At 39.5% G+C, this 144,179-nt stretch overlaps 2 protein-coding genes and 1 pseudogene across 5 annotated transcripts; all 3 read left to right on the top strand.

The window, feature by feature from the left end:
• Nucleotides 1-20,345: 20,345 nt before the first annotated feature.
• YAE1 (YAE1 maturation factor of ABCE1) lies at nt 20,346-24,549 on the top strand. The gene is made up of 3 exons (XM_065938796.1): nt 20,346-20,506; nt 21,919-22,040; nt 23,924-24,549. Exons 1-3 carry the CDS (start codon nt 20,378-20,380, stop codon nt 24,351-24,353), a joined length of 681 nt encoding a protein of 226 aa, XP_065794868.1. The 5' UTR covers nt 20,346-20,377; the 3' UTR covers nt 24,354-24,549.
• Nucleotides 24,550-50,178: 25,629 nt separating this feature from the next.
• On the top strand, nt 50,179-119,665 carry RALA (RAS like proto-oncogene A). Of its 4 annotated transcripts, XM_065939133.1 has the most exons (7): nt 50,179-50,417; nt 52,649-52,707; nt 64,415-64,516; nt 107,464-107,616; nt 109,791-109,999; nt 113,636-113,810; nt 117,700-119,665. In XM_065939133.1, exons 4-7 carry the CDS (start codon nt 107,503-107,505, stop codon nt 117,820-117,822), a joined length of 621 nt encoding a protein of 206 aa, XP_065795205.1. In that variant the 5' UTR covers nt 50,179-50,417; nt 52,649-52,707; nt 64,415-64,516; nt 107,464-107,502; the 3' UTR covers nt 117,823-119,665. The 4 variants fall into 4 exon arrangements, with proteins under 4 accessions (XP_065795205.1, XP_065795203.1, XP_065795206.1 ...); XM_065939131.1 differs by lacking the exon at nt 52,649-52,707; XM_065939132.1 differs by lacking the exons at nt 50,179-50,417; nt 52,649-52,707 and adding an exon at nt 57,057-57,131.
• A 14,784-nt stretch (nt 119,666-134,449) lies between these two features.
• Nucleotides 134,450-135,282, top strand: LOC136170969 (proteasome subunit alpha type-7 pseudogene; annotated as a pseudogene).
• The last annotated feature ends 8,897 nt before the right edge of the window (nt 135,283-144,179 follow it).

Here is a 144,179-nt window from a genome sequence, read left to right as displayed (position 1 = left end):
CTGAAGTGAACATGCAAAAATTGCTAAGTGGAGTAGAAGGTGTATTCCTTTCTACACATGGGGCTTGCATTAGTCAGGGTTCTCCAGAGAAACAGAATCAGAAGGATACATACATAGAGAGAGGTATGAGGAGATTTGTTCTAGGACCTGGTTTATGTGATTATGGAGGTTGAGAAGTCCCACAATCTGCTGCCTGGAAGCTAGAAAATTAGGAAAGTTGCAGGCATAATTCAGCCCCAGTCAGAAGGCCTGAGAACAAGGAGGCTGATGGTGTAAGTTCCAACCTACATCAGAAAGACCAAGAACCAGGAGCACCAATGTCCGGGGGCAAGAGAAGATGGAAGGCCCAGCTTAGGCAGAGAGAGCAAATTCCTCCACCAGTTTGTTCTATTCAAGCCCCCAACAGATTGGAGGATGCCCACCTGCACTGATGAGGGTAAACTTCTTTACTCAGTCCCTGATTGAAATGCTGGTCTTCTCCTGAGATACACTCACAGACACACCTAAAATAATGTTTCACCAGTTATCTGGACATCCCTTAAGCTTTATCAAGTTGACACAAAAAGTTAACCATCACAGGGTTTGTGGGGATATCAAACCTCTTTGGCAGTGCTTACCAGTCAATTTATTTTTTGCCCAGAATCCTAGTTTAGAAATTTTTGAATCAGAATCAACCCACAAAGAATAAAAGAAACAGCTCAAATTTTCCTCCTAATAAGATGATTATTGCTTAGTCTTTTGCTCCCAAACCTGCAAAGCCTTTGAGAGCAGTTATAGAGTGCTTTCTCAAACCTGTAGACCACAAACCAACTTCTGTGGCTAGGCAATCTCCACTATCCATTATCCAATGATTTGGGAAGATGTGAAAACTTTGCCAATATTTGGTGATTTATACTTTCCAAGAGGAGTTGAAAACAGAAAATGTAGACATTTTCAAACCATGAAACTTGGCAAATTCCACTCACACCGGTCACCCCCAAAGATTGAGCACAATCCTAGCCTCTCTCCACATGAAGAACTGCTGAACAACTCTGGGAAAATTATTTTCCCCTGAACTCAATGGCTGGTGAGAAACCCTAGAGAAGAGAAACAATAAAAGAAGCAAAAGGAAGACTAGAATACTGATCTACATTAAGCTGACTCAACTAAATAAACAGTGAGACTCAACTGCTACTCTTCACAACGCAGGGGGATGCTTCCGTTTTATTGCGATCATAAATTCTGACCAAAAAGTGACAGCATATTAGCATTTCAATCAAGGTAGCTTCATACAGACACACATACAGACACAGACACACATAGCTTCACACACACACACACACACAATGTGCAAATGCACACTCTCACATACACGTCTCTTGGCCAGCCCACTCAGCGCTGTGTGTTGAAAGCTTTATGAAAGGAAAGCCTGGAGGATGTCCACAGACCGCTGACAAGATTCAAAGGGATGGAATTTTACAAATCTTTATAAAAGAACCAGGAGCCTTGCCAATGGGAATTTGAAATATGTCCCTCCACTCCTCTGGCTGTACAGAAGAAAAAAATCATAAACCACTTGCAGAGGATATACATTCCCACAGAACACATCGCCCTCAAGCTAAATGCTCACTGTCTTTTCTTCTTCCTTAAGAAGTAGGAATCAGTGACATTACTGGGGCAATACAGATCCGCCTGACTCTTTCAATCACTTGGCAAATTATAAAACAGGGCTATGTCACTTCAGCTATTGAAATAAGGAGGCAAGTCAGCATTACCAAATAAGCACGCGCAGTGCAGGGGTATAAGAAATGGGGCAATATTTCAAGTGCTTGGGAAGTGACAAATTTTATGTTGAGCCACATCCACTGCAGGGCACCATATGATATTTCTTCAGGTGCCGACACTGCAGGAGGGTAAACTGTTCCGCGCACATTTGTAAAGTATTTCTATTCCACCAGCTTTCTTGCCTGTCGGAAAAATAATAGCGGTACTTTGCACTTATGCCAGATGAGTTTTATAATGGAAGCCATGGCCTGTTTCTAAGTAAATTCTTAAATCACCAGCTTTTTAGTGAAATGGAATTGTCTACACTGATCTTCCAGATAAAAGATGTTGTTTTTTAGAAAATGACTGTCGCAGAATAGGAGAATTAATTCAACCACATGCTTCTGAAGATTGTGGAAAGTGAAGTAAAAACCAGGATTTATTGAGTGAAATGCCAGACACTGAGTAGGCACTCGCTATGCAATTTCACTAAATCCTAATAATCAATCTACAAGGAAAGAACAACTACCTCCATATCAGAGAGGAAGCAGTCAAACGGGCTAAAACATTTGCCCAGGAACACAATGCTCAGAAGTAGCAGAAATGAGACTTGAAAATCTAGGTCTTATGAAAACCTACCCTCTTCAAATGCTGTATGCTAACTGCCAACTTGGATCAAACTAGCCTAGATAATCTTGCCCTGGCTTTTCTACCAATGCCTACAGGTATTCATACATATAGACTATATGCTCTCATATAACTGCTGTTCATAATCACAGGTATGGTCAGAAGAATTTTTTTAAAGAGTTGAGTGGGAAGCTAAGGGTCATCTAATTCATCCTTCTGTTTGTTCATTTATTCATTCAATGAATATTTATTGGGTCTTCCCTGGTAGCTCGGTTAAAAAAAAAAAAAATCTTCCTGCAATGCAGGAGACTGCGGTTCGATTTCTGGGTCAGGAAGATCTGCTGGAGAAGGGATAGGCTACTCACTCCAATATTCTTGGGCTTCCTGGTGGGTCAGACAGTAAAGAATCTTCCTGCAATGTGGGAGACTTGGGTTCAATCCTTGGGTTGAGAAGATCCCCTGGAAAAGGGAATGAATGTCCACTCCAGTATTCCAGCCTGGAGAATTCCATGGACTGTATAGTCCAAGGGATCACAAAGAGTAGGACACATATTTATTGAGTACCTATAGGTCATGCCTATGGGACTTCCCTGGTGGCTCAGACGGTAAAGCATCTGCCTACCATGTGGGAGACCTGGGTTCAATTCCTGGGTCGAGAAGATCTCCTGGAGAAGGAAATGGCAACCCACTCCAGTACTCTTGCCTGGAAAATCCCATGGACAGAAGAGCATGGTAGGCTACAGTCCATGGGGTCACAAAGAGTCAGACACGACTGAGCGACTTCACTCTTCACTATTGGTCATGCACTGTTCTAGACACTAAGAACATGGGATTAAACAAACATATAGCATCTCTAGTGTCAGAGATCTTCTATTTCAATAGTGAGGACAGGTAATAAATAATACCTTTACTATTGTGAAACCTGGAAGACACTGTGGTAACCAAGTGATGATGGTTAACATTTGCAGTATGTCAAGTGGATATCATTTATCCCTGATAAGATGCAATTAAAAGGTTACTTCTCAGGACTTCCCTAGTGGTTCAGTGGCTAAGGCTTCATGACCGTAATGCAAAGGGCACAGGTTCAATCCCTGGTTGGGGAACTAAGATCCCACATACCTCACAGCACACCCAAAAAGAAGAAAGAAAGAAACTGCCAGACCGTTTTACTAGTAGTATCATGTCCTAAAATAATATGACATGTAACCTTTTTAGCATGTAATATCATGAGGGGAGTACTTGAGAGTTCCAGTTCCTTCATATCCTCACCAGAAATTAGTATGGTCAGTGTGTTTAATACAGGGCATTCTAATAGGTGTGTGAGTGCACGCTCAATCATTCAATCATGTCTGGCTCCTTGCAACTTCAAGAACTGTAGCCCACCAGGCTCCTCTGTCCATGGGATTTTCCAGGCAAAATACTGGAGTGAAGTGCCATTTCCTACTTCCTAATAGGTGTGTAGTGTTGTTTTCTTGTGGTTTTGACTTGCATTTCCCTAAGGACTAATGATGTTGAATTTCTTTTCACCTGTATATCTTCTTTGATGAAGTGTCTGTTCTAACCTTCCGCACTGCATGTTTTTATAAGGGCCTCAAATGGCACCCCACTCCAGTACTCTTGCCTGGAACATTCCATGGACGGAGGAGCCTGGTAGGCTGCAGTCCATGGGGTCGCTAAGAGTCGGGCTCGACTTAGCGACTTCACTTTCACTTTTCACTTTCATGCATTGGAGAAGGAAATGGCAACCCACTCCAGTATTCTTGCCTGGAGAATCCCAGGGACAGAGGAGGCTAGTGGGCTGCCATCTATGGGGTCGCACAGAGTTGGACACGACTGAAGCGACTTAGCAGCAGCAGCAGCAGCAAAAGTTGAGGTACAGAGTAACACCAGGAGCAAAACTTTTTACCTCTTTTTTCTCCCTACAACCTCTCTTCCCACTCTTACAAAACCTGAACTATCTGTAAGAAGTTTTTCAGTATTTTTTAAATAATAGTTTACTTTTTAGAGCAGATTTAGATTCACACCAAAGTTGAATAGAAGGTAGATATTTACTATGTAACTCCTGCCCCTCCCCTGGCCTCCACGGACTTCAGTAGCACATTTCTTACAACTGATGAGCCTACATGGATACATCAGTATCAGAGTCCATAGTTTACTTTAGGGTTCACTCTTGGTGTGCATTCTGTGGTTTGGTGGTAGAGGTTTTAGTCCCTTAGTTGTGTCTGATTCCTGTGACCCCATGGACTGTAACCCACCAAGCTTCTCTGTTCATGAAATTTCCCAGGCAAGAATACTGGAGTGGGTTTTCTTTCTTCCAGGGGATCTTCCAGACCTAGGGATCTAACCTGCATCTTCTGCATTGCAGGTTGATTCTTTACCACTGAGCCACTCTATGGCTTGGACAAATTTATACTGGTGTGTATCCACCACGATACCTAAAATATCATACAGGGCAGTTTCACTGCCTCTGTGCTTCAATTATTCATCCTTACTGTCTCCATCATTTTGCCTCTCCTAGAATGTCATATAGCTAGAGTAATATAGTATTTTCAGACTGACTTCTTCACTTAATATGCATTTCAATTCCCTCCATGACCGTTCAAGGATTGATAATTCATTTCTTTTTATTGCTGAAAAATATTCCATTGTTTGGATGAACCAGAGTTTAACATTTCACCTACTGAAGGACATCTTGGTTGCTTCCAACTGAGGGTCCTCTTATTACTAGGTCCCTACTAGGTTTTCCTACCCTGGCACTGGTGTCCACGGAGGCTTCTGCTTGGGGGTTTGTGCTCTCTGTTCAGTTCAGTTCAGTTCAGTCACTCAGTCGTGTCAGACTCTTTGTGACCCCATGAATCACAGCATGCCAGGCCTCCCTGTCCATCAACTCCTGGAGTCTACCCAAACCCATGTCCATCGAGTCGGTGATGCCATCCAGCCATCTCATCCTCTGTCATCCCCTTCTCCTCCTGCCGTCAATCTTTCCCAGCATCAGGGTCTTTTCCGAATGAGTCAACTCTGCATCAGGTGGCCAAAGTATTGGAGTTTCAGCTTCAAGATTAGTCCTTCCAATGAACACCCAGGACTGATCTCCTTTAGGATGGAGTGGTTGGATCTTCTTGCAGTCCAAGGGACTCTCAAGAGTCTTCTCCAACACCACAGTTCAAAAGCATCAATTTTTCAGCATTCAGCTTTCTTTATAGTCCAATGCTCACATCCATACACGACTACAGGAAAAACCATAACCTTGACAAGACGGACCTTTGTTGGCAAAGTGATGTCTCTGCTTTTGTGCTCTAGTAAGTTGTTATTCTCTATATCCACTTTCTGTCTTTCCAATTTGGGAGACAGCAGTTTGCCCTGTAACCTCACATCTCTAATGAATTTGAGAATTGTTGATTTTTCCATTTGTTCAGTGTTTTAATTTTTATTAGGATAGAGTGGCAACTTCTGAATTCCTATGTGCTAGTCTAAAAATCAGTCTCTCAGTTACTTTTCAATTAAAGCCATATCTAGTAGGTATACCTACTGATTGCAGCATTTGTTTTTAGTGGTACATATTAATGATGTAATGGGCTTCCCAGATAGCACCATGGTAAAGAAACTGCCTGCCAATGCAGGAGGTGCAAGAGATGCAAGTTTGATCCCTGAGTTGAGAAGATCCCCTGGAGTAGGAAATGGCAACATACTCCAGTATTCTTGCCTGGAAAATTCCATGGACAGAGGAATGTGGTGAGCTACATTCCATAGCGTTGCAAAGAATCAGACACAACTGAGCACACACACACAGAACACAGAATATAACGGTACATCTTACAATTTCTGGTGTGATCTTCATTTTATAGATGAGAAAACTGAAGTATGGGAAAAGTTAAGCCCCAAGCCACATAGCTAGAAAGTGGAAGGGCTAATTTAATTTACTTTTCTATATTGAATGTTTTGGGGTCACACAGCATGCAGGATCTTAGTTCCCTGACCAGGGATCAAACCTGAACCCCCTGCACATAGTCTTAACCACTGGACATGACAAGGGAATCCCAGGAGGGCTAAATTTTTACTGAACCCAGGCAGTCTAACACTAGAGCTCATACTTTTAATGTTTTGCTTTTGACCAACTACATAACTCTGTGCATGTTCACGGCTCAGTCATGTCTGACTCTTTACGACTTCATGGATGGTGGTTGGCCAGGCTCCTCTGTCCATGGAATTCTCCAGGCAAGAATACTGGAGTGGGTTGCCATTTCCTTTTCCAGGGAATTGTCCCAACCTGGGATCAAACCCAGGGTCTTATATATTGCAGACAGATTCTTTACCATCTGAGCCACCAGGGAAGCCCAAGATAACTTTACAACTATAATAGCTATACAAATGAGTATAACTTTGCCATTCTACAAAATATTTTTTATTTCCCGATGTGTGTCACATAATTTTTAATCTTACACTTGCATATGTTTCAACTTAACACATTTTTAACAGTTTCCTCTTTCTCCATTTTCATTCTACTAGCCATTGATAGCCTATGATGTCAGATTCATGATCTCTGAAGAAGATTTAGCTTCAGGACCAGGGATCAGGCTTGATCACTCAAGAGTTTTTGTGTAGCAGAGTTTTATTAAAGTGAAAAGGGACAGAGAAAGCTTCTGACATAGACATCAGAAGGGGTACGGAGAGTGCCCCCCTAGCTAGCCTTATCAAGGCCTTATATCCTTTTTTCAGACCCACTCCCACAACATACATCTTAAATTAACAAGATTAGAATGAACAATAGAAAGATCTTACCAGAGCCACTCCCATAGTATACATTTGAAGATGACAGGATTAGTCTTCTTGTTAAGGAATAACATGTCCTCGAGCAAGATACATTGTTATATTGACTAAGACAAGGCAATGTAGAAAAGAACATCTGTCCTTCCCCTCCCCCCGCCTCCGCTTCCTCCCCCTCCTCCCCCTCCTCCTCCTCAACCCTGGACTTCTTATCAACCTACCTAGGAATTGACTGTCTCACCATCTTGAAGTAACACTGTCTGGTATAAACGGTACCACTGAGTTTGGCTTTACGTGAGTAAGTGAGTACTTGTGAGCACTCTTTACTCCTTGGAAGTACACATCTATCTATTAACACTTATTTGATTTGTCTGTCTCACTAGAATATAAGCTCCAGAAGGCTTGGAACTTGGCTTTCTGAAGAGTTGTATCATTGATGCCTAGAACAGTGACATTCAAAAAATATTTGTTAAAATCAATGTTCAAATGAAAAAAAATAACCTGTAAAATGGATGCTATATCATTATTAGAGACACCATGGTTTTCAAACACTGATGGTGCATTGCGGTCTTTCAATGAAGTCTGTGAAATAAAATAACAGACTGTCTTCAAAACTAGTCTTCAGTCTTCTAAAAGCATAAGCTATTAATTTTTAAAAATTTCATTCTTCTCTGCTGGCAGTTCTTAAAAGTTGAACTATAATTCTCGTGCCATAAAAATTCATCTTTTAAAGTATATGATTCAATAGTTTTTATTATATCCACAAAGTTGCATTGACTATCAACATTATCTAATTCCAGAATATTTTCATTATTCCACAAAATAAAACCTTATACCCATTAGTAGTCACTCTCCCCTTCATCCTCCTCCTGACCCTTTACAAACAATCGATTTTCTACTCCATGGATTTGCCTACTCTGGACTTTTCACGTGATGGCATCACAGTATGTAGTCTTTTGTGACTGGCTTCTTTTATTTAGCATAATGTTTTCAAGGTTTACCCATGTAATAGCATTCATTCTTTTTATGGCTGTACTTCATTCTTTTAATATTCTTTTTATACTATTCTTTATGAATAGGACTTCATTCTTTTTATGGGTGAAAGATATTCCATCATATAGATGTATATAATCTGTTTTGTTTATCAATTCATTGCCCATACTCAACTTCTCTGCTACAGTTCCTGTCAAAACAAGGAGGGCACAGTTGTTCTACTATCTGATATTGAGAATACAGGAAGAAGACCAGGTTTGGAACAGAAAGACAATGAGTTCAGTTTTAGACACATTAAGTATGAGGTACCTCTCTGCAGATGTCCAGTTTATAGTTAAATATGTAAGTCTAAAGTGGAGGCAAGGTCTGGTGTGAAGACACTGATGAGGAGAGAGAGAGTTGAATTAACTGAGTGCTATTTGAAACCATGGGAGTGTAACAAAACAGAAAGATCAGACAGAGCACATTTAGTACTTACATTTGTAGGGCTCTGTTAGATAATTTATTTATTCCTACTAGTTTAACAAAAAAATGGTCTTTAATTTTTTATTGTGGACTATTTTTAAAGTCTTTATTGAAGTTGTTATAACATTAACTCTATGTTTTGCTGTTTTGAGATCTTAGCTCTCCAACCAGGGTTCAAACCCACAGCCCTTGCATTGAAAGACAAAGTGTTAAACACTGGCCCACCAGGGAAGTCATTAGTTTAACAAAGTAGGAGTTCCTTTCTACCTTACAATTTGGTTCTCCAGAGACTTTCCCTCTGAGTGATAACTCAGAGATCCAGGCTGGCTCTGTCTTGTGACCTCACCATCCTAATTCATGACCACTGTGATTGCTGGGGAGTGCTAAGAGAGATCTGGAGCGCAGGCAGGAGCCGTAAGAGCCTAAGCTGGGAAATGAAGTGTATCATTGCTGTTTACTATCCCCTCGCCAAAATAAGTCATGTTTGGACCTAACTAAGTGCCAAAAGATTTGGAAACATAGTATTGTGGGTAACCAGAAATGGGAGAAAACAGGTAATGGTGAGTGCTAGCAATGTCCACACTTCCAACGGGCAGCAGTCTTCAACCTTCATTCCAATTCTCATTTCCCCTAACATCAAAGAGGATGGAAAGTGGGAAAGACCAAGAAGCATAAGATTCATTGTGCCTACTGTTTGAGTCAGTTGCTTGGTTGTGCCTGACACTTTGCAACCCCATGGATGGTAACCCGCCAGGTTCCTCTGTCCGTGGGATTTTCCAGGCAAGAACACTGGAGTGGGTTGCCATTTCCTGCTCCAGGCGATCTTCCCAAACCAGGGATCGAACCCAGGTCTCCCACGTGGCAGGCAGGCTCTTTCCTGTCTGAGCCCCCAGGGATCCTGGTGCAGGCTGAGATCAGTTAAATATTTATACCTTAGGATAAATTACTATTGAAACACAGTTACAAAGTTGAAAAGTCTTTTAAAATCCATGAAATGTGATTTTTTATTATAGCTTTCTGTGTCTTGCCTCACCTACCTTACCTTCCCCTGTTACATCCAAATGTTAATCAATTCTTACTTAATTTAATCTGAATTTACAGACGGTTTATTAGGAGACACCCTATAGACAGTAAGATACATGAGTCTGATGTGCAGAGAAGACTTGGACTGGAAGGAGATTTGAGAGTCATCAGCAAAAATACTGTAGTACTTGCCCCTCCTCCCTCACTCCCATTTCAAATGGAATAATGGGATTGGAAGCCAGAATGCAGTGGATTGAAAAGTGAGAGGTGCAACAGTGGAGACACTGACTTTTTCCAGAATTTCAGTTCTAAAGGAAAAGAGAAGCAGAGAGCAATAGCTAGAGGAGAGGTTGGGATTGAGGAAGGATTTTTTTTAAACATTCGGCAGACTTGAACATGCTTAAATGCTATTAGACATAGCCATCCATTGGCAGGCCATTAGAAAGATCAATCAGGCTTCCTGTCTGAAATGTCTACCTCATCCTTTCTAATAGTCAACAATATTCTATATTGGACTAACGATTTTCCTCTTAGCTTTGACAGCTATATTATAACTAGGGTCTTCAACAGATACAGCACTTAAAAATAAAAGAGGCAACACTGCCCAGGATCTTGTTACTATAAACAGTCTTTATTCTAAGGTCCTCTCTTTAAAAGCCATATTTTTAAAGCACTCCTGTCATTATCGCCACAAGCAACAATTTTATTATTCAAAGACACATTTTATGGCCTGGTATAAGCAATTAAAAGACAGCACTCAAAGACTTAGTCATTGAATACCATAGAGGTTCATAGACCATATGAAAGTTTTGAAGGTACAAGGAAAAATGGACAACCACCTCCCTTGGCATACAGAAATCTGGAGTTTTCCTGGCTGGTTTCCAGAGACTTAATGATTAAAGCCAGTATGTTAGAAATTTTGAAGTGGAATTGAGAAAAGGTCTGTGCCCTCTTAGAGTTTATTATAGCAACTACAAAATAGCAGTTGGCAAAAGGTGCGAATAAAGTGTGGAAGACGGAGATAAAGAATGAAACTTATGGGAGATGGGAAATATGACATAAAAAAGAATTGTTGAAAGCTCTGAAAGAAAAGACAAGGATGAACGATAAGCAGAACAGGAAAAGAACCAAGTGACTCCCAAAGGCTGACCTCATCATAGAGTATTTATGTAAGAGATATTGAGCTGCAAGATAAGTTTACTAAATACTTTCAGTAAGTTCATACTGTGACACCAAAATTTATGCAGGAGATGTCACTGTTATTTACAAGCTCATTTAAAAACCGGGGAGCACTCTTTTGGAAAAAAATAGAAGCACACACTTAAAAGGACCTGAAAGATCATCAGTTTCTTGACAAAAAGTACAGCTGTCAGCCTTCAGCTCTTAGAACTTACAGGATGCCCCTCAGATTTCCAACCAAGGCCATTCTCTTCCAGGGCACTCCCTAGCCAATTCTGAGCATGGCAGAAGTACCAAGGCCTGGCCGTGTTTGCCTACTGCAGGACTCCTCTGTGCCCTCTGCTCTAGCGCCCCATCATGTTGGCTAAGACTTTGCCAGATCTACATATAATCTGAAGTTCTTCTGCCCAATCCCACTTCCTCCCTCCTTCCTATCCCATCATAGGGATCAGGTAGGCACTCCTTTACATAGGCTTTTCCTGCCTAATCAGACTCCCTCCTTTTTTTATCTTTTGCAGGCATTATGCTTCCTCTCCCCACAAAACTTCATGAACTCCTAACTCTATCTTTACAACCATCTGATGGATACAACTAATGCAAAGAATATATTTACAATTCATGTATCTGACAAAAGACCTACACCAAGGATATACAAAGAAACTTTAAAATACAATAATAAGACAACCCATTTTTTTTTTTAAGCGGGCAAAGACTTCATTTTTACAATATGCAAATGACAAATAGGCACATGAAAAGATTTTCAACATCATAAATCATCTGGAAAATGAACATTAAAACCACAGTAAGATATCACTACAAACATACCAGAAGAGTCAATATTAAAAAGACTGAAGTGGTCTTTTTAATAATGGAATATTACTCAGGCATAAAAAAGAATGAAATAATGTGATCTGCAGCAACATGGATGGACCTAGAGATTATTATACCAAATGAAGTAAGTCAGACAAGGAAAGACAAGTATCGTATGTTATCGCTTATAAGTGAAATTTTTAAAAAAATGATACAAAAAAATTTATATACAAAACAGAATAGACCCACAGACATAGAAAACAAGCCTATGGTTACCAAAAGGGAAAGCAGGGCAAGTGACAAGTTGGGAGTTTGGGATTAAAACTTACACATATACACTCTACTGTATATAAAATGGGTTTCCTAGGTGGCTTAATGGTAAAGAACCCTCCTGCCAAGCAGAAGACGTGGCTTCAATCCCTGTCAGGGAGATCCCCTGGAGAAGCAAAGGGCAACTCACTCCAGTATCCTTGCCTGGGAAATCCTATGGACAGAGGAACCTAGTGGGCTACAGCCAATGGGGTCGCAAAGACTCAGACATGACTCAGAAACTAAACAACAACAGCAAATATATAATATAGGTGAATGACAAGTACCTACTGTATAGCACTAGGAACTCTATTCAGTATTTTATAATAAACTATAATGGAGAAGAATCTAAAAATGAATAGATGATATATATATGTATAACTGAATCATTTGCTGTACACCTAACAGTAATACAATATTGTAAACCAACAATTCTTCAATTAAAAATAATTTTAAAGTTTTTAAAGTTAATTTTTAAAAGATTTTTTTTTTTAAAGACTGACAATTCCATGTGAGGAACAGGATGTGGAGAAACTGACGCTAGTGTACAACACTGGTGGGAACATAAAGTGGTACAATCACTTTGGAAAACAGTTTGGCAGTTTCTTATAAAGTTAAACTTATACTTACCACATGACTCAACAATTCCACTTCTGGATACTTACCACACAGAAAACATGTATCCACAAAATGACCTCTACAAGACTGTCCATAGCAGTTTTATTCACAATAGCCAAAACAACAGTCAAACCTGAAAACAATCCAAATGTCCAACAAATGGACAAACCATGCTATATCCATACAATGAAGAGAGTACAAAGAACAACCTACTGGTACATGCAGGGCTCCCCAAGTGACGCCAGTGGTAAAGAACCTACCTGCCAATGCAGAAGACATAAGAGACCTGGGTTCGATCCCTGGGTAGGGAGGATTCCCTGGAGAAGGGAATGGCAACCACTTCAGTATCCTTGCCTGGAGAATTCCATGGACAGAGGAGCATGGCGGGCTACAGTCCATGGGGGTCACAAAGAGTCAGACATAACTGAAGTGACATAACTTGCACACTGGTACATACAACCACATAAAGGAATCTCAGAAACATTATATTGAGTCAAAAAATCCAAATACATAAAGTGACATGTGATTCCATTTTTGTGAAGTTTTAAAACTGGCAAAACTATTCTTGAGAAATATAAACTAGATTGGGGTTGCCTCTCTGAGGCCTTAGTGATTGACTGCAAAGAAGTATGAGGGAATTTTCTAGGATGATGGAAATTTCTATATCATAATTTTATTTATTTTTATTTTTGGTTGTGCTGGGTCTCTGTTGCTTAACAGGCTTTTTCTCTGGTGTCAGAGAGCAGGGGCTACTCTCTAGTTGCTGTACTTGCTGTGGCTTCTCATTGCAGTGGCTTCTCTTGTTTCTGATTACCAGCGCTAGGGCACATGGGCTTCAGTAGTTGTGGCTCCAGGGCTCTAGAGCACAAGCTCAATAGTTGTGGCACACAGACTTAGTTGCTCCACGAAGTGTGGGATCTTCTCAGATCAAGGACTGAACCTGCGTTGGCAGTCTGATTCTTTACCATTGAGCCACCAAGGAAGCTGGGAAATTTCTATATCTCGATTGGATGATGGTTACACAGATATATATGTATTTGTCAAAACTCATCAAAATGTATGCATAGTTCAGTTCAGTCGCTCAGTCATGTTTGACTCTTTGCGACCCCATGGATTACACCACGCCAAGACTCCCTGTCCATCACCAACTCCCGGAGTTCACTCAAACTCAAGTCCATTGAGTGGGTGATGCCATCCAACCATCTCATCATCTATCATCCCCTTCTCCTCCCGCCCTCAATCTTTCCTAGCATCAGGGTCCTCTCAAATGACTCAGTTCTTCACATCAGGTGGCCAAAGTATTAGAGTCTCAGCTTCAATATCAGTCCTTCCAACGAATATTCAGGACTGATTTCCTTTAGGATGGACTCCTTGCAGCCCAAGGGACTCTCAAGAGTCTTCTCCAACACCACACTTCAAAAGCATCAGCTCTTCGGTGCTCAGTTTTCTTTATAGTCCAACTCTCACATCCATATATGACTACTGGAATAACCATAGCCTTGACTAGATGGACCTTTGTTGGCAAAGTAATGTCTCTGCTTTTTAATATTCTATCTAGGTTGGTCATAACTTTCCTTCCAAGGAGTAAGCGTCTTTTAATTTCATGGCTGCAGTCACTATCTGCAGATTATGGAGCCCCCCAAAATAAAGTCTGCCACTGTTTCCATTGTTTCCCTATCTATTTGCCATGAAGTGATGGAACCAGACGCCATGATCTTAGTTTTCTGAATGTTTAGCTTTAAGTCAACTTTTTTCAGTCTTCAATTTCACCTTCATCAAGAAGCTCTTTAGTTCTTCTTCACTTTCTGCCTTAAGGGTGGTTTCATCTGCATATCTGAGGCTATCGATGTTTCTCCCAGCAATCTTGATTCCAGCTTGTGCTTTATCCAGCCCAGCATTTCTCATGATGTACTCTGCTTATGTTAAATAAGCAGGGTGACAATATACAGCCTTGGCGTACTCCTTTTCCTATTTCCAGTCCGTTGCTCCATGTCCAGTTCTAACTGTTGCTTCCTGACCTGCATACAGATTTTCTCAAGAGGCAGGTCAAGTGGTCTGGTATTCCCCTTTCTATCAGAATTTCCCACAGTTTGTGGTGACCCGCACAAAGGCTTTGGCATAGTCAATAAAGCAGAAATAGATGTTTTTCTGGAACTCTCTTGCTTTTTCGACAATCCAACGGATGTTGTCAATTTCATCTCTGGTTCCTCTGTCTTTTCTAATTCCAGCTTCAACATCTGGAAGTTCATGGTTCACGTATTGTTGAAGCCTGGCTTGGAGAATTTTGAGCATTACCTTATTAGCATGTGAGATGAGTGCAATTGTGCGGTAGTTTGAACATTCTTTGGCATTGCCTTTCTTTGGGATTGTCATGAAAACTGACCTTTTCCAGTCCTGTGGCCACTGCTGAGTTTTCCAAATTTGCTGGCATATTGAGTGCAGCACTTTCACAGCATCATCTTTTAGGATTTGAAATAGCTCCACTGGAATTCCATCATCTCCACTAGCTTTGTTCACAGTGATGCTTCCTAAGGCACATTTGAGTTCACATCTCAGGATGTCTGGCTCTAGGTGAGTAATTATACCATTGTGATTATTTGGCCGTGAAGATCTTTTTTGTACAGTTCTTCTGTGTATTCATGCCACCTCTTCTTAATATTTTCTGCTTCTGTTGGGTCCATACCATTTCTGTCCTTTATTGTGCCCATCTTTGCATGAAATGTTCCCTTGGTATCTCTAATTTTCTTGAAGAGATCTCTAGCCTTTCCCATTCTATTGTTTTCCTCTATTTCTTTGCACTGATCACTCAGGAAGGCTTTCTTATCTCTCCTTGATATTCTTTGGAACTCTGCATTCAAATGGGTATATGTTTCCTTTTCTCCTTTGCTTCTTTTCTTTTCACAGATATTTGTAAGGCCTCCTCAGACAGTCATTTTGGTTTTTTTTGCAATTCTTTTTCTTGGGGATGGTCTTGTTCCCTGTCTTCTGTTCAATGTCACGAACCTCCATCCATTGTTCTTCAGCTACTCTATCAGATCTAGTCCCTTAAATCTATTTCTCACTTCCACTGTATAATCGTAAGGGATTTAGGTCATACCTGAATGGTCTAGTGGTTTTCCCTACTTTATTCAATTTAAGTCTGAATTTGGCAATAAGGAGTTCATGATCTGAGCCACAGTCAGCTCCCAGTTTTGTTTTACTGACCATATAGAACTTCTCCATCTTTGGCTGCAAAAAACATAATCTGATTTCGGTGTTGACCATCTGGTGACATCCATGTGTAGAGTCTTCTCTTGTGTTGTTGGAAAAGGGTGTTTGCTATGACAAGTGTGTTCTCTTGGCATTAGCCTTTGCCCTGCTTCATTCTGTGCTCCAAGGCCAAATTTGCCTGTTACTCCAGGTGTTTCTTGACTTCCTACTTTTGCATTCCAGTCCCCTATAATGAAAAGGACATCTTTCTTGGGTGTTAGTTCTAAAAGGTCTTGGAGGTCTTCACAGAACTGTTCAACTTCAGCTTCTTCAGCATTACTAATCCGGGCATAGACTTGGATTACTGTGACATTGAATGCTTTGCCTTAGAAGTGAACAGATATCATTCTGTCATTTTTGAGATTGCATCCAAGTACTGCATTTTGGACTCTTTTGTTGACTATAATGGCTACTCCATTTCTTCTAAGGGATTCTTGCCCACAGTAGTAGATATAATGGTCATCTGAGTTAAATTCACCCATTCCAGTCCATTTTAGTTCACTGACTCCTAAAATGTTGATGTTCACTCTTGCCATCTCCTGTTCGACCACTTCCAATTTGTCTTGATTCCAGATTCCTATGCAATATTGCTCTTTACACAATTGGACCTTGCTTCCATACCAGTCAATCCACAACTGGGTGTTGTTTCTGCTTTGGCTCTGTCTCTTTATTCCTTCTGGAGTTATTTCTCCACTGATCTCCAGTAGCATATTGGGCACCTACCAACCTGGGGAGTTCATCTTACAGTGTCCTATCTTTTTGCCTTTTCATACTATTCATGAGGTTCTCAAGGCAAGAATACTGAAGTGGTTTGCCATTACCTTCTCCAGTGGACTACATTTTGTCAGAACTCTCCTTCATGACCCTATGCATAGTACTGTATGTAAATTATACTTTAATAAAATTGACTTTTTAAAATGTATTCCCAGTGTTTATAAATACTATACTAATAAATACCAAATACTGAATATATAAACACTATATCTAATAGTATTCATGGGCATTGCAAGTGGAATATTTATCTAATCTATGCTTTTAGATGGTTATTGCTAAAAAAATAAAGAGGCTATTATTGATCAATTTATTCTCCCTATATCCAGAGAACTTCTCTAATTCCTTTATTCATTTTGTTTTTAACTGAAGTCTTAGTCTTGGGCTTCCTTAATAGCTCAGTTGGTAAAGAATCTGCCTGCAATGCAGGAGATCCTGGTTTGATTCCTGGGTCAAGCAAGATCTGCTGGAGAAGGGATAGGCTCCCCACTCCAGTATTCTTGGGCTTCCCTTATAGCTCAGATGGAGAAGTCTCCAGGAGATCTAGGTTCCTGCAATGCGGGAGATCTTGGTTTGATCCTTGGGTTGGGAAGATCCCTTGGAGAAGAGAACAAGTGCCCACTCCAGTATTCTGGCCTGGAGAATCCCATGGACTATCTAGTCCATGGGGTCACAAAGAGTCAGACAATGACTGAGAAACTTTCACTCACTTCACTTAGGTATGCAATCACATAAACAGCAAGAAATAAAAATAACTTCATTTCTTGTTATCCAACATTTATATAGATTACTTTGTTTACATCTCTTTTGCATTCACTAATCTCCAAATGAATGCTGAATAATCATGGTGATCACCAGATGTTCTCTCTTTTCCCTATTTTAAGGGAAATAACATCTGAATGTTTAGGATAGTACTTGCTGTTGGACTTTCTTATAAAACCCTTATCAGTTTGTGTTTTCTATATTATTTTGTTAAGAATGATTCTTTCTTTTAAATTTTAAGTGTGTGTGGGTGCTCAGTAATGTCTGACTCTTTTCGGCCCCATGGACTGTAGCCCACCAGGCTCCTCTGTCCGTGGAATTTTCCAGGCAAGAATACTTGGGTGGGTTGCCATTTCCTACTCCAGGGGATCTTCCCAACCCAGGGACTGAACCAGTGTCTCTTGAGTTTCCTGCATTGGCAGAATTTTTTACCACTGACCCACCTGGGAAACCCAACTGACTTCTTTGCTTTTATTAGTACAATACATGGTTTCTCTTTTAAATTGATGATGCAGTGAAATATAGGTTTCGTAATATTGCAACGTCTGGAGAATCCCATGGATGGAGGAGCCTGGTAGGCTATAGTCCACAGGGTCGCAAAGAGTCAGACATGACTGAGTGACTTCACTTTTCACTAATATTGCAAAAATTTGCTTTCATGAAATAAAACCTCTTGAATTATTATTTTGATAAGATACTGGATTATTTTTTAAATACATATTCATAAGCTAACTTGAACTTTGGGAGTTCTTTCATATTAACTTTAGCAGATGAGAGTAAAGCTGGTTTCATGAAGTGATTTTGGGAGTTTCTTTTTCTGTGCCATACAAGAGTAAAAAATAATATTTATTTATCCATCATTCTTTAAAGATTAAAAAGGATTTAAAATATTTAACTGTGAAATTTTCATCTCTATGCTATTTTTATAGTAGTTAATCTCCAATTTTTCAATGGTAATTAGTTTCTTCACGTTTTGTACTTGCTTGATAAATTTTATTAGGAGGTCATTCACATCACCTGTTTTCAAATGTGTCACAAGTTTTAGTAATTTATAATATTTGATTTTTTCTATATCATTACCTTCCTTCTCATTTTTATCTTGTATAACTTTGCTCTTTTTTTTAATATCAGGGTCAGAAAAGGATTGTCTGTTTTATTGGTGTTTTCAAACAACCAGCTTTTCGAATTACTTATGCAAGTTTGGGTGTTTGTATTTTATTAATTCCAATTGCTTTCTTTACTGCTTCCCTTACTATCAGTTTGTTTCTAACTAAGATACATAGCAATTCTGTCTTTTTTTTCTTTCTTATTTAATAATAAAAACATTAAGCCTCCAGAATTGCCTAATAAGACAGCTTTCATTTGTTCTCAAGGTTTTCATGGTACAAATTATTCTGATTTTTATTGTTTATTATGTTGTTTTAATTTTTATTTACTTTTTGATTCAAATGTTATTTAGGAAGATGCTTATATGTCCAATATTATATTTAAATTATAATTATTGGAGTAACTTATTATCAATTATATTGGATTATGGTTAGTTTATTAAGGTTTTTTGTTACAAAGCATACAATGTTTTTATACATGTTCCATGGACCTACCAAGTATAGCACATATTTTTCATATATTAAATATACACAAAAATTTTCTCTGAACATTTAAAATAATAATGTGTACTACCCAACTGCCCTCTCACACACATACCCATAGCTCTCTTTACTTTGCTTGTTTTTAAATATTTTTTCATAGCGTGTAGCCTAATCTTGTAACAAACGGTATAATTTACTTATATAGTGTTTATTGCTTATCCTCTGGCAATTCCTCATGAATGTCAGAGCTGGGACTTCTGTGTTGTTCACTGATGTATTTCAAAAGTATATAACAGTGCCTGGCACAAGGCAAATTATTCAGGAAAATTTGTTAGCTAAGTAAATCATCATTACCACTTGGGCTTCCCTGGTGGCTCAAACTGTAAAGAATCTGCCTGCAATGCAGGAGACCGTGGCTCCATCCCTGGGTAGGGGAGATCCCTTGGAAGAGGAAATGGCTACCCACTCCATAATTCTTCCCTGGAGAATTCAAGGCACAGAGGAGCCTATAGGGCTACAGTCTGTGGGGTTGCAGAGTCACACAGGACTGAGCTATGAACACACACTACCCCATGAGCTCGCAAAGGGCCAAACAGGAATACTGATGGCATCCATTCATTCATTAACTTTTGTTTCAACACCTACTACAGTTCGGAACAGTACTGGTGCTGAGTTCTTATATATAAAAACAAGTCTCCATCCTCACCAGTAGTCTTTTCTGGCATTTCAGAAGGAACAGGAGTCAGAGAAGGGTGTTGTGAATCAATGACAAATACATTTCGTTTTATATACGCACTTTATATTTACTGATCTCAAAAGGGCTGCAATATCTTAACTTCTTTAACGTCCTTTGTTCCACGCTCCTAACAATTAAAACAGTCGGGCAGTCCAAACCTTTAAATGCACTGCCGCTGCTGCTGGTGTGTCCGACTCTGTGCGACCCTAGAGACGGAAGACCACCAACCTCCCCCGCCCCTGGGCTTCTCCAGGCAAGAACACTGGAGTGGGTTGCCATTTCCTTCTCCAATGCACTGAGGGGGATTCTAAAATGACAGAGTCCCTCAAAAGAACTACCTCGAAGGGTTTTGCCAATGCACGCGTCTTCAAAACCCAGACCCCAACAGCCACCATGGTAGAAAGGCAGTGTTTCACTGAACCTTGGCGCTGCCTTCCGCAGTCAAGGTCAGAGGGGTTCCACGTGGGAGGAACCCGCCTCGCCCACAAGTGCACGGTGACATTTACAGCTTAGTAAGGGTACTTCAAAATATCCGGGAGCAAAAACCTCGGGCGGGAGCCAGAACCTTCCTGGGATCCGCGACCACCCCGTGAACCCGTCACAACTTTCGGACACCGCTCACATCTTCGCGCATGCGCAGCGGTGCCGCGAGCCCCGCTGTCTGTCTTCGCCCCGCCCCTCGGACCGGAAGGAGTTGCCGGCCCTTCCGGCGTCCGGCGGCCCTGCGGTTGCCTCAGTGATGTCGTGGGTTCAAGCTGCTTCTTTGGTCCAAGGTGCTGAAGAGGAGGGGGACGTGTTTGACGAGGAAGCTGATGAGTCGCTCCTGGTGCAGCGGGAATGGCGGAGCCACATGCAGAGACGAGTCAAAGTAAAGCTGCGTGGAGGGGGCGGGGATCCATTACTGTACCGGCTTGTTAGGACTGGAGCTGGGCGTTGCGAGGAGGTGGGGTCCCAGGATGAAGGCCGGAGTAGTCGCGGGCTGGCCTGGCACTGCGCTCCCTCTCCCTTACCATTCAGTCTGGCCCACGTCCTGCTAGGGTTTCCCAGTGGGTTACTTGAAACCGTGCGACACCAAAGGATGTTTTCCTCGAGCGCCCGTGGAGTGTGTTGGATGGACACTGGGGACTGAACAAAATAACCTTTGTCAAAGACTTGGAAGAGATTTCGGTTTGATGGGCATCAGAGGGAAAGGGGTGGACGAGAAACCTTTACGCTGTTCTAATTATGTCTGTCAAAGGACATGTAGGCAGTTGACATGGATTGCTTGAATGAGTGGGCCTAAAGCTAGAAGTAGTGTTAATCACAACAAATGGAAAAAGTGAACTTAAGAATGTTGTCAAAGGGCAGTAAGAGAAAGCTAATAAGGAATGGGGTCACAGAGTCAGAGGAGGCTGAGCGACTGAACAAAGTAAGGAATGGTGGTGGCTACATAAGGGAGTATTAATGTTTCTTTTTTTTTAATTCGTTGGCTGTGAATTATCCATCTCGAATTTGTCTTACTATTCACTGAGTCTCAGCTTAACACTACACACCCAGTTTCCAGGTGGAGCTCTCACAGCTTAGTTCAGGGTGAGGAACAAATGGTGAGATCTGTGCCAGCTAGTGTCCTTGCCAACCATTTAATTGCCATTAAATCTGCCCTTGTTTAATGTCTCAGTAAAATAATATTTGCTTAGCACAACAACAATGTTGTTAACTTCAGAAATGCCTCACGTGAAGCTGAGGCTACCAGTAAGTATTGAGCACCTTTTGAGTGTTGTGGCAAGACAAAATCCTTGCACACAGAGGATTTTCAGTTTACTTAAATTAAGGTAAATTTTTAAATCAAGCAAAATTTCTAAAACCAGATTTCTCATCTTCCTTTTACTATACCAATTTCCTCTTTCCCTACTCCAGTTCCAAGACCTTGGTAACCTAGCTCTGCCTTACCCACCTACACCAAACCAGTTTCTAAAGGACCAGACACCTAATTCTCCATGTTTCCTTTCTGTGGAGCTATTGCTAATGTGGGTTTTTTTGTAATATGTAGAATCAGTATTTTAAAATGTGTCCAATAAATCTAGACTACAAAAATGGGATAAACCAACAATAAACTTTTATGAGAAGCATAGTCTACTTTGGTTGTGTGATTATGCCATATGTTATAAAACCATGATGCTAAATAATACAATAGAGGCTTGTTTCATCAGTTTCTAAATTGGTTCTGTGACTTTCTAGAAAAACCTACACTGGTTTACTTGGTGTTAGTTATAGCTGTAATTCTTCATTGCTTATTTTTAGGAAGGCTACAGAGATGGAATAGATGCTGGCAAAGCAGTTACTCTTCAGCAAGGCTTCAATCAAGGTTATAAGGAAGGTGCAGAAGTCATCATAAACTATGGACAACTTAGAGGAACATTGAGGTAATTTTTAAAACTTAAATGCTGAATTATTTTAACCTTTGTACTAGTGGAGGGTTTTGATGAAAGTAATATGTAAAAGTAAAGTGTAAGCTGAAGTGTTTCGCCTAGTGTTAAATCCACAAAGGGGTACTGCAGAGTATAGACTAAAATTGCCTTCAAAAAGTCAATAGTTATCATCTTTAATATGTGAGCCAGATGTTGTCTTTTATTTCAAAGAAATGATACGAAGGTGTCTTCTTTTTTGCTACCTGACCTACCACCAATCTGTATCTCAAAATAATTGAAAAGATCTTCAGGTTTTGGATAACACTTTTATTCTTGCACATGTGGCAGAACACAATAAAACAGATGTCTAGACTAGAAGTACCTGATGAAGAGTATAGCCAGTAACAGAAAAATTATTCCATTTACTTTATTCCTGAACTTTGAACACCTGTCAGGATTTCATAGGAATAATGTCATGTGTTAGAACCAAGTGGTCCAAAGGCACATGGAGCTACGAGCCTGGCAGGCTTGTCCTCTTTGATGTTGTGTATCTTTTAAACAGTCCTCCGTAGAGAAAAACATGAATGCTTCAAAGAATCACTGATTTTTACAAGGTATGAAATAAAAGTTATCAAAACAGGACAGAGACTTCCCTGGCAGTCCAGTAGTTAAGACTCTGTCTGCACTTCCAATGCAGGGATGCAAGTTTGATCCCTTGTCAGGAGATGAAGATCCGACATGCCATAAGGCAGCACAGCCAAGAAAAAAGAAAATTAGAAAAAAGTTATCAATACAAAAGTTCATTACATTTGAGGTTTTATAAAATTCAGCTGTCAGGAATCAGCATTTGTAGTATACTATAGTAAGAAAATGATCATGTGTTCATCTTCACATCAAGTTAAATTAATTTTTTATAAGGTTTTTTATAAGCTTCCTGAAAGCTTATTGCAGGGTGTCTGCTGGCAATGCAGTGGATTTGGACTTCATGCTTTCATTTTCATGGTCTGGGTTCAGTCCCTGGTCTGGGAACTAAGTTACCACAAGCTGTGTGACATGGCCAAAAAAACAAAAACAACTTGTTGCTAACATTATTACTTTTCACAACCACTGTTATTTCGTGACATGAATAATATAAATGTAGGAAAGTAAAAGTACTATCTATACTAAAAAGAAAAATAAAGAAAAATAATTATTAGGACTGGAAGAATTCTAACCTTCTTCAATAAACTTGTTAGCAAAGTATCTACTCTAACAAAGTTGGAAAAGTGAGTTGTGTCAAAAGTTTTTTTCCCCTTTACCTTCAGTTTTGATGTCAAGCGGCTATACGGTTATAACTGATTTTTAACCTTAGTTACACCTTGTTATCAGCTGGGAAGCTTTAAAAAAATAACACCCCCAGAGATTCTGATTTAATTGGTCTCGGGTGTGACCTAGACCTTGATAAAGTTTAAAAGTTTTCCAGGTAATTTTGATGTACATCCAGGATTGAGAATCACTAGTTTAGAAGCTGGTTGCTGCCTTTAAAAGAAAAACTAATTTTTCAGATTTTTTCTTTCTCTTGAGTTGTATCCATCTTCAACAGAAGCTATACAATCATAAGGGGAAAATAAAATCAGGAAAAATAGATGAGGACCTGTGGAGGAGGGGTTATGAATTATAAACAGTTTATATGATTAACTCCAGCTGTTTAATTTCTGTTGAAAGATAATGTTTTTATATTTATAATCTTATTTTACGATCATTACTTTCCTGATTTTGACTCACATTGCTATTATTAATAATTTTTGCGTGATGTTATCTAGAAGAGAAACATGTAAGCCTTAGCTTCAAAAATTCTAAAAGCCTTTGATTGTTTAAATTTTTTTTCCTCTTTAACTCTTATTTATATTTTCGTTCAGTGCTTTGCTCTCCTGGTGTCACCTTCATGATAATAGTTCGGCTTTGATCAGTAAAATAAATAACCTTCTGGATGCAGTTGGCCAGTGTGAAGAGTATGTGCTCAGACATCTGAAATCAATCACTTCACAGCCACATGTTGTAGATTTATTGGACTCCATTCAGGATATGGACCTTTGTCATGTAGCTCCAGCTGAGGAAAAGATCGATGAAGCTAAAGATGAAAGATTCTGTGAAAATAATGCTGAGTTTAACAAAAACTGTAGTAAGAATCTTAGTCGGGTAGATTGTTCATCTTTAGAATGTTGTAGAGCCCAGGAGCATGCACACCCTGAAAACCCAAGCCTCACTTGGATTTTAGAACAGACAGCCAGTTTGGTAAAACAGCTGGGAGTATCAGTAGACATATTACAACACCTCAAACAACTATAAAAATTACCTTCACTTTAATAATGGAAGCAAAAAAAAATAATGGAAGCAGTGTTCAGAACATTCATAGAACATTTTGTTTCTGAACAAGCTAACCAAAATTTGCACTGATTCCTGCACTTCACTTTGTAAGGGTATCCCTTCATGTAATGTTGAAACATCTTCAAAATTAATACTATTAAATGTAATATAATCCTTCTTTCTTTGTCACTGGTAATTTTTATGTGACTTAAGTTATGCTCAAAAATTTCAGTTGTCTTCATTTTCAAATTTCTGAGGACTCATTACTATCAGAAATGAACAAGAATCAGACTACAGTTGACCCTTGAACAACACAGGTTTTAAAGATACCCAACCACCATGCAGTGAAAAAAATCTGCATATTACTTATAGCTGTCCCTCCATATCTGCGGTTATGAGTCTCAGATTCAACCAGTCTCAGATCATATAGTACTGTAATATTTACTATTGAAAAAGGTCCAAGTGTAAGTAGACCCTCAGGGTTCAAACCCATGTGTTCAAGCATCAACTGTTCTTTTGTAAGGACTTAGCCCTACTTTCTGCTCCTGTCACATTGTCTTGTGATTAGGACCTCATCAACTAATCAGACCAAAGTTACAAAAAATAACCTAATGGCTAAAGTTGTAAATAGACACAGATATATATATATGTGGATGTATTATGTTGAAATTAAGCAGCTAATAAGTGTAAAGCTGAAGACATGTTTATACTGATAATTAAAAACCATTCTAAAGTTTGCTTTAGTTTTTTTATTTTAAGTATTACTGATTTTTTGTTGAAGTGTAATTTTTTTATAATGTTTCAGGTGAACAGCAAAGTGATTCAGTTACTTATTTTTTTTCCATTATAGGGTATTACAAAATATTGAATATAGTTTTGTGTGCTATACAGTAGACTCTTTTTATCTATTTTATATATGGTAGTGTGTACATGTTAATTCGAAATTCTCGATTTATCCCCACCTCCTTTCTCCTTTTAGTAACTATAAGTTTGTTTTCTATGTCTGTGAGTCTGTGTCTATTTGCATAATTTTTTTAGATTCCACATATAAGTGATATCATAGGATATTTGTTAAAGTTTGTTTCAGTTTTGTGATGATTAGAAGTAAAGACACAATTCCAAGAAAAATACAGAAAATACATTTCATGCTCAAGTACTTACCTAGCTTTCCAGGTTTTAACAAGTTAGTAGTATTGCTTGACAGTGTGCCAGATTATTCCTAAACTGCAGTTTTCCTTCATATTTATATAGTAATAAAACATTGAAGCCACTGACTTCTTTATTATCTTGTAGCAATATTCTTAGTCTAGCATAGACAAAATCGACTCAAATTTTTGCTCTAGGGCCTAAGCATATAAGATCAGGAAAAAGTTTTCCATCACTCTTTTGCCTGAAACACAAATTTATGTAACAAATTTGACTTCAGAGACACCCAAATGATTGCCCCTCATTGATAGCCTTAACTTATATCTATCATCTACTCTAAACGATAGTTCTATCTGATAAAAGAGGTATTTCGGGAGATCAAGAAAATGTACTACTGCAATCTTGAATTTCTTTAAAGTTCACGAAACATTATGAAATTGAGGCAACAAATTTGAAATTAGAAAACCATAAAGTGTTTAGAATTTACTAAAACATACTGAAGATAACAAGTGACATTTGATAGCTGGTTTTTTAAAAGTGTCTGATTACATCTCTCTAGATGTAAATATTATTATTTCAGAGATTTAATAATTTGCCTTGTTATACAGATACTATTACCATATGTATGAATGCAGCAAAAATCTCTCAAATCTACCTGGAATATTATAAGCAGTCTCTAAAGTCTTAGATATGAAATATACCCATCGTTAATAATATATCTCAAGAAAGTCACCCTGAATAAAAATTTCATGAGTGCAGTAAATCTAGAGATTTTATTTGGGCTCGCCCTGACAAAATTCCCTGACGATAACAACCTTTGGCGCCATTGAAAATAGGGTGTTCTGTGTAGATGTTCACAGAAAAGGGAGCCAAGAGAATTAGGTGAGTTAAATGAGGCTGTTAGATTGAAAACATCTCTTTAAGTTTACATTACCTTGTGAAAAACACAGAAGTTCCTGAACTGCAGAGAAAAAGTAATGGAATGCTCATTTTATACCTGTGTTTCCTGAGCCTCTGTACTAAAACCAGCAAGAAACCTTGCCTTGGGTCTTTTACCCTGTCTTGTATATTGTAGGCCTACCAATTCTTGCCTTGAAAAGACCCTAGATAAACATAAATGTAAAGCAAGATTGCCCCAGAGCAGATATAGCCAAGAGTTTCAAGACCCAGGATCCAGACATTAGGCTGGGTGATGTGGTTTCCTTAAAACAGAATTTTCACGTTAAATAAGTTATTTCTAGATACTGACATACCTGGAGTTTTTTATTTGTTGTTGGGTATTTTTAAGCCCACAATACTATTCTTCTCTGACAGAGCTGTTGAAGCCACCAAAATTTTTGTGATACACAGACAAGTGGACAGTGGGCAGCTGAATTCACCTACCTCATCCTTACCTCATTTGTATCCTTCAGTTCAGTTCAATTCAGTACGGCCGCTCAGTCATGTCTGACTCTTTGCAACCCCATGAATCGCAGCTCTCCAGGCCTCCAAGTCTATCACCAACTCCCGGATGCTTTTGTGGTACACCAAAATAAAAGCCTTGAACCAAGTCCAAGCTGTGATTTTCACCTATCTTCAAACTAATTATAGCTTTGTGTTCCAGTCTAAGATAAAGAGAAATAAATATAGAGAGATATTCTTTTTTCAAGTTCTTTTCCATTATTGTTTATTACAGGATATTGAACATAGCTGCCTGTGCTATATAGTAGGACCTTGTTGTTTATCCATTCTGTATATAATAGTTTGCATCTGCTAATCCCAAACTTCTTATCCATCCCTCCCTGACATCCCCTCCCTCTTGGCAACCACAGGTCTGTTCTCTTATGTCTGTGAGTCTGTTTCTGTTTTGTAGATAAGTTCATTTTGTCATATTTTAGATTCCACATATAAGTAATGTCATATGATGTTTGTCTTTCTCCTTCTGACTTCACTTAGTTTGATAACCTCTAGTTCCATCTGTGTTGCTGCAAGTGGCATTATTTCATTTTTTAAATGGCTGAGTAGTGTTCCATTGTATATTCGTACCATATCTTTATCCATTCATCTCTCCAGGGACATTTAGTTGTTTCCATGTTTTGTCTATTGTGAACAGTGCTGCTATGAACATAGGGGTGCATGTATCTTTTTAAATTATAGTTTTGTCTATGTATATGCCCAGGCGTAGGGCATTTACTGGATAGCTGGATCATATGGTAACTCCATTTTTAGTTTTTTTTAGGAGCCTCCATACTGTTCTGCATAGTGGCTGCACTAATTTGCATTCCCACCAACAGTGTAAGAAGACTCCCTTTTCTCCACACTCTCTCCTGCATTTGCCATCTGTAGACTTTTTAATGATGGTCCTTCTGACTGCTATGAGTTTTCACTTGTATTTTAGAGAGAGATTCTTAATTTCTGACCAGTAGATGAAGTGAATATCATGTCATGTTAATAAACTACCATTCAGATTTCTTGCTCTACAGAAATTCTCAAGTCTCTGTCATGAATATATCAATACTTCACTGCCATAATTACTTTTCTTTTTTTTGCCCTCATTTACTGCCTTTTCTCAACAAACCTTCTGGAAGAAGAGTCTGCTGTCACTGTCTCAAATTATTTTTTCCCCATTCACTCCTCAGCTTCAAACTACTTTTTGCCAAGGTCACTGGTGGTTGCTAAATCATACAGATGCTCTGACTGACTGGTTTCTAGTCTTCTTACTTGTCTGCTCCATCACTGGGCATCTACCTTTACATTCTCCCTGCCTGCCTTCTGCAGCAGCACTTTTCCTCTTTGTCCTACTCATTACTACTTGCTTCTACTGGGTAAATTATAAACTTGAATTTCATTTCCAGACCCAAGCAGCACTGTCAGTCTTTCTCATCCTGCATCCTGCTCCACTGTGCACACAGACACTCTGCACTTCTTTATATACTGCAGTGCTTTGTGGACAATTCCCAACTTCTAAATCTACTCACTCTGACTCTTCTGCCTAGAAGAGTAGACCATCATTCCTTCCCAACATTCCTTCCACATCATTCTTTCCCAACAAAGTCCTATTTATCTGTCAATCCTAACTCAAATTTTACCTATCTTAGGCAGAGGTTGTTGCCCTTCCCAGTGTTCCCTCTGCATCACTTGGAGTACCTCTGACTTCAGATTTATGGGGAAGTACCTTATTCATCACTATGTCCCCAGCACTTACCAATCTCACCCTGTATATAGATGCATATGTGCTGCTTGATGAGAGGAAAAAATAACTATATCTACTAGCCACAGTGAAAATGAAATGAGAAATTTAGAATTCCAAAATGCATCACGTTATATTTTATTTTTAGACGAGAAAACAAACCTTTATGTTTGCCTTTTAAATTTTTTTTCCTTTTCGTTTTGCATGTTAATAAGAATCCACATATACAAATTCTGTCTTTGTCTTCTACTAAGCTAAATAGTGGCACTAAGACAATGTATTTACCAGTTGCTAAAAATCACACTTATGAATACTACAGTATAATTTTTAGTGATAAAAATTTTATTTGAACAGTTTTAGTTACTAAGGACAGAAAGGTACTACAAAAGAAAAAACTGGAAGATATACAAATAGTTTCTAGCAGACTGCCTGGTATATGGTGTCTAATGACAATAAGAAGGAGTTGGAGGAAATACAAGAGTGGAAAGTTAAGAGCTAACATGGTATACAGGATATACAGGCAGTGTTCTGAAAATTTCACCTGTATTACTTGTTTAATCCTCATAAAGTCCCTAAGCATCAAGACTGTTCATTATCCTCATCCTACAGATAAAGAAACCAGAGCCCAAGAAGACTGACTTATCCAATCACAGATATTAAACAGGCCAGTTGAGATTGAAAGCAAAGCAATTGTACCTGCAGAATTGATGCTCTGGGTAAATGTGTACGAAATAATAACACAGCAGCAGTGACTGTGTTTGGTGAAGGGACTATGAACTGTATTTCCCCCTTGCTGTTAATTTCTGCATTTCTGCATTTTTCCAATCTTACTTAGTCAGCAAGTATTATTTCTATAACATGTATAGTAACCAGCATTTACAAGAAGAGAAAAATTTGTTTGCTATACATCTAAAACAAGAAATTAAATTCCATTTCCTATTGGGAGAATATCATCTAGAAAGTGTTAACAAAAGTGTGTTCTGCATATACAGAAACTAAAGTCTCCATGGACTCCTTAGACTTTCTACAGTCCTCATGGAGAGGATAATTTGTGTTACTCATTGCCGTAATGTTTCTTTCGCTTTCATAAATTTCCTACTTTAGAGTGTGAGTTCACCACTGGCAAGAGTATGTATTGCTACAGATCTGCCAAAAAGAGCCTAGAGTCCTTAACATACACCAAACTCTGTTTTCTTGCCCTATAGTCTGCTCTTTCATAAAGAAGGTTAAAGTATAATTAGAACTACTTACAACGAATTCAGATCTGCAGAAGTTGAATCCTGTTCCTTTCGTAGACAGTTCACAATTGAGAGACCAGCCCTGAACTTCTGGATCTGGTTTATTTCCAAGAGCTGTTGAATTAGTTCAAGGCCACTGGGTGGTGCTGGTGCATCCTGATACCTATTGTGCTCACAAAACAGGAAGCCAGTGATTATTCCTGAAGCTATCTATGCCAAACAAATTGAGTCTTTTTTAAGATTGGGAGGATAGGGAGAGGTTTCTGGAGTATGTTAAAAAAAATTCAAAAAGGTAAGCTGCACTCCCCCTGCTTTTTTTAAAAGAGGGAGACCGGGGTTCTGGATACTCCACTCCAGTATTCTTTCCTGGAGAATCCAATGGACAGAGAGGAGCCTGGTGGGCTACAGTCCATGGGGTTACAAAGAGTCAGACACGACTTAGCAACTCACACTTTCAGGCTGAGAATTTTTCTCAATCGAAATAACCAATCATAAGAAAACCTGGTGGCAGGAAAAAAGCACCATTTATTCTCCAAATCCCTGAGACATAAAAATAAATGCCTAGAACTCAAAGCATATAACCTTCAATCAGAAGTAATGTAAAATTACGATTTTACATGCAGGAAGCTTTCTACTTTGTCAGGACTGTGCCTAAACTGTCTCAAACATTAATCTCTCTCACATGCACAGATACAAACAACTCAGGATTTAGGGATAGGAAGATAGAGACAGCAACTTCCTTTTTTAGCATATCAAACAGGTCACAACCCTCCTTTTTTAAGTCAGCAAATACACAACTAGGTACATTTTCCTCACATCAAACACAACTCATTCCAGCTAATATTTAAGTCTATTTCCTTATGGATTGCAGAGTCACCATAATACCATACTGCTTTGTTATTTATAAAATAAGTATAAGGTTTTACAAAGAATTTTTAACATAAAGCTAAAGTGATTTGTCAAGTCCCTTGTAATAATAATATGAATAATTTGACAGTAATCATACTGACAGTCCTTGCCAATAAAGTAAAGCTGGACTGGAATGAGGATATAACATAAATAACCTGAGAATAAAATCTTTCTTATTCTTATTTGGAAACTATACTATAAAATACCTTCCTTCAAATATCAGACCCTACAATAGCCAGAGATTCTAATTTATGATGACAAACTACAGTGAAACATTAAATCATACTTGGAGAACCTTCAATGATGAAGTCTTTACTTGGTATAAACTAACCACAAATTTTTAATCTATCTGCTATACAAAAATCAGGGCCTTCCCAGATGGCACTGTGGTAAAGAATCCACCTGCCAATGCAGGAGACACAGAAGACATGGGTTCAATCCCTGTTTGGGGAAGATCCCCTGGAGGAGGAAATGGCAACCTGCTCCTGTATTCTTGCTGGGAAAAACTCATGGACAGAGGAGCCTGGCCGGCTTCAGCCCATGTGTTCGCAAAGAGTCGGACGTGACTGAGTGACTGAGCACACACATCCCAGAAATTATTGCCATAGAGTTGATTATGATCCAAAACTCATTTAATGCATTTAGACATTTAAATTCCAGGTGGAAGCCAGTTAAACTATTTCCTCTTGAAGTCACTTTGTTTTGCTATTCAAGATGCCAAATAACATTAGTCTGTATTTTAACCCTATAGGCCTGTATGAGGTTCATTGGATGTCTAGAATATGGCATAGTATTTATTGTGACCCCAGCTCAGAGACTTTTTCTTTCTGCCCGTGTGCTAGAATAAAGGACTGCCTTCATGAAGGTAGCAGCAGAGCTGGGTCAGGGATCTGAGCCAGGTTCACTCAGCTGCTCACAGGCCCCACCTCTTTAGTAAACATGAGGCTCCTGACCTCGCCACAGGATACTGCTGTCACTAAGGAAGTAACCAAGGGACAACTTGAGAAAGTCAGGCCACTGACCAAGTGAGTGACTCCTAACAGATCTGTCCAACTAGTGGGAAGAATGAGCAGAGAGACAGACATGGGTGCTGAAGATCAGTATAGCTTCTGGCTTGATATAGCAGAGTATGAATCAAATCAGAAACACCCATATCTAGGAATTTGATCTAAGAAAATAATTAAACACGTAGAAGAAAGCCTCAGCACAAAGATATTTATTGCCTATGCAGAGTAGATAATGATTATAAACAACTTAAATGACCAACAGTAAAAGAATTGCTAAGGGTATTTTGATATATCCACTGAGAAATGTGAATGCACTCATTACAGATGATCACTGTGAGATCTATAGAAACAGGGAAAATCAGTATGGTATTTTAAAAGTAAAAGTCACTGTAAAATGTTTCTTATGTATGTGTACAAATTATGCAAAATATGTTTTTGCAGACAAAAACTAGAATATGAGTCTCAGATATACTAAGGTACTAATGTGGTAGGATTAGAGGGGTTTTTTTAATTTTTCAGAACTTGTATGTCACTGTGCTGTTTTACAATAAGAAAAGAAAACTATTTGGAAAGGCATTGGGTTTTAAGAAAAAGAACAACATGTACTTTATCATGAAAATCAAAATCTGGAAAAAAAGGTAGATATGCTTAATTCAAAACAGTAGATCAGAAAAAGATCCCCAGACAACTATCTGATAAGGAGGGGGAAATAAGAAATCAGAAGATTTTTATTATGTTTATATTTTTTTGAACTATGTAAAAAAGAAAAACCATTCCTATTTGCCCTTAGTGCATTTTTTGAGAGCCACTGTAAGGTTTTACTTCAGGTGATGCTAACAATTACACCAACTGGAACTGAGGTGGTGCCCTGAGAATGTGGGTACATTCTTGGTAGCATGAGCAAACTAACTTTCTTAAAAATCTGTGGGGCTGCTACTGTCTTAACAAAATAAAATAAAACAGATAAAATGAAGTCTTTATTGAATCTGTTACTGTATTGCTTCTGTGTTAAAAGAGAAAGATCAGTCAGTTCATAAAATTGGGACTACTATTAGCCAACTGAGTTATTTTGCACTTGGGGGAAACTGATATCACACATATAAATCAATTCTACACAATATATAATATCCAATAATAAGACACTTCGAACCTCAGAAAGCTCAATGAGAAGTGACTGACTGCTAACTTAAATAGATTTGAAAGAGAATACATATTTACATAATTTCTTTGGTTCTCAGCATTGATTTGATTGTGGTAATAATTTTGGTTAAATTTGCCATTATTTCATATGTTAGTAAACTGTATGTATATAAGCTGTCTACTTCCCCAAAGAGGTTTGAGCCTCTTAGCTTCCAAGTCTGTAAAATGGAGGTGATGATACCAATCTCGCTGTTTCTGTGAAGATCATGTGCTATGAGATACACAAGAACAGTGCTTACTGGGTGTCAGGCACCCGGCAAGCACTCAGCAAGGGAGAGCACGCACCCTGTGGTGGCTCAGCGTGGCGGCCCTGAAGGCAGGTTGTCTGCTTCCAAGCACAGCACCGTCATTTGCAAGGCAGCTTGCCGTGCCTGTTCCTTCCTCTTTCAAATATCAGTGCCTATCATAGTTTTATTGTAAAGAATAAATGAATTTTATATGTAAAGCATTAAAGACAGTGTCTGGCACATATTCAGTGCTCATAACAGGTTGTTGTTTAGTCGCCAAGTTGTGTCCGACTCTCTATGACCCCGTGAACTGCATCATGCCAAGCTTCCCTGTCCTTCACTATCTCCCTGAATTTGTTCAAACTTATGTTCATTGAGTCAGTGATGCCATCCAACCATCTCATCCTCTGTCGCCCCCTTCTCCATAATCTTTCCCAGCATCAGGGTCTTTTCCAGCAAATTAGCTCTTTGCATCAGGTGGCCAAAATACTGCAGCTTCAGCTTCAGTGCAGCACATTAGCTGCTATTGTATTTGCTCCTGAGCATCATGCTTATAATTTGGATAAAATGCAGCAGGAGGTTTAACTGTCTTTGCACAACTTTAGCTATCATGGTACTCTGCCATGACTGGGACACAGCCAAGCTTCCCACTGACATAGCTAAAGGTAATTAGTGTGATTTCTCGCTATTTTATCTTAAAAGAAAGGGGGAGATGGAGAGAAAGAAGAAAACACTTCCAAACATTTGCAAATGTTAGTATAAAATTACTTTAAAGTGGTGATGATCAGTGAGGTTTTTGGTTGCCAGAGTGATGGTGGAAGGATGCTCCTTGGCAGTACCTGTGGGAAGGGGATGCTGTGCATCCTGCCCTGCCAGGTTGGTCCTGCAACAAAGAATTGTCCTACAGCCTTCGAATTTCACACACCCCGGGAGACATTCATGTAAATGAAGATGTAGTTTGTAATTAAGTCTAGAATACAACCATATTTTAATTATGAACACAAAGTATTTTTGCTTTGTTCTAACATCGCTTTTTGAAATTATAATTAGGTAACTTGTACAGAAATATTGTTAAATATTATTTAGGAAAAGTAAATCTTCCATATTGCTACCAGTTATGGACTGAATCATGTTCCCCCAAAATTCATGTCAAAACCTTAGCCCCAAGTACCTCAGAATGTGACTATATTTGAAGAGAAGGCCTTTGAAGAGATGATGAATTTATGTTGATATGTGCCAGAAACAAACACAATATTGTAAACCAATTATCCTCCAATTAAAAATAAATAAATTTAAATTTAAAGAAGAGATGATGAAGTTAAAGTGAATCTATGAGGATGGGCCCTAATCCAATCTGACCTGTACCCTTCCAAGAAGAAATTTTGACACAAAAAGACATCAGATATATGAGTGCACAGAGGAAAGACCATGTGAATACACAGCAAGAAGGCAGCACTCCATCGGAGGGATGAGGCCTCAGAAGGAACCACACCTGTTGCCATCAGATACCTAATCTCCAGAACTGTGAGAAAATAAATTTCTGCTGTTTAATGTCCAGTCTGTGGTGTCTTATTATGACAGCCCTAGCAAACTAATAAAATGCCCCTCCAGATTCTTCCAGAATCTTTCTATACTCATGTTAGCAAATGGCACAGTTTTATTTTCTAGAAATTCATTGTTTCATCGGATCTTTATTGAGTACCTACTGTATTCAGAGAGGTTTCATTGGTGTGCAAAACAAATCCCTACTGAAATGAGATCATACCAAATATACAAAAAGCAGCTTTATTTTTTCACTTAAAAATGTATGTGTCAGGAATGATAACTATAATTTATTAAGGGCTTTGTAAACTCCAGGCACTGAGGGTAAATACTTTGTTTACAGTGTGTTAAAGTGCCCCCGTCTCTCCAAGCCAAATGAGATGATAGGCTTGAAAGCCTTTGGAAACTCTGAAGCTTAAGCTACATATGAAGGACGTTCCCCTGACTGCAGCCTTCAGAGATTCACTGACTGATAAACATCAAACTTAATAAGCCAGGGATTCTAATTACTGTGTATGTCAGGAAACAGGCCCAGAGAAAACAGAACCTGTTGTGACCCTTAGAAGGGATCATCAAATTGACTCTCGACAGCAGAAGCCAAAAGAATAGCTTCTTGGAGGATCTCGGGAACCAAGAGAGAACCAAGCCCAGAAAGTTAAAGGAGGAGGCAGTGGTTCCCCCAGACACTTCTACCTACTTGGACTCTCAGCAGCACCACTGCCACTGTGAATAATCTATAATGACTCCAAGATTTTCTTGAACCTCTTCCAGTTCTAAGTCCCAGGCAAGAGTGTCCAATTACTTGTTCTGCCAGGTACCGGGAGAGAAAGGATATCTGGTATCTCACACTAGGAGGAAGAGTCCTGTCTCCCAACAAGCCTCACGCTGCAGGGACCCCCAAATCAAGAAAGGACACTCAGATGCTGGGTACCCAAAAGTGCTGATGTCCACTATGGAGGGGAGAATTCAGGACTTGAAGTCGGGTGTCCTAACTTTTAGTTCTGTCTTTTTTCTACAGCCCTTTTCTTTACCCTCCTTGCACGTGGTTTCTTTAAAATCATATCTTTATTTGAGTGGGAGTACCATTTAATACACACTGAATTTTGGGGGGCTGTGACTACTGCATTAATAGAATGTTGTACTGTGTTGTGTTTGGAACTGGTAACTACACTGCTCCTGGTATCAGGTCACCAGTGCAACTCACCTGCCAGCCTGCCCCTTGTCTGCCTCAGACTCCTCTGCTACGCCTTAATGGAGTTGTGCCCGAGCATTACGTGTAGAAGTACAGCTTCTTTTGCTGATATTATTCTTCCTTTCATTTCTCCTTTAGGTTATAATTAGGACCCTATCATAATTTTTTAAATAGATGACTAGGAAAAGACTGTTGTATCTAAAAACCACTACTTTAAGGATAATAACTTAGAATAAAATTCTAAAAGCACAAACTTCTGTCTGTATCTTCCTCACTTTTTTAAATCACTATTTACTTTCGGGGGTTTTTTTGGTTTGTTTTCTTGGCTAAGTGGTTCCAATTTATCTTGGTTTCTGCCTGGAGAACCCCATGGACAGAGGAGCTGCAGTTCATGGGGTAGCAGAGAGTTGGACATGACTCAGTGACTAACACTTCACTGCTGATTTCCAGGACTTTAAATGCTCCAAACCACTATACTTGTCTTTTAGAGGTGTTAAAATTTCTCCAATCTTTCTTTTATTCCAGCCTATATTTAATTACTATGTTACTATGGACTGCTTGGTTTTGAAAAGTTAGTGTTACTTAGTCCTTTGTACATGTAAGGAGCCTGTAAGCTTGACAAAGCTTGGAAGTAGGAAAAATTACAGCTACCCCACCTATTGCACAGCAGCGGCAGAAATTTCCACAGTGTTTCTTTTCTAATAATAATAGTCTCCTCTCAAAGGAGAAGGCTTCCCCACTTTTATTAAGTATGTGGCTATTTGGTTAGAATTTGTTCACTGATTATATCCACTTGCGGTATTATTAACAGATTAAACAAGGCTTCCTATTTATTCCCTTGCTGGCACACTCCTTTTTTAGAATTTACTTTAGGAATTTAAACATTATACAATTTTAGTTTTATTTTAAAATAAAAGGCTTTTTAAGGACTTGAAAGTCCCTTGGACAGCAAGGAGATCAAACCAGTCAATCTTAAGGGAGATCAACCCTGAATATTCACTGAAGGGACTGATGCTGAAGCTGAAGCTCCAGTATTTTGGACATCTGATGAGAACAGACGACTCACTGGAAAAGTCCCTGATGCTGGGAAAGATTGGGGGCTGAAGGAGAAGAGGGTATCAGAGGATGAGATGGCTGGCTGGCATCACCGATGGAATGAACATGAATTTGGGCAAACTCTGGGAAATGGTGAGACAGGAAGGCCTGGCGTACTGCAGTCCATGGGGTCGCAAAGAGTAGGACATGACGTGGTGACTGAACAACAACAAGGATTTCCCTGGTTGTCCAGTAGTTAAGACTCTGCCCTCCCAATACAGGGGACATGGGTTCAATCCCTGGTCAGGAAACAGATCCCACATGCCATGAGGTGTGGACAAAAATAAAAATAAAGGAATTTTATAATAAAAAATAAGTCACTTGTAATCTTAGAAGCAATGGAAGCTAACTTACCTTATAAACTGATGAATGTTAAAAAGTGATAGCTATAGATAAAAGTTCCCATGTAAGTCAAAAGCTTTGCTGAGAAAATAAGTGTATGACTATATTTGACAACATAAAATCTATATATTTTTCACCAAAAATTTTCTATGTAGTTTTCTGTATAGCCAATTTAGTGACCTCAAGAGCACATGTCGTTTAGAATCTGAAATCCAAAATTGAAACTGTCAGTTGTTGATTTAATGGTTTATAGAGAACTGTTGGTGTTCCAAATCTAAAATGTTCTTCAGCTGGGGTGTCAGTTTTGCGGTACCTGGGTTGCTTAATGAGAATACGCAGTGTCCTAACCTTTAAAAATACCTAAAGATAAATTATCTTCTTTTACATAATTGGGGACCCCAAATCCTATTGCTGCTGCTGCTAAGTCGCTTCAGTCGTGTCTGACTCTGTGCGACCCTATAGACGGCAGCCCACCAGACTCCCCCGTCCCTGGGATTCTCCAGGCAAGAACACTGGAGTGGGTTGCCATTTCCTTCTCCAATGCATGAAAATGAAAAGAGAAAGTGAAGTCGCTCAGTTGAGTCCTACTCTTAGCGACCCCATGGACCGCAGCCTACTAGGCTTCTCCGTCCATGGGATTTTCCAGACGAGCACCGGAGTGGGTTACCATTGCAAATCCTATTGGGTGTTAGTAAAAAAAAAAAAAAAATCCCTCACATTCTTCAGCATGTAAAGCTCAAACCCAGTTTTTAGCTGTATAAGAAATCCTATTTTCTTCTCCATAGTGTTTAACCACCTTGGTTCAAATCCCCCACCCATCCCATACCCCTTACTCCACCCCCATCTCCAGAATAATCCTCATGACCCCCAAACTCCTGAAGAACCCTGTTGTCATGAAAGGTCGGTTTCATACCTATCTAGTAAGGCAATTGTTAGACCTAAATACATAATAGGTAGTATTAACAGTATTACTGTGTACTGTCTTAAAATCTTGTCATTGGTTTATTTAGATTTTCTCTTGAACTCCATGAAGAGACAGAGATCTAGTGTCTAATAAGAGACAAACATGTGGAGTTAATTGTCTGCTTATTGTTTGGATGGTTTTGAGAAAAAGAATCAGTGCAGATATATTTGTTGATGTGTAGCCAGCACTATCCTGGGGAGGGCGGGGAAGCTTCCTTTAGCTGAACACTCAATCAGGCTCAGAAACAGCTGTACAATTCATGGATTTTTAACTTCCACTGCCTTTCAATTTTTGCCTAGGCTGTAAGAATACCCTCTTACTTCCCATTGCTCCCCTGTCCTCCATAGCATTGCCAGAAAGATCTTTCTAAAACACAAGTTTGATCTTATTGTTCTCTTGCATGTCTCCTCATGACTGAAACAACTGGTCCCAGCCTTCATTTGCAATGTCATCATCTGTCAGATGACCTCACACATCAGTGATAACAAAAAATGCTGTTTCCTAAAGCTCCATATGCTTGTAAATTTGTTGCTGTGGCTGGAATGAATGTTTTCCACTGTCTCCTCCTTTAAATTTAACTAAAGTACCATCACTAGGAAAACCATTACTCATTCTCCCAAGGCTGAGATAATAACTTTGTGTTTCCCTGGTACCCACCACAAAGGTACTCCTCAGTGTTGCCTCATTAGCATGTGAGCTCTTTGAAGGGTTGAATAGATATTACTAAAATCTGACTCCTCAGCATTTAGTAAAGTGCTGAACATATATTGAGTAAATGCTCAATCAGTTCAGTTCAGTCGCTCAGTCATGTCGGACTCTTTGCGACTGCATGAACTGCAGTACACCAGGCCTCCTTGTCCATCACCAACTCCTGGAGTTTACTCAAACTCATGTCCATTGAGTCCGTGATGCCCTCCAATCTCAACAGACATGTATTGAATGAACAGCATTCCACAGGATAATTCTTTTCGTTTTCCCACAGTCTTAAGGAGACTTCCTTAAATTCGTTGAAGTGCCTTTTTTTCTGGGAAGGTTGTCTTGAATGTCTAAGAGGATTTTGTCCTCTGTAAAGGTATTAACAAATAAAGTGACACAATCAGTCTGGCTTGTTTACGTCTCTTGAATTTAGTTTATATGACTCAATCTGCCAGAGCCTGATTCCTCTGAATGAAGAAACAGAATTCCTGAACACACAGTAGGGGTATAACAGGTATCCAAGGGAACCCATCAGACATGTGAGAATATTCAGTAACAGTTACATTTTTCTCTTAACTTTTATTTGGTTCTATTCCTGGAATCTTATCTTATTGGAACAGATAATAGATTGGGATTGCTTGTTGGCATGTGGTTTAAAAGTTTTTAAATAGACACCATTCTTTGACTATTCTGTTCAATTATTGCCTTAGTGGTTTTCTTAGTATTTGTAATGTGTGGTTGTTTCTTTTTATTTTTTTTTTGGTTTTTGGTAAATTATTTTCCAAGTTGAAAATAATTAAGCTATCACTGACCATCATCGAGGGTTTAATTGATTGTTTCTTTGACATTTGCAGACATAAGGCATTGTTGCTTGGTCATTACTCTTTCATAATTTTTTCTGAATGTGTTATTGACATTTCTTTCAAATGTAAGGGTGGTAATTTTTTCTTTCTTTTTTAGTGTATTTTAGTTGTGATTATAATACTTAGAATATGGTTGGTAGTATTTACTGTTTAATAAATATCTGTTCAATGAATGAATGAACATAAAATCAAATTCCTTTTTTTTTGGCTGTGCCATGGCATGTGATCTTAGTTCCCCATTGAACCTGTGCCTCCTACAGTGGAAGCTCAGAGTCTTAACCACTGGACTGCCAGGGAAGTCCCTCCAATCCCTCCTTTTTTAATTTTCCAATTCCTAATACCAGTTATAAATTGATTTTATCTTTTGTTGAAAGCAATAAAGTCATCTTTAATAAAAATAAAACTATTTAAAAATGTGCTCTCAACAGGCCCTTAATAAAATTTTGAAGTAAATTGGGTTTTTCAGTCTCAGTTATATGATCTGAATATTTTTAATGTGAAGATAAAATTTCTGTATTTAAAATTTTATCCCTCTTTAGTGCTAATAAAAAATTAATCTATTTTGATCACTAATTCTGAGTCTTTGTGTTTTTCATAATTAAAGGTAATTTACTTGAGTATCTGACATCTCTGTTATAAAATATTTTCCTGTTTGCCAGGAGGTCTATCAAGAGTAATTCCAGGAATGTGACAGCGTCTACAGCAATAACAAAACCACTGCAACCAGTCACCATTTAGGGAACTGTAGCCTTATTTCAGGAAGCCATGCTTGGAGGCAGTAGGCAGACAATAAGGTCACCTGTCACAAGACACCAAGATGATGACTCACTAAAAGTCCCCTTCCAAACCTTGGCACTTAGAGGAAGAAACACCTGACAAGCATCACTAATACAATATGTATCTATTATACTTTACAGAATATGATTGTAGCAGCAGGAAACTCAGAACACAGAGAAATATAATTTCAGTATGGCTCAGCTCCACTGACATGATAATCATGCATATATAAATGAATTATTATTGAATATAATAAAGTATTTAATATGTTGAATATTTACTAAGACACTGTACCAAACACTATAAATCAATCATAATACTGCTCAGATTCCCAACATAAATTTTAATGATTTTTAATTACTGTAAATACTTTAAAGAAATTATCCAAAAAAAAAAAAAAAAGAAATTATCCCATATACTAATCTCACAGTGTTGTCATGGAATCAAATGATAAAATAATGATATTAATTGAGCACATAAAATATATCAAATACTAGCTAAGGGTTTTAAGTGGACTGTGTTATTTTATTCTCATTAAGTGGTGATATCCTTATTTTACAGATAAATAAAGAAGTGAGATTGAATCTATATCTGCCAGACTCCAAAAGCTTGTCCCCTTACTTTGATCTTTAGCACCATTCCCAGACCTTTACGAAGGAGTGCCCACAGAGGCTAATAACACACCTTTTACTGGCCACCTTTCTCTTCCATCTCTACTTCTCTACCATGTTTCCTGGTATTCCCTAATGTATTAGTTTGCTAAGGTTGCCATAATAAAATATAATACAACCATCTGGATGGCTTAAACCATATGAGTTTATTTTTCATGGTTCTGGAGAATAAAAACCTGAGGTCAATGTGTCAGCAGGTTTAGTTCCTTCTAAGGCCTCTCTTCTTGACTTGTAGATGGCCTCCTTCTTTATGTGTCCTCATGTGGTCACTCCTGTGCACACACATTCCTGCTGTCTTTCCACATGCCTAAATGTCCTCATCTTACAAGTACATCCATCATTTTGGATTAGGGCCTACCCTGAAGACCTAATTTTTACTTAATCAGCACTATAAAGCCCTTACCTCCAAATAGGTTACATTCTGAGGTGCTGGGGATTAGGACTTCAACATATAAATCAGGCAGGGGCAAGGGATATGGCACATAATTCAGCATATAATATTACCCAATAAACTACTTCAATTGAAACTTTGTTCCAGGTTTGACTTCTTGGCAAACACAAACTACTACTTAAAATACGAAGGTTTCTGTTTGGTATGTAGTATTAAATATTTCTTTAGCATTTTTGGTAGTGCTAGCTTACTGGCCATTAATTCTCTTAGTTTTCATTCATATTAAAATGCCTTTATTTCACTTTCATTCTTAAAAGAGTATTTTTTGCTAGGTGTAAAATTCTAGATACTTCTACTAGGTATAAAATAGGTATAGAGTTCTAATGTTTTCTTTCTTTTGGAACTTTAAATATACCATTCAGTTACCTTCTGACTTCTGATTAAAAGTCAGCTGTCATTACATATCATTGTTGCCTTGTTCACAATGTACTGACTTTCTCTGGTTGCTTTAAATATGTTGTCTTTCATTTTTAATTTCAGTAGTTTCAGTATGATGTGCCCTCATTACCCTGGTTGGTGTTTGCCAAGTATCGGATATTTCACCAAATTTGTAAATATGGCCATTGATTCTTCAAATTTTTGATCATTTATTCTCTCTCTCTCGCCTTACAATAATCCAGTTATACAGAGTCTGCTTGATGTTGTTCAAAAACTCACTGGGGCTCTGCTCATTTTTTTCCCAAGCTTTCTACTGTTTTTTTCAGATTGGATAATTTCTATTGACCTGTATTGAAGGGTACTAATTCTTTCTTCTGCTGTCGCCATCTGCAGTTAAACCCATCCTGTCAGTTTTTTATATCAGGTATTTTAACACCTTATTCTAGAATTTTCATTTGGTTATTTTACTTTCTATTTCTGCTGAGATTTCCTATATATTCGCCCATTAAAATTAAATTTTCTTTTACATCCTTAAGTGCAGTCATAATAATTGCCTTAAAATCCTTGTTAGCTAACTACAACATGTGAGGCATCCTGGAATTGATCTCTTGATTGTCTTTTCCTTTGAGCACTGGTCATATTTTCTTGTTTCTTCGTGTGGTAATTTTGGATTGCATCCCAGACATGGTGAATAATACATTGCAGAGACTGTAAACTGTTATGTTCTTCTCAAGAATATTGATTTTTGTTTTAGTTGACAGCTTCGCAGAACTCAAACTCTAAACTTTACCTGTCCATGTTGGGCGGCAGCTGAAAACTCTGTCAGTTCTTTTAGCCTTTGTATAAGCTGCTTGGATTCTGCCCTGCACATACATAGAACAGAGTTGAGCCAGATTTCAGCCAGAGTTTGTAGTCCTAACTGGGACCTTTCTGTGGTTCTCTCCTTACTGGAATATTCTCCGTAACATTTCGGCTGTGGTTGCTCCAAGCATTAACTTTAAATACTCCAGATTACAAGTTTCTGAGCCTTAGCTCTCTGTATGACGCTGCCTGGAGTCTGCCCTGAGGTAAAGAGTTATAAAGAGGGAAGAATTCATCCAATGGCCTTCCTTTCTTCCAACTGTTGACTCCCGTCCAATTTCTGCCTGCTTTGATCACTTTTCAGTGCCTTCATATAGTTGCTTTCTTCTATTTTGTCCAGACTTTATTAAATGTTACCTATGGAATGGTTGATGTGATACAAGCTACTCACCATTAATGGAAGTAGAACCTCATTTTTTCTTTACTCAAGAAAAATCTGCTCCATATCTAGACATCTGTATTGTATTTATTTATACCAACCCTATGACTCCCCATCAAAACATGCTTTAAAATTTTTTTACCTTTTAGAGATAAACCTTTTTAGAAAAAGGACTGCCTCCCTTCTCCTCTTCTGGTGCTCCTGTCTCAATTCTCTGTTGAAAAGAAGCTGCCACACTACTTTTTCTCCAGACCTCCCTACCAGTAGGACTTTTATACTTGTCTTGACTGACCAGAGGTATATTTTCACAGACTGTCAAAATGTAATCAAGAGCTCTTTAAAATATCAAAATGGATTCATTTATTGGTGAGAAAAATGCACAATTTTACTTATAGTTAAAAAGTATAAAAACTTATTCAAGGTTGAAAGATTATGAAAGAAACCTGAAGAGAAGTAAGGACATTAAATAGAACCAAGCATATCTACTCCCTAATTCAAGGGAAATATTTCATTTCCAAGATCAATCCAAGCAGACAATGGCTTCTAAAAAATGAATACTTGATTTCACAATAGTAAAAATCAATTTTAGAGCTAATTCAGTGATAGGAGGACAGTATAAAATACATCATGCTGTGCTGTGCTTAGTCACTTAGTTGTGTCCGAGTCTTTGTAACCCCATGGACTGTATCCTGCCAGGCTCCTCTGTCCCTGAGGACTCTCCAGGCAAGAATACTAAAGTGGGTTGCCATGCCCTGCTCCAGGGGATCTTTCCAACCCAGGTCTCCTGCATTGCAGGTAGAATCTTTACCATCTGAGCCACCAGGGAAGCCCAAAATACATCATCCAATGCACTTTAACTGTAATTACATCTTAAATAAAAGAATATAAAAATACTACATAGCTGCAAATCCAAAACTTCATTTAATAAGTATTATTCCTAACATTTCTCTTAATGTATCAAAAAAGATGAAAAGAAGCAGTATAGAGATATTTTCAACTATACAAATTCAGGGCTTCCAAAATACACATGCAGAAAAGCCGAGGATGCCACTGTTATTTATACACCATTTTTTTCCAAATAGAAAATGTTTATATCTAATTCAATTTTACCTCATTAACCCTCAGCAAAGTAAATGCTCTAATTGGACAACAGCATTCATTTAACATTTAACCTACTCATTTAACATTTCACCTACATGTACTAGACATGTGCCAGATACTGTTCTAAGTACTCTACAGATATTAACTCATTTAATCCAAAAACCATGCAACAGAATATGGTAGAAAAAAAAATTTTCAACTGAATTGCTATTTTTTCCTTCACTTTTCCATCCCACCCCATCATACGTAGTCAGTGAAAGGACAGCAAAAGTCCAGTGAAAAGTGCTTAACTCAGATTCATAAAATTTGAGTCCATTTCTGGCTCTGTTTAGGGTTCTGGGTGACACTGGGTAAGTTAGTAAACCAGAACTTCCCAAACCTAACTGATTAGAATTTGAAGGAGGATGCTATGGCTATAAACAGAACTATTTCTATTTGTTATATATTTAAATTTATATAAATATACATATAAGGTTTTACCCAAGACTTACTTTGTTTAGAATGGGACTCAAGAATCAATCTGAATTTCCTTTAAAGCTATACATATCTTCAACTTATGATGGGGTTATAAATTATGGAGTTATAAAAAAAATGGGGTCAATAAATCCATCATAAATTGAAAATAACATAAGTCAAAAATCTAACCTATTGAACATCATAACTGAGCTTAGTCTACTTTAAATGTGCTCAGAACACTTACATTAGCCTACAGTTGGGAAAAATCAGCTAACATGAATACTTATTTTATAATAAATCTATTTTATAAATTTCATGTAATTTATTGACTACTGTAGTCAAGATGAAAAACCGAATTGTTGTCTGGGCACAGGATGGTTGGAGATAAAGCAGTTATTTACCCTTGTGTTCATGCGACTGACTGGAAGCTGCCTCATGAGAGAGAGTATTGTACCCATATGGCTAGCCCAGGAAAAGTTCAAACTTCGAAACTCCAAGTATGGTTTCCACTGAATATGTATTGTTTTCACACCATCATAAAATCAAGGACTGTCTGTACAGGTGGTTCTGAAGGTGAGCAGTCACACTTGGGAACCATTGATCTAGTGGTCTTAGACTTTAATCCCAAAAGAACAAGTGTAGAAATACGTGGTCCACAAAAGTGGAAATGAAGGGCAGGATTATAAAGTCTAAATGTCAGACCTCCATTCTTTATGCATTCTCACTAGTGGCCACAACATTAGGGCAGAAACATTAGAAATAGTATTATACAAGTGACTGTCATAGCACCTATGTAAACCTACCCCTTTAGGCCTAATGTCAGTACAAGTGATGCAGGAAACAGAGTCTCATAAACTAAAAAACAAAACAAAATTTTACCTAAATGTGCTGGAAATGGACACACACACCTAAAAGTTTCTAAGGTGATCATATATTTTTCCTTATTCAACTAATCATCAAAATATACTTTTTATTTTTATCCCTAAAATATTTCTATGTCTTACGCCTGACACCATGAAGATGAATAAAACAAAATGTCTGTCTTCAAGGTGGTAAAGACATCTCCATAAACATAAGAATAGCAGGTTAAGTTTTAAAAATTTAAGTTTGGCTGGATTTCTGAGATTCTAACAGGCAATCAATCATAAGCCAGAAATGCACATAACTGCCATATCAAGCTGGTAGCAATCTATGAAGTCCTAGAAAGAAGGCTAATTTGAGAGTCTCAGGATAAGAGATTGAGTTTGACTTGGCTACTTGACAATTTGTAGCAAGTCTTACAGCCCTTAGACAAATTTTCAAACCCTCTGAGCCTGTTTTTTTTTTTAACAATGCATGTCTTACAAAATTGTTATGAAAACAAAATCAAATACAAATATTAATATGCCATGGGTATTACAGACAATATTTACAACGCTACTAATAATAAAACATGTATTTTGAATTCTTTTTCCACCAACAGGGATAAACTGCTAGTAACCAACTACTTTCTCACCTTACTCCCAATACATCTAGGAGGGTTTTATTATTACTATATGTATATCTATTGTTCATTAATATATTTTTTATAAATTGATATATAAGCAGGTATCTAAAAATAAACATGCACATTATATAGCCATGAATATATTTAAATTTATGTTTATATACACATACACCTTTCAAAAGAGAAATACTGAAGGCAGCAATCTAAGAGGCAAAATTTCATCTCCTTTGGGGATAGATGCTGGACAAGAACTCAGAGGACTATGTATTATATATTTTTGATTAAACAATGATGAAAATGACAGATTTACAGGAATGCACTTACCTTCATACCTCATACATGTAACTACATGTAAATTACTATTCTATGGGGATGTGAGTAATGCTTTAATAGAAAATTCCAGTTAAATGACTGCAGTAAACTGATTGTTAATTCTAAAACATGATTCTGACAAAAGCATACATACCTTATACTTCTCCCAAAAGCATAATTAGCTACAAGCAAATGTAAGAATTATAGTTACTAAAACTTCTTATCTTTTTTCCTCATATATAAGGTAGGTTTATAAACAAGAAAAATTAAATTAACAAGTCAAGAAGAAATCCAAGTATATTTTAACACAGAATCCTGCATGTTCTTTGAGTTGTCCAGGCAGCAGATTTCGGAATGCTCATGCATTCTACTGGATTTTAGTGCTGATTATTAATAACATATACTTACCATTATGCCCTTTCATCCAAGTACCTCAAAGAGCTTTTAAAGCAATATATAATATGTCATTTCTTGTAATATCTCTGAGAGGCAGACTGGTAGAAAGTTATTATTAACTCTATTTTATAGTCAAAGAAACTAGGGCACTGAGAGGTTAAATGACTTTGCTGGGGTCATATGGTGAAAAGAACTTTGGACCTCAAGATCATTGTTCTCATTTCGAGTTCAGTATATTATCCATTACATGGTTGTTTACTACACCTAAATGTAATCCTATTCCAGGAAAATTGAGAATAATGTATTTGAATAATCTAAAAACTAAAGGTGAGAGTTTATTTTTTTGTGTATTTAAAAAATGCTGGTATGCAGGAATATATTATAACTAATAATTAGTCTTTGGTTTGTTGCTGTAGCTACTATTTATAGGGCTTTTGCTACATGTGACTTTCTGAAGCCTCTGCTCAAAAATGATCCATTCTGACTGTTTAAAGGTAGGTTAGCATAGCTGTAAACAACCAAGAAGCAGCTGAGACAGGCTCACTAATTAACTTGAAGTTATCTTTCATTGTGTTTGCATTGTTCACTCTTCTGAAAGTCATCATCCTTCTAGTTCTCCATTCAACAGGTATCCGTGCAGTCTACCATCCTCAATCCTCCATCTATGGCCAGTTTAACTAATGCCTTGTCAATTATTAAATTTTTAAAATTTAATTAAAGTAACAAAGATAGGGAAATGGATTTCCCTGACAGTTCAGTGGTTAAGACTCTGTACTACTAAAGCAGAGGACATAGGTTTGATCCCTAGTCAGGGAACTATGATCCCCGATGGTGTACCATGGGGCCAAGTAAATAAATACTCATCTGCTTTTAATAAAATCAAAAAAAGACTCTTAAAAAATATTATGCTATACTAGTTATAATTGTCATATTCAGCTTTTGCAAGCCTAAGTTTTATAGGCTTCCCAGATGGTTCAGTGCTAAAGAATCTGCCTGCAATGCAGGAGACACAGGAGATGTGGGTTAGATCCCGGGTCAGAAAGACCCACTCCAATAGTCTTGCCTGGAGACTCCCACTGACAGAGGAGCCTGGTGGGCTACAGTTCGTGGGATCGATCACAAAGAGTCACGGCTGAAGTGACTTAGCACAAGCCTAACTTTTATTGTCCTTGGAAGATCATTATGTATCACCACATGGGGATTTTTTTTAATGTAATACTTCACCATTTTTCCCAAGAAAAAGTAGGAAGAAAGGAGAAGTGGTTTTAAATCTGTGCTCAATGAAGCAAGACTGCACAGTTGGCTTGAATGTGGTAATACAAGCCTGTGGTGTTTGTTACTTCATACCACATCCTACCCAGAGCTCTAGATATATAGATAGGAACTGCCATTAGACAGCACCATCCACACTTAAAATCCACCAGGTCCAAAATGGCAGTTATTTTCTACACCCCACCCCATCCCAATCCTTCCCTATTTGTAAAATACACCTTTATCCTCCCCCCAAAAGCAGGACAAGACATAATTACAGCCATTTCCATTTCCATTCTTTTACCCAGCAAGCACCTGCCCCCCACGAATCAATTGTCATAACCAGTTCATTTGTCATTCTGTACTTTAGGAATTCATCTTTGGTTGTTCACTGCCACTCACATTATGATTCTTTTCTCTTGATTTCTATAATGGCCCCTGGTCTACAAGCTCTCTGCTTGCCCTGCTCCTCCCCTCAGCTAATCTATCCCCCACCAATTTAAATTGTATTATCAATCTGTCCAAGGCCATTCCTCTATTCATTGCCTCAGCACAGCATAAGACGGTTCATGTTTGGCTCCTGTCTGCTACTTCAGGTTCATCTTTTTCAGCAGCCCAGGCTTGAACTTTTAAGTCCTGTAATTACTACTCAGACTTTTCAATACTATTTGTTCCTTTGCTGCAGTCCTTTTTTGTCAGGATCTGGATTTGCCACCCCACCCCTTTTTGGTGCTGTAAAATCCCCCTTAAAAGCTTAAAGCAGTTTCAGTAAACTCATCCGTTCTTTTCTCTCTATACCTTGATATACTACACTTCCAACCATAGTTACTTGTTTTCATTAGAGTGGGCATCCTTTGAATGGACTGTGTCAAGAGCCGAGTTGATACTCAGTTGGAGGGTGGGGAGGCTGGAGGAGAAGGGAGTTAAGTATCAAGAGACAAGACTGTAGCTGCTAACGGGTATTAGTCTAACGCTCTTACTTCGAACCTGTGGATGGATTAAATAAAGCAAACGATTTAGTGGAACTACTTCCAATTTAGGTTCCCAAATTACACGATGGGGCTGCGGGTTGATCTCAATGCCACACCATACATCAGAGCCGCACTGTCGTAGGAGGCTCGGGAATCCTCAGCAAAGGATCCGACTATCCACCGATGCCAATTCTTTAGGGATCAGCAGGAGGATAAGAGGCCCAGGGCGGCCACCAGACCTTCCAGCCAGGGCAGGCGACTGACTCATCTCCCGGGATTCGGCCCGCGACGACCCACGTCGCCGGCTCCACTCGGGAAACCCCGGTCACAGAAAAGTTGCCTCCACCCTAGGACGCCTCGGGAGAAGGGGCTGCCCTCTAGAAGCAAGATGGCGGCCTTCGCTCTCCCCCCTCCTTCCAAAAACCCCCTCCTGGTCCCCAGAAGAGAGACAAGGACGTCGTGGCGCCGAGATCCGGGAAACTCTGCGAGGCCCGCGGCCACTCCCGGGCCCCCGGGAGGTGACTTCACCTCGCTGGCGCAGACAGCCGGGGGTGGAGCCGCCCTAAAGGCCGTGAAGCCCGCCTTCAACACTCACAGAGTGGACAGGGGAGAGCCCGCGCCCTCCGGCCATTGTTCTCCAGACCCGGCCCCCCACCCTCCTCTCCGCTCGCAGACAGGAAGTTGCTTCCCAGCCGGCCCCGCCCCACTCCCCAGCGCCCCGGAAGTGATCGGCGGCAGCTGCTGCAGAGCGGCCAGGAGGAGGGTGGATCTCCCGAGAGCCGAGCGCCCGGAGTCCTCCTCCACCTCCTCCTGCCGCCCAGGCTCCACCGCCGCCTGTCGGACTCCTCCTTTTGCCGCTCCCGGCGCGGAGCCTCCTAGGCTACAAGAGCGGGGCAATATCCGGGTGGAGCCAGCTCAGCCGCGGCTTCCGGAGCCCACGGGGCGGCTGACCGGCTTGCGGTGCAGGTGAGCGGTGCCCACCAGGGCCGACCCGGGAAGGATTGGGGCCGCCCGGGCGGCGGCGGGGGTGTGTCTGGGCGGCGGCGATCCGAGGCCCAGGCGCAGGGCCCGGACGCCGAGATTGCACCTCCCGCGTTCTGCCCGGGAACCAGCTGCGGGACGAGCCCGAGCTGGAATCCGGGGCGCCGTGTTCGCTGCTGTGCGGGCTAGTGCACTTCCCGAGAGAGGGCGGTTGCGGCGGGGTCCCCCGAGCCCGGCACCCCGTTGAGTTGGCCTCGTCGGAAGGTCACCCTGTATCTCTGGCCCGCCGCGCCGAGGTCCCCGCCTGGGCGGTGCCCGCGACCTGGGGGACCCGTCGCCGCAGTCCCCGCGCCTCACTCCGCCCCTCTCCCCTCCTTCTCTTTCTTCCTCTCCTTGTCTGTTTGCGGGCAGTTGCTTTTTAAACATCACTGGTGGGGTTTTGTGCCAGTTAAAGGAATGGGTTTTACAGGTTGAAGTCATTAGATGGTCCGCACTGAACTAAATAACTGGTCCTGTGCTCCTGTACAGGTTTAGCCAATAGTCCAGAATCAAACCTCTGAAACGAGGACGCGATAAGGGTGTTTTGAGCAAGGGGGTGTTTCCTCGGTGGTTCGTTCTAAAGGTTTTCCAAAAGTGAAAGATGTGATATGTGTGCTCCAGGCTGGGTATCTGTGTGTAAGTGGGCGGAGGTGACGGCGCAGAGAGGTGGCAGTGTTGTTTCAAGGTTTAGGGAGAATCAGGGAGTTGACTGGCCTTTTCTCGGGAACCTGAATGTCCAGACTTGTGAGAGCTCATCCAAGTGTCATTGACGTTGTTTGAGAACTCCGGGACCACGCCCTACCTGTGAAGCTAAAAAGCACCTAATTTACGAATTGTGTCGGGAGGGGGAGGCGGGGAGAGGATCGTTATAAAATATGTGTCATGAGTTAATTCTTGTCCTGGAAATAAATTCCGATTTTAATCATGCTCCACATATTGAATAACACATTTCATTAGTAAATTCATTTCCACCGAAGGAAAGGTATTCCTCTTAGCTTATGTTTATTAGTATATTTCAATGTGTCTTATTAGCTTACGTTTTTGTCTATATTAATGCAATATTATAAAATGACTCGTGATGCTTAAAACATTATTTTTAGTTTTTTAATTTCTTAAGGGTCAGAGTCATGTCTTTCTCATCCCTGTGCTTACATGGCATGTGCCCAGAATATAGAAGTTTTTCACACAGTTCTTCACCGAGTGAATGGATGTATAGGTGATCTCACAGTTGCCTTCTAGTAGTCATTTATTTTGTTGGGCTAAGGTTTTTTGTTTGTGTTTTTGTTTCAGTTTGGGGGCACATGCAAATTTTGCTTTGTCTTTCCGTTCTTTAGTATGGTCAAAGGACAAATCAAGAAGAATCGTTTGCCATCCTTCCAAAACTCTCCTCCTCTGAAAGATTAAAATTATATTTGGGGTGTTGTGATTGGTCATTATAATAACTTGTATTCAGTGGGAAATGTTTACCACTTGAGCTTTTTTGCCCAGGATTATCAGGATTTCCTGGTGATAGTAAATTGTGTTTGGAGTTTGTAACCATACCCTATCGTAATCAAACAGAAAATCAGGAGTTACCACTGTTGGGATAGTGTGGTACATCGCAAAATTGCTTATAATGGCTCATTTTTTCCCCATGGGTACATAAAGTCTGACATAACAAGTCCTCTTGCTACGACCTTGACATGACTTACCAATAGCCACTTTCACACGATTTTTCAGCGATCCAGATGCTGTTCTCCCGTGTGTCTGCTGAGTGTGCAGTCATCTGTATCAATTATTTTGAAGTAATTCTTCATACAACACTTTCTTTGCAGGGCTTTCAGGGAAAGGGAGCTAATTGTAGGAAAGAATATTGTCTACCATTTGATCAGGGAGATAATTTTTGCCTGTGTTTGGTTGGGTTATTTTCACTGTAGTGAGGTTGAGATAAAAAAGCGCTGATACCTTCTTTTCTCTCCAAATATCTGTGCTTCTGCAGAACAGAAATAAATGTATCAGTATCACTTCTTGTATCTGTGTACCAGTGTAATATGCACAAGTACATGGATTGCAAAGACAGTTACTTTTAAAATATTGGATTAAGAGGCTTTGAGTATTCATGGGGAAAAGATTGTGATTTTGAAGAAGTAGGGAGATGGTTCATGGTTTTCATTGTTTTATGAAATTTTTCATTTTAGACACTCAGGAGACCGAAGCCTGCAGTTTCTTATCTCAGTGACGTAACCACTATACAGAGGTCAGATTTCCCTTATTTTAACAACCCTCTTGGTAATAGCATTGATTGCCTGCCAAGCACTGTGATAAGAACTTTACTTGTATTATTTTTAATCTCCACACTACAGGAGGTAACTTTTCCATAGTTTACCAAGGCTAAGTGAAGTTAATTGCTGGAAGCTGGGCACGAGTGAGTAACGTTGTCAGGATTTTGAAGTAATGATTGCTTAGAGCATTGGCTATTGCAATTAATCCTAAAAGACTGAGAAAAAATTCAATTTTTGATTTAGCTGAGCTTTAAGATAGCAAAGATACTGATCTCCTCAGTATTCTTGGCCATCAAATGGGGCCTGGGGTAACCACTGACCCTGGCCAGGTGGCTTCAGACAGCAGCCAGTCTTCTGTTTATGACCTTTCATATGTTATCCCCTTCCGCGTGTGCCATGATGAAAAAATGGTTGGGCATTGTTCGTGTAAGCGTCCTGGGAGAGTAGACCATCAGGAACTCAACTTTGATGATTACTTTTTACCTTTCAAGTAGCTGAATAGTCCCTATTTAAGAAGACTGTTGGAGGCTTGTTTGTAGTGACCTTTCCTGAAATCTTGTTTTTTAGCTCTTTCTTGGACCGAAGGAGATACAGGAAATTATCCTCCAGCCCCCATTAGTAACAGTTATTCTTCTTTTTTTTCTTTAGCTCTAAAACATCTTTCTTACTACTTCATTGCACTCATAAGGATTTGGTTACAGTATAGAAAAAGCGAAATTAAAGCTCTTGAGTTCTTAAAGATGTTTGAATAAATTATAGAAAAGAATTTGCATCTTTGACTTATTACATCTGCAGGTGAAAACTTAATTTCTCAACATCAGAGGGTATTCTCTCTGACCCAAAAAGCAGGCTTCCGTAAAATACATTAGTATTCTTAAATATGCCACAGCTAGAGTCCTGTATCAGATTCAGTAGACAGACATACTGCTTGACACACATAATCTCTTTGAAGTCTGGGATCCAGTTTCATTGCAGAATTCACTTATTGAAACTAAATATCAGAGTTTGTCAATGTCATCTTGGAGAATAAAGCACAGCAGGGTTATGAAATGACTTCTACCCCCAAATACATTGTGACGGTGGGGCAAAGATCCCCAGTTTCTAAATAGATCATGATTGTAGTCTTTTAAACCTCAGGATCTCTGCTTTCTTGTGCAGTTGAGAAGCTAGCGTAGTAATCCATTGAAAATGAGGCTGCCCCGCTGCTGAGTGATTGCAGATGCTTTAGTTCTGCTGCCCTATCTAGATCTCTTCTGGATTCTTGTAGCAGTCTTTCAGCCTCTGATTGGGGTCTCCCTGCCCAATCTTTTCTCCACACTTTGGGGGTTAGAGCATTCTTGATACTCCCATGCTTAAAACCTTTTCACACCTCCTTCTTGATAATTAATAAAATCCAAATTCCCTTTATCCTTAATTTCATATATAAGTTTAACTTATATCTCTCCAAAAATTGTATCATGATTCGATTTTTTTTCTCTCAACCCCATCTCTCAAAACAACAACACACACACAAAAAAAACAACTTTCAAGACTGGGCTAGTTGCTCCTTGTGTGATCTGCCATAAAAATCTACCTTATACTACTATGGACAGTGCCTTCACTAGCCTATTATAAATTTTGTTGACCACAGTCTATAGTAACCTCATAACTACAGGTACCCATGCATTCTTAAAAGCCTACACAGGACTTTGTTAGAAGTTCCCAAACTTCTTCAGTTCTTAATGACATCCTTATTCCTGGTGGCTCAGATGGTAAAGAATCTACCTGCAATGCAGGAGACCAGGGTTGGGGAGATCGCCCGGAGAAGGGAATGGCAACCCACTCCAGTATCCTTACCTGGAGAATTCCGCGGATAGAGGAGCCTGGGGAGCTACAGTCCATTGGGTCGCAAAGATTTGGACAGGACTGAGTGACTAACATACTACACTACAATTAATATCCAGTATCTTTCAATTACAGATGATATTATAATGCTAATCTTTGTTTCTTTGTATTGTTGAAAGCATATCTTCAGGGCAAATGTATATGTAAGATTTGTTAGATTTGCCAAATTTTTCTTCTGTAGGATTGTAGTATTTTGAATTCCCACCTGTGGTATATGAGTACTGCAGCTTCTGCTAATCTGAAAGATGAGAAATGGTATCTCAGTGTAGTTTTAATTTGTATTTCTCGTATTAGAAGTGAACTGAACATTTTTTCATATGTTTAAGGGCCATTTTTTTGTATATTTAAAATTGTTCATGTTATTTTCTCACTTTCTAAATAAATTTTGGTCTTTTCTCCTCAGAGTTTAAAACTTCTTTATATTTAAGAATATTAGTCATTTAGCTTTGCCATATATTGCAGATCCTTTGCCCAGTTATATTTTGGCATTGCTAGTGGTATGTGTGTTTTTTTTTTTTCTTTTGACTTGCAAAAATTTGTTTCTGTGTAATAAAATATATTAAATTTATTGCATCTAGATTTTTAGTCATAGCCTTTTCGCTACCCACAGGTTAGAGAGGAATTTAGCCATGCTTTCTTCAGTACTAATACAATTTTATTTACAATACAGAGAGCATTCAGTTCTGTGATCCATTTGGAGTATATTTCTGTTTTGATATAAGGAATGGATCTAATTTTATCTTTTCCACATGACTTTCCAGTTGTTCTAATGCCACTTTTAAGAAAAAACTTTGTCCCCTTTATCATGTACTAGATTTTCATATGCAATTGGGTGTGTTTCATTCTTTTGTATGTCTGACTATTCATGTACCAGTAAGTACTACACTGTTTTAATCATAAAGGCTTTGTATATGATTCAATATCTGGTAGGGTGGTTCCCCATTATTGCTCATCCTTCAATATTCCTTACTAGTCTTCCATGTCTTATTTTTTTATTTGAACTCTAGCATCAGTTTGTCTAAGTCCATTGAAAAGCTCACTATTTTTATTGAGATCACATTAAACTTACTATATAACTTAGAACTGATCTCGTGATGATTTTGGATCTTAATCTTAAATAAGCGAAATCTTTTCATTTTCTTAAATCCACTTTTTTGTCTCTGCAGAATCACTTATACTTACTTTGTATAAGTTTTGAACATTTCTTGTTTATTCCTACGTATTTTGTGTTTTGTCTTTTGTTATTACTATTATAAACAGAATTTTCTTATCCATTGTATTTTATCATTGCTTCTCCTTGGCCCAGCTATAGGGTTCCTTGTTGTTCAGTAACTCAGTCGTGTCTGACTCTTTGCGATATATAGTTATATCACCTGTAAATAAAGGTTTTATCCTTTTCTTTTACAGTGTTTATATGTCTGTCTGTCGTATCTAATTGCATTGATTACTATCTCCTGAACAATGTTAAATAGTGGTGTTAGGAGTGTCTTTGACAGAGATGCTGATTGTTTTATTGTATTATCTCTTCTGCGCATGTACAGAGATAAAGATTACACTAGATATTAGTTTAACTATGGAAATTGCTTGCCACGACTGCAGTCCTTCACTATTTCTGTGATACTTAATGTCAATAGATATAAGAGGCAGGAAGCTTGTCTTACCTAGTGGACAACAGCAAAGTGTAATGATAATCAAGGTGAGGTACTGATCCTTAGCTTCCCAGTTCATACAACCATTCCTAAGTTCTGTCCCCGCCTTTCCCTGTAATTCTTCCCAACCTCATTGTAATCTTCACTCAGCAAGTCATGGGTTCCACAGGTTAAAAGCAGCCATAAGTCTGTGAAAATCTAAGAGTTTCCTTCTAGGCTTTCATGGTCTTTAAGTGGTTTCTGTGCCTAGCAGATTAGGCTCACCTTGTATTGATGTGATTATGGCTTAAGTCCTTAGTCAATAAGGCAAGTCAGCCTTGTAATTAGATGAGTTTATCCATGGGGTGGCCTATGGTACACAGATGTGGGTTAATTGTAGGCAAGTTTGTAGGGCTTGGGTCCATTTGGCCTCCAGAATTCACTTATAAATGATCTAGGCCTCTGGCTGGAGGTATATGTTGGTGTGGAATCAGATGCTGGCATCCTGGGCACATTCCATTCGCATGGCAGTTATGGACACACACACCAGTGCTCAATCTCCCATGTTCTGGAGAATGTTTTCATTTCACTGCCATCTGCTTCACCCAGAAAGTTCAGGTAGCATATTTTCTGTAGATTCTTGTAATTTCAAGATTATCTAGGTCCATTTTGTGAACTTGCAGTCCACATCTCATTTTCTGTCTCAGTCATTCTGTTTCCTTTCCCAGGAGTGCAGGGTGATGGGATATTTATTAATTTCTTGTCCCTTGTGCCGAGGAACTCCTCCCTAGAAGTCCCTTCAAATCCCAGTGTGTGACCTGTAAGTCCATCTTCGTTGTCCCAGAAGTGCTGGCAGGTCTCTAGGTTGAGGAGCTCTCACACCAAAGGTGAGTGTTCTTGGTCTGTGGCCAGTGGTCTCTCTCCAGTTTTTGCCGGGATCTGTGTTGCCTTTTTCTCTGTGGGTCTTGCTGCCTCCTTAGTCCACAGTTCAGCCTTGGGCAGGTGGTGGCTGGGGCTCTTCTGCCTTGAAGATCCTCAGGTCTCATCCTCTGCTACATGCTGCTACCCTGATATCTGGGCTTGCAGTTGGCTGATCTTTTCTGTTCCGTGTTTTTTGCCTTATTTCCCCTGCCCCCACCGTTTTAGTCTGAGGACATTTCGTCTTCATCTTTCTGCCTAAAACGCTTTCCTGTGACAGAAAATCCCCGTCCTCTGAGATTTTAACTTTCTGGGACACCAGTCTTAGTCTCTTAGTGCTTGGGCTATCGGTAACTTTACAACTACCCTGTCAGTCTCTAAGATCTCAGTATTTGAGGTGTCTACGTTACAACTAAAATAATTCTCTATGACTGTTACTTCATCTGTTCTTATTTGCTGAGCTTTCTTAATCCCTCAGAATAAAATAAAACTTGATCATTTGCTCTATCTTTTCTTTTTTTGCCCTATCTTTTCTTGTCCTTTGCTTTGGCCCAGATCATTAAAACCACCCTTGATTTTGTTTTGCTAAAGTTTGTGTATATATATTTGGTTTTGTTTTGTTAAAGTTTGTGTATATATATTTGGTTACAACTGTTTGAACTTTTTGCACATTCGTTAGTTATTGATTTTTTTTTATCCTGTCAACTGTCTTTTTATGTCCTTTGCTTATTGGGGTGAGGATGGGGAGGCTGTTTTTTTTTTAATGATGAATTTGTCAATTTATAATTCACATAAATTTACTTTTTAAGTGTTTAATTCATTACTGTGTCTGAATTTAAGCCATTAAAACTCTAAATTGTTAAAAAGTACACTGTTAACAGATTGTGGTATAGTAAGTAGAAAGACAAAATACCCAAATTAGAGTGGTGAAAGGGAATTATTCATATTGAACACTGACAGTGCTTTGAAGAATTGTTCGTACAGTGTTGACTACAAAATTGAGGAACTCCAGTTTTAGACAGGAGTAATCAGTTATGATGCTAGATTTAATTCTATGTTTCTGTTCTAGGAAGGTACAAAGTGTAAGTGACTAAATTCTTTTAAATTGACACCTAGCACTTTTGTGTATATGATTTCATTTGATCTTTGTATCAGCCAAAGAGGTGATAGTATACCTCATCTCTGTGCCTCTTTCTGAAAATGCACAGAGAACTACATTAGTGAGTTCTGTTACATTTGCATTTTAAAATGAGAGTGCTCCATGAAAAGATGCTCAGTGTCACCCGTTAGGGACATGTAAATCAAAACCACAGTGAGATATCACCTCACACCTGTTAGAATGACTTTTATCAAAAAGGCAGTAAACCACAAGTGTTGGCAAGGATGTGGGAAGAAGGGGATCCTTAGATATTGTTGGTTGTTATTTAGTCAGTAAATCAAGTCTGACTGTTTGCGACCTGTGGACTGCAGCACTCCAGACTTCCCTGTTCTTCACCATCTCCTGGAGTTTGCTCAGATTCATGTCCATCGAGTCAGTGATGCCATACAACCATCTCATCATCTGTCGTCCCCTTCTCCTCCTTCCTTCAGTCTTTACCAGTGTCAGGATCTTTTCCAATAAGTTGACCCTTTGCATGAGGTGGCCAAAGTATTGGAGCTTCAGCATCAGTCCTTCCAATGAGTATTCAAGGTTGATTTCCTTTAGGATCGACTGGTTTGATCTCCTTGCTGTCAAAGGGACCCTCAAAAGTCTTTTCCAGCACCACAGCTCAAAAGCATCAGTTCTTTGGCTCTCAGCCTTCTTTATGGTCCAACTCTGACATCCATACATGACTACTGGAAGAACCATATCTTTGACTATATGGACCTTTGTTAACAAAGGTTTGTTGGCAACAGATTTCTCTGTTTTTTAATACACTGTCTAGGTTTGTCAAAGTTTTTGGTCCAAGGAACAAGTGTCTTTTGGTGCAGCCACTATTGAAAATAGTATGGAGACTCCTCAAAATGTCTAGAATAGAGCTACCATATAGTCTAGGTGTTCCACTTCTGGGTATTTGTCCAAAGAATGTGAAAACATGAATTCAAAAACATGTATGCACTGCTAGGTTCATCACAGCCTTATTTATGATTGTCAAGATTTAGAAATAGCTTCTGTGCCCGTCAGCAGATGAATGGGTCAAGAAGATGTGGTGTACACAGACACACACATACCACAGGATACTACTCAGCCATGAAAAAGATGAAAGCTTGCCATTTGTGACAACATGTACCTTGAGGGTATTATGCTAAGTGAAATAGGTCAGAGAAAGATAAATACCTTTCGATTTTACTCATTTAGAATATAAAAAGAAAAAAAAGTGAAGAAATCAAGCTAAAGCGAATACAGAGAACAGAGTACTAGTTCTCAGAAGGGAAGGGGCAGGGGTGAGGGCAAAGCAGAGAAAGGGGGTCAGCTGTATGGTGACAGATGAAAAGTAAATTCTTGGTGAACACACTGTAGGATATGGGAGAAGTAGAAACATATGTTGTACAGATGAAATTTATATAATGTCGTAAGCCAGTATTACCTCAATAAAAACAATGTTTAAAGAGAGAATATAAAATGAGTACTCTTTTCCCCCAACTTTGTGCTTTGAAAGATTGTTTTTAATTGAAGTATAGTTGATTTACAATGTTGTATTAATTTCTGCTGTACATTAAATAATTCAGATATATATATACACACACACATTCTTTTTTTTATATTCTTTTCCATTATGGTTTATCCCAGGACAATGACTGTAGCTCCCTGTGCTATCCAATAGGTCTTTGCTGCCTTGAAAAGTTTGCAAAAAAGTTAATAAGAGTACTATGTTGAAAACCAGTAGTTACTAATCACTTTATATTCACCAATTATTGTTTTGCTACATTTGCTTTACCTTTTTAAGTGTAGATGCTTTTATTTTTCTGAGTTGTTTAAAAGAAGGTTGGAGACATGAAATTTCACCTATGTACTTGAGTTTGCATCTTCTGAAGATGAAGACATTCTCCTGTATTACCATACTACTACTGTAATATCTAAGAAAATTGGCAGAAATTTCATTACATCATCTGATATCTAGTCCAAGTTCAGATTTCGTTAATTGCCTCCTATCGTCTTTAACAGCTGTTTTTTTCCTCCTGATCCAGGGCCAGTCAAGGTTCATAATTTCTGCTTGCCTGTTTTGACTTCTCTAGCCTCTTTTCACTTTTTCTAAGTAACTTTTTGAGACGTAATTTACATACCATAAATTCACTCATTTTAGATTTACAGTGATTTTTAGTAACTTTACTGAGTTGTGTAAATCATTACCATAATTCAGTTTTAAAACATTTTCATCACTTCAGTGTAAAATCTCTTCTACTCCTTTGCAGTTAATTCCCATTCTATGAGTATACTACATTTTGCTTATCCTTTCACTGGTTGATGGACATTTGGATTGTTTCCCCTTTTTGGTTATATAAATAATCCTGCTATGAACATTCATGTAGAAGTCTTTAATGGACATATGTTTTCATTTCTCATTGGTAATGTAAAGTGAAATCTCTAGGTTGTGTGGTAGATTTGATATTTTGCATTCCCACTGGTGGCTCATATGGTAAAGCATCTGCCTGTAATGCGGGAGACCTGGGTTCAATCCCTGGGTCAGGAAGATCCCCTGGAGAAGGAAATGGCAACCCACTCCAGTACTCTTGCCTGGAAAATTCCATGGATGGAGGAGCCTGATGGGCTACAGTCCATGGGGTCGCAAAGAGTCGGACACGACTGAGCGACTTCACTTCACTTTTGCATTCCCACCAGCAATATTTGAGGATTCTTGTTTCTCTGCATCTTTACGAACAATTGTTAATCATGTTTAAAAAACTTTTATTGCCATTCTGTTGGGTATAAATAAGTATCTTGAGAATTTAATTTGCGTGTCTCTAATGAATGATAGTGTATCTTTGCATGTGCTTGTTGTTAGTCTTCCACCTGTTTTCTTAGTGAAGTGTCTACTGAAATCTTTTGCCCAGTTTTTAAAAATTGGGTTATTTTTCTTACTGTGTCTTAAGAGTTCTTTGAGTTCTGGATACAGGTCCTTAAGATCTGTGATTTTAAAAGATTTTCTCCTAGAGTGTAATGAAGTTAACCACAAGCCTTGCTTAATTTTTCTAATTTGCCATGGGGCTTTTTGGAGAGTTGGAATAAGAGCTAAATCTTCTGTTTGTAATTCTTGCACATGTCTAGTACTGAAGTACTAGATTAATTAAAGACTAACTAATCAAAGACAGCGTAGACCCCTTTATCTTCTTTCTGCCACTAAGCAGTGAGAAACTCTTCCTTTCTAAGCTGTAAGAAACGAATAGAGACCCTGTAAACCGTTAGCATTCTTTGAGTTGTAAGAGTCAGAAATCCAGTTCAGGCTACCTTAAGCACAGCAGGAATGTGCTGGCTTTCTCTCCTTCGCCAGCTCTGCTGCTGCTTTTTTTGTCCTGGCAGACTGTGTGGTAGCCACGTTCATCTCCAGATTCATCAAAGAGCCTGTCTGTCTCACTCCTTTAAGGAGTAGAGTACTCTGGCCAGCCTGTCTCTCGGCCTGCTTTGTCGGCCTGCCCCGTATACAGTCCCATTGTAATTGCAGTAGGAGAGGGTGGTTCCCCCAAGAGGAGGGCGTGCTGGGAGACAGACCATGCTTATGCCTCTTTAGGGGCAGCGGGTCATTTTCTGCTCACTTTTATGAAATTAAACCAAAAGTAATGAATAGGATATTAATATCTGAAGTTTAAGGGGGAAATCACATTTGTTAGCTGATTAAAGTAGCCTTTACTAGTAGCACTTTTTCTTACCTAACCAAGTACAGGTGATATTTGGCTTAAGCTAAAACATTCCAGGTATCTCTCCCACGGAAGTGAGGGGAGGACCTACATTAACAATGATAGCAACTTGATATTGTGGCTGATTTTTCTGTACTTCTCTTGCGTGTTTTTTTTATGTAGTTTTCTTTAGCTCTCTGAGTGGGGGTTATAGCCAACTCTCTTGGAGTTCCTGCATTCCTACAGATTGCTGAAACGCATTTTTATAATTAGTTTCCTTCCTCTCTTCTTTCATTTACTTGGATTCTCAAGCTCTGTCTGTGTCCATATGTTACATGATTCATCTTCAAGGCGGGTTTTTTTTTGTTTTTTTTTTCCTAAAGTAAGGCTTGTTCCCAGTTCCTTTTCATGACATTGAGTGTGTGGTGATGGTGACGATGCTATTGATGCAGTTGTGATTTTTCTTCTCAAAAAAGAAAATATTTTTCATCACTCGGAGCATTTATAATCTAAACTCTTGAGTAGTCATATAACTGATATGTAAGTACTATCATGAAGTCAAACAAATAATTTTGGATACTGTGGCTCTTGTGTTGCATCTATACTTTTCCAGTATTCTTTAGGATTTATTTTTAGTGTGAAAATAAATGCAGAAAGGAGCTTCTGATTTTGGACTGTGTATAAAATGTATCACCTTTTACAGAGTTAGAACAGGTCTTCAAAGGGCAGCTAGTACATTCTTCCACTGTTTACAAAAATCTCAAAAACTCCTCAGCCACTAGCTATTGCTTAAACACTTGTAGTGGTATTGTGGAAATTATGTGTTATTTCTGGATGTCTTAATTTTAAAATCCATCCTTGTTTTAAACTGTTGTCTATTATCTTGTGGCTTCTCTTTATTCCTGTTTTCTCTGGAGAAGCACTTAGCACACAAATATGTTTTTGAGCCCTTGTTAAACAGTGCATCTGTTGACAGAATCAAGAGTAGTCATTTTCACATGTACCTTTCTTCAAGTAATTGAAGATGGCAGCCATGCAACTCCCTTGCCAGCTTCTCAAGCGTCTGCCTGTTCAGACACATCCTTCATGTAGTTAGTTCCCTAACCATCTTGGTCATAAGCTTCTAAAAATAATACAGCAACATTCACTTATTTGGAGGTCAGACTTTACAACTTGAAATATGAAATGTACTTAGGGAGAAGGAAATGACTAGAATTTGGAGCTTTCCTTCCATGGCCAGACCCTGACCCAAACATTTCAGATTCATTATTTCCATTTAATCATCCAAACACAACCCTATGAGGTAGAAGATGTTCCCCATTGAGAATTAGAAAGTAAAGTTTCAAAACAAACCGGGGGGAGGGGGGATACCTTCGAACATTCAAAGTAGGAAGGTAAGATCCTAACACTAAAGGCTATTACGTGTCCAGTGCTCAACAGAATAGCAATAAGTCTTTCAGAACCTACTTACTCTTGTTTTATATCTAACTGCAATAAGCCTGGTAATTTGCTTCCAGACAGTTTTTTGGGATGGAGGGGTGTTCTGAAGACTCGTAGGCAGTTAGTGATCAGTGAGGGACAGCTGTGAAAGGAAGGGATGAGGCAGAAAGACTATAGCATGACAGTGGAATTTAGAGTTTCATTCTTCTAGAGCTATTGAATCTAGGGAAAACTGCCCTAATTCATAGTCGCCTCTGAGAACAGGGTGATAGTTGACCATTATGATTCTGGGTTATCAAGAAAAAAATTTTAAACTGTTCAGTTAAGGTGAAGAATTTGTGAGACATGAAATTCTGAACTCAATTTTTGTCAAATACAACTCAGATTAAAATATCATCCTATCCAAATGCTGCTTCTGATGGCTAAGTTGCTTATTTTGATTATTGGCTTGTTGAGAAATTCTCATGATTATTATTTTTTGGTGTGTGTATGTGTATGTGTGTGCGTGCTTATTCATATCCAGCTCTTTGCAACCCTGTGGACTGTAGCCCACCAGACTCCTCTCTGCATGGGATTTTTCAGGCAAGAATACTGGAGTGGGTTGCTATTTTTCTACTCCAGGGGATCTTGCCAACCCAGGGACTGAACCCATGTCTCTTGCATCTCCTGCATTGACACATGGGTTCTTTACTACTGCACCAGATGTGTGTATATTGAGGGTTAAGTATACCTGGTAAACAGGAGGTACCACTCTGATGATTTGGGGAGCTAAACTTTACCTTTTATAGCTTTGATTGAATTCCCAGGGTTTTCCCATCTTGGACGTGTTAAGGTTTATCACAACTTGACTGGTCCATGTCCTTTGCTGTCAATTACTAAGTATTTAGAGAATGCTGTTATTAGACTAAGTGAAACATAATTTAAATTTTCAAGTAAAAATATATGTGAATGCTTTTAAGATTATCTAGTTAACAGTTGGCTTGCTTTTTTCTTAAATTAGGAAGTAAAGGAAGAAGATTATATTACTCCAGAAATACTTTAGTTTCAGCCTTCATCTCATTTTCCTCCAAATCCCAGCTGTTGATTTGGTTGTTCTTTCAATGTAAGTAGTGAAATAATTACTGTTTGTTATTCTTATGAATTTAAACTGTATCTAATTTTATTGCATATTTAAAGCTTTGATACAAATATTGACAATTTGTTCTTCAATCAAAAAAGACTAGTTAAAATGTACAGTCCAGAATATTTATAGGGTCTCTTTTTGGTTGTTTAAAACTTAGGAGTAATTCTTTTCAGAGCATTACTGCCATAGAGAACTGTAAGATAGTAAGCTTATCTGTGTTCTTAGTGAAATTTTAGTAACTTCTTAAGAACAGTGTTGTCATGCAGTGTAGAATGCATGTCATCATCTGACAGATTTATGCAAAATGTAGGAAACTGTTTCTGCTTATGGATTGCCTTTTGCTGTTTCTTTATTGATAAATCAAGAAGTATGATATGACCAGATTTCCTTAACTGTTAAATCTTAAAAACATGAAGTGCTCTTTTGATTATAATTGTTAACACCATTTGGGTCAGAATTTGTTTTCAACTTAATGTCAGTATAAAGTATTATCAATTACAATAAAGCTCTTGGGCCAAGGATTAACAGCAGCAAATTTCCTTTTTGTAGGTTATTTTTGTTAAATTAGTCAATAAACCTCTGTTTGAAATCTGTGGGCGTGGGTAGAGATTTGGGGGTATTAAAAAAAAAAAAAAAGAAATCTGTGTCACAGTGTCACAATCGGGCAGATGGATTCAAAAAGAAACAATCCTTTTTAAGGCAGTCATATGAAAGTAATTTTGAGATGCAAGTTGTTACTAATGTGTGTTTTCTTCATTCCAAAACTGGGACATGATGGCAAAAATGGTCTCATAAATGAAGTGGAAAAGGGAAGAGAGACAGTAACTGAGAGGTTTTTTTTCTTTAGCAATTATAGTGTTGCTGTTGTTTTTTTTAATATTTGAAGCTGATAAACATCCATTTATTCTTGGTACAGTGTAAAGTTTTGAATAGAAGTACAGAACATTGTGGGGGAGACAGTAGGCACGGTGAATAGTGGACATAAGTCATGTTTAATGTTTATTGAGTGAATAAGCACTGTTGTGTGCCAGGCGCTGTGCTAGACGCATATGAGGGAAGGTACTTAGCCCCCACTTAGGCAACAGGGAGCACTCCCTAGAAGTGACCACAGGAGGAGGAATAGGAGTTTGATAAAGGAGCTGAATCTCGTCGAGTTGAATTTCAAGTGCTCAGAACTAGGGAATAAAATTCATGCCATGCCCTTTAGAGGGAGCGTGGTGTATGCCTGAGGGGTGAGGTAGGGAAGCAGAAAGGGCGCAGGGCAGAGGACTGGGAGAGTTGCAGGCAGATGTTAAAGCCCCTTATTTCAGGCCTCTGGGGAGCCACTGGAAAAATTGAGGAAGCATCACGATCAAGTTTGCCTTTTGAGTGTTCTCTGCAGCAGTGCTTCTGAAATAATCTCTGTTAAGGTCTATTTTTCAAATTTTCTGTACATAGCAGACTGATACTTTTGTAAAATACAGTAAAAAATACTAGAAAAGTGAAAATTTAAGAAGACAGAAGACAAGCCCATTTTAAAAATCAAGTTGGACAAACATAAAATTACTGTCAAGTTCCTCTTTGAGTTTCTAAATGTATACTCTAAAATTGGTTCTTTCCTATTCTTGAACTAGTTATGCTTTGAGTACCTCTCCTGCAGAGGAGTAATCTCTTTTTGATCATGTACCCCATCAGTACAGAATTCTGGAAACTCTCATGTGTATATTTACTTTCAAATCATGTACATGTGCTACTGTGCAATTATACGATATGTGCCATAAACTGTAAATACAAATTGAAAAATAACAAGAGATTGTATTAGCTATTTTAAATGCAACTGTTTTATTCTTAGTAATTGAAAATACACTAAAATATTGTTTAGTGAGAGCAGTGTAATTGAATGCTTCATTACAGCTCCTGAAAGACTTGGTTCATTCATAAAATAATCAGTGTATTAAATCATCATATTGTGTACTTTATATATAATTCTACTGTCAATTATATTTCAATAAAGCTGGGAAAATTAAGTAAGAAACAAATTGTCTCAGCTGTCTTCCAGATGATGCCAGACCATAATATATATAAGAACCCCTGCACACATGGGGTCTTCTTTATAGTGGAGGTTATTAACACTTCGTGACTTGAAGGCCTGGTTTTAGGGTTGAGTTTGTTTTGTATTTGTTGTAATGACTGTCATAGTTGAAATAAATACTTAATAAAGTATATAGATCAAAATGGGAGAACTGTGTTGTTGGTTGTGTTTCCTTAGTAATGGGCCTCAGATTTTAGTTTGATCCAGCAGTTAATGACAAATTTTTAATGAAGTTTATCTTGTTCATTTTCTTTTCTCCTGATGTCAGTCAATTGTTACAAACTCATCAGAATGTCTTCTGTTTGTGTGTGTGTGTGTGTGTGTGTGTGTGTATTTTTAATCAGTGTTTTCAAAATGCAGTGAAACTGTAGATTTAAACAGGTTAGGAATTTTCAAATTGGTATTCAGGTGAGATGTAAAGTGGGCATATTACATTTATAAGGGTACAAACTTGTCAACTCTTTGTTGAGTTGAGTTCTCTGTATCCATTCACTAATACCACAACTGTCTTTAAAGCTTTCTAATAAGTCTTCTTAGTCAATATAGTAAGGGTCAGCAAATATTTTCTTAAGGGGCCAAATGTTAAATGTTGTAGGCTTTACAGGCCAAATGGTCTGTTATAGTACACACCTCAGCCACTGTAAATAGAAGGCAGCCATAGATAATAAATACATAAATAATTTGGAATTACTATATCCCAGTAAAAGTTTATGTACAAAGAAGCATTTTGCTGTGAACCTAAATTGCTCTTAAAAAATGAAACCTATTAAAAAGATGAAGGCAGAAAAAAAAACAGCATCACTTTTTTGTTCTTCCTGCCAGAGATACATAACCTGAATCTAATCATCATACAATTCACTTAAGGGACATTCTATGAAATAATTGGTCAGTAATCTTTAAAATTCCCAACTTCATGAAAGTCAAAGAAAACATTAGAAATTCTTCTAAACTGAAGATGACCAAAGAGATCTGACTACTAAGTGCAGTGCACGATTCTAACCCAGTGCAGAATCTTGGATAATGTCTGAGGATTCTCTGGTAGAAATGTGTTCATGCTGATTTCCCAGTGATGGTGGCTGCATTATGGTTTGTAGATGCTTGTCCTCTTTTGTTGGAAATAAATGCAGAGGTGTTCAAGTGAGATAGAGTGAGCAACTTACTATCAAATAGCACAGGGAAGAAATCTTTTTGGGTTATACTTGCAACTTTTCTATGAATTTGAGATTATTTTAGCATCTTAAATGTATATATCATTAAAAGTAAAATAGATTTGTTGGCAGGACAGTCTAGTTTGACAACCTCCTACATACTTTGATGCTGTTTTGGGTATTCTTGATGTTACTGTTTCCATACAAATTTTAAAATCAGTTTATCCGTTTCCACCCAAAAAAAGAAAACCCTGCCAGGATTTTTGTTGAGATTGAGTTGAGCCTGTAGATGAATTTGGGGAGGGTCGATAGTTTTGCAGTAATGTGAGTTTCAGTCCATAAACATGACTTAAAGCAGTATTTAGATGGTCTTTACATTTTCTTAGCAGTGTTTTATAGTTTTCTGTGTAAAGTTTTTTGTGGTTGCCGTCCTCTAAAATACCACCGGAGATTTTTGCCTCTTGGTATTCATACATACCGTTTTGCAAGTGATTCTCTTTCACATTGAATAAGGGAGTAAGATTGACCGAATGACATTGTATGACTTCTAAGGCTAGATCATAAAAGACATTTCAGCTCAGCCTTGCTGTCTTGGATCAGTTACCTGAAGTTATGAGGACATTCAAGCAGCCCAGTGAAGAGGCCCAGATGGCGAGGAACTCAGGTCTCCCGCCCACAGGCACGTGAGTGAGCCATCTTGGAAGCAGCGTGTCCAGTCCTGTCTAAGCCTTCAGATGACTGCAGTCCGCCAGCATCCTGACTGCAGCCTCCTGAGAGCCCCTGAACTTCTAGCACCACCTAGCTTAGCGGCTCAAGCTCTAAGTGTTTGTTATTCTAAGTCATTGAGTTTTAGATTAATTTATTATGGAGCAATAGATAACTAGCAATGTACTTGTTTTTTAATTTTTAAATTCTGTGTAATTATTTTTTGATTCCACCTTTTTTGTAGTAAAATACAGCAACATAACATTTACCATCTTAACTAGTTTTAAGTACAGTTTCACGGTATTAATACAGTCACATTGTTCTATAACCATCACCACCATTCATCCCCATAACTCTCTTCATTGTAAAACTGAAATTCTGTATTCATTAGACAATAACTCTCCAGTCTTCCCTCTCTGTAGCCCATGGTAGCCACCATTCTACCTTTTGCCTATGATTTTGACTATGCTAAGTACCGTAGCTAAATGGCATCATACACTATTTGTCTTTTTGTGATTGACTCATTTCACTTAGCCCAGTGTCCCAGGACTCATCCATGTTGTAGCATACTGCAGAATTTCCTTGATTTTCATGTTGAGTATCATTCCATTGTATGTTTATACCACATTTTGCTTATCTCTTCATCCACTGAACTTGAGTTCCTTCCATACTTCAGCTATTACGACGAATGCTCTATGAATGAGTGTACAGATATCTCTTTGAGACCCTACTTTCTTTCTTCTCTTTTTTTATGGAGGTTTCGATTCTTTTGGGTATATATACTCAAGAAGTAGAATTGCTGTATCATATGGTAATTCTGTTTTTAACTTTTTGAGGAACCACCATATGGTTTTCCACAGTAGCTGTACCATTTTGTGTTCCCAGTAAGAGTGCAGCAGGGTTCCAGTCTTTCCACATCCTCACCAGCACTTGTTATTTTCTGTTTTGTGTTTGTTTTGTTTGGTTTGTAGTAACAGCCATCCTAATAGCCATGAAGTTAGTTATTCTTGAGCCCAAGAGAGTGATGATGTCATTCATTGAAATGAGGAACATAGGAGGAAGAACAGGCTATTTTAATCATTTTCAGTTTGAGTTCTCTGTGAATATCCATGTCGTTATAAGCAGTAGCAGTTGGAAGCATCAGATGGACTCTGTTCAGTTCTCCGTTAATTAATATTGAAGATGCATAATCCCTTGTACAGTCTTGTCTTGTTTTTTATTCATCTGTTTGATGCCTACCTTATAGAATCATTTTGACAAATATCATAAAATGTTAGAATATTGTAAGCATTCATCCACAAATTTTAGCATCTTTTCCTTTAAAAATAAGCAGGAATAACTATTAGTTTATATTCAGAAATATAACTGAGTATATTCCATTAGCTTATAAGCAGTTTGTTTTGGGTACTAAATCTGCATAACCTCTGCTCTTATGGGACTTACCCATGAATTTTGGAAATACCTTCATAATGACCTGCAACCCAGCTATAAAAGTGATTTTTGTAAATATACTAGAGGTAGAATCCAACTAATTGTGTGTCTAATCAGAATTCCATCAGTGTGTGCAACTATCTTAGACATATTGTGTCCTTGAAGTTAGTCTTATGGTGTATAGTACATTGGAAATAGTGTAGATTTGGGGTTTCATAGGTCTATATTTGATTCTTGCACAGCCATTTATTAGCTGTGTGACCTCGCACATCTTACATAACTTTAGGGACTTATTTACATGGCCTTCTACTGAAATTTGAAAAAAGGATGAAAATTTCTACCAGCTTGCCATTGTTATTGTTAAAGACCAGAAGACAGTTTTTTCCATATCTAACCTAACACCTTGGACATCTTAAGCCCTTAAGTAAGTGTTAAGTATATTCTCATTGTTGAACAACCATTACCATCATACATCCCCACTGCTCTTTTCATCTTGTAAAAGTGATACTTGTTTCACTTCTGTGTCACCAGGTTATATCAGCTGGTATGATACTTCTCCTACATAGCTTGTCACTTTTTCCAGGAAGTCAGAATTGTACTTCCCTATCAACACACCTTTATAGAAGCTGTGGTCTGCTCCCTGTGGGTTTGGAAGCATCTGTCATCACACAATCCTGAAGTTATATGTCAACTTTTAGAAGTTTGTAGATTTTAAAGGGGTCCAGGGCTCCTGGGTTAGTCGTCATTTTACAGATCTGAAAACCATGGTCGTCAGAAGTTAGGTAAGTGTCAGAAAAACTAGTCTTTAGAGGCTAGTGTGTGGCAAAATCTCAGTGTGTTGACTCATATTCCATCCTTTTTGCTACAAGTTATCAGGGGCTCTGGTTATGATTTACAAACACTATGAGAATGTAAATTGAGGACAAAGTTAATATACACAGTTTGTTTTGCTAATAAGTTTTCCATCAACTTTGTAAGTGATCTGGGTTTTGGTTTGGGGGATTTTTTTGTGGGGAGTCTCTTTTCACAGTTAACTCATTCAACAAATATTTCTTAAGGACTTAGTGTGTGTCAGGTACTACTGAGGTAATGGAGATGCAACAATAAACAAAAACTCCCTGCACTCATGGATCTTACATTCTATAGACCAGAATCCTGAAGGCTATGAGGAAGTGGGCCATATGTTTATCTTCTAGTAGAAGAAATGGCAAGAAAAGTTAGAACCATAGTAAGGATTTTATTCTGAGTATCATAGGAGGTCTTCTGAGGAGTGGATATATTCTCAGGATGGCGCCTCTAAATTTGCCAGCAGATCAGGTGTGGCCTATGAAAGAGGAGTCAAAAATGATTCCGGTAGTTTTGGTCTGAGAAACTCAAAGAATGAATTGCCATTTACCGATAAAGAGAAAACTAAGAGAGGCAGTTCGGGGTAGGTGAATTAGATAGGAGTAGAGTCTGGACAGTTTGGAGTTTGGGCAGTTGAGTTTGGACTACCTGTGAAGACAACCAGTTGAAGATGTTGAATTGGTAGTTGAATGTGAGCCAGGTGTTCAGGGGAGAAATGAAATCTGAGGATATAAATTTGTGTGTCTTTCCATGTAAAAAAGTATCCTGAGTGAGAGCATGAAAGGGAAGACTATAGCTAGCCAAAAGGGGTCCAAGATGAACCCTAAGATAAGACCAGAATTTAAAATGATGGTGATGGAAGAGTAATAGCCGAAGAGATTGGGGGGGGTGGGAATAATGTGATTAAGGTATCTTGGAAGTCAAAGAAAAAATGTATTTTAAGAAAGAGAGTGATTATCGCAGTCACTGCTGCTAGGCAACGTGTGTTGAAGACAGAGAATTTCTGGTTGGGTTTGGGCTTCCCTGGTGGCTGAGACACTGAAGAATCTGCCTGCAATGTGGGATACCTGGGCTCAATCCCTGGGTTGGGAAGAAACCCTGGAGAAGGGAATGGTATCCACTCCAGTATTCTTGACTGGAGAATTCGTGGACAGGAGAAACCTGGCGGGCTACAGTCCATGTTGTCACAGAGTCAAGACATGACTGAGTGACTAACACTTTCAACTTTTCACTTAGTGATTTGAAGATCATTGATAATCTTAACAAAAGCTTGAGTGAGAGCAGGCTTAGGGAGAGGAAAGAAGCAGAATTCGATACAGTGAGTTTAAGAAATGGAAGTAGGGTTGAGAATTTTTTTTTTAAGATAGGAAAATAACATGTTTGCATCCAGTACAGAGGGACAAATTAGGAGGGTGGGGGATTTCTGGAACAGTATCTGTTGAATCAACAGAGGAAATGGGATGTGCTGCATGAGCGGAAGCGTTAGTCTTATAGGATCTTGATCAGTTTCATTTATAGCAAGGGTTGGCAAGACACAATTCTGCAGCCAAATCCCATCTACTGCCTGCTTTTGAAATAAAGTTTTATTGGAAAAAGGCCAGACCCAATTATTTAGATATTGTCCATGGTTACTTTTCAACTACAGCAGCAGGCTTGAGTAGTTGCTCCAGAGAAGCCTAAAATATTTACCATCTGGCTCTTTACAGGAGTCTGGTGACCCTAGATTTATAGCAACTCAAAGAGAAGATGGGATGAAATAGGAGTGAGGGATGGAAGGAAGTAGAAGTCAAATCTAAGGAACTGAACCTTTTGCAAAGGCGTTCAGGTATCTTTTCTAATTTGGGTCAGACCAAGAGAAAAATCAGAACCACGAATTTGAGCAAAATGAGCTATAGCCTAGGTGCTTTTCCCTGAGATGAGTTCTTAGGGCTCTCTAGTCTCCAAAACTGTAAGCTAACTGTATATAGTCAGCTCTTCCTGCATTACAAATGACTGCAATCTTATCAGCTTAAAACAACAAACTCCTACCTCTCTCACAGTTTCCGTGGGGGAAGAATCGGAAGTAGCTTTAGCTGTTTAGTTCTGACTCAGTCTCTCAGGAGGCTGTAATCAAAGTGGCAGCCAGGACTTCGAGCACCTAGGCTTGTCTAAGTCCAGAGGGTCGGCTTCCTATCCTGCTCACGTGGTTGTTGGCAGGAGACCTCCATTCCTTGCCACTTGGGCTTCTCACATATGACTGCTCACAGCAAGCATGGTTTCCCATGAAGAGAATTACAAGAGTCCAGGATGGAGGCCTCAGTCTTCTATTACCAGTTCTAGGAAGTGACGTACCTTCATTTCTGCTGGATTACGTTGATCACACAGATCAAGGCTGGTATCGTATAGAAATGTATCATATCACATATGCATGTATCGTATCACACCACGACATGAGGGTGTGAATGCCAGGAAGCGGGCGTTGTCGGGACTCCTCCTGGAGGCTGACTGCCACAGACCCACTTGACTGTCTACAGAGTTCAGTGCATTGTGTACTTCCAGCTTTGCCGTGTGTGTCCACTGTCTTTACAGTTGCCCAGGGCAGCTGGTGACAGCTTGATTCTCTTAAAGCCCAATCACAGACACTGTTTTAAATATTTTTTCTTTTTTTTTAATAAGCGTTTTTTTTTTCCTGGTTGTAAAAGCAGTATTCATGGTATTTAAAAAACAAAACAAAACATTGGTGTAGAAATAAATGAAAAGCTCTGGAAATTAAACATTTTTCATGTTCTCCTGTTTAGATTATTCTTGCTTGCTTGTTCAGTCACTCAGTCGTGTCTGACTCTTTGCAACCCCATGGACTGGAATCTGCCAGGCTCCTCTGTCCATGAGATTTTCCAGACAAGAAAACTGGAGCAAGTTGCCATTTCCTCCTGCAGAGGATCTTCCCATCCCAGGGATCGAACCCTCATCTTGATTGCATTGCAGGCGGATTCTTAGCTACTGACCCACTGGGGAAGCTCTTAGATTACTCGTACCAGATATTTGTTTTGCTGTCTAATGTTTTTCCTGTCTGTACTAGTACATATCTGTTTTAAAAGTCTATACATCGATCCTATTTGTAAGCTACTTTCACATACTTTGTGAATATTTTTCAGTGTCACTTTTTAATAATTGTTTTATAATTCTATTTTACAGCTAGTCTTCATTTTTTGTTACACATAATGTTACAGTAAATATCCTCGTTATCAGTTCTCTGTGCCCGCCATATATTTTTTTAAAGCAGCTATTGCTGATAATCCACTAAAAATTCAGCAAAAGCAGTAACTAGGTATAAGCTTTATAGCATTTAGATTAATTTTTAACTAGAACCATGGTGGGTCTTCTGTGTTGAGGTTCCATGAACTTTATTGGATTCTCAAAGGGGAATGGGCTATTTCCATGTCAAGTTAATTTGTGAAAATAATTCAGTTACTGTAAACATAGCTTACATAGTAAAACTATTGGATTGGATATAGGAGCAGAACATGGGTCTAATCCATATATAACCTTGTAATACGTATATAAGGTAAGAAGCAAAAGAGTTTTGTAGAGATTTGCAATTTGCTATAGTGATTTTAGTAAATGACTGTCATCAGAAGACTGAATTTCTTTGTAATCAAATGTTATATAACATTGACATGGTTGTATTTATTAAGAAAATTGCGTGACAGATCAGCTCAGCTCAGCAGAATTATCTCTAACAGTTCCATTTTCTTTTTTTCAGGGTTTCTTTTTCAACATTAGTCTCATAAAAGCTAACTTAGCCTGTGAGACCAGTGTTCAGTTTGTCCATACTGCATAATGCATTGTAATTCCAGGTAATACAACAAGGCGTTATCAGATATGGGAGCAGTCTGCCTTTCTCTGTGGCTGGTTTCTCCATCACCTCAGTCAGTTCTTAACTAGTGCCAACCTTCTAAGGGGAATGAATGTCTCAGAATTTTACCAGTACTGATTACCTGTTCTCCAAGGTCGTTTTCAAGAGTTTAATTTCTTTTGCAACTGTATATGTATATACTAGTTATTTGCTAGATACTGTGATAAATTTGAGATTACAAAATTGGAGGTGGGGAGCTCTTTGCTGTCGAAAAACTCCCAATAATTAATGTGGTGGGAAGCACTGGAAGAAGTTTTGTCCAAAATGCTCTGGACTACTGAGGAGTGAGGAGTTACCCACCTAGGCCTGGAGAGAAGGCCAGGAATGCTTCACTAAGAGGTTCTGTTTAGATAGAACCTCTAAGGGATTCCCTGGTGGCTCAAATGGTAAAGAATCTTTATCTTTACTTACGCATTTATTTACATCACCCTATTAGGCAAAAAAATGTTTTAACTGAAAACGTTTTTATCATGTTTTATGGATCAAGAACTTCTTTCACCATTGATTTAATATGATATCAAATATGCATTAAGTTGGTCATCTTATAAATAGCTAAAATGCATATTTATAGAGTAAGAAGGAATTTAAATTTAATCAGCTCAGTCTCCTCTATTTTTCTTTCTTTCTCTGCTTGAATTCTTTGATGGTAGCTTACATACAGTTCATTTCATTTTTGAGTTCCTGCCGGTGAGCCAAAATCTGCCTGTCTCTTTACCCAGTAATTTTAGTTTTAAATTCTAAAAATTTTCTCCTGGTCTGTGGCTTACCTTCCCTTTTTTGTTGTTGTTGGACAGGGAATTTTTTTTTTTAATTAGCTTAATCCATTTGATATATTTCAGAAGGTGCAGTACTGTGCTTTGTTTATCAATGAAGTCAGAAATTTTAAAAAGATCGTCCAATGGCAAACAAATTTCCTTGAAAGTCAGATATACAGCGCATCCTAGAAAAGAGGCACGTCAAGTTTCACTAACTTTAATGAGATTCATCAAATACTGGACATATTCGGGGGTGGGGGAAAGAGGCAGCTTTCACAAAGGACAGAGTTACATAGTGTTTCCTGCACTCCTTCCTAGCAGCACCAGGTGGGGAACCTATTTTCTAAACTAGATCCAGGAATTGGGATACAGTATCAGTCTGCCTTCCTGTTAAAGATTGTTCAGTATTTTGTTTTGTTTTGTTTTTAATAAAATGACTGATAACAAAAATCCTCCTTTCTCAAAAAAAAAAAAAAGAAAAGGCGAAAAAACACCACTGTTCTCAAGAGCGGAATCAGCTTCAGGAATTCAAATTAGTCTATTACAGTCATTACAAACATGCCTTGCTTCTAAACACAAGAAAAAGAATTTAAAATAACAGAACAAAAGCTAGTAGTGATACAGAATGACCCAGTCAGAGAAGAAACCAAAACCTCATACTTGATGTAGTTCATTTTAGTACTAGTTCTGTGGGTTTTACTTTTGCTATTATATGTAAGAAATTTGCCTAACTCAAGACCACATGCCTATTTAACCCTATGCTTTCTTCTTGAAGTGTTGTAGTTTTAGGTTTTATATATGGGTATGGGTACATTTTGACTTAATTTTTGTGTGTGGTGGAAGATATGGATCTAAGTCCTTGTTTTGATATATGGATATCTAATTTGTTCTGTGGTTACCATTGTTAACACTTTTTTTTTAAAACCACACTGCCTTTTTCACCTCTGTCAGGGGGTGTCAAAAGCTAAATTCACATGTAAATCAGCAGGTGAGTGGGTAAATAAATGGTGGTGTACCCATACTAGTGGCATGCTGTGCAGAAATGAGTTACTGATAGAGCAAGAACAGGGATGCGCCTCAAGATTATGCTGAGCAAAAGAAGCCAGATACAGTACATATTACATAATTCTACAAATTCTAGAAAATGCTAGCTTATTTATAGCTCCAGAAAGCAGATTGATGTATTGGTGGGGGAGTGGAAAGGAGGGAATTATAATAAGGCAAGTTTTTGAATATGTGCAGTTTATTATGTTATACCTCAAAGCTGTTAAAAGTAAACTTCTTAAAATGACACAGGCCAACACAGTAGTTGGATAAACTTTTGACAGCCACAGTTCTTCTAACCCCATTCCTCAATTGTTTCTTCATACTGGAACTCCAGTTTATTACTGCTCTTTAAAAAAGAAAAATATGTGAGTCTGAGCATAACATCCAGAAAATGTTGTGATGATTATAAACTCACTTCAACTATGCTTTTTATTTCTTTATTCAAAACATTAATATGTCATGCCAGTCCCTGTAGGGTCTGTTAACTTTCCTTGGTACCATGTTCAACTACCTACAAATCCACTTTACTTGTTATCTCTTAATTCAAACTTCCCCAAATTGTCCATACATATTTCATTAGTAGAAATTGAAAAATGCATCAGGATTGAGGTATATGAGGTTTAGTGGAGAAGAGTAGAAAAGGGGCAGATAATATAGGTAGAAGAGTATTAAGAAACTTAAATTTTAACCCAGAAGCAGCATGGAGTCTGGAGAATTTTAAGTAAGCCGTGTCACACTAATTTTACTTTTTATTGTGATAGGTGGTGCTTATATAAAAGGTAGACAGTATTAATAATAAGAGTATTTGTGTCAATCCCTTTGGTATTTTAGTATGTATATAGCTTTTGGGGGTGACAGGCTCACCCTATTCTTATATCTTAAAATAATTGTTCCCTTGCTTTGTACGTTATAGTTGTAGCCCGTCAACTGAAATATAACTAGCAATTCAAAGTTCAGAACTATTTGAATTTTCTCGCTTCTGACTACTTCTTGGTTTTATGAGAATGACAACTATATTTAGGCCTAAGAATTTAGTCTGCTAGAACTGGAACAAATGCAGGTCTCATCTGTTCATGCTGGCTGGTTCCCAATATGAAATCTTATAAAATAACATGTAAGAGCTTTAAAATTTGTTTCCTTTCAAACCTTTAGAGTTAAGGTTCAGTAATTTGGTTAGTTATGGTTCTCTGTGAGGTCACTACTAATTCTTGACTACAGAAAGAACCCAAAAAGGAAGAAAGGTATTTTATGAGCAGCCGCCAATTTGGCAACCAGAATGCTTTGTTGTTACAGAGAGTCTATTGTAGTAAGTCTCTTTGTCTTCATTCAACACCTGTCACTGTGTAACCAAGACCGTGTTTTTGAACACCTGGCGTAGCATAAAACCACCATATCACTTTGAAGCCAGTCCCTCAAGTGAGTTAAATTGCTCCATTAGTTTTAATTCAACCCTCCAGTGTGGTGGATTGGTGAACGTGGAGACATGAAAGTGGGTACCAGTTACTAAGTGGAACAAACATGCTCAGGCCACACCTTGAACTGAACCCCAGATTTGGGGATAGAGTAAAAGAATGAGAGTAGATAAGGGATATTTGTTTCAAATGCCATTTGAGAGAACACAGTGATTTCACATCTGGTCTAACTACACTGGCACAGATACATAGAAGCTGCTGGATCCTGCCATCCTGGGTGAGTGTCATTTTTAACTCTATTGCAAGTTTCTGCTGAGTTTCTTGCAAGTGACTTAACTCTTCTCAAGCCCTTGTTTCCTCATATGCAAAAATGAAGGGATTAGATTATTTTAGGAATTCATCTGTGGTTCAGTTACATTTTATTTACCTGACTTTAAAAAATATCTTGCAGTAAAACTTTTAGGTAAAAATGAAAGCAACTTGTTAAAATCATATCACATGTAAAATTGGAAAAAGTAGATACCAAAGAATGTTGTATTGAATGAGATCTCCAGGAAAAATCTCACTTTCTCTGGAGCGTAGACCTTCCAAATGTTATCTCTTGGATCTTTTGTCCTCTGTATTAGTTGAAGCCTTTTCTTGCCTAGAGAATCCCATGGACAGAGATGCCTCACAGGTTATAGTCCATAGTGTTGCAAAGAGCTGGACATGACTGAAGCAACTGAGCATGCATGCATGGCTTAAATGATGACGAGATAGTACAAGTTTACTTCTGACCACTGGTTTGAATTCAAGTGTGCATGTTTATTGTTTTAATTTTAAATGTATGATTGGGTGTTTAGTGATACAGTTTGAGAAGAATGGAGGTTTACTTGCACATGGGGCTGCTGACCAGCCTGATGAACCATGACTATACCCAGTAAACCCCTTATAAGGAGAGAATGCACTCTCACTCTCTCCCCCCACTAACCCCCCATGACTCCTCCCCTTGATGTTTTCCCTTAGAGTTATAGGACTTGCATTCTAGTCCATATTCCTGCTGTTACTGACTTGGAACAATGAGAAAGGTGGTCCCTTCGTTGACCACATAGCCCATTGCTAAATGTAGGACTTGTTTTAAATTCATATTCTCTGCTGTCTTCTCCTGCCACTGATACTGATCAGGGTTCTTCAGTTCAGTTCAGTTGCTCACTCGTGTCTGACTCTCTGCAACCTCATGGACTGCAGCACACCAGGCCTCCCTGTCTATTGCTAACTCCCAGAGATTACTCAAACTCATGTCTATTGAGTCGGTGATGTCATCCAGCTATCTCATACTCTGTCATCCCCTTCTCCTCCTGCCTTCAGTCTTTCCCAGCATCAGGGTCTTTTCCAGTGAGTCAGCTCTTCACGTCAGGTGGCCAAAGTATTGAAGTTTCAGCTTCAACATCAGTCCTTCCAATGAATATTCAGGACTGATTTCCTTTAGGATGGACTGGTTGGATCTCCTTGCAGTCCAAGGGACTCTCAAGAGTCTTCTCCAACACCACAGTTCAAAAGCATCAGTTCTTCAGCATTCAACTTTCTTTATAGTTGAACTCTCACATCCATACATGACTATTGGAAAAACCGTAGCTTTGACTAGATGGACTTTTGTTGGCAAAGTAATGTCTCTGCTTTTTAATATGCTGTCTCAGTTGGTCATAACTTTTCTTCCAAGAAGCAAGCGTCTTTTAATTTCATGGCTGCAGTCAGCATCTGCAGTGACTTTGGATCTCCAAAAAATAAACTCCGTGACTGTGTGCGCTGTTTCCCCATCTATTTACCATGAAGTGATGGACCAGATGCTATGATCTTAGTTTTCTGAATGTTGAGTTTTAAGCCAACTTTTTCACTCTCCTGTTTTACTTTCATCAAGAGGCTCTTTAGTTCTTCACTTTCTGCCATAAGGGTGATGTCATTGATATTTTTTCTGGCAATCTTGATTCCAGTTTGTGCTTCATCCAGCCCAGCGTTTCTCATTCTCTTGGCCTTCCTTAATCAGTAGAAATTGAGAAGAGGCCAAACAAGAAATTTAGCCAAGGCTGTAGCAGGAGGAAATGAAACCAAGTAACAGGTTTCCTTGCTTTTTTAGCAAGGTGGGCTAGTCTGGTTTCTTTTATAGGTGAGGGTTGGGGTGTGTTCAGGGTTCAGACCAGAGGAGCGACTTAAGTGCTCTGCCCACCCCCTTGGTGGGGTCAAGAGCAGGGGGCTTGCCTGGTTCCCTGTTTTTCCTCCTGACACCTTGTTTTATGTTCCCATGTCTTCAGAAGTGTCGGGAGTGTGTCTTTGTATCCTGTTGTCCATAATTTGCCCCAACTGCGCATGCATGCAATTATTGATAGTCCCTTACAATTTCTTTGTATTTTATTGCTTGAGGAGACATTTGTCCAGGTGCAGGTACTGCAGCAAAGGGTCCCAGGTCCTAGGAAGTGTGGAACCCTAACCACTGGACCACCAGGGAACTCCCACCCCAGTGTTCTTTTCTTTTTTTTTTTTCACTGTTTGGTTTTTTAAAAATTTTTTTCCATTTATTTTTATTAGTTGGAGGCTAATTACTTTACAATATTATAGTGGTTTTTGCCATACATTGACATGAATCAGCCTTGGATTTACATGTATTCCCCATCCCGATCCCCCCTCCCACCTCCCTCTCTACCCGATCCCTCTGGGTCTTCCCAGTGCACCAGGCCCGAGCACTTGTCTCATGCATCCAGCCTGGGCTGGTGATCTGTTTCACCCTAGATAATATACATGTTTCGATGCTGTTCCCTTGAAACATCCCACCCTCGCCTTCTCCCACAGAGTCCAAAAGTCTGTTCTGTACATCTGTGTCTCTTTTCTGTTTTGCATACAGGGTTATCATTACCATCTTTCTAAATTCCATATATATGTGTTAGTATACTGTATTGGTCTTTATCTTTCTGGCTTACTTCACTCTATAATGGGCTCCAGTTTCATCCATCTCATTAGAACTGATTCAAATGAATTCTTTTTAATGACTGAGTAATATTCCATGTTGTGTATGTACCACAGCTTCCTTTTCCATTCGTCTGCTGATGGGCATCTAGGTTGCTTCCATGTCCTGGCTATTATAAACAGTGCTACGATGAACATTGGGGTGCACGTGTGTCTTTCAGATCTGGTTTCCTTGGTGTATATGCCCAGAAGTGGGATTGCTGAGTCATATGGCAGTTCTATTTCCAGTTTTTAAAGAAATCTCCACACTGTTGTCCATAGTGACTGTACTAGTTTGCATTCCCACCAACAGTGTAAAAGGGTTCCCTTTTCTCCACACCCTCTTCAGCATTTATTGCTTGTAGACTTTTGGATAGCAGCCATCCTGACTGGCATGTAATGGTACCTCATTGAGGTTTTGATTTGCATTTCTCTGATAATGAGTGATGTTGAGCATCTTTTCATGTGTTTGTTAGCCATCTGTATGTCTTCTTTGGAGAAATGTCTGTTTAGTTCTTTGACCCATTTTTTGATTGGGTCATTTATTTTTCTGAAATTGAGCTTCAGGAGTTGCTTGTATATTTTTGAGATTAATCCTTTCTTTGTCTGTTGCTTCATTTGCTATTATTTTCTCCCAATCTGAGGGCTGTCTTTTCACCTTGCTTATAGTTTCCTTTGTTGTGCAGAAGCTTTTAAGTTTCATTAGGTCCCATTTGTTTATTTTTGCTTTTAATTCCAATATTCTGGGAGGTGGGTCATAGAGGATCTTGCTGTGATTTATGTCAGAGAGTGTTTTGCCTATGTTCTCCTCTAGGAGTTTTATAGTTTCTGGTCTTACATTTAGATCTTTAATCCATTTTGAGTTTATTTTTGTGTATGGTGTTAGAAAGTGTTCTAGTTTCATTCTTTTACAAGTGGTTGACCAGTTTTCCCAGCACCACTTGTTGCAGAGGTTGTCTTTTTTCCATTGTATATCCTTGCCTCCTTGGTCAAAGATAAGGTGTCCATAGGTTCGTGGATTTATCTCTGGGCTTTCTGTTCTGTTCCATTGATCAATATTTCTGTTTTTTTGCCAGTACCATACTGTCTTGATGACTGTGGCTTTGTAGTATAGTCTGAAGTCAGGCAGGTTGATTCCTCCGGTTCCATTCTTCTTTCTCAAGATTACTTCAGCTATTCAAGGTTTTTTATATTTCCATACAAATCGTGAAATTATTTGTTCTAGTTCTGTGAAAAATACCGTTGGTAGCTTGATAGGGATTGCATTGAATCTATAGATTGCTTTGGGTAGTATAACCATTTTGACAATATTGATTTTTCCAATCCATGAACATGGTATGTTTCTCCATCTGTTTGTGTCCTCTTTGATTTCTTTCATAGTCTTTTATAGTTTTCTATGTATAGGTCTTTTGTTTCTTTAGGAAGATATACTCCTAAGTATTTTATTCTTTTTGTTGCAATGGTGAATGGTATTGTTTCCTGTGGGTCCTTTAATGGACTGGAACCTGGTGGTCCAGAGTCGCCGATAAGAAAGAGGGAGAAAGAGGCTGATAGCGCTTGTTGGTCCTTTAATGAACCAGAACCTCGTGGTTCCGAGAGTAAGAGAGAGAAAGAGGCTGATATCCCCTGGTTTACGTGGAAAGCCAATAGAGTCCTGTTCTTTAGGCTCGCGCTGCTGCACGTAGGCACCAGGCGCCCTCTCGAGTGGGTGAAAGCACAGTGCGCCTTCTCGAGAGAGTCTTAGAAGTCCGGGCAAGAAAGTGAGCTCAGCGGGCCTCTGCGCTCCAAGGAATTAGCCAGAAATAGAGAGATAGAGAAAGAAAGAAAGAAAGACACGGGGACCAAAGCTCTGATGGAGCAAAGGTGTTTTAATCAACATGGTGTGGGCATTTATACTGTCTTACAAGGTGGTTATTCTCAGCAAAGACAAAGATTAAAATTCCAGACTTACAAAACATAAGATGATCCCTATCAAAGAGAGAGAGTTGCAAACAATCACCTTTTACCATTTTGTCTCATAAAAAGGAAGAGGGTACTTATCACTGTATGAGAAGTGCCTGGATTCCTCAGCCCCAGGAAAGGCGTGCCTCTCCTCTTAATTCCTGAATATTCAGGAATCAATAAGGGCCAGAGGGTTCCTGACAGATCCAAAACAGTACACAGGAAGCCTCTTGTTAAATGCTTTCTGACAGTTTCCTTAATTTCTCTTTCTGTTTTCTCATTGTTAGTGTATAGGAATGAAAGGGATTTCTGTGTGTTAATTTTATATCCTGCAACTTTACTATATTCGTTGATTAACTCTAGTAATTTTCTGGTAGAATCTTTAGGGTTTTCTGTGTAGAGGATCATGTCATCTGCAAACAGTGAGAGTTTTACTTCTTCTTTTCCTATCTGGATTCCTTTTACTTCTTTTTCTGCTCTGATTGCTGTGGCCAAAACTTCCAAAACTATGTTGAATAGTAGTGGTGAGAGTGGGCACCCTTGTCTTGTTCCTGATTTTAGGGGAAATGCTTTCAATTTTTCACCATTGAGGGTAATGCTTGCTGTGGGTTTGTCATATATAGCTTTTATTATGTTGAGGTATGTTCCTTCTATTCCTGCTTTCTGGAGAGTTTTAATCATAAATGGATGTTGAATTTTGTCAGTTTTTTTCTGCATCTATTGAGATAATCATATGTTTTTTATCTTTCAATTTGTTTATGTGGTGTATTACATTGATTGATTTACAGATATTAAAGAATCCTTGCATTCGTGGGATAAAGCCCACTTGGTCATGATGTATGATTTTTTTAATATGTTGTTGGATTCTGTTTGCTAGAATTTTGTTAAGGATTTTTACATCTATGTTCATCAGTGATATTGGCCTGTAGTTTTCTTTTTTTGTGGCATCTTTGTCTGGTTTTGGAATTAGGGTGATGATGGCCTCATAGAATGAGTTTGGAAGTTTACCTTCCTCTGGAAGGTAAGTTTACCTCTTTCTGGAAGAGTTTGAGTAAGATAGGTGTTAGCTCTTCTCTAAATTTTTGGTAGAATTCAGCTGTGAAGCCATCTGGTCCTGGGCTTTTGTTTGCTGGAATATTTCTGATTACAGTTTCAATTTCCTTACTTGTGATGGGTCTGTTAAGATATTCTATTTCTTTCTGGTTCAGTTTTGAAAAGTTATACTTTTCTAAGAATTTGTCCATTTCTCCCAAGTTGTCCATTTTATTGGCATAGAGCTGCTGGTAGTAGTCTCTTATGATCCTTTGTATTTCAGTGTTGTCTGTTGTGATCTCTCCATTTTCATTTCTAATTTTGTTAATTTGGTTCTTCTCCCTTTGTTTCTTAATGAGTCTTGGTAACGGTTTGTCAATTTTGTTTATTTTTTCAAAAAACCAGCTTTTAGCTTTGTTGGTTTTTGCTATGGTCTCTTTAGTTTCTTTTGCATTTATTTCTGCCTTAATTTTTAAGATTTCTTTCTTTCTACTAACCCTGGAGTTCTTTATTTCTTCCTTCTCTAGTTGCTTTAGGTGTAGAGTTAGGTTATTTATTTGAATTTTTTCTTGTTTCTTGAGGTAAGCCTGTAATGCTATGAACCTTTCCCTTAGCACTGCTTTTACAATGTCCCATAGGTTTGGGGTTGTTGTGTTTTCATTTTCATTCGTTTCTATGCATATTTTGATTTCTTTTTTTACTTCTTCTATGATTTGTTGGTTATTCAGAAGCATGTTATTTAGCCTCCATATGTTTGAATTTTTAATAATTTTTTTCCTGTAGTTGAGATCTAATCTTACTGCACTGTGGTCAGAAAAGATGACTGGAATGATTTCAGTTTTTTTGAATTTACCAAGACGAGATTTATGGCCCAGGATGTGATCTCTTCTGGAGAAGGTTCCGTGTGCACTTGAGAAAAAGGTGAAGTTGATTGTTTTGGGGTGAAATGTCCTATAGATATCAATTAGGTCTAGCTGGTCCATTGTGTCATTTAAAGTTTGTGTTTCCTTGTTAATTTTCTGTTTAGTTGATCTATCCATAGTTGTGAATGGGGTATTAAAGTCTCCCACTATTATTGTGTTACTATTAATTTCCTCTTTCATACTCGTTAGCGTTTGCCTTATGTATTGCGGTGCTCCTATGTTGGGTGCATATATATTTACAATTGTTATATCTCCTTCTTGGATTGATCCTTTGATCATTATGTAGTGTCCTTCTTTGTCTGTTTTCACATCCTTTATTTGAAAGTCTATTTTATCTGATATGCGTATTGCGATTCCTGCTTTCTTTTGGTCCCCGTTTGCGTGAAATATTTTTTCCCAAACTTTCACTTTTAGTCTGTATGTGTATGTGTCCCTTATTTTGAGGTGGGTCTCTTGTAGACAGCATATATCGGGGTCTTGTTTTTGTATCCATTCAGCCAGTCTTTGTCTTGTGGTTGGGGCATTCAGCTCATTTACATTTGAGTTAATTATTGATAGGTATAGTCCCATTGCCATTTACTTTGTTGTTTTGGGTTCACGTTTTTACAACCTTTCTGTGTTTTCTGTCTAGAGAAGATCCTTTAGCATTTGTTGAAGAGCTGGTTTGGTGGTGCTGAATTCTCTCACCTTTTGCTTGTCTGTAAAGCTTTTGAATTCTCCTTCATATCTGAATGAGATCCTTGCTGGTACAGTAATCTAGGTTGTAGGTAATTCTCTTTCATTACTTTCAGTATGTTCTGCCATTCCCTTCTGGCCTGAAGGGTTTCTATTGATAGATCAGCTGTTATCCTTATGGGAATCCCTTTGTGTGTTATTTGTTGTTTCTCCCTTGCTGCTTTTAATATTTGTTCTTTGTGTTTGATCTTTGTTAATTTGATTAATATGTGTCTTGGGCTGTTTCGCCTTGGGTTTATCCTGTTTGGGACTCTGGGTTTCTTGGACCTGTGTAACTATTTCCTTCCCCATTTTAGGGAAGTTTTCAGCTATTATCTTCTCGAGTATTTTCTCATGGCCTTTCTTTTTGTCTTCTTCTTCTGGGACTCCTATGATTCAAATGTTGGGGCATTTCACATTGTCCCAGAGGTCCCTGAGATTGTCCTCATTTCTTTTGATTCTTTTTTTTTCCTCTCTGCTTCATTTATTTCCACCATTTTGTCTTCTACCTCATTTATCCTATCTTCTGTCTCCATTATTCTACTGTTGGTTCCCTCCAGAGTGTTTTGATCTCATTTATTGCATTATTCATTTTTAATTGACTTTTTTATTTCTTCTAGGTCCTTATGAAACATTTCTTGCATCTTCTCAATCTTTGTCTCCAGGCTATTTATCTGTAACTCCATTTTGTTTTCAAGATTTTGGATCATTTTTATTATCATTATTCTAAATTCTTTTTCAGGTAGATTCCATATCTCCTCCTCTTTTGTTTGACTTGGTGGGCAGTTTTCATGTTCCTTTACCTGTTGGGTATTTCTCTGCCTTTTCATTTTGTTTAGATTGCTGTGTCTGGAGTGGGCTTTCTGTATTCTGGAGGTCTGTGGTTCCTTTTTATTGTGGATGTTTCACCCAGTGGGTGGGGTTGGACAATTGACTTGTCAAGGTTTCCTGGTTAGGGAAGCTTGCTTTGGTGTTCTGGTGCGTGGAACTGGATTTCTTCTCTCTGGAGTGCAATGGAGTGTCCAGTAATGAGTTTTGAGATGGGTCTATGTGTTAGGTGTGACTTTGAGCAGCCTGTATGTTGACTCTCTGGGCTATGTTCCTGCATTGCTGGAGAATTTGCGTGGTATTTCTTGCTCTGGAACTTATTGGCTCTTGGGTGGTGGTTGGTTTCAGTGTAGGTATGCAGGCTTTTGGATGGTCTCTTATTAGTTAATGTTCCGTATAGTCAGGAGTTTTCTGGTGTTCTCAGGTTTTGGGCTTAAGTCTCCTGCCTCTGGATTTCAATTTTATTCTTCCAGTAGTCTCAAGACTTCTAAACAACTAAACAGCACTGATAATAAAACTTCTAGGTTAATGGTGAAAAGATTCTCCACCGTGAGGGACACCCAGAGAGGTTCACAGAGTTACATGAAGAAGAGGAGAGGGAGGAGGGAGATAGAGATGAGCAGGAGGAGATAAAGGGGGACTCAAGAGGAGAGAGACAGATCTACGCAGTTCTCTGTTCCCAAAGTGTTCTCCGTAGCCCAGACACCCACAAAGATTCACAGAATTGGATTGGGAAGAGAAGGGAAGGGAGGAAATAGAGGTGTTCTGAGGTAGAAAATGGAGAGTCAAAAGTGGGAGAGAGTAATTAACACACTCCTGAATAAAAATGGGAGCTGAATATTGGATTCTTAAATGTCCAAAATTGATATCACATACTGAAAAACAAAGATTAAAAATCTAGAATAGAGGTTAGACTCTTAAAAATACAATATTAAAAACAAAAACAAAAAATTTTTAAAATATATATGAAGTTCAGTATAAAAATAGGGCTTCTTTTTTTTTTTGCAAGGTTATAGTGAAATGAAAATTAAGGAGTAATAGAGGACTTTAAAAGAAAATAAGAGAAAAAAATAAAACAAGAAAAAAAAATTTTTTTCCTAATTAGAAAAAACAGTAAAAATATGAATGAAAATGAAAAAATGAAAATGAAAGTTAAGAAGTAATGGGGGAGTAATAGGGAATTTTAAAAGAAAATAAAAGAGAAAAAATAAAAGGAAAAAAAATTTTTTCAATTAAAAAAAAAGTAAACATTTATCTAGGAATTTCTCTGGAGCTGTTGTGGTCAGTGTGGGTTCAGTTCAGTTTCAGATAGCTCCTCGTTTCAGCTTACACTTCTCGATATCTATAGCCCCTTCCAGTGTAGTCTGTGTTATCTACAGGGATTTTAATCTGTTGCACCGGTCCCTTCTGAAGCAGTTCCCTTTGTTTATTTGGCTTCTGTTTGCCGGTCTCTTCAGTGTCTAATTTCCGCCCTGACACGGGCGGGCGGAGGTGGTCTCTTATTTAGGTTCACTTGTTCAGTCGCGCTGCGGGTCGGGAGGGGCGCTGCAGACAGATACCAGTGGCGTGTGTGGGGAGCACTCGCGGTGTTCTGGCCACACTGGATTTGCCCCCGCTCACGGGTGTGTGCTCTCCCTGTCTACACCGCTCAGGCTCCCGGCTGCTCTATATGAAGCGGGCCCTGCCTTGTGTGCGGTTCCAGTTTTCAGGTGTTCCACAAAAGTGCGGACTGGGTTGGGCCTGCGTTTTGTGCCTTCCCCGCCCGAGCAGCTCAGGCAGCCAGGAGCTTGACGGGCGCACTCTCCCCGGGTGTGGTGCGCCTTCTCCCCTCCGCAGTCCCAGCCTCAGTTTCCGCGCGCGCCAGTCGGGTGTGTGCGCCTTGTGTCTGTTCTCTAGAGGGAGCTGGCCTCTAGCCGCGACCCTCCCGGCGGATGTCGACCATCCAGAATCTCAGGAAGTCTTTGGTTAGAAACTGGAGGCCTGTTTGCAGTTTGGTAGAGGGCGCCGTCTCTGGGGCCGCGTTTGCCCCTTTCCCCTACCCCCTGCCTCCTGCCTCTGGCGGGGATGGACCGGCCCGCCGCTGGCTAGCTCTTCTCTGGACTTGCTCAGTCCCTTTGTTCTGCGAACGGCCGGCAGTGTGCTTAGGTCGGTTAATTTTCTCTCTCTCTTGCTGTCCCACAGTTTAAGTTGCTATCTCACGTCAGCTCCCTCCGATTGCCCTCAGGGCATTCGGGCGCAGTCCTTACCCTAAGCGATGCTGCCCGCTCCTCTCTGTTCCGCCCCCACTTGCTGGTGGTGGATGCGGGGGTCTGGGGTACTCTTCTGCTGGGAGTTGCTTTTAGGCATGTAATCTGTGGGTTTTATTTATTTTTCCTCCCAGTTAGGTTCCCCTCCGAGATTCAAAAACTTCCTCCAGACCCACCAGTGAGAGGGTTTCCTGGTGTTTGGAAACTTCCTCTATTACAACTCCCTTCCTGGGACGGGTCTCCATCCCTAGTTCTTTTGTCTCTCTTTTTATCTTTTATATTTTGTCCTACCTCCTTTCGAAGACGATGGGCTGCTTTTCTGGGCGCCTGATGTCTTCTGCTAGCGGTCAGAAGTTGTTTTGTGAAGTTTGCTCAGCGTTCAAATGTTCTTTCGGTGAATTTGTAGGGGAGAAAGTGGTCTCCCCGTCCTATTCCTCCGCCATCTTGGCTTCTCCCCCACCCCAGGGCTCTTTATCCCAGTCATGACAGTAATTTGCCCTGAGGCCTCATCTCTAACTCAGTTCGTCTTCTGTCTCAGCGCCTCTCTGTTCCCCTCACCTCGTCATGCGAAGTTTGGGTTTATTTTTGCTCATCTGTTGCCTGGTGTTACCAGACTTTCAGCAACAAGTATAAAGAACTTAGTACCTGGTACAAAGTCATATAGTGCTGGCTGTTTTTAATCCTTGGCCACTTTCTATCAGGTGAATCATATGAAATTGCTATTTTTGTATGTCAGAAAGGAAACCTCATGTTGGCAGTGTCATGCAGTTCAACTTTATTGATAGACATACAGAGCAATGATTCTTAGCCATCACTAGGATGCAACTGGAATTATCTAGACAGCTTTTTACAAAATATGTATACACTGTCCCTGTCTTAGACCAGTGAATCAGAAGCTTGATGGTCCTGGGTAAACACATTTTTATGAAGCTCCCCAGATGATTCTAAGTCATATTCCATCTTAAAACCACCTATGAGAGAATCTTTCCTTCAGGTGATTTTTCTTTTAATGTAGAAGTTTCTTTTTAATACAGACCTATATGTTTTTGATAGAGTCAGTTGTTTGATCATTAACTGAAACTTTAATTTTAATGACTCTACAAATTATGGTCATTTGTTACTTTGAGATATGATCAAACCTCTGATTAAGATTTATCAATACTCAATCTTGGGAAGAAAAATCTAGGTGCTACAAGACATTTTCATGATTTTCAGGGAATTCCAAAATCTTTTTTTCCTCTTAGTTTGTAGCACCACATTATCTTTCATATAACTTAGAATTTTGTACTTTTCAAATGCACTTTTGTGTTTTCATGGAAAAGAGAAGGAACAGCAGTAAGCAGGCTACAGTTGAGTAGTAACTCAGCCTGATTCACGTGGCTCACAGTGTAGCATACCTACATGACTCATAGTTTTAATGTAGCCAAGAAACAACGGAAGAGCTTCATCTGAAAGTGTTTGTCTTTGTTCGCGGACAGTAATTTGTGTATTGTACTCTTATTATTAACCAGTGTTTTGAAATCTCTGGGTAAGTGGGCTCTAGGTAAGTCCAAAATTATGAACAGAATTTTCTACTTTGTTCATTGGTGGCTGAGGACAAGAGTATTAAAACCCAGAAAAGAGAATTGCGAGTTATTTTTCTACCTCCCACTCTCATGTTCTCTGCACGTGAAATGAGCTTGCTCTAGTGGCAAATACACTTTATATATATATATTTTTTAAAAAGGACAGAGAAGTATAGTGTATAAAAATGAATTCTGTATAAAAATGGCTCTTAAAGCTGTGTATGAAGCATTTCATAAGAAATACGTGTGTGCACCAACAGTGGGCAGCCTCTGGTGTTGAACTCATACATGTTTTATCAACAAGGCCAGCTGAATTTTTTCTCATGCCTTTTTCTGGTCTTTTTGTTGTTGTTGTTAATTATATGGCTTTTCTCATTGGGCCTAATCATGTGACTGTTATTTTATAGCCTTCTTAGTATCAAGCTATTGTTGTATTCCTAGGATAAAACACATTTGACTCAACTGAATTATTCTTTTATTAAGAGGTAAAATTCAGATGTTTGTGTTTTATAAAATTTCTTTGTTCATAAATGCAATTGTGATATGGCTTTTTGGGTACAGTCACTGCTCTTTTGTTACCACTATTATTACGCAAATAAAATGATTTGGCTTTCTTTTCTGTGCTATCCATGAAAATTATCTTTTTATGTTTAAAAGAAATTGCATCTTAACCTGTCTGTGCCCCAAACCTTGTACACAGATCATTTTCTTCCATAGTGGTAGTAAACTTTAGATGGTAAACACTTAGGATCTGGATTTTTGTAAAAATCGTGGCTCCATATCAGCAATGAAATTTGGGGTTTGTTAGTCTGAAAGTCTGTGTGTGGTTAGTTTGAAACTCTGTGAATTTTCTCACAGAAATAATGATTATAAAGCCTTCTGAGAGTTCCATGAGATAATCAGGTAATTGAAAAAGTGTCTCACCAAGTGAAACTGTTCATTCTCCTCCAGTGTTTATTGTACCATTTCCAGGTATTATGAGTTTTTTAATCTTTTTTTATTTTGTATTTTTTCTTCTTTTCTGTTCTTAGAATTTTCCTCCCAGTTTCTTGAACCATGTGACTGGTTGAGTGCTTTTTGTAAGGTAGACCTGGAAGAAGATAAAAATTGAGAAATATTAACCCTGGATGACAGGGGCACACAAGTGACCTTTCCCCTCTTCTCTTTTCTTTCCACATTATATATCATGACCACATGTTATTTTTATGATCGTGAAAACTTGATGAGGGAGCTTAAGTCTATGCATCCATTCTTGTGTACTTCGGGCATGCATGGCAAGCTGATCAACACTAAGGGTAAGATGAGGAGTATTCAGCAGCATTCAGGATAGGTAGCCCTTGGAAGTGAACCTGCGGTAAACAAGTTTAATACTCACGTTGTCATTAAATGAGTTCAGATAATATATTCATTGTCAGAGGAGGTTTTTATTTGAAAAAGTGATATTTCCTGTATATTTGTTAGGCCATACTTAACAGTAAGCAACTTACAGTACATACCAAGATATTAACCTGTCTGGAGAGGTGGGCGGTACCTTGCATAGCAGGTCAGAATTTCAAAGGTTAGCAGTTTATATTTTCTTTCTTTCTGTTTTTTCAGCAGCTCCTTGTTATTCCTTTGAAAGAATTGGCTGATTGCCCACAATTCCACAAAAATAGAAACTCAGCAGGTGGTCTCTGAAAGAGCAATTGTTGTTTTTCAGTAGCTAAGTCATGTCCAACTCCTTGCAACCCCTGAACTGCAGCAGGCCAGACTTCCCTGTCCTTCACTATCACCTGGAGTTTGTTCAAACTCCTGTCCATTGATGCCATCCAACCATCTCATCCTCTGTCACCCCCTTTTTCTCCTACCCTCAATCTTTCTAAGCATCAGGGTCGTTTCCAGTGAGTCAGTTCTTGGCATTAGGTGGCCAAAGTATTGGAGCTTCAGCTTCAGCATCAGTTCTTCTAGTGAACATTTTAGTGACTGGTTTGATCTCCTTGCTGTCCGGGACTCTCAGGAATCTTCCAGCACCACAGCTCGAAAGCATCTGTTCTTTGGCACTCAACCACTTTATGGTCCAACTCTCACAGCCATACATGACTAGTGGAAAAACCATAGTTTTGACTATGTGGACCCTTGTTGGCAAAGTGATGTCTCTGCTTTTTTATATGCTGCCTAGGTTTGTCATAGCTTTTCTTCTGAGGAGCAAGAATCTTTTAACTTCCTGGCTGCAGTTACCATCCACAGTAATTTCGGAGCTCAAGGAAATGAAGTTTGTCCCTTTCCACTTTTCCCCCTTCTGTTTGCCATGAAGTGATGGGACCAGATGCCATCATCTTAGTTTTTCTCTCTGCCATTAGAGTGGTATCATCTGCATATCTGAGGTTGTTGTTTCTCCTGGAAATCTTGATTCCAGCTTGTGAGTCATCCAGCCTGGCATTTCACATGATGTACTCTGCATATAAGTTAAATAATCAGGGTGACAGTGTAGTGGAGCTTTGATGTACTCCTTTCCCAATTTTGAACCAGTCTGTTGTTCCATATCTGGTTTAACTGTTATTTCTTGTCCTGCATACAGGTTTCTCAGGAGACAGGTAAGATGGTATGGGATTCCCATCTCTTTAAAGAATTTTCCACAGTTTTTGTGATCTACACAGTCAAGAATCTGCCTGCATTGCAGGAGACCTGGGTTTGATTCCTGGGTCAGGAAGATTCCCCTGGAGAAGGAAATGGCAACCCACTCTAGTAGTCTTGCCTGTAGAATCCCATGCACAGAGGAGCCTGGCAGGCTACAGTCCATGCGGTCAAAGAGTCAGACACAACTTAGTGACTAAACCACCACCACCGACCTGCAGCCTGTATCTTTGGGGCTTCCCTGGTGGCTCAGTAAAGAATCCACCTACAGTGCGGGAGACCTGGGTTCGATCCCTGGGTTGGGAAGATCCCCTGGAGGAGGGCATGGCAACCCACTCCATTATTCTTACCAGGAGAATCCCCATGGACAGAGGAGCCTAGTGGGCTGCAGTCCGTGGTGTCGCAAAGAGTTGGACATGACTGAGTGTCTTAAGTACTACACATAGTCAAAGGCTGTATAGCATAGTCAATGAAGCAGAAGTAGATATTTTTCTGGAATTCCCTTTTTCTGTGATCCAACAGATGTTGATGATTTATCTCTGTTTCCTCTGCCTTTCCTAAACCCAGCTAGTACATCTAGAAATTCTTGGCTCACGTACTTTTGAAGCCTAGCTTGAAGTATCTTGAGCATTACCTTACTAGTATGTGAAATGAGCATAATTGTAGGGTAGTATGAACATTCTTATAATTCTTATAATTAGATGTCTTTAATACAGCTTTTCATAGTTTTAAAATTTGGAATATTTGAGGAGTCCAAGTCAAGTCAGCTCTGAGTTTTAACTCATTTACAGGGAAGGCCAGCAGACTAAACTAATGTGTCCTACTCCTCTGTAGCCCCAACTCACTGTGAAATGACAGAGGGGAGAAATTTACAGGCAGAAATTTGTAAATCCATAACGGAGAGTGGGAACAGATGGAGTGACCATCAGCAAAGCAGACACTTTGCAGGTTCCAGAAGACAGAAGACAGATGGTGCTGGTGGATGAACCAGAGTGGAGAAAGCCCCAGAAAAGCAGAGCCATGAGGGAAGCTGCCAGTGCAGTCTCTCTTTCCCCACAGACTCCTGAAGGGACTTCCAGCTTGAGTCTGTAGCAGCAGAGAGTGGAAGAGATGCTAGGACATGGTAGTAAGTAAAAGAGGATATATTAAGAGCTAATTGGATATGCTGCCCACTCACCCAACCCATGCAAAGATTGCACAACATTGGTTACCACGCTGATTTTGGAAATCTACTTTCAAAAAACCTTGTTTTTAAACTCTCAGCCTGAGGAGGACTAGGAGTTCTGATGCACGAGCTAGTGCCCCAGATAATGCCCTCCTTATTTTGATATTTGGAAAAAGATCCTACCTGTCAACCTCTTCCTTACCCATGAACCCTGAAGTAAGGCATTTCCACTAAAATGCCAGTGAACATAGAGTCTGTTACCTCTGCTGATCTGTCATGGTAGCAGATCTACCCAGCAACAGAAGAAACCTGCTACAGTGAACTGGGAAACAAGAGGAAAGAAAGCCTAGCCAGGGGTGATGTGAAAGAATAAAAAGTGTAATATGAGATACTATTGCCTGATGAGTAAAGGATATGATTCACAAAATTCATAAGAACATGGAAAAAATGATCACCCTCATCATGTAATCAAAGGTGTAATTAGAAACAGTGAGATCATTCCCCCATTATATAATTAGCAGATTTTTAAAAAGAATGTTCATTCCTAATAGGAATGTTGTGAATGATTGTATAACTCTTTTGAAAAGCATTGGACAGTATATCTGATAAACCTTAAACAATCCATTAACTCATTACAGTTCCTTAAAATATGCCTCGTGGAAAGTATTTTAAATGTAGAAATAAATAGACGGTTATCCATTTAGAAGAACTCTAAACAACCACAATGTCTTATATAAGAGTTTTTAAGTAGACTTTCTCCATCTATATGATGATGGGATTAAATTAAATTCAAAAATAAAAATGGCAGCTATAAGGTTAACCAAAAGAACATAGAAAAAGCAAGTGACTTAAGTGGAAAGAGATGCAGAGGGCAAACTTGTGTGTTGCAACTTAGTAACATCCTCCCCCCACATCTGTCACTTATTGTAAGATCTTGACGTCAGGGATTCTGACTGGCTCATCTGTGTACCCACCCACCAGCCCCTCCCAATGCCTAGCACAGTATCTGGTCCTTAATAAATATATGTTGACTCAGAAAATGGGCATAAGAATAAGAAACAGAAAGGAAATCCCAAAGCAAACCAAGAGATCAGGGAAGCCACTGTACAAAGAGAAAGCTAATAACTTAACGAAACGTGCACCCCAAAGTGGTCACTGACAGATGTCTTCAGTAAACCAGAGGCCATATTTAGATTCTTCTAAAGTATTTCATTTGCTAACAGCTGTTTACTGTTAAAACTTTTTGTCAGAATTTCTTCTACTATGTAGTTTGATATGGGGCTCAGACGGTAGAGTCTGCCTGCAGTGTAGGAGACCTTGGTTCAATCCCTGGGTTGGGAAGATCCCCTGGAGAAGGGAATGGCTACCCACTCCAGCCTTCTTGTATGAAGAATTCAATGGCCAGAAGAGCCTGGCAGACTCTGTCCATGGGGTTGCAAAGAGTCAGACATGACTGAGCAACTTACACTGTAATGTCATTCAGTTAATCAAATGCCCTATTTATTTGTAAGTTGGATCCTTAAGACATGGGTAATTCAATTATTTTTTTCTGGTTCCACTTTTTTAATCAGAAGAGTTTTCATAGCCAATATCAGGTTTATAAATATATCTGAGAAATTCAAAACAGCAGTAGTTACACACCTAATTTATAGTTCAGATGCAGTAGAATCTTAAGCAGGTATAAATTGCATAAATCATACTTTTTTATTCTATTAAATTTAGGCTTTGACTATTCATCTGATTTTGTAGTTCTTAAATTCAGTAAATAACATGTATTGAATTTTCAAATAGGTAAAATACCTAGTTCAGAAATCAAGATTATTGTTATGTATCTTGCCATAGTTAGCATAGGAATGCAGAAGCAAAACATATATTCTTTATAATTAATAATTATTAAATGTTTCTACATAATCTTATTTTTAAAACATTTAGGGGTTCAAAGACAAATGTTAAAATAGCTGCAAATAATAGTTTGTCAGTCTTTCTCTTCCACCTTTCAGGTTCCACCCTGTTACTTATTTCTCAGCATTGCTGAAATCAAGTCAAAGCATGGTAGTGAAGCCTCTGGGACTGGAGTAAGAAAACTGCTTATACTTAGGCTATACTTAGATTCTTCTTTTAAAATATTTTGATCTGTTAAAAGGTCAGTATCGATTTCATCATGTTCTAGCACCAGCTCTTCTCACACACCCCCACTCCCCTAAAAAGGCCACTTGTTTCTCTTCCTTTCCTTACCCCAATCAACTCTAGCCTTAAAAGGGAAGTTGGGTACTTTGGATTGAATTGTCCCTTCACCCCTCGCATTTGATCTGTCCCCAGATTTGATTGATGTTTTTTATCTTAACGTCTCACATCCATCCCCGTCTTCTCCCTGGTCCAGACTCGAGTCACCCTTGCCCTGTAGCCTTGCCGCCGTCCTGCCTGCCGAGTGTGCTCTCGGACTGAAGAGCTCCTGGCGGGTCTCTCTGAGTGCACGCGTGCTCAGTCGCTTCAGCCGTGTCTGACTCTCTGACCATGTGGACTGTCGCCCGCCAGGCTCCTCTGTCTGTGGGATTCTCCAGGCAAGAAGACGGAGTGGGTTGCCATTTCCTTCTCCAGGGGATCTTCCGATCCAGGGATCAAACCCTGGATTGCAGGCAGATTCTTTATCACTGAGGAAAAAACCTAAATTACTGGCATATAAATTTCTGTATTTAGTCAGTTTTACTTACAGCTTCATCTCTCACCACCATCCCCAAAGTTCACCTCATCTGCTGATGCTTTGTCTTTCAAGTGTCAGCTTAGTCGTGACTTTCTCCTGAGCTCTAGACACTTTTTGTTAGTCTTAACTGTGGTGAGGGCTTTGCCTTTGTGCTGCTAGTAATAACTTAATACTGACGGGGGGCTGAATATACCTGGCATATAAAGGTAGGGCCTTCTAAAAAGATGCCTGAATGTTTACATTACCCATACTTAAATGATGTGTATTTAGACATCCTACAGGTGATATTTATCTTAACCTTAGTTTTATAAACAAACTGAGATCCAAGGAAATAAAGTAATTTCAAGCCTTCCCATGAATTTGAGTCTGTGGTTTGATGTCTGACAACATGTCTGGCAAGTCAGATAAATAAATTTTATTATGGAGACCAAGGCAGATTGTTAAGTCATCTTAACCCTTAACAGAATGTAATTTTTTTTTAGTTCAGTCTTTGTTATAATTTTGTTTTCTTATTCAGTGCAGTTTGGATTGTTGGAAAATATTAAGTTATTACATTTCGGAAGTAAAACATTGCCTCAGGGACTTTCTGACTTTGTTGCTTCTTTTGAGCTGATCAAATACCTTAAAATAAAGAAGGACCTTCTAAGAGTTCAGGGTAACAGTTACTACTTATATTATGTTTCACTTGGATGTGCTTCCATTTTCTGTTTTTAATAATAACTTAGTAATAAGATTTTGTTTATAAATATTCAAAATATAGTAACTTCTTTGCCATTTAAAAATTGTCAAAGATTGGGACCCCCAAAACATGAAACACAGAAAATTGATAAATTGGACTTCATCAAAATTAAAAGCTTCTTACTCTCCAGAAAACATATTAAGAAAATGTAAAGATAAGCCACAGGCTGGGAGAAATACTTTCAAGATAATGTTTCTGGTAAAAGATTTGATTCCAGAATATCGAAAGAACTCTTATGAGTCACTTTTAAAAAAAACCCAATTTTTTAAAATGGGCAGAAGATTTTAACTCCAAGGACATAAAATGGCAAGTAAACCACATTGAAAGATGCTTAACATGATTAGTCATTAGGAAAATGCAAATTAAAACCACAATGTAATTACTACTACACATCCAATAGACCACTTAACATGAAAAGCCTGTGGCTGTGACTGTACCAGGATGGGGAGCAACTGGAAATCTCATACATTTACATATCATACAGTTTAGCAATCCCACTCCAAAGTATTCCGAGAGAAATGAAAGCTTATAGGTATACAAAGACCGGTACACCTCTGTTTATAGCTTCTTTATTCATAAAATTTTAAAAATAGAAACTCCCTGAATAAATGTGAATTGATAAATTATGCTACTTGCAGACAATGGAATACTGTCCAACACTTAAAAAAAAAAAAGTGACACATCCTACCAATACATGTAACAGTATGAATATATCTCAAAAGCCTTAGCTGGGTGAAAGAAACAGGCACAAAAGACTATGTACAATATGATCCATTTATATATAACATTCTGGAAAATAGGAACTAAGATCAGTGGCTGCCATGGGATGGAGTGATCATAGGAAACTGACTGCAAAGAGGTAAAAGAAAACCTTCTGGGGTGATAGAAATGGCATGTGTCTTAGATTGTGGTGGTGTTCCATGACTATATATGTTTATCAAAACTCATAAAAGGGGCAGTATTATTGTATGTAATCAGCTTGCCTTAAAAGAAAATGTTAAAGTCAGCTTTTAACATCAGAAATTATCTTCACAAATTTAAGGGCGAAGAAAGCTAGGAGATAGTTCAGATGACTCCTAAGTCAGATCCTTTGTCTCTTGACTCAATGGTCAAAAATTTTTTCATTGTGAAGTAATTTTTATATATTAGAAATTAATAGTCTTTCTTATTAGAGTTTTGTCCCTTTACCAATATACAATCTTCTTGTTCCAAGACCAGGATCTACTTTCATTTATCTTCATAAAGTCACCCTTTCTGTTACCTAAGTATTATTATGGTCTTCATGAATATCTTACAGTTCATTTTATTCTTAGTTATGTGTTCTCAAGAGTCTTGTTGTAAATTGAGCCTTCCATTATATATTCTAACTGCTTATTTGAAAAGAAATTTATTTTTCACATAATGTATTGATTATATAACCATTTACCTTTGGAATTTCTCATTTGTAGTAATTTTTCAGTTGATTCTTTTGGCCTCACTATGAAAGCATCATTGGTATAAGCAGTGGACGTTGAGTTTTACCAGGTATCATTCCAGATCGTATAATCTATGACTTTTCTATTGATACAAAGAATTAGATTGATTTTCTGAAATGTAAAGACATCTTTGTGTATCTGGTTGAATCCCACCTGGTTACTTTTATTCTTTTAATGTGCTGAATTCTAACATTTTTAATTTAGAATTTTTGCATCATATTTGCATTATAGATCACCAGTCTGCTTTTCCTTTAGTCTCTTTGTTAGGAACTTTACATCAATGTTTAACTAACTCTCAAAAAAGAATTTGGAGGCTTTCTGTATGTGTGAAATATTAAATTGTATTAATAAGACATGTTCTCTAAATGGTTGGAAAAATACACCAGTGATACTATCTGTATCTGATCCTGTAATAAACCTGAATAGACTCAAATCCCTTTCAAATTAGAGTTGTGTATCTTGCTTTCTTGGTCAAGTATATTCTAGCTCAATTGTTTATTTTCTACTAAATTTCTTTATTGAGCAGCTACTCTTAACGCAGATAGGGATTGTCATTTGTAAGTTGTCTGTATGAACCATTTTTCACTTGGAGGATGAGTCACTAATTTGGCCTCTACCTACTTACGCTTAGTAATGGTTTGTAATTATTTGCCCGGAACTGAACTTCCATGATTATAGCCTTTCATGGGCTATTCAAATTGGAGGGGAAAGAGATGTTTCATTTCATCTGTTTTTTTTTTTTTTTTTCATTTCATCTCTTTTTAACAAAGAATCTCTCAGTAATAACTTCTACCATCTAATGGTTTTATTAAACTAAAGTCTAATGATAAGTGTCTCTATTTTGAAAGTCTAAAAAAGGTGGTAATTAACTCTGGAAATAAAAAGATCATTGGGTTTATTGTTTTTAGTGGACAAGGAGTATCGTTTAAGACCTCAGTTGGTAGAGTATTCCTTATTGGAGAACTAGGTTGATCACTTCTTAGAAATTTTCATAAAGTGAGACCTTAGCGTTTCTGTTGGAGATCTGTGGTCTGAAGTGCTGTGACCGACTTCCTACTGGTGTGGCAGGGTGAATCATGACCCAACCACAAGATATCCATGGTCTCCATAACCTTTGACTATTAACTCCTGTGGCAAAGGGTACAGGTGTGATGAAGTTAAGGATTTGGGGATGATTTTCTGGATTAACCTTCGGGGCCTTAAATGTAATCACAAGTCTCCTCATCACGAGTCTGCCTGTTAGAGGGAGGCAGAGGAAGGTTTGACTGCAGTGAAGGAGAAGGCTGCATGACCACAGAAGCAGGAGCCAAGGAAAGCCAGTCCCTAGAAGTAGAAACAATAGAGAACAGATTCCCCTCTGGAGGCTCCAGAAGGAACCTGCCCTACTGACACATTGAATTTAATTTAGCCTCTGAAAATTCATTTTGGACCTCTGACAACAGGAGCTCTTAAGACAATGTATTTTGTGTTGTTTTCAGTTCAGTTGCTCAGTCGTGTCCGACTCTTTGTGACCCCATGGACTGCAGCACGCCAGGCTTCCCTGCCCATCACCAACTCCTGAAGCTTACTCAAACTCATGTCCATTGAGTCGGTGATGCCATCCAGCTATCTCATACTCTGTAATCCCCTTCTCCTCCTGCCTTCAATCTTTCCCAACATCAGGGCCTTCCAGTGAGTCAGTTCTTCACAGCAGGTGGCCAAAGTATTGGAGTTTCAGCTTCAACATCAGTCCTACCAATGAACACCCAGGACTGATCTCCTTTAGGATGGACTGGTTGGATCTCCTTGCAGTCCAAGGGACTCTCAAGAGTCTTCTCCAACACCACAGTTCAAAAGCATCAATTCTTCAGCGCTCAGCTTTCTTTATAGTCCAACTCTCACATCCATACATGACTACTGGAAAAACCATAGCCCTGACTAGACAGACCTTTGTTGGCAAAATAATGTCTTTGCTTTTTAATATGCTGTCTCAGTTGGTCATAATCATAATTTTTCTTCCAAGGAGCAAGCATCTTAATTTCACGGCCGCAGTCAACTATCTGCAGTGATTTTGGAGTCCAAAAGAACCCCCTATAAATGTGTGGTATTTGTTACAGTGACAGGAAACTTAATTCAGTATATGTGTATGTGCTCAATTGCTCAGTCCTGTCCAACTCTTTCGATCCCATGGACTGTAGCCCACCAAGCTCCTCTGTCCATGGAATTTCCCAGGCAAGAATACTAGAGTTGGTAGCCATCTCCTACTCCAGGGGATCTTGTTGACCCAGGGATCAAACCCACGTCTCTTGTGTCTTCTTCAGTGGCAGGTGGATTCTTCACCACCATGCTACCTGGAAGCCCCTTAAGACAATATGGGTACCTGTTAACTAAACGTAGGAGAGCAGGAACCTAGGCCTGTGGAATTCAGCTTCACATCCGCAGTCCCTAGAACTGTGCCTTATGTATTTTAATAAGGCAAGCACTGAGTGTATTTGTTAATGGAGGATGGGAAGGAGAGAGGGAGGAAAAAAATCATATAATTTATCATTTAAATTAACATTGTGAGCATGGTGTAGGTATCTAGCTTCTGGGTGAAACAGAGAAATGCAGTAAGGTTGAAAACTTGAAGGCCACACAGAACCGTAGATTCTACAGCATTGTTCTAGGACATCACTTTTTAAAAATAGAACTGCCGTCCGTTCAGTTGTTCAGTAGTGTCTGACTCTTTGTTACCCCATGGACTGCAGCATTCCAGGCTTCCCTGTCCATCACCAACTCCCAGAACTTGCTCAGACTCATGTCAAGCTGGTGATGCCATCTGACCAACTTGAACTGCCATATGATCCAGCAATCAACTTCTGGGTATTTCTCCAAACGAAATGAAAACACTTACTCAAAAGATATATGCACCCCCTCATTCATTGCAACATTACTGATAGTAGCCAAAACATGGAAACAACCTTAGCATCTATCAGCATATTAATGATTGAAGAAAGTGTGGCATATATGTACAATGTAATGTATTACTCAGCTGTTAAAAAAAAAAAAATGAAATCTTGCCATTTGTGACATGAATGGACCTTGAGGGCATTATGCTAATGAACTAAGTCAGAGAAAGATAAATACTATAGGATTTCACTTATATGTGGGATCTAAAAAAAACAAAACCAAGCTTATAGATACAGAGAACAGATTGGTGGTTGCCAGGATTGGGGTGAGGGAGCAAACAGTGAAGGGGATTAAAAGGTACACACTTGCAGTAAAAAAAAAAAGTCACGGGATGAAATGTTACCCCAAAGGTGACAGGGAGGAGGCAGTTGTGCAATTAAAAAAAAAAATTTTAACAGTAAGAGGTAGAAAATAATTGAGAAACCAAACCAAACCATTTGCAGTTCAGGGATCCCTAGCTCTTCACTTGCAGAGGGAACGCACAAGTGCACACACATACATGGAGAAGCCGTATTTCTCCATGGGAAGTCTAACTTCTCAAGGAAGTTAAAATTCAGGTTCAGTTCTCTAATTCCTAGTTTGTTTAATGTGCCAGGAAAGCAGTTAATAATGTTTTTACCAAGTGGATGTGGGAAATATGCAGATTTACGTTATTAGTATATTGTATGGCTAATTTTAATCTTAAAAACAAGCTGTATGTTCACATTATACAAAAATCAAAATGGTGGTTAGCCAAACGCCATTATCCCAAGTCTGTTCACCAGTGACTTAGTTTCCATCCTCACAGGCAACCCTGTGTTACCATTTTTTATATTCTTTCGGGTAGATAAATAAGTGAACTTCTTTTTTTTTTTTTCCCAGTGGGTTTTGTCATACATTGATATGAATCAGCCAACAAGTGAACTTCTAAATCCCCTTTTCCTCATCTTTTTATGCAGTCATTGCTTACAAGGTGTATTGTTCTGTATCTTATTTTTTTCACTTTACCAGTATGTTTTGGCTCCCTCCATATCAGTGGGTAAAGAGCATCTGTTTTTCTGTGACTCAGTGGTAAACAGCTTGCCTGCCAGTGCAGGAGACTCAGGTTCAGTCCCTGGGTCAGAAAGTTCCCCTGGAGGAGGAAATGGCAACCCACTCCAGTATTCTTGCCTGGGAAATCCCATGGACAGAGGAGTTGGCAAGCTGCAGTCCATGGGGTCGCAGAAGAGTTGGCCACGACTTAGCAACTAAACAACAGCAACACAGACTTTTTCTGTGGTCACTAATTAGTTTGTGTTTCCAGTTTATGCTTCCACTGCAGAGAAGGAATGTGCCTGTTTGTCTGCCAGGAAGGAACAAGCTTTTTCTGTAGATGAGGGGAAAGAAAAGGTTATTTAGACTTGCTGTCCACATACCTTCTCTGTTGCATGTTCTTCTTAGTTTTCTTTTGTTTACAACCCTTTAAAAACATAAAGCCATTCTTAGCCACAGACCATACAAAAAGTCGACCAAGGAGGCGATAGTTTACTGGTCCTTGCAAACATATTGATAGCAATCTGATGGGTAAAGCAATTGAATCACCATCTAATCTTATTTGTATTTCTTTCATAAGCAAGGTTGAACCTACTAGAGCCATTTGTATCTTATTGTTGATTTTATTTGTAGTAACTTTTTATATCGAGAAATTACCTCTTATCTTTGAAATGGATCACAAAATATTTGCCTCAGTTTATCTTTTCATTATGCTTATAGAAGTTTTTGCCACAAAGAAATTGTTCTAAGTAGTAAAATTTATCAAAGTTATGCTCAGTCATGTCCAACTCTTTGTGGCCCCATGAACTGTAGCCTACCAGGCTCCTCCATCTGTGGGATTCTCCAGGCAAGAATACTGGAGTGGGTTGCCATTTCCTTCTGCAGGAGATCTTCCCAACCCAGGGATCGAACCCCAGTCACCCAGGGATCAACCCCGGGTCTCCTGCATTGCAGGCAGGCGCTTTACCACTGAGTCACCAGGGAAGCTCAAAGTTATGTTATGACGTGGGTTTTAGATAGTACTTTATGCCTTTCCCATTCTAAGATTATAAAACAAATTTTGTGAGTTTTTTTTTTTTTTTCTGGTGCTTTTGTGATTTCACTGTGTCATTTAAACCTCAGATACACTTAACAGTTTTGGGTTTTTTTCCCCAGAGAGCTCACCAGTTGTCCCATTACCATGTGAATTATCCTCTGTGCTTCCCTCCCCCACTGTCCACCTGAAATGCCACCTTTATTACACGCTAAACTATAGTCTGTACTTGGATCTATTTCTGTATATCCTGATCAATGTTCCGTTGATCTTATCTAGACAGGCTTACTTTTGAATTCCAACTGCCTCACTAAATTGCTCTGTGAATCATATTTCATTGAGGAAATACAGATGCAGTTAAATAAACAGCCAGACCTGCCTGCAGCCTGTACCTCTTGCTTCACCACACCTGTTACAGAGGAGGCAGTGACCCTGCTCTTGTGTGCCCGGGGTCCCTACTCCTCTGGTCTACAACTAATAGAGGCACTTTGCTGTCTCTTCTTCTTCATTAGTTTCTGCCTCTTTTAGATGATTGTCATATAAACATCCCTTAAGAATGTTTAAGAAGCAACCCACACTAAAATCTGTGTTCATCTATGGCCCCGTTTCTCCATTAGTCTTCAGAGTTCATCTCTGCACCTCTGTCTTCTCCTCAGCCCACCCCATTCAGGCTGTGGTTTCTGTCTCAGTGATGAAATGACTCTTCCCAAGGTCACTGGCAGCCTCCATCTGCCAAACTTAGCCATGGCCTGTGGGAGAGATTCCTGTGCTTTCAGCCCTTGCACCTCTTCATTCATTCTCCACACACCAGCCGCGGTAATCTTTTTAAAAATGGATGAAATTACGTCACAGTCTTGCTTACACCCTCTCCAGAGGCTTCCCATTACAGTTACAATCAAACTCAAACACCTTTCCATGGTCTTCAGGGCTTTTTATGATTTAGTCTCTGCTCCCTCTCTGTCTCACCTCCTGTTTACTCTCCCTGATACTCATGGACGCCGTCCACTCTGGCCTTCATCTGGCCCCTAGAATGGGGCAAACTCTCTGCTGTCTTGGGCCTCTGCACTTGTCTTTCCCTGTGTCTAGAGTGCTTTTCCCTCAGAGCTGGCTGGTTTCTTTATAAATAAAGATCTCAGCTCAAATGCTGCCTCATCACAGGACTGACCCTTGGCCATCCTGGTTAAAGTAGTCTGTCCCCACTGTCTTTATCCCAGTGCCTCTGTGTTCTCCATTGCACTTAGCACCAGTGGAAGAGTCTTATTTCTATGTGTGTTGTCTTAGGTTCCAACATCTAGACCAGGGATTGGGACCTGAGTTGTGGAAAGCCAGGTTTTTTAATTGGGGCTGAGGAGTGTCTCCTTGGTGGGATCTTCTCCTGGATAGCCTCTTAAAAGTAGGGGATTTGCACCTCATAGTTACTGAGGAATGTTTACACTTTGGGAAACTGTCTTTGGGAATCTCTGCCTTTTTTCAGTCACAGACTGAATTGTTAATTTTTCTGAAAGGGAAAGTGTTTTAACCCAGTTGGTGTAACTACTAACTAATTTTTTGCTTTAAAAGCATACATACTCAACTCTTAGAATATTAATTGATACGGTAACACCCTCAGCTCTTGTGGTATAACTGTTTTAAAAATAAAATGGTAGCTACGTAGCCATGAAGTGATTACAGCTGCCAGCAAGTAGAGATCATAAGAGTGAGAAGTAAGTCATTTCCTGCCTTCATTAGGAATGCCAGCAACAGCGTGCTCCATAAGCTTTCTTAGATGAGGTGTCTTTTAGACTTCTGCTTATCTGAAGTACACTGTTAATTTTCACTGTTTCTGAGCAGTGGTAATCATTTACAATCCAATGATTTTGTCCTTGGTGTCCAGGAAAAGAGGGACTCAATTCTTGTTTATTGAGTTAAATTGAACTACTAGCCTTCAAATGTGGATTCCATATCATACGCTTCACAGTTCAGGTTGCTTCTACTAAAAAATATTTATGACATAAGAATAATAGGATCAAAAATTGCGTATATAGTGTGATCTCAGTTATGCTCACAAGTTGCAGCTTGTGAAAGGTATGCTGTGACTCTCTCAAATATGTCTGAACTTACTCCTATTGTTATATGGATAGCAAGATTTGGGATTTTTTTTTTTCCTTAAGACTTTTCTATATTGGGCAGATAGGCAAATGGGCGTGATTTCTGGGGCGGACTTAGCAACATCCAGCTCTTGGGTGCCTTCCATAACCAGTGTGTGGAGCACAAACCCAAAGGTGACTCTCCTCACCTGAACTTGGAATGGAATGTCTAGTAGCAGTAACTGCTTTGTTTTTTATTTATTTATTTTTTTTTTGCAGTAACTGCTTTATACCAGTACCATCCAAAGCACTCCCCAGGTTAAGTCAGACTCCAACATTTATTTGTTCCTTTGACATACATGTACTGATGTTGCCAAGTCAGGTAAACCAGCAGACATAGCACCCATATTCAAGTTGCTACCAGTATTTTAGGAAGAAGCCCTATATTAGGAAGAACACACTTGAGCAGTTCCAGCTCGTGTTAATGGTTATGAAGGAAAGGTATCATGTACCATGTGAGCACAGAGCAGGGGAGAGCCTAGTTTAGGTGGAGAGTTTCAGGTAAGCTGAAACCTCAAAACTGAGAGGAGTTAGCCAAGAATATGCCAAATGGGGGAAACGGCATAATAAAGGCCAGGAGGCAGAGAAGAGCACGTGAAGAATCAAGAGAGACCAGTGTGGGTCTGATGCAGCCAAACTGGGAGAGATGAATGAGCATGAGATGAAGAAGTGGGCAGCATGAGGGGTGTTCCTGTGAGTTGCAGCTTGTGAAAGGTATGCTGTGACCGAAATAAGTCAGAGATGCTGAGAAGGTACCTCTAACCTCTAAAGAAGGAACCGCCCCCTCCAACCTCTAAAAACAAAAGGCCTCCACACAGACTCCATGTTTGCTCTGACCTTACTGCTTCTTTTTCTAAGGACTGGTGCCATGGCCAAAGGTGACTGGGTACCATTAGCGTGCACCACCACTCCAGCTAGCTCCCAGGGGAAACTGGTCTTCCCGCACTGAGCACATAAATGTAGTAAACCAATGCGTGTTCTAAGGAAAGTGAGGGCATGCTAGATTCACGTATTTAAGTTAGGTTACCCATCCCATCACAGTATATACGGATGTTCCAGTAACGTGATCCTCGGGAGCTGGGGTGCACAGTGTTAGATTCTACTTATACTTCAACTTCCAAGTTGTCAGCATAAGGTTTCTTTTCTCTCTCTCTTTTTTTTTTTGTCAGTTGTTTCTTACTGAAGTTAGAAGAAACGTCTCTTTAATTATTGCCAACAGAGATTGATGTGGAAACAAAGTGATTGTTCAGCCTGCTTTGTAATCTGTGTGACCATACTCTCTTACAGCCAATACTCCATTACTGTCAGAGTGCGGTTGCCCTGGGAAGTTTTCGCTTTCGGTCAGCAAGCTCATTACTGAAAACTATTATAAGATAAATGCCCTTGAGTCATATACTTGTCTTATTGCCATGGTGTTTTCTGATAAGTGGTTCTTCCCACAAATGAGCATACTTCATTTGCCATCTGTTTAAAATCATAGCAGAATGGGAACTAGTAACTTGAAGCCTAAGGAACTAGTAACTTGAAGCCTATCTCTTTCATACACTGGAATTCTGACAAAGAATGTACTGAGCATTACTTGTTCTTTCATTCTTTTTAGATTCTTCTTAATCCTTTGGTGAAAACTCTGTGACAGGAGATGGCTGCGAATAAGCCCAAGGGTCAGAATTCTTTGGCCTTACACAAAGTCATCATGGTGGGCAGCGGTGGTGTGGGCAAGTCTGCGCTGACTCTGCAGTTCATGTATGATGAGGTAAGCGCTGATGGCATCATGGATGTCAAAGTTGGGGCTTGCACAGAGTATTTCTCTAGCTTAGTTTTGGTTGTGTTTTGGATGGATTCCTTGAGTCTTTGAAAGCTACTGATCATTTTTTTCCTGGTTTTAAATTCAGAGTCAACATTTGTATACAGCTTGATTTACAAAGTTGAGAGTTCAAGGTCCTTAAAAACGTTATGCTTTTAAAAAACAGAACAAAAGTGAGAGCAGTACCTATCTCTGAGCAATATGTGACTTTTTTTATTTTTAGTGTCTTAATAGTGAGACCCACCTTGAATTAATAGAACTGGTAGATATGGTACCTGATTGAGACTTGAGGTTAACATATATAAGGTATCCTTTAATAACTCAATGAGAAAAGTCAGTTATTTATTGTATATTTGGCCTGGTACTACACTCACCACTAAGCAGGTGAAGGCTGTGTCCCTGAAATAAAATAACTTAACAGGTTACAGATTTGTGTGCATGTATTTGTATTAGACTTTATGGCCCCAAAGTTAAGGTCTCAGCCTATATACAGCAATGTAGTTTTTCCATAGAGCATTGTTATTAAGACTAAATGATTTGAGTTGCTAATCAAATTTAAGCATTTTTCCTCAATTCTTCTTCCTCCCAAATAGAAGTAAGGATTTATGGTTACTCTTTCTTACCTGGTTCTCACAACAGTCTTGTGTGGTAGGTAGTGGTATGCTCGTTTTACAGATGAGAAAACAGAAGTTATCCAACCTGCCCACGTAGAGTGACCTCTGATGAGTAACTCAGTGTTAAACCTGATCTTCTGAGAAAACTATCCTGCAGATTTTTATCACCCAATGTCTCTTTTCATTGCCTGCTCATCAGCATTTCTTCCATACACAGAGATCTTAAAAAAAATTTTTATTAAGTGTAGTTGGTTTACAATATTGTATTAATTTCTTCTCACACAGAACTCTTAAATCCTGAAGTTGTCCTGCTTATGATAAACAATTTGGAGGGGGAAAATTGAAATGGTATTTTAAATGGAATTGCTAATTTATCTATTCAGTTCTGTTCTTCATACTAGTCACCTGAATAGCTGCTTTTCTTTAAATTAATCCTTAAATCAGTCCCCTTCTTGACAGTAAGGCAGTCAAAAGTAAGAATGTTCGTATGTCTGATGTTTGATGAATGATTAAGCTTTCATTTAATATTCATAATATTATCAGAGACAATAACTGAATATATCCATTAAATATTCATAAATGTTTATAAATACTTGATATTTGTGAAATAATAGCCTGTGATTATGGTAGAATGTTCTGTATCTTTTACAGTTACAAATACACTATGTTTGGTTTCTCAGTAAATACTTGTTGAGTGTCTCTATGTACCAGACACTCTTCGAGGCTTTGAGGAGACATTGATGAATAGACTGGCCAAGGTCCCTGCCCCCAGGGGTTAAATTCTAGTATGGGGATTTAGACATTGAGCAAATAAATAAGAAAATATCAGATAAATATTTATAGGAACTAATTAAAAGCCCACAAAAGTATGTGTGTATATCTATATATACACATACCAACAATGATACTCTGATCAAACCTATCAAAGTGAGATTTAGAGAGTAAAAGTTAGAAGTACAATTGTAAAGTTGTTTAATTATGCTATTTTTAAAAGTGGGAAGACAGGGGAGAAATCTCAGAGTTCAGGATTTGACATTCTACAGAGTGGTATAAGTCACTTTTTTGCCTCGGTTCATTTTGGAGAAAGAAAAGATTTAACCATGCTTTCAATCCTTACCTAAATATTGACTTTGAAGTCATTTTCTACAATTCTGACATGAAAATTTATATTTGGAGTCACAAAAAAAAGGATTTAGGAACATTTGATAAAATACCTATGTAATAGTTTTTGCAGATAGAGTGTTTTAAGGAAGAAAAGAGTCACAGTTTTCAAGCTGTCAATCACCTAGAGCTATTCAACCTCCACTTTTTGTAAAAGAAAAGACCTCTGAATTGTCTACGATGGAAATTTAAACGAATGTAGCTTTTACCACTAGGGAAAATTTAATGAAGGCTACATGTGGCCTCTCAGTACTATTTTGGCACCTTCGTGTGAATCTGTATTTCAAAATAAGGAACTTTGAAAAGTAAGGGTGATTTAGAAATGGAAGTGCTTTCCCTCGTTCCCAGTTTGTGGAGGACTACGAGCCGACCAAGGCCGACAGCTATCGGAAGAAGGTGGTGCTGGACGGGGAGGAAGTGCAGATTGACATCCTGGACACAGCCGGGCAGGAGGACTACGCGGCCATCAGGGACAACTACTTCCGCAGCGGCGAGGGCTTCCTCTGTGTCTTCTCCATTACAGAAATGGAGTCCTTTGCAGCCACAGCCGACTTCAGGTACGGCAGGGAGTCGTGTCGTGACACTGCGAACAGCTCCCTCCTCAGCAGCGAGTGGGCGGCTGGAGGCTCCTGACCTGGCTGTCCTTCGCCCCCGCTGTGCTGGGTCCCTCTCTGACCTCAGCGTGGCTTCCTCCGCGCGCTTGCGCTCACGCGTGCAGGGCGCCGCCCCTCCCCTCCCGGCCCCTCACCTCCCGGCCCCTCACCTCCCAGCCCCTCACCTCCCGCCGGCTCTGCCAGCGCCAGCTGCAGCGCAGCCGGAGTGTGACAGCCCGCACACACACAGTCTCCTTGTGTGTTCCTGGAGTGTTTCCCTTTGGAGTAGAGTACCGCTGCTGCCGTGAAAGCAGATGCCCGGATACATCACGGATCTCTGACCCAGATTTTGAGTCTGTCTGTGTTAGTCACGCGTGTCTCAGCGCCTGTGTCGTGCTCAGGAGGCACGTCGCCATCCTCCTCAAACACACACTGAACTTTTAGTGGAAATGATACCACCATAGATTGACACATAGATTGTTATACAATCTTTTTAATATCTTATTTACTGTTTGTTTAAACGAAATCCATCCACTTGATTTGGGACAGGGGATTGGGGAAGTGATAAAGTGGAGAGGTGTTCTCTCTATACATAAGAAAAATACAGCATAAATAAGTTCTTGAGTAGCGTCATAAATACAGCGTGCATAAAAACAAATATTATGTATTTTTATTTACGTACACATGATCTGCTTTGGTGTTGGGGGGGCAGGTGCAAAAGAAGCATATAATATATCCTCTGTTTTCAGCATTCACAGAGCCGAGTTGAATAAGGCATGAAACCCAGTGTCAGTTAGTGATAAAGAAGATATGGACAGTGACTGTTACAGGGGATCCAGGAGGGAAGTGGAGTTGGAGGCCTTCAAGAGATAGATAACCTTGAAGGATAACAAAGATTTCCAAAGATGAGGATAGACGTTATCCCTAGTGTTTGGGCAGGAAACTGAACCAGGGCTTACACAAAGCATTCCTCTTCATGTATACATGAAAGTCCCAAGAACTCAAAAGATTCTAAGAGAAGCTTCTTTGCAGAAAAGCATGTCACTGAGAAACTTAGGAAATGTAACTTTATTTGTAAAATTAAGTTTGCTGGTTTCTGTAAGGAAGAAGTTTTTGTCCATGATAAAGTGCAAAGAGTGGCAGATTCTGGTAACTTGTAACCCTGGGAGACATATTGAAAGTTACCAGTCAGTGCTTATTCGTTCTTTCAAAAAATATTTGAGTGCTTATTCTGTAGCAGATTCTGTTCTAAGTAATGGAATACATTTTGTCACCATAGTCACCAAAGCCAGAGTGGTATCTCAAGGGAATGAGGTATTTTTACGCCAAGAGAAAAAGTCTTGGGCTGTTGCTATTACAGAAAATAAATGAATCATTCATTACCCTCTTGTCCTACCTCCAATGTGTTGCCCTTCCCATAAATAAAAAATGTTCCTGGTAACTGACCAGGAGTAGGAAAGCCATTTTTGAGGTGGTCTGAATGGTAATAGAAGAGTAGGCGCTGCATATGATCTGACCTGCAAAATATAGTGCAATGTCAGCTCCTCTTTTAAATTTTTTTTATTGTAGTTGATTTTTAAAAATCTTGTATTGAAGTATAGTTGATTTACAATGACATGTTAATTTCAGCTATACAGCAGAGTGATTCAGTTTTACATACCTAATTATTTTTTTATATTTTCCATTATGGTTTATCATAGGGTATTGCATGTAGTTCTCTGTGCTATACAGTGGGACCTGGTTGTATATCCATTTTATATGTAATAGTTTACATCTGCTAATCCCAAATTCCCCCAACCCATTCCTCCTTGGCAACCCCAAGCCTCTCTTCTGTGTCTAAGTCTTTTTCCATAGATAGGTTCATTTATGTCATATTTTAGATTCCATACATAAGTGATATCATATGATATTTCTCTTTCTGACTTGCTTCACGTGGTATGATCATCTCTAGTTGCATCCACGTTGCTGCAAATGGCATTATTTCATTCTTTCTTATGGCTGAGTAGTATTCCATTTTATAGGCACCATATCTTCTTTATGCATTCACTCATCTGTTGATGGACATTTAGGCCATTTCTGTGTCTTTGCTATTGCAAGTAGTGCTGCTAAGAACACAGGGGCACATGTATCTTTTTGAATTAGAGTTTTGTCTGGATATACATCTAGGAGTGGGGTTGCTGGATCATGTGGTAATTCTTAGTTTTCTGAGGACCTTCCATACTGTTTTCCACAGTGACTGCACAAATTTACACTCCCGCTAACAGTGTAGGAGGACTCCTGTTTCTCCATGCCCTCTCCAGCATTTGCTATTTGTAGACTTTTTAATAATGGCCATTCTGACTGGTGTGAGGTGGTACATCAATATAGTTTTGATTTGCATTTCTCTAATAATTGTCAGCTCCTAAATGTAGCCTTCGTAGGCAGAATCCACTGTTTCCTCATTGGTGATTGTGATATACTTTGCATAGCCCCAGTAGCACACTCACCACACTCTGACACTGAGATTGATTTCTGTATGCTGTGTGTTTTTCCTGACAAGGTAAAAACACTTGGAACAGAACCCATTTCTTACCCATTTCAGTATCCCTGATACCCACATTTGACACAGTTGCCCACATATAACTTAGAGTGCTTATAAGTGTTCAGTAGAAATGTTAGAAAACCCTGTTGCCTTTTGTGGTTCTCACTTTCCTCAAAATAAAAATGAGGCTTGACCAGTTTGTAAAGGTGCTTTTCTATTCTAAAATTTTATAATTGTCTCTCAAACTCCAAAGGGAGCATCACTTTAAGCAAAAATGCGGTAATGATTACAGTCATCACAGAGGTCACTGATCACCCTAACAAATTTAATGATAATGGAAAAGTTTAAAATATTGTGAGAATTACCAAAATGTGACACAGAGACACAGAGTGAGCAAATGCTGTTGGAAAAGTGGCCCCGATGGACTAGCTTGACACAGGGGTATGCAAACCTTCAGTCTGTTAAAAAAGAGAAAGCAGTATCTGCAAAGCACAGTAAAGCTAATTGCAGTATAACAAGGTATCCTTGTATCAGTAGTACTTCATAAATTGTGATAAATTGTGTTGACAACAGGGGAAACTGGGTGTGGGGACATACAGGAACTCTGTCCTATTTTCACACCGTCTCTGTAAATCTGAAATCATTCTAATGTAAAGAGTTTGTTTTGAAAAAGCCTTTAGAGGGACTTTCCTGACAGTCCAATAGTTAAGACTCTGCACTTCCACTGCAGGGGGTGCGGGTTCAATCCCTGGTTGGGGAACCAAGATCCCACAGGCCACGCAGCCTGGCCAAAACGTAAAAAAGGTTTTAAAAGCAAGGCATTTAGAATGAAGTTGCATTTGATACTTTTACTTCATGCCTCTACTGCCATATTTGTACTCTTCTTTGGTGTATTTTTCCTTCGTCAATGAAGTGAATGTGAAGCTCAAATGATTGAGGGTAGATAAAGGAAGGCGTGCTGCTGGTTTCCTCCCGTGTAATAAATGAGCTCATTGTTCAGAAGCATAAGTAAATGCCTGCATGTGTTATTTGTTATTTTAACACAGAGAGATATTTCTTGCTCATTTCCTCTTACCCAGGGAGCAGATTTTAAGAGTAAAAGAAGATGAGAACGTTCCATTTCTGCTCGTTGGAAACAAATCAGATTTGGAAGATAAAAGGCAGGTTTCCGTAGAAGAGGCGAAAACCAGAGCCGACCAGTGGAATGTTAACTATGTGGAAACATCTGCCAAGACACGGGCCAATGTTGACAAGGTAAAAGAGGACCCTCCACACCACAACATCATGTTGAAATAGGTTGATTTGCTTAACTCAGCTCCATCTGTGTCTAGAGAGTCTGTTGAGACTTTCAGAGAGAGATTTAATACACGTTGATGTTTATCAGCCCTGAATGCTCAAGTACACTGTGTTAGGACTTTCTTGACTTCACCTTGTCCTTAGGTTCCCAAGGGGCATAAAAACGTGAGACAACCACAGCAAGATGTACTTTTTTTTAAAGCACTGGCCAGATTCCTGACCTGAATCCCCACTCTTTTTTTTTTTCCTTTTATTTTCCTGATTGGCTGGAGAATCTCTGAGCTGACACCTGCCCATCCCCACTTAAGTTCTCCCAAGTGAAGGTGGCTCCCAAGATGAAGGAGCCCCGAGGGAGAGGGTTTTGAAATCTCTGTCACCACAGCTGCACTCCCCACTCTCCACCTCTGATCTCCACCCCCTCGCCCCCCTCTCCACCCAGGGGAAAGAGAACTCCTCTGCCCTCTTCCCTCATCGTCGCACTTTGTGCAGATTGGCCCTTCCTGGAGACCAGGTGAGGAACACCTTGGAGCCTTCCCGGGTGCCATTCATCTACCCCCCGACACCACTGTCCACGTTCAGGAAGCCTGGTGGTGGGGCTGGAGCAGCTCTGGGTGGGAGCCCTTCCAGGGAGGCCTTTTCAGTCCCCGAGTATCCCGGCCCTACAAGTGCCTCAGAAAAACTAACATGCAGAAGGATTGCCTACAAAGCCTGATAAACTTAGGTTCCTGGGTCTTCTCCAGAGACTTGGATTTGTTTGCTCTGGGGTGGGTCCTAAGAATTTGCAGATCTAGTTAGCTCCTGGGTGTGCAGGTGGGGTGGTGGACCGCACTTGAAGTAATGCTGCCCTAGGTGTCCGCAGGTGTTGGTGAACTGCTCTGCTGTGTCTGTAGATCCATAACCCTGGTCCAGAAATCCTGATGTTAACAGCTTAGAGGTTCTTTCTGCCTGTTTACTATAGGTTTAAAGACATTGTCATTTTAAGCTCACTTTTTTTTCCAGTCACACAGTCAGATTCCTCTAAGTCCAGGATATTGTTACAACATGCTAGAAGAGTTCTACTCAGTAAACCAGTTTCTGCTAGTTACAGCAAATATTTTTTAATATACTAATGAAATATAGTTTAAGATTCAGTGTGTATATGGTTTTGAAAGGCACCACAGAACAGTATCTTAGGATATATATACTTTGTTTCCTCCTGTTTAAAATCTCGAGCAGATGGTAGAACACACACTAAAACCTATTTCAACTAAGGGGAGTGGGGAGGAGAGGTGAACAGTAGCTGTCCAGCTCTGAGGCTTGCAGCAGTCCTGTGGTGTCACCTGCTGGCATCAGAGGCTCCGGGAAACTACAGTCATGTACGTTGTCACAGTTATCACAGGAGGCTGAGAAAAAGACCAGCAACCCAATGGGAAAACAGTCAAAAAATATAGACACCCTTGTTGTAGAAAGAAGTACAAATTGCTTTTAAAGTTTAAAAGCGGCTTAGTCTAACTTATAATAGGAAGCACAATTTAAAAACAGGACTTTTTTTTACCTGTTACATTGGGGAATAAAGCAACTAGACTGATGATAATACTGTTGACAGGAGTATGGGGAGGAGGGGAAGGGAATGCTCATATGTTCGTGGAAGGGCAATTTGGTAATTATCTATCAAAATTATGGCCCCACTAATTCAAGTTCTAAAATTTATATAGTCATACATCCATGCATAAGTATGTTCAGCAGTAATCACTGAAGCATTATCTGTAGAAACAAAAGATTGGAAATATCCAAGTACCCAATGACAGACTATTTTAAAGGCTGGTGCATCCATAAATGGAGAAGGCAATGGCACCCCACTCCAGTACTCTTGCCTGGAAAATTCCATGGACGGAGGAGCCTGGTAGGCTGTGGTCCATGGGGTTGCTAAGAGTTGGACATGACTGAGCAACTTCACTTTCGCTTTTCACTTTCATGCACTGGAGAAGGAAATGGCAACCCACTCCAGTGTTCTTGCCTGGAGAATCCCAGAGACGCGGGAGCCTGGTGGGCTGCCGTCTATGCCGTCTGCACAGAGTCAGACACGACTGAAGCGACTTAGCAGCAGCAGCAGCAACATCCATATAATGGAATATTGTACAGCCATTAAAAAGAAATGAAGATATCTTCCCTGGTGGTACAGTTGATAAGAATCTGCCTCCCAGTGTAGGGTACCCAGGTTCATGCCTAGACCATGAAGATCTCACTATGCCGCGGAGGAAGTAAGCCTGTGCGCTACAACTACTGAAGCCCACACACCTGGAGCCTGTGCTCTGCAACAAGAGAAGCCACTGCAATGAGAAAAGCCTGTGCACCACAACTAAGAGTAGCCCCCACTCACCACAACTAGAGAAAACTTCGAGCAGCAGTGAAGGCCCAGCAGGCCAAAAATAAGTATTTTTTAAAAATGAAGGTAGAGCTAAATGTGCTGATCTTCAGCATTAGGAAATGAAATACAGAACAGTAGCAATAACTGCAGTTTGCTGCCATCTGTGTTTGAAACACATCATGCACACAGGCACACATGTATGTGTGTCTCAGGGGGATATGCAAGAATCTAGTACCTGTGGCTGCCACCAGGTAGATGCATTTTTCACAAGCACCTCAGTGGCTGCAGAAAAGTAACGTGCAGCAACTCTTCAGCCACAGTGTGAGTGCACATCGTTCAGGCCCAACTCATCGTGCACTCAGACACTTCCCTGGAGAATCCCATGGACAGAGGAGCCTGGTGGGCTACAGTCCAGAGTTGCACAGAATCAGACACAACTGAAGCAACTTAGCACGCATGCATGCACAGACATTTGTTAGTGATATTGAACTTTTGAATTATTACACTAATAGCTTTTAAATTATTATGCTAATATCTCCCATTATTTGCCAATTTCTAGACAGATAAAAATTGATAAATCCTAAAATACTGTGCAACAAGCAATTATTTTCTAGTGCCTGGTATCAGAATACTAAAGGAAACAGTCATTTTCCACAGCTGTTTTTAAAAATGGGGCTGAAGAAAGGTTAATAAATGAAAATTTTATTAGATTACTTTAAAATAGTAATTGATAAAATATATTTGCTAATTATTAATTACTCAAATGTAATCCACTGGGTTACATCTTCGGAGCTATCACTTGGTGTGCTTTTTTTTTTTTTTTTTTTAATTTTTCAGTGGGTTTTGTCATACATTGATATGAATCAGCCATAGAGTTACACGTATTCCCCATCCCAGTCCCCCATCCCACCTCCCTCTCCACCCGATTCCTCTGGGTCTTCCCAGCCCACCAGGCGCGAGCACTTGACTCATGCCTCCCACCTGGGCTGGTGGTCTGTTTCACCACAGATAATATACATGCTGTTCTTTTGAAACATCCCACCCTCACCTTCTCCCACAGAGTTCAAAATTCTGTTCTGTACTTCTGCATCTCTTCTTCTGCCCTGCATATAGGGCCATCGTTACCATCTTTCTAAATTCCGTATATATGTGTTAGTATACTGTAATGTTCTTTATCTTTCTGGCTTACTTCACTCTGTATAATGGCCTCCAGTTTCATCCATTGGTGTGCTTTTTTATCTTGAAAATTCAGATGGAAGATTAGGTTATATTATGTAAGCAGATTTTACCCAAAGTTGTAGTTCAGAAAATCTTCCTGTTTTCCCATTTTTTTAATGTACTTGGAAGAAGCAGACTTTAGTTATATACTTTCCTATCTTTGTATTCCCCAAATAAGAGCTCTTTAATATTCATATATTACTCCCAATGTTTACTGCTGTAATTCAGAGATATACCAGGCACATATTATCTACTTGCTTTATTCTCTTTTCTTCTTTGTAGGTATTTTTTGATTTAATGAGGGAAATTCGGGCCAGAAAGATGGAAGACAGCAAAGAAAAGAATGGAAAAAAGAAGAGGAAAAGTTTAGCCAAGAGAATCAGAGAAAGATGCTGCATTTTATAATCAGAGCCCAAACTCCTTTCTTATCTTGACCATACTAATAAATATAATTTATAAGCTTTGCCATTGAAGGCTCAATTGACTGAAATTACTTTAACATTTTGGAAATTGTTATGTATCTCTAAAAGCATGAATTGGAACTGCACTGAAAGTCAAATTCACTTAAAAAGAAATTAATGTGGCTTCACCAAGAAGCAAAGTTCAACTTATTTCATAATTGCCTACATTTATCACGGTCCTGAATGTAGCGTGGGCGCTTGTGTTTTGCCGGCAGTCTTTCTTGAACTGTTCGAGAGGTGAGAATGGGGGTGGACAATGGGAGGAAAGGCCACTTCCTCTGGTTTATTATAAAGCTTAAATTTTATAACCATTTTAAAATGTCTTGGTCTTCTACTGCCTTGAAAAAAAAAATGACAATTGTGAACATGATAGTTAAACTGTACCACTTTTTTTTAACCATTGTTATGCAAAATATAGAAGAAAAAGTGACTGGCATGATTGTTGCATATAGTTCAATTGAGAGTAATTCATCTGTGAACCTGCATTAATTACCTGGTGATTAACTTAGAAAAGTGGTGTAAACTTGTACATGGAAATTTTTTAATATGCCTTAATTTAGAAACTGAAAGATACCTGGTTACATCATTCTGGGTTGTATCCTCATGGTGCCGTGGGCCCACTGCCCACGTGTCCTGGTGAGAGAATACGTGTCGGGATGGAGGACAACTTTTGTATAGAAGATGCTCAAGAAATAACTGCTGGAGTCTGTCCAAATGTAAAATGTGTGCCATACTCTGGTTCTTGAAAATGAAGTTCCAGAGCCCCTTGATTGCTTTTAATTAACTGTAAGGTAGTTTAAAAATGAAGGACCAGCATATACTTGTAAGATAACTTTAGACTATGAGGATTCAGTTTGTCTCAGTGAACCCTTATTCTTGAAGATGCTGATCCCTGGAAATCCTTTTATGCAAGTGGTGAGCATGTGTTAAGATTTTGATCTCTTTGGAGCAGGGCATAGGAAAAGTGTCCACGGTGCTAATGCGTTTTGCACTAGACCACTTCGGGAAAGTAGTGCTTGCCATCTGTTAACTTCTAAATTTGTATTCCTGAGGTTGCAGTTTGGCTGTGCGGGAGTTACTAGGAGTGTTTGTAGTCTGTGTTCATAATGAAGAACACTGTAGTTACATTTTCCTAAAGTTAACATCGAACAGCCAAACCTGAGGATAGTGCAGAAAACATGTTTGCCACCAAACAGTAGGCTGTGTCCCCGTTGTACGGCATGCCCACTGAAGGGACATAATTTCAATGGGAAATATACCACTATCAGATTTTTCTTTTCTTTGGAATGGGACTAAGGCAGTTGTTTCAATAAAGTTTTACTTTCTTTATGCTCAGTCTTAATTTCAGCAAGTCAAAGATGTGTTCAGGCATTCCAGGTAACAGATGTGTACGTAGAGCTAACACAAATAGGCTACTTAGGAACTGAACTCTTTAGATACTACATCCAGCTTGTCATGTTAAATATGTGTCCTTAAAGGGTTTGAGATGTACATCTTTCATTTCATATTTTCCATAGGCTATGCCGTGTGCAGAATTAAAGCTCCCCATGTACGCGCAGCCCCGCGGGCCCAGCAATCTCCACGTGTACTTGTTGCTGTCTCATTTAACCAGGGGTCCTAACCACTAACGTTGTGACTGTGCTTTGAGACCTTTCCTCTCCTGGGTACTGAGGTGCTATGAAGCCAAATGACAAAGACGCATCACATGTCTTAGGCTGATGCCACTACCCGACTGGTTTATTTGCAATTTGAGCCATTTAAAGACCAATAAACTTTCTTTTTTTAAATGTTTGTGGTGTTACTTGATGTTTACAGTAGAACATGTAAAATTCAACCTGGGCATCCTTACCAAAGACTTGAAAACACCTCAGCCTTCTGAGCTATCAGTTTAGGGACTTCTGTGTGAGAAGAATCCTGTGCCAGATGTCCTCGGTCTCAGTACCATCATTACTCAGGTTTAAGCAAGGCTCAGAAATGGCAGAGCCCCACATGCACAGTTGCATGGAAGGCACTCTTCTGCTGTCACCAGAGTCCTCCATTGTAGTTTACTTTTCAAATACTACTCGACTCCTGAGTGGGTAGGTGGCAGCTTTGTATTCATTTTGTAAATCAGTCTGATCCCCAGAGAAAATTCCATTTCCAAATTGTGGCAGGAGGAATCCCCCCTCCCTCTGCCATCTCAACATACTTCAGGCTTTCACTCACATTTGATGTCTGTCTGGAAAACAGTGGCCTACTAGCCGTCACACAGCCCCTGGGCTAGAAATGATCTGGCCCAACATTGAACACAACCCTGCAAAATCCAATTCACTTCAATTTCTTAATTCATAAGCAGTGAGCACATTTATAATTGGCATAATTTTAATCTCGCTGTATGGACCCATTCTTAACACCAATCAGGGGCATGATGTTGAACATTATATACTAAAAGGTTAGATTAAGTTGTCTCAAAGTGAATCAGAATGTCATTTTCAAAATTTTGTAACGAAACGTAAAATTTAAAACTATCAAAGCATTTACCAGAACTTAACAGTTTTCAAACTAATCCTTTTTTTTTTTTTTAATCCATCATTAAAAGTCCCCTTTAGCAAATTCCTTTGAAAGTGAAGAGTGGACAGACCAATGGAGTCCTTCATTCATGCCCTTAGTTTGGATTGGTTTTTATGAACCACCTACTGTGGGCACTGCTGTGAATATAATAGGTGAAAGGACAGGCATGATGAGTTCAGGACAAATACAGATTCACACAGAGGAAAGGACCTATGTGTTACAAGGAAAGCAACTTTTAAAAAGATTAGAGATTAGGTCTCCTTACCCTGGGCCAGACACCCTATTTCTTACAACTGTAAACTCATATAATTATAGTAAACACAGTGCATTCTATATGCAAGATACTGTATATTTTTTAATTTAATATTAACTCTTTGAGGTACTTGCTATCCTAGCCCTTATCTTCCAGATGGAAAAACTAAGTTGAATAACTTGCCCAGAGCCAAAAAATGGCAAAATTATTAACAGATTGGAAACAAAAGTAGTCTGGTCCCAAGTCCATGCTCTGAATCCCTGCACAGTGAAGGAGTAGAGGATAGAGTTAATGATTCAGGGGCCTGCACTATGGGGGGAAACATCCAGGATTTTCCCCAGGCTGATTTCCTTCAGAGAGCTTGCAGAGGCTGCTGTGAAGCAAGAGGCCTCTTGGGCATACAGCCTGGTTGCTAAGAGAAAAATCAAGTGTGGAGGCAAAACCTTGTGCAGAGCTCAGCTGTGGAGTCAGCCTTACAGTGCTTTTTCCATAACATCAGTCAAGAGGCAGCATTCTTTGGCAGGCAAGGAGCCTGTATCCTACATTTCTTTAACTGCAAAAAATTTCCTAGTCGTTTGCTCCAGCAGCACTGCCTGCAGCTGTTGTGGACAGCTGCCTGGAGACGCATGAAGGTAGATGGGGAGGGACCTTCAGCCATCTGTATTCTCAGTCCTTACAGGAGCACCATTTCTGGGGAGAGTGAGGGGCCCAGAGAGCATTTAACATCTGTTTAAGAAAGGCCATGACGGTCCAGTGGTTAGGACTCGGCGCTTTCACTGCCAGGGCCAAGTTCAATCCTCAGGGAAATATGATCCTCCAAGCCATGCAGTACAGCCAAGGGGAAAAAAAAAAAAAGGCCATGAGAACTGTGATAACTTACACAGCTAATCAGATAGAAGAACAAGATCACTTTTATCAAAAGCCCTAAGGAAAGAAAACAGCCAACGTGTTCAGGTGCTTGCAAGCTCCTAGCAGCTAGAAAGTGCTCCTAAGGACAAAGTCAAACAACCAAAAAGTAAAAGTCAAGCCTTGTTGAATTAGAAGGGAAAGAAGCAGGTATGAGAGCTAACTTCTGGGCCTTGGCCCAAGGAATTGCATGCTGTCGCCCTGAGCATTGCACCATTACATGCCAACTCTGTTGTTTATGACCAACCTAGACAGCATATTAAAAAGCAGAGGCATTACTTTGCCAAAAAATGTCCATCTAGTCAAAGCTATTGACAGTTTGATCTCAGATGTTCAAGCTGGTTCTAAAACCAGCTTGAACATCTGGAAATTCACAGTTCACGTATTACTGAAGCCTAGCTTAGAGAATTTTGAGCATCACTTTGCTAGCGTGTGAGATGAGTGCAGTTGTGCGGTAGTTCGAGCATTTTTGGCATTGCCTTTCTTTGGGATTGGAATGAAAACTGACCTTTTCCAGTCCTGTGGCCACTGCTGAGTTTTCCAAATTTGCTGGCATATTGAGTGTAACACTTTCACAGCATCATCTTTCAGGATTTGAAACAGCTCAACTGGAATTCCATCACCTCCACTAGCTTTGTTCACAGTGATGCTTTCTAAGGCCCACTTCACTTCACATTCCAGGATGTCTGGCTCTAGGTGAGTGATCACACCATCGTGATTATCTAGGTTATGAAGATCTTTTTGTATAGTTCTTCTATGTATTCTTGCCACCTCTTCTTAGTATCTTCTGCTTCTGTTAGGTCCATATCATTTCTGTCCTTTATTGTGCCCATCTTTACATGAAATGTTCCCTTGGTATCTCTAATTTTCTTGAAGATATCTCTAGTCTTTCCCATTCTGTTGTTTTCCTCTAATTCTTTGCATTGATCGCTGAGGAAGGCTTCTTTATCTCTCCTTGCTATTCTTTGGAACTCTGCATTCAGACGGGAATATCTTTCCTTTGCTTTTCGCTTCTCTTCTTTTCACAGCTATTTGTAAGCCCTCCTCAGACAGCCATTTTGCTTTTTTACATTTCTTTTCCATGGGGATGGTCTTAATCTCTGTCTCCTGTACAGTGTCACGAACCTCCATCCATAGTTCATCAGGCACTCTATCAGATGTAGTCCCTTAAATATATTTCTCACTTCCACTGTATAATCATAAGGGATTTGATTTCAGTCATACCTGAATGGTCTAGTGGTTTCTCCCTACTTTCTTCAATTTAAGTCTGAATTTGGCAATAAGGAGTTCATCATCTGATCTACAGTCCGCTCCCGGTCTTTTGCTGACTGTATAGAGCTTCTCCATCTTTGGCTGCAAAGAATATAATCAATCTGATTTCGGTGTTGACCATCTGGTGATGTCCATGTATAGAGTCTTTTGTGTTGTTGGAAGAGGGTGTTTGCTATGACCATTGCATTCTCTTGGCAAAAGTTTATTAGCCTTTGCCCTGCTTCATTCCGTACTCCAAGGCCAAATTTGCCTGTTACTCCAGGTATTTCTTGACTTCCTACTTTTGCATTCCAGTCCCCTATAATGAAAAGGAATCTTTTTTGGGTGTTAGTTCTAAAAGGTCTTGTAGGTCTTCATAGAACCTTTCAACTTCAGCTTCTTCAGCATTACTGGTAGAGTTCCAGAAAAACATCTATTTCTGCTTTATTGACTATGCCAAAGCCTTTGGTTATGTGGATCACAATAAACTGTAGAAAATTCAGTAAAAGGTGGAATATCAGAGCACCTGATCTGCCTCTTGAGAATCCTATATGCAGGTCAGGAAGCAGCAGTTAGAACTGGACATGGAACAACAGACTGGTTCCAAATAGGAAAAGGAGTGCGTCAAGGCAGTATATTGTCATCCTGCCTATTCAACTTATATGCAGAGTACATCATGAGAAACGCTGGGCTGGAAGAAACACAAGTTGGAATCAAGATTGCCGGGAGAAATATCAATAACCTCAGATATGCAGACGACACCACCGTTATGGCAGAAAGTGAAGAGGCAGGAACTAAAAAGCCTATTGATGAAAGTGAAGGAGGAGAGTGAAAAAGTTGGCTTAAAGCTCAACATTCAGAAAACTAAGATCATGGCATCCAGTCCCATCACTTCATGGCAAATAGATGGGGAAACAGTGGAAACAGTGTCAGACTTTATTTTTGGGGCTCGAAAATCACTGCAGATGGTGACTGCAGCCATGAAATTAAAGACGCTTATTCCTTGGAAGGAAAGTTATGACCAACCTAGATAGCATATTTAAAAGCAGAGACATTACTTTGCCAACAAGGTTCGCCTAGTCAAGGCTATGTTTTTTCCAGTAGTCATGTATGGATGTGAGAGTTGGATGGTGAAGAAAGCTGAGCACCGAAGAATTGATCTGTGAATTGTGTTGGAGAAGACTCTCAAGAGTCGCTTGGACTGCAAGGAGATCCAACCAGTCCATGCTAAAGGAGATCAGTCCTGGGTGTTCATTGGAAGGACTCATGCTGAAGCTGAAACTCCAATACTTTAGCCACCTCATGCGAAGAGTTGACTCATTTGAAAAGACCCTAATGCTGGAAGGATTGGGGGCAGGAGGAAAAGGGGACGACAGGGTGAGATGGCTGGATGGCATCACCAACTCAATAGACATGGGTCTAGGTAGACTCCGGGAGTTGGTGATGGACAGGGAGGCCTGGCATGCTACGATTCATGGGGTCGCAAAGAGTTGGACACAACTGAGCAACTGAACTGAACTTAGTCAAAGCTATAGTTTTTCCATTAGTTGTATATGGATATGAGACTTGGACTATAAAGAAAGCTGAGTGCCAAAAAATTGATGCTTTTGAACTGTGATGTTGGAGAAGACTCCTAAGAGTCCCTTGGACAGCAAGGAGATCCAACCTGTCCATTCTAAAGGAAATCAGTCCTGAATATTCATTGGAAGGACTGATGCTGAAGCTGAAACTCCCATACTTTGGCCACCTGATGCAAAGAACTGACTCACTGGGAAAGACCCTGATGCTGGCAAAGATTGAAGGCTGGAGGAGAATGGGATAACAGAGGATGAGATGGTAGCATGGTATCACCAACTCAATGGACATGAGTTTGAGTAAGCTCTGGGAGTTTGTGATGGCCAGGGAAGCCTGGCATGCTTCAGCGCATGGGGTCACAGAGTCAGCCACAACTGAGCAACTGAACTGAACTAATGCCAATTCTGTTGTTTACAGACTGATCTTTGTAATGGGTGCCAATTTGGTGAAAAGGTATTTGAATGATTTTCCTGGATACCTGGAAGTTGGCTTAGAAGGAACTTGGAATTCAATTTGAACTTAGTCTTCAGGTCTCCTTAGCCTCCTCTAGTCAATGACAATTCGTAATAGAACTAAGATCCCACATGCCCTGTGGCCAAAAGATTAAAAAAAAAGAGGAACTGAGATCATGTGACATGGAAAGCACCCATTAAGTGTGACTCTCACCAGGAACACATCTAAATCCCACACAGGACTTCCCTAGTGGTCCAGTGGCTCAAGACTTCACATTTCCAATGCAAGTGGTGTGGGTTTAATCCCTGGTTGGGGAACTAAGAACCTGAAAGTCGTATGGCATGGCCAAAAAAAAAAAAAAAATCCCACTCCAGTTCAAGGCCCACCTCTTTGCACTTGGTAGATAGTTGGGATATAAAATAGTGGGTGGACCTTGTAGTCAAAAGATAAGTGATTGTTGTCCAAGATGTGGGGAAACACAAATCCAGGTTGGGGAGGGGGCAGTATGGCAGAGTCTTCAAATATGAAAACCATGTATCTTAACATTCATAAAATTCCCTCTCTCTGTATCTCTCTAAAGAAATAACTGCACATGTGCCCAGAGTCATGCCCAAGGTGGTTCACTGTAGCACGGCTTACTAGAAGAACACTGAGAACTACCTAAATGTCTAGAAACTGAGGAATGGCTTAAGAAACATAGACAATCCATACTATACAATGGTTTGAAGGGACAGACTAGAGATATTTATCAGTATAGAGAAGTCTTTAAAATATTCTTGGGTCAAACATGCATCTTTGGGACTCCCCTGGCAGTCCAGTGGTTAAGACGCTGTGCTTGCAATGCAGGGGACATGAGTTCAATCCCTAGTCGAGAAACTAAGATCCTACATGTCACACAATGCTGCCAAAAGCTTTTTTTTTTTTTTAATTTAAAAATACATCTTTGACCATGGTACAAACATTATAACTTTTTTGTAAAACCCATATGCAAAACCCATATGCAAACAACACCATATATATCTATGAGTTTGTTTATGTTGAGAAAGCTAATTTTTTTAATCTAGAGGAATATACTGAAATACATAATAATGGTTGCTCATGAGAGAATGCTGAAAAGGGAAAGGATTTGAGGGTTTAAACTTTATCCTTTTTTTTAAAAAAAAGCATTTTAAGTCAACCTGAGGGATTGTCAGGTTGACAACTTTTTAAAAACAAAAAAAATTATTTTTGGCTGTGCCGGGTCTTTGTTGCTACACAGACTTTTCTCTAATTGCAGTGAGCAGGGGCTACTCTCTAGTTGTGGTGCACAGGCTTCTCTTGTTGTGGAGCACAGGCTGTAGAGCGCACAGGCTTCAGTAGTTGCAATTCCCGGACTCTAGGGCACAGGCTCAATAGCTGTGGTGCATGGGCTTAGATGCTCCTCAGCATATGGGCTCTTCTCAGATCAGGGATCACACCTGTATTTCCTGCATTGGAAGGTAGATTCTTTACCACTGAGCCACCAGGGAAGTCCTATCCTGTCATTTTTAAATGAAGGATGCATTCATGTATTACCCACATAATTGAAATTAATTTTCTTAATTATATGATAACATGTAGCCAAAGTCCTCAAACCTAGAATATATAAATACATAGAGAATGCTCAAAACTCAACATTAAAGAAAAAGCAATTATAAAATGGACGAAAGAAACACAAGTGGCAAATAAACACATGAAAAGATGTTATTCATCTTTAGCCATTAGGGAAATGCAAATTTAAGACACTGTCAAAAGAGATGACAAGTCACAGGCTGAGAGAAAATATTTGCAAAACACACAACTGTTAAAGGACTGTTGTACAAAATATGCAATGAATTCTTCAATCTTAACATTAAGAAAATAATCCAATTTTTTTAAATGGGCCAAAGACCCTAAGAGACCCCTCATCAAAGAAGATATTCAGATAACAAACAAGCACGTGAAAAAACATTCCACATCATAGGTCATCAAGGAGATGCAAACTAAAGCAAAAAGGTGATATTACCACACACCTATTAGAATGAAAACACCAAGTGCTGGTGAGGATGTGGAGCAGTAAGTATTCTCATTTATTGCTGGTGGGAATGCAAAATGGTATAGGCCCTTTGGAAGACAGTTTGGTGGTTTCTTCAAAAACTATAAATAAATTTTGGGGACTTCCCTTGTGGTCCAGTGGTTAAGAATCCTTCTTGCAATGCAGGGGACATGGGTTCCATCCCTGGTGGGAGAACTAAGATCTCACATGGTTTGAAGCAAGTAAGCCCATGGACTACAACTAAGACCTGATGCAGGTCTTCAGTTCAGTTCAGTCACTCAGTCGTGTCCAACTCTTGCAACCCCATGAACCACAGCACGCCAGGCCTCCCTGTCCATCACCAACTCCCAGGGTCCACCCAAACCCATGTCCATCGAGTCAGTGATGCCATCCAATCATCTCATCCTCTGTCGTTCCCTTCTCCTCCTGCCCTCAATCTTTCCCAGCATCGGGGTCTTTTCAAATGAGTCAGTTCTTCACATCAGGTGGCCAAAGTATTGGAGTTTCAGCTTCAGCATGAGTCCTTCCAATGAACACCCAGGACTGATCTCTTTTAGGATGGACTGGTTGGACCTCCTTGCAGTGCAAGGGACTCTCAAGAGTCTTCTCCAACACCACAGTTCAAAAGCATCAATTCTTTGGCCCTCAGCTTTCTTTATAGTCCAACTCTCACATCCATACATGACCACTGGAAAAACCATAGCTTTGACTAGACGGACCTTTGTTGGTAAAGTAATTAATGTCTCTGCTTTTTAATATGCTGTCTAGGTTGGTCATAACTTTCCTTCCAAGGAATAAGTGTCTTTTAATTTCATGGCTGCAGTCACCATCTGCAGTGATTTTGGAGCCCCAAAAATAAAGCCAGCCACTGTTTCCACTGTTTCCCCATCTATTTGGCATGAAATGATGGGATCAGATGCCATGATCTTAGTTTTCTAAATGTTGAACTTTAAGCCAACTTTTTCACTCTCCTCTTTCACTTTCATCAAGAGGCTCTTTAGTTCTTCACTTCCTGCCATAAGAGTAGTGTCATCTGTGTATCTGAGATTACTGATATTTCTCCCGGCAATCTTGATTCCAGCTTGTGCTTCCTCCAGCCCAGCGTTTTTCATGATGTCCTCTGCATATAAGTTAAATAAGTAGGGTGACAATATACAGCCTTGATGTACTCCTTTTCCTATTTGGAACCAGTCTGTTGTTCCATGTCCAGTTCTAACTGTTGCTTCCTGACCTGCATACAGATTTCTCAGGAGGCAGGTCAGGTGGTCTGGTATTCCCATCTCTTTCAGAATTTTCTACAATTTATTGTGATCCACACAGTCAAAGGCTTTGGTGTAGTCAATAAAACAGAAATAGACGTTTTTCTGGAACTCTTGCTTTTTCAATGATCCAGCGTATGTTGGCAATTTGATCTCTGATTCCTCTGCCTTTTCTAAAACCAGCTTGAACATCTGAAAGTTCACGATTCACATATTGCTGAAGCCTGACCTTAGTAACTGTTAAAAAATATATGTATAACTGTTAAAAAAAAAAACAAAACTGTGGTTTTGGCATAAGAATAGACAAATAGATCAATGGAATAGAATTTAGAGTCCCAAAACAAATCTTTACATTTATAGTCAATCTGTATTGGACCAAGGTGCCAAGACAATTCAGTGGAAAAGAGTAGTTTTTCAACAAAATCGTGCTGGGACTGGATATCCACAAACAAAAGAATGAAATTATATTCTTTCTTCATACGATATACAAAATTAACTCGAAATGGATCCCTGACCTAAAATATGAGAATGAAATTACAAAACTCTTAGAAGAAAAGAGAAGTAAATCTTTATAACCTTAGACTCAGCAAAGCCTACTAAGCTATAACACACACAGAACAAAAATATTAATTGAACTTCATCAAAATCTAAAACTTTTGTGCTTCACAGAATACCATCAAGAAAGCATAAAGACAACCCCCAAAATAAAATATTTGCAAATCTTGTATCTGATAAGGAATTTGCCTCTAGACTATTAAGAAACCTACAACTCAACAGTTAAAGTACAACCCAATTTAAAATGCACAAAAGTTCCAAATAAACATTTTCCCCCCCAAGGAAATATGGAAATAGCCAATAAGCACATGAAAAGATGCTCAGAGGCAGAATCAAGATGGTGCAATAGCCACATTAACATATTGAAAGATAAAAACCATATGGTTATCTCGATAGATGCAGAAAAAGCCTTTGACAAAATTCAACATCCATTTATGATTAAAACTCTCCAGAAAGCAGGAATAGGAGGAACATACCTCAACATAATAAAAGCTATATATGACAAACCCACAGCAAGCATTACCCTCAATGGTGAAAAATTGAAAGCATTTCCCCTAAAATCAGGAACAAGACAAGGGTGCCCACTCTCACCACTACTATTCAACATAGTTTTGGAAGTTTAGGCCACAGCAATCAGAGCAGAAAAAGAAGTAAAAGGAATCCAGATAGGAAAAGAAGAAGTGAAACTCTCACTGTTTGCAGATGACATGATCCTCTACACAGAAAACCCTAAAGACTCTACCAGAAAAGTACTAGAGCTAATCAACAAATATAGTAAAGTTGCAAGATATAAAATTAACACACAGAAATCCCTTTCATTCCTATACACTAACAATGAGAAAACAGAAAGAGAAATTAAGGAAACAATACCATTCACCACTGCAACAAAAAGAATAAAATACTTAGGAGTATATCTCCCTAAAGAAACAAAAGACCTATACGTAGAAAACTATAAAACACTGATGAAAGAAATCAAAGAGGACACAAACAGATGGAGAAACATACCATGTTCATGGATTGGAAGAATCAATATTGTCAAAATGGCTATACTACCCAAAGCAATCTATAGATTCAATACAATCCCTATCAAGCTACCAACGGTATTTTTCACAGAACTAGAACAAATAATTTCACAATTTGTATGGAAATACAAAAAACCTCGAATAGCTGAAGTAATCTTGAGAAAGAAGAATGGAACTAGAGGAATCAACCTGCCTGACTTCAGACTCTACTACAAAGCCACAGTCATCAAGATAGTATGGTACTGGCACAAAGACAGAAATATAGATCAGTGGAACAGAATAGAAAGCCCAGAGATGAATCCACGAACCTATGGACACCTTATCTTCGACAAAGGAGGCAAGGATATACAATGGAAAAAAGACAACCTCTTCAACAAGTGGTGCTGGGAAAACTGGTCAACCACTTGTAAAAGAATGAAACTAAAACATTTTCTAACACCATACACAGAAATAAACTCAAAATGGATTAAAGATCTAAATGTAAGACCAGAAACTATAAAACTCCTAGAGGAGAACACAGGCAAAACACTCTCCGACATATCACAGCAGGATCCTCTATGACCCACCTCCCAGAATATTGGAATTAAAAGCAAAAATAAACAAATGGGACCTAATGAAACTTAAAAGCTTTTGCACAACAAAGGAAACTATAAGTAAAGTGAAAACACAGCCCTCAGATTGGGAGAAAATAATAGCAAATGAAGCAACAGACAAAGGATTAATCTCAAAAATATACAAGCAACTCCTGAAGCTCAACTCCAGAAAAATAAATGACCCAATTTAAAAATGGGCCAAAGAACTAAACAGACATTTCTCCAAAGAAGACATACAGATGGCTAACAAACACATGAAAAGATGCTCAACATCACTCATTATCAGAGAAATGCAAATCAAAACCTCAATGAGGTACCATTACACGCCAGTCAAGATGGCTGCTATCCAAAAATCTACAAGCAATAAATGCTGGAGAGAGTGTGGAGAAAAGGGAACCCTCTTACACTGTTGGTGGGAATGCAAACTAGTACAGCCACTATGGACAACAGTGTGGAGATTTCTTAAAAAACTGGAAGTAGAACTGCCATATGACCCAGCAATTCCACTCTTGGGCATACACACCGAGGAAACCAGATCTGAAAGAGACACGTGCACCCCAATGTTCATCGCAGCACTGTTTATAATAGCCAGGATAGGGAAGCAACCTAGATGCTCATCAGCAGATGAATGGATAAGGAAGCTGTGGTACGTATACACCATGGAATATTACTCAGCTGTTAAAAAGAATTCATTTGAATCAGTTCTAATGAGATGGATGAAACTGGAGTCCATTATACAGAATGAAGTAAGCCAGAAAGATAAAGACCATTACAGTATACTAACACATATATACGGAATTTAGAAAGATGGTAATGATAACCCTGTATGCAAAACAGAAACAGAGACACAGATGTACAGAACAAACTTTTGGACTCTGTGGAAGAAGGCAAGGGTGGGATGTTTCAAGAGAACAGCATCGAAACATGTATGTTATCTAGGGTGAAACAGATAATCAGCCCAGGTTGGATGCATGAGACAAGTGCTCGGGCCTGGTGCACTGGGAAGACCCAGAGGGATCGAGTAGAGAGGGAGGTGGGAGGGGGGATCGGGATGGGGAATACATGTAAATCCAAGGCTGATTCATGTCAATGTATGACAAAAACCACTACAGTATTGTAAAGTAATTAGCCTCCAACTAATAAAAATAAATGAAAAAAAAAAAGATGGTGCAATAGGATGTGAAAGTCACTTTCTCCCTCAAACGCATCAAAATACATCTAATACGTACTCAACACTGGCCTAACTCAGACACCCAAAACTCCAAGAAAGATCTCCACATAACCACATAACTGGGTAGGATGAAAGGCGGAGGGGGAAGGAATCAGGACAGAACCTATGCCCCTGGGAGGGGCCTGTGAAAGATGAAAGGTTCCCGCAGTCTGGGAAGGCCCTTCACCAGTGGGGTGATCAGTCAGGACAGAAAAGGAGTTTCGGAGGCTCAGTGAGACAGGCAGTTTGCAGCACACGGAGCAGCACGACCTGCACAGGTGGTCTGTGCCACCTCCTCATGCTCTCCAGACTGAGACTCACATCGACTGTGCATGTGGGCACTGGATGCTGGATGCTGAAACTCTGGCTTCAGCGGACAGACATGGGGAAGAAGACTAGGATGGGCTGCATGTAGACAGCCTGAAGGGGCTGGAGCCTTGCTCTTGGCTCACAGTGGGTTTGACACTGCCACTGAAATCTCATTGTTGGGACTTTCCTGGTGGTCCAGAGGTTAAGACTTCACCTTTCAGTTTAGTGGGTACAGGTTTGTTTGATCCCTGGTCAGGGAAGTAAGATCCCATGTGCCTTGCAGTCAAAAAACTAAAACACATAACAGAAGTAATATTGTACAAATTCACTAAAGACTTTTAAAATAGTCCACACAGGAAGATCTCACATGCTGCAGAACAGCTGAGCCCATGTGCCGCAACTATTGAGCCTGTACTCTAGTGCCTGGGATCCATAGCTATTGAAGCCTGCGCTCTCTAGAGCCCATGCTCCACAACAAGAGAAAGCACCACAATGAGAAGAACCCCTTGACCACAACTAGAGAGTAGCCCCAGCTCTCTGCAACCATAGAAAGCCCATGTGCATCAGCAAAGATCCAGCACAGCCAAAAATAAATTTTTAAAAATCAAGAGAATTCCCTTGAAATAACAAAAGGTACCCCAATGTTCATTGCAGTACTATTTACAATAGTCAAGACATGGAAACAACATAAATGTCCCTTGATAGATGAATGGATAAAGAAGAGGTAATGTATATGTGTGTGTGCGTTTGTGTGTGTGTATGTAGGCATGAATATATAAATGGAATACTACTCAACCATAAAAAAGAATGAAATAATATCATTTGCAGCAACATGTTTGGATCTAGAAATTATCATACTAAGTGAAGTCAGAAAGAGAAAGACAAATACCATATGATATCACTTATATGTGGAATCTAAAATATGACACAAATGAATTTATCTATGAAATAGAAACAGACGCACAGACCTAGAGAACAGACTTGTGATTGCCAAGGGCAGGGGAAAGGGTAGGATTGGGCATTCAGGATTATATAGTATGAATGAATAACAAAGTGCTATTGTATAGCACAGGGTACTATATTCAATATCCTGTAATAAACCATAATAAAGGTGAATATGAAAAAGAATATATATATAACTGGATCACTTTGCTCTACACCAAAAAATAACACAATGTAAATCAACTATACTGGATATATAATATATACACCAAATAGGAAAAGGAGTACGTCAAGGCTGTATATTGTCACCCTGCTTATTTAACTTATATGCAGAGTACATCATGAGAAACTCTGGGCTAGAGGAAGCACAAGCTGGAATCAAGATTGCCGGGAGAAACATCAATAACCTCAGATATGCAGATGACACCACCCTTATGGTAGAAAGTGAAGAAGAACTAAAGAGCCTCTTGATGAAAGAGAAAGCGGAGAGTGAAAAAGTTGGCTTAAAGTTCAACATTCAGAAAACTAAGATCATGGCATCTGATCCCATCATTTCATGCCAAATAGATGGGGAAACAGTGGAAACAGTGGCTGACTTTATTTTTCTGAGCTCCAAAATCCCTGCAGATGGTGATTGCAACCATGAAATTAAAAGACACTTATTCCTTGGAAGGAAAGTTATGACCAACCTAGATAGCATATTAAAAAGCAGAGGCATTACTTTGCCAACAAGGTCCGTCTAGTCAAGGCTATGGTTTTTCCAGTGGTCATGTATGGGTGTGAGAGCTGAACTGTGAAGAAAGCTGAGCACTGAAAAATTGATGCTTTTGAACTGTGGTGTTGGAGAAGACTCTTGAGAGTCCCTTGGACTGCAAGGAGGTCCAACCAGTCCATCCTAAAGGAGATCAGTCCTGGTTGTTCATTGGAAGGATTGATGTTGAAGCTGAAACTCCCATACTTTGGCCACCTGGTGCAAAGAGCTGACTCATTTGAAAAGACCCTAATGCTGGGAAAGATTGAGGGCAGGAGGAGAAGGGAACGACAGAGGATGAGATGATTGGATGGCATCACTGACTCGATGGACATGGGTTTGGGTGGACTCCAGGAGTTGGTGATGGACAGGGAGGCCTGGCGTGCTACAGTTCATGGGGTCGCAAAGAGTCAGACACGACTGAGTCACTGAACTGAACTGATAACTATGCAGGCTTAGCAAAGTTATATGGAAACTAGAAGTCTGATCGGAGAAGGCAATGGCACCCCACACCAGTACTCTTGCCTGGAAAATCCCATGGACGGAGGAGCCTGGTAGACTGCAGTCCATGGGGTTGCGAAGAGTCGGACACGACTGAGAGACTTCACTTTCACTTTTCACTTTTATGCGTTGGAGAAGGAAATGGCAACCCACTCCAGTGTTCTTGCCTGGAGAATCCCAGGGATGGGGTCGCACAGAGTCGGACACGACTGAAGTGACTTAGCAGTAGCAGGAGTCTGATACACTACTGATGGAAATAAAGTCTTGATAAAAGCAAAACAAAGTGGGGCGGGCGGGCGCGCGGTGCTGGTGCAGCAACGTTGTGAACCTCTTGCTGCGTGGCAGTGAGTGTGCGCTTTTCCCAGCCCAACCGCGACGTTCCGCAGGCATGAGCTATAACCGCGCCATCACCATCTTCTATCCCGCCAAGTGGGGTACTTGCAGGAGGCCATGAAGAGGGGCTGGACCGCGGTCAGTGTTGGAGGAAAAGACACTGATGTTCTTGGTGTGGAGAAGATGTCAGTGGCCAAACTGTAGGATGAAAGGACAGTGCGGAAGGTCTGTGCTCTGGATGATAATGTCTGCATGGCATTCGCCGGCCTCACTGCTGACGCAAGGATAGTCTTCAACAGGGCCCGGATGGAATGCCAGAGCCACCGGCTGACTGGTCCCCACGGAGTACATCACCCGCTATATCGCCAGTCTGAAGCAGCGCTATACACACAGCAAGGGGCGCCGGCGGTTTGGCATCTCTGCCCTCGTTGTGGGTTTTGACTTTGATGGCACCCCCGGACTCTATCAGACTGACCTCTCGGGCACATACCATGCCTGGAAGGCTAATGCTATAGGCCGGATTGCCAAGTCAGTGCATGAATTCCTAGAGAAGAATTATACTGAGGAAGCCATTGAAAAGATCTGACTATTAAGCTGGCTATCAGGGTCCTTCTGAAAGTGGTTCAGTCGGGTGGCAAAAACATAGACCTTGCTGTTGTGAGGCGAGATCAACCCCTCAAGATTTTAAACCCTGAAGAAATTGAGAAATACATTGCTGAGATTGAAAAAAGAAGAAGAAAATGAAAAGAAGAAACATAAGAAAGCATCATGATGAAATGAAATTTTGCATGTAACAATTTTTAAATTCAAATCATGGCTGATTTCCAAAATGATACATAGGCATTTCCATTCCATATATCTGTACTGTCCAAGTGTCCTACAATAAATTTGCCTATTTTTTTAAGTGAAATAAAAAGATGTTCAATGTTTTTACTCATTATGGAAATTCAAATCAAAACCACAATGAGATCCTACTTCACCTTCACTAGAAAAGAATGGCTGTAATCAAAAGACAGTAAGTATTGGTGATGTTGTGGAGATATCAGAATCTTCATACACTGCTGGTGAGAATGTAAATAGTATAACTGCTTTGGGAAACAGTTTGGCTATTCTTGAGAAGATTAAACATAGAGTAATCATATGATTTAATAATTTCACTCAGGTAAACCTAGGAGTGGTGGAAACATATGCCCATGCAAAAACTTGTACATAAATGTTCACAGCAGTATTATTTATCACAGTCAAAAAGTGGAAACAACTCAGTGTCCATCCACTGATGGCTAGATAAACAAAGGGGTTTATCCATACAGGGAATATTACTGGCAATAAAAAGGAATGAGGTACATGCTACACTGTTACTGAGCAAAAGGCTTGCTGCCCCATCTGCATAGAAACCAATACCATGGCACTGGCTTTTGAGGAAAGAACAAGCTTTATTGCAACATGAACCTGCAAGCATACAGGAGGCCTAGCTCAAATCTGTTTCCCAAATCTGGGATTCAGTCAAACTTTTATGAGTTGGGGGAGAATGGATTAGTATGCAGAAATGCTGGTGGGACAGGCTTCAAATGGAGGGCTTTGGAACTTGGCACTTATGAGAAGATATGGGAGGAGGCTTCAGTAGTGGATCTTCTGGGCAATGGAACTCTCATTTCTGAAAGGGTTCCAGCATTCAAATTCCAGTCATGTCTCCATAGTTTAGTTCTGGGGTTGGGGGAACATCACACTCTCTTTATAATTCCCCATGCCTAGGACCTCACTCAGCACAAGTGGATTAAAGGGAACTTCAGTTCCGAGTGTTATTTAAGGTAAAAATTCTCTGTTCTGTGCTAACTTTGCAAGATTTATGGTGTTGCTCTGTTGTCTTTGAAAAACAGCTCAGTATCTTATTCTTGACAGAGTAGGACTTGTTTCAGCTCTTCCTACCGTTGCAACAACGTGGATGAACCTTGAAAACATTGTGCTAAATAAAAGAAGTCAGTCACAAAAACCCACAGATTATATGATTCTATTTATATGATATGTCCAAAATAAGTGAATCTATAGAGGTAGAAAGTAGATTAGCACATGCCTAGGACTGGGGGTTTGGGAAAAATAAGGAGTGACTGATTAGAATATAAAGTTTCTTTGGGGGGTAATGAAAAGGTTCTAAATTGACTGTGGTGATGGTTGTGCAACTGTTAATATATGAAAAAAACTATCGAACTGAACACTTTAAATGGATGAAATGCATGGTATGGGAATTATATGTCAATAAAGCTGTTATCTTTCAAATAAAGATTGCATACTGTATGATTCCATTTATATAACATTCTCCATCTAGAGATGGAAAACAGATTAGTGGTTTCCAGGAAGGGGAGGGGGAGGGGTGGGCGTAAATATAAAAAAGCAGCAGGAGGGATTTCTTTTTCAGCAATGGAGCAGTTCTGTATCTTGATTGTGGTGGTGATAACAGAAATTTCCAGAGGTGATCAAGCTGCATGGATATACATACATAAAATGAATACAGTGTTTCTTTCTCTTTTTTTTTCAAGTGGTAAAAACTGAATAAGGCCTGTAGTCTAGAACAGTAATGTACCAATTTCCTGGCTTTGATACTGTACTACACCCATAAAAGATGTGACTACCTGGGGGAAATAGGTGAGATGGTATAGGAAGCTTGTTGGATTAGTTTTACAGTTTTCTACAAGCCTGTAACTATTTCAGAATAAAAACTTAAGATAGAATTACAGTTGTCCAAAATTGGAATATTTTCTCCCATGGAATGATTTCTCTGTTGCCAGAGTTTTTAAAAAGCCTTGGTATCATTACAATTCTACAAATAATAAATGCTAGAATAGCATAGGGAACTCTACACAATACTCTGTAATGGCCTAAATGGGAAACGAATCTTAAAGTGGATATATGTATATGTGGGCTTCCCAGACGGCACTAGTGGTAAAGAACCTGACTGTCAATGCAGGAGACATAAGAGACACGGATTTGATCCCTGGGTCAGGAAGATCCCTTGGAGGAGGGCCCAGCTAACACATTCCAGTGCTCTTGCCTGAAGAATCTCATGGACAGAGGAGCATGGTGGGCTACAGTTCATGGGGTTGTAACTTAGCATGCATGTACACATGTATATGTACACTTGAAACTAACAGCATGGTAAATCAACCATACTCCAATAAAAATATCTTAAATAATAATAATAAATACTGGAGAGGCTGTGGATATCAGGGAAACTTCCTACAGTGTTGATGAGAATGTAAACTGGTACAGTCACTGTGGAAAACAGTATGGAGGTTCCTTAAGAAACTAAAAATAGAGTTGCCATATGATCCATCAATCCCACTCCTAGGCATGTATCCAGATAAAACTCTAAATTCAAAAAGATACATGCACCCCAACGTTCATAGTAGCACTATTCACGGTAGCAAAGACATGGAGACTATCATACTATGTGAAGTCAGACAAAAACAAATACCATATGATATCACTTATATGTGGAATCTAAAATATTATACAAATGAACTTACTTACCAGGGTTTCCAGGTGGCTCAGTGGGTTAAGAATCTGCTTGCAATGCAGGAGATGTGGGTTCGATCCCTGGGTTGGGAAGATCCCCTGGAGGAGGGCATGGCAACCCACTCCAGTATTCTTGCCTGGAGAATCCCATGGACAGAGGAGCCTGGCAGCCAGCCTGCAGTCCATGGCATCACAAGAAGTTGGACACGACTGAAGCGACTGAGCATACATACATGCACAAACTTATTTATCAAACAAAAACAGACTCACAGACATAGAAAACAAACTTACAAAAGTGTTTCCCCTCTTTGGAGGGTGGGGGAGGGATAAATTAGGATTCACAGATACAGACTTACCCTACATATAAAATAGATAACCTGTAGATCACAGGAAACTATATTCAACATCCTATGATAAACCATAGTGGAAACAAATCTATCCTTTGCTGAACATTAGCAACTAACACAGCATTGTAAATCAACTATGCTTCAGTAAAAAATAAGATAAAAATAGATAAATTTTTTAAAGGTTGGATGAATCTGTATCTGGGATACTAAAAATTGTAGAGGGCTGGCAAGTGAAAAGACTTTTTTCTACAGCAAATTCCAGATCCAGCTGTTACACAAGCCAGCCCTGTCCCTACTTACAACTTTAGGCCTGAGAATGAGGTCTGGAACGTGGAGGCTCTCAGAAATGCCTGGATGGGCCAGGCTACCCTCTGGTTCCAGGTGACTCAAAGCTCCTTATCTCCCAAGGCTGACTTGACAAACTCAGTTCTCTCTGGGCAAACCCAGCTCCAGTGTAAACAATGAAGCTGAGGCTCTGTCTGGAAAATCTTTTACTAGGATAAAAAGCAACTTCCTACTCCAGGAGCCATTGGAAGATAGAGACTGAATCTCACTCCCCCTAGAATTCCCAGGGCCTAGGGCCTCACCCAACACAAGAGAATAGCTAGCAGAGGAGCATGTCTTACGTATCACTCCCAGTCCCTGTGGGTCTCAACTCTGGCAGCATATCAGAGCTTTTAGAAATGTGGCAGATCCAGTTCTATACTAAAAGCAGTTAAATCAGATTGGAGTGTTCTTTTTCACTTCTGCTTTTCTATTTTATAGCATCCTCAATGTCATTCTTACATCAGGCTGGATGATGAGTTTCTGAGGGATATTTCCTACGCAGGTTCTCAGGGGAGGGTGACAGCTGTCATTCCTAAGGAGGATTCAGTTAAATATGATGTCAACCAGACATCCAGCTTGGAGACTCATCTAAGCTTCCACAAACTTATTGTATCTGTTTTATCTTAAGTGTTAGTTGCTCAATTATGTTCAACTCTTTGTGACCCCATGAAGCCTGTCAGGTTCCTCTGCCCATGGAATTCTCCAGGCAAGAATACTTGAGTGGTTGCCATTTCCTTCTCCAGGGGATCTTCCCCACCCAGGGATTGAACCTGGGTCTCCTGCATTGCACGTGGATTCTTTACCATCTGAGCCACATAGTGAACATAAGCCAAAAGCACTGACAGCTGTTCAGTGTAAAGAAAACCTAATTCCCACCCAGCTCCCCAAAGGCCACCATTTGGTTTTTGTATTTTGGGGTTTTTTTTTGGCCATGCTGCATCTCATATGGGATCTTCATTCCAACCAGGGATCGAACCCATGCCCCTGGCAGTAAAAGCATGGAGTCTTAACCACTGGACTGCCAGGAAAGTTCTGAGGCCACCATTTGTATCAGCTTATTTTCCCTCCCAAACACTCTCTGCAACAACACACACACATATACGCATGTAGAGATGCATTTTAGAAGACACAGACCCTTGTGGGCTTTAATGTGCGTGTAAAAGCTTCTGGGAAGAAACATATGGATATGCTGCACCCTATCTACTGAACACATGCATGCATCTACTGCATAGTGCATTTTAAAATTTCTGAGTGTTCACAGCAATATTTTTTTTGATCCGTCTCCTAGAGTAATGAGAATGAAAACCAAAATAAACAAATTGGGCTTAAACAAACAAAAGCTTTTGCAGAGCAAAGGAAACCATAAACAAAACGAAATGAAAAGATCTCCCACAGAATGGGAAAAAGTATCTGCAGATGATATGACCAAGAAGGGATTAATGGCCCAAAGGCACATGAAAAGATGCTCAGTATCACTAATTATTAGAGGAATACAAATCAAAACTATAATGAAGTATCACCTCACACCAGTCAGAATGGCCATCAATAAGTGGTACTGGACGGCTACATGTAAAAGAATAAAATTTGAACACTGCCTAACACCATACAAAAAATAAACTCAAAATAGATTAAAGAGCTAAATATAAGATTGGACATTATAAATGGACATTATAAAACTCTTAGAGGAAAACACAGGCAGAACACTCTTCCGCATAAATCACAGCAAGATCTTTTTTGATCCACCTCCTAGAGTGATGAAAATAAAGACAAAAACTAACAAATGAGATCTAATTAAACTTAAAAGCTTTTGCACAGTGAAGGAAACCAGTAACAAAATGAAAAGACAACCCTCAGAATGGGAGAAAATATTTGCAAATGAAGCAACCACAAGAGATTAATCTCCAAAATATACAAACAACTCATGCAGCTCAATAAAAATAAAAAAAAAACCACCCAATTTAAAAAAATGGGCAGAAGATATAGACATTTTTCCAAAGAAGACATACATATGGCCAAAAACCACATGAAAAGATGCTCAACATTACTAATCATTAATGAAATCAAAACTGCAATGAGGTATCACCTCACACTGGTCAGAATGGCCATCATCAAAAAAAATCTACAAACAGATGCTGAAAAGGCTGAGGAGAAAAGGAAACCCTTCTACCCTGTTGGTGGGAATGTAAATTGGTGCAGCCACTATGAAAAACAGTATGAGGTTGCCTAAGAAACTAAAAATAGAGTTGACATATGTATCCAGCAAACCTACTCCTAGACATATATCCAGAAAAGATGAAAACTCTAATTTGAAAAGATACCTGCACCCCAGTGTTCCTAGCAGCACTATTTATTCAGTATAATCAGCAAGACATGAAAGCAACCTACATGTCCAACAATGAACGGATAAAGAAGATGTGGTATATATACACACAGTGGAACACTGCTCAGCTACGAAAAAGAAACAGTACCATTTGCAGCAACAAGAGTGGCCCTAGAGATTATTATACTAAGTGAAGTAAGTCAAACAGAGAAAGGCAAATACCACATGATAGCGCTAATACATGGAATCTTTAAAAAAAATGATACAAATGAGCTTTACATTTGTTATTATTGTTATTTACAGGACAGAAACAGACTCACAGACACAGAAAACAAACTTTTGGTTACCAAAGAGGAAAGAGGAGGGGGAAATAAATTAAGAGATTAACACAGACTATTATATATAAAATAAACAACAAGGACCTACTGTATAGCACAGGGAACTATACTCATTATCTTGTAATGACCTATGAGAAAATCTTAAAAAGAATACTGGAGTGGGTTGCCATTTCCTACTCCACTTAAAAAGAATATATATGTATATTTAGGTGGATCATTTTACTGTACAGTTGAAACTAATACATTGAAAATTAACTGTACTCAATTAAAAAAATAGTTCTGTTTCTCACACTTTTTGAACTTAGGGGGGAAGTTCTTTAAGACTTCTAGTGCTGGCATTTTCCAGCACACCATCTAGGTGAATCCTCACATAGATGTATCATAGCTGATAAATTAGTGAACATGTCCTCATTCCTGGACATCCCCAGTCCCTTGTGATCCTTTCCCTCTTCGGGTCCCAGCTACAACATTCTGGGCTCATAGTCCCAGAGAATGGGGGTGGGGCCAAGTTGTACAGTGACAGAAAAGTACAAAAGACACAAAAGTGACACAAAATATCTGATCTAGATTTCTGACTTTTAAGCGACATCTTTGAGAGGACAGAATGAGATAAAGGTTTTGAATCTCAAAAGTCAAAGCCCCAAGGGAGTCAGGAGCAAACAGTTTATGACAGAAATCACAGATTTGGATGAATGAAAGAGAATGATGTTTTCCCTGCCCTGGGAAACATTAAGACCCTCTGCTTGAGGAAGGGAGAAAGAAAGTCAGAAGAGAAGAGAAAGCTCAGGTGCTATTTCCCTGAGAAAGAGGGTACAGGACAGAATCCAAGTTAGTTTGAAGACTTAAAAGCAAAAGGACCCATGCTCACTTCCCCCATGGAAACTCTAAGGAGAAACCAAACCTCATGGAGAAGCCACAGGTCCAGGACAGAAAGAAGTGTGTTGGTCAGAACTGGGTTATGCCCCAAGAGATAGAAATACTCAGTGTATTGATACATTGATTTATCTTTTCTTTTTTTTCCCTCTGTGCCACACACAGGTTGTGGGATCAGAGTTCCCCAACCAGGGATCGAACCTTGGCCCCCAGCAGGGAAGTACGAGGTACTAACCACCGGACCACCAGGGAAGTTCCTGATGTCTCTTTAAAGTCCGAGTTGACTGTCCAGGACTGATCACATGCTGCACACTGTGAAGAACCCAATCCACTCTGCACTGTTGCTTCATCTTGTGTGGCTCAACATCAGTGTCTGAGTTCTGGGCAGCAGGATGGAGGAAAGGACAGAGAAAGAGCAAAGGGAATCAACAGGATATTTCCTAAGAAAGGTCTATGAGAAGCTCCTGTATATTTCCACCACATACATGTAACTAGAAGTTAGCCACTTGGTGTTATGGGTTGAGTTGTGTTTCTCAAAATGTTAGGTTGAAGTCCTAACACCTGTACCTGTGAATGTGACCTCATTTGGAAACATGATCTTTTCTTTAAGGTATTTTTTATGTGGACCATTTCTAAAGTCTTTATTGAATTTGCTACAATATTGCTTTTGTTATATGTTTTGGTTTTTTGGCTGCAAAACATAAGGATCTTACATCCTCAACCAGGGTTCGAACCCACACCCCCTGCACTAGAAGGCAAAGTCTTAACCACTAGACTCCCATGGAAGATCCTGGAATTAAAATCTTTTGCAGATGTAATCAGTTAAGATGAGGTCATTAAGGGTGGGTCCCAATCCAACAGGAAAGATGCCCTTGTAAGAAGGGAAGAGACACACGGGGAGAGGCTGGTATGCCATGTGGCGAGGGGTATGGGGCAGGGGACAGAGATTGAAGTGGTGCCTCCACAAGCCAGAGGACTCAAGGATTGTCAACAAACATCAGAAGCCAGGAAAGGAAAGAAGGCATTCCTCCCAAATTTCTTCAGAGAGAACGGTCTTGTGATACCTTGATTTTGAACTTCTATCCTCCAGAACTGTAAGACAATACATTTCTGTTGTCTGAAGCGACTCAGTTTGTAGAACAAAGTGGACAATCAGTTCAGTTCAGTCGCTCAGTCGTGTCCAACTCTTTGCAACCCCATGGATTGCAGCACGCCAGGCTTCCGTGTCCATCACCAACTCCCAGAACTTGCTCAAACTCATATCCATTGAATCGGTGATGCCATCCAACCATCTCATCCTCTGTTGTCCCTTCTCCTCCTGAAAAGTGGACAATAGGGAGCATTAAAGTTTTCAAGTGGGATAATAACAGGAGGAAATTTGTATTCTAAGGAGGCTGCCTACCTGGTGAGCAATTAAACGCTTAACAGCCAGTGTAAGAGCTAGCAGAGGCCAGACCATAAAGGACCTTGAATAGCAGGCTCAGTAGTCCTCTGAGGGGGGACGTTACCTGTAATGAGATGCCCTCATGTACTGTCTGAGAGGCCCTTGAGCCAAGGTCATGCCTAGAGGGAAGGCCATTGTGAAACGTTTCTATCCTCTTTCAGCCCCTGGGTTGTTTATTTCTTCACTGCAGACTGAAACCCATCCAAAGCCTGCCTGTGAGAAACTCAAAACTTTACACATCTAGTTATTGTAAATCAAGCCCAAACAAGCGGATTTCCAGCCCTTTAGATCCTGCTGACTTGCATACTCTGTAAGACGCGGCTCCTTTCACATCTGCCACTGGGAGATAAGATAGAGCCTGGTAGTTAGAAGACCCCAAGTGCCCTTTGCTGTTCCCTGACCTGGACCTTCCTCACTATGCTCTGAGCAGTACCACCTAGACAGCTGAGCTCCATCTCTCAGCCCTGAATCCCTGGGACTTCCCTGGCTCTCCTCCCCTTCTGGAGGATGGCCCGCTCACCAAAGCCTCTCACGGTCTCAAACTGAGGGATTTCCCCTCATGTGCACCCTTGCTCCAGCACAACTGCTTCTCTCTGGTCATGTTTTTTCCCTAGTCAACCCCCAAA

Source organism: Muntiacus reevesi, chromosome 6 (genome assembly GCF_963930625.1).
Source record: "Muntiacus reevesi chromosome 6, mMunRee1.1, whole genome shotgun sequence".
Taxonomy (NCBI): domain Eukaryota; kingdom Metazoa; phylum Chordata; class Mammalia; order Artiodactyla; family Cervidae; genus Muntiacus; species Muntiacus reevesi.
This window is presented reverse-complemented; position numbering and strand designations above follow the sequence as displayed.

Bases quoted from the DNA above. Each gene is read 5' to 3' on its own strand.
- YAE1 (XM_065938796.1), top strand. From the start codon at position 20,378: ATGTCGTGGGTTCAAGCTGCTTCTTTGGTCCAAGGTGCTGAAGAGGAG. The intron at 20,507-21,918 runs GTAAAGCTGCGT...GCTTATTTTTAG, and splicing joins ACATGCAGAGACGAGTCAAA to GAAGGCTACAGAGATGGAAT. The intron at 22,041-23,923 runs GTAATTTTTAAA...ATTTTCGTTCAG, and splicing joins CAACTTAGAGGAACATTGAG to TGCTTTGCTCTCCTGGTGTC.
- RALA (XM_065939134.1), top strand. From the start codon at position 107,503: ATGGCTGCGAATAAGCCCAAGGGTCAGAATTCTTTGGCCTTACACAAA. The intron at 107,617-109,790 runs GTAAGCGCTGAT...CCTCGTTCCCAG, and splicing joins TGCAGTTCATGTATGATGAG to TTTGTGGAGGACTACGAGCC. The intron at 113,811-117,699 runs GTAAAAGAGGAC...TCTTCTTTGTAG, and splicing joins CACGGGCCAATGTTGACAAG to GTATTTTTTGATTTAATGAG.